The 110,010-nt window shown below is 42.6% G+C and overlaps 3 protein-coding genes and 1 non-coding gene across 14 annotated transcripts; 3 read left to right on the top strand and 1 right to left on the bottom strand.

Annotated features, from left to right (window-relative positions):
* The first annotated feature begins 31,932 nt into the window (after positions 1 to 31,932).
* On the top strand, positions 31,933 to 32,109 carry LOC125166937 (U11 spliceosomal RNA). Its single transcript, XR_007152636.1, has one exon. It is a non-coding gene; the product is annotated as a U11 spliceosomal RNA (small nuclear RNA).
* Positions 32,110 to 47,569: 15,460 nt separating this feature from the next.
* ZNF318 (zinc finger protein 318) lies at positions 47,570 to 90,966 on the top strand. Of its 4 annotated transcripts, XM_047857899.1 has the most exons (10): positions 47,570 to 48,171; positions 50,696 to 50,847; positions 56,871 to 57,510; positions 58,478 to 59,920; positions 61,593 to 61,692; positions 63,590 to 63,894; positions 68,773 to 68,976; positions 69,436 to 69,535; positions 70,488 to 70,606; positions 70,897 to 75,262. In XM_047857899.1, the coding sequence occupies exons 1-10, from the start codon at positions 47,716 to 47,718 to the stop codon at positions 74,203 to 74,205; spliced, it is 6,828 nt and encodes a 2,275-aa protein (XP_047713855.1). In that variant the 5' UTR covers positions 47,570 to 47,715; the 3' UTR covers positions 74,206 to 75,262. The 4 variants fall into 4 exon arrangements, 3 of the variants coding, with proteins under 3 accessions (XP_047713855.1, XP_047713856.1, XP_047713857.1); XM_047857900.1 differs by lacking the exons at positions 69,436 to 69,535; positions 70,488 to 70,606; positions 70,897 to 75,262 and adding exons at positions 80,134 to 80,287; positions 90,851 to 90,966; XR_007152040.1 differs by lacking the exons at positions 70,488 to 70,606; positions 70,897 to 75,262 and having other exon boundaries at positions 68,773 to 69,183; positions 69,436 to 69,531.
* CRIP3 (cysteine rich protein 3) lies at positions 90,888 to 101,520 on the top strand. 7 transcript variants are annotated; one of them, XM_047857907.1, is made up of 8 exons: positions 90,888 to 90,966; positions 98,394 to 98,675; positions 98,927 to 99,021; positions 99,456 to 99,741; positions 100,520 to 100,591; positions 100,716 to 100,810; positions 100,909 to 100,966; positions 101,141 to 101,520. In XM_047857907.1, exons 2-8 carry the CDS (start codon positions 98,633 to 98,635, stop codon positions 101,200 to 101,202), a joined length of 711 nt encoding a protein of 236 aa, XP_047713863.1. In that variant the 5' UTR covers positions 90,888 to 90,966; positions 98,394 to 98,632; the 3' UTR covers positions 101,203 to 101,520. The 7 variants fall into 7 exon arrangements, 6 of the variants coding, with proteins under 6 accessions (XP_047713863.1, XP_047713864.1, XP_047713868.1 ...); XM_047857908.1 differs by lacking the exon at positions 90,888 to 90,966 and having other exon boundaries at positions 97,809 to 98,675; positions 99,456 to 99,513; positions 99,610 to 99,741; XR_007152041.1 differs by lacking the exon at positions 90,888 to 90,966 and having other exon boundaries at positions 97,809 to 98,675; positions 100,741 to 100,810.
* Positions 101,521 to 101,753: 233 nt separating this feature from the next.
* On the bottom strand, positions 101,754 to 107,708 carry SLC22A7 (solute carrier family 22 member 7). 2 transcript variants are annotated; one of them, XM_047857904.1, is made up of 10 exons: positions 107,316 to 107,708; positions 106,569 to 106,696; positions 106,281 to 106,435; positions 105,988 to 106,156; positions 105,062 to 105,185; positions 104,584 to 104,693; positions 103,904 to 104,118; positions 103,622 to 103,730; positions 102,750 to 102,953; positions 101,754 to 102,324 (listed from the first exon to the last, which is right to left on the bottom strand). In XM_047857904.1, the coding sequence occupies exons 1-10, from the start codon at positions 107,706 to 107,708 to the stop codon at positions 102,270 to 102,272; spliced, it is 1,662 nt and encodes a 553-aa protein (XP_047713860.1). In that variant the 3' UTR covers positions 101,754 to 102,269. The 2 variants fall into 2 exon arrangements, with proteins under 2 accessions (XP_047713860.1, XP_047713861.1); XM_047857905.1 differs by having other exon boundaries at positions 106,569 to 106,672.
* Positions 107,709 to 110,010: the final 2,302 nt, after the last annotated feature.

The raw sequence follows: 110,010 nt of genomic DNA, 5'->3' as shown, positions 1-110,010 counted from the left end.
ACAAAGTTGTCTGTCTTGGGCATGGGACAGCCACCTAAGTGACCAGGACAGCCCATAGAGCAATTTGGAAGGAAAGCGGACTGTTATCAAGCCATAACTCCCCAGTCAAATACGGACCTGACATTCTTGCTCTTCTTGAGGTTGTACACCTACCTAAGGAGGCAGCCGTGATTCACTTCAAAGGGCATCAAAAGGATATGACCTTAGAATCTAATGGAAACAATTTATCACATCATGCAGCCAAATTGGCAGCACAGAATAAGTAGCAACTAAGTCTAATATCAGTCTTAACCCCAGTGGAGTACATAACTCCAGTCTATTCAGACCAGGAGATCCACATTGCCCAGGAACGAAGCTACACTAAAAATGCGCAGGACTGGTTTGTTAATAATGAGGGAAAAACCTTTATACCCAAAAATAGTCAATGGAAGGTAATATAGGGTTTACACCAAGGTACCCATTTGGGCAAAGATGCTCTTAGACATTTAATCAGTAATGTATTTGATGGAGAAAATTTAACAGCTACAATAAAACAGGTCTGCCAATACCGTATTATTTGTGCACAGATAAATCTAGAGGGCGCAGTCAGCCTCCCACCACTTTTAAAACCAGTCCAGGGGCGCCTGGGTGGCGCAGTCGGTTAAGCGTCCGACTTCAGCCAGGTCACGATCTCGCGGTCCGCGAGTTCGAGCCCCGCGTCGGGCTCTGGGCTGATGGCTCAGAGCCTGGAGCCTGTTTCCGATTCTGTGTCTCCCTCTCTCTCTGCCCCTCCCCCGTTCATGCTCTGTCTCTCTCTCTCTCCCAAAAATAAATAAACGTTGAAAAAAAAAAATTAAAAAAAAAAATTAAAAAAAAAAAAAAACCAAAAAACCAGTCCAAAGGCATGGATCATATCTAGGAGAGGACTGGCAACTTGATTTCACACAAATGTGCAAAACGGTTCTACAAAATAGAATGGCTGGGAGCGCCTGGGTGGCTCAGTTGGTTAAGCATCAGACTTTGGCCCAGATAATGATCTCACAGTTTGTGAGTTTGAGCTCCACGTCAGGCTCTGTGCTGACAGCTCAGAGCCTGGAACCTGCTTCAGATTCTGTTGTCTCCTTGCTCTCTGCCTCTCCCCGCCTTCTTTCTCAAAAATAAATAAACATTAAAAAAAAAATAGAATGGCTCTAGATGTTTTATCAGTAGCCCAAGGTGACACATGCACTATTATTAAAACAGAATGTTGTGTATATCCTGGACTATCATAAAAACATCTCAGTGTTCTTAAAAGATATGAATACCCAAATTGAGGCTTTACAAAATTCCTCTCTCTTTTTCAATGATTGGTTAAACTCCTGGACTGGAGGATTCTTGTCAACTACCAAAGAACTTTCATTTGGGCTGATCTTCTTAGTTATTCTACTTGTGCTTTGCTGTTTTCTCCCACGTCGTTTTGCTTGGTGCCAGGACTCCATCACTACAATGACTTCTCCACGACAAATGATCCTTACCCACGGAGATACCACCTACTGTCCATGTTGGATTCAGCTGCCTCTGCTTTTCATAACTCCTCCATGTGTTCCCCACCTGATTTATATTGACCCATATAGGTAGGGACAACTCCACCCCAACTCAGCAGGAAGAAATTACAGAAGACGATATCTTCCACTTTCAGCAACCTTAAAGATTTAAGGGTCAAAACTGTTCAAGGGGGATATGATGAGGGAGGTGGGGCAAGTTGAGGGCAAAATACAGGCTAACAGCACCCCCTCCCCAGGTGGAATATGTGTGATATTCCTTGGACACTCCTGGCTATCCAAGAACAAAGGAAAGGAAAGGGGTTTAAGTGCTGGCCATGGTAATATGGGAAGCTAAGGCAAATGAAAAATTAAATTCCCTTACTGCCTACAGCCCATTGACAAATCCTTGAGACCAGCAGAGTGACCTCCCTCTAGGAACTCAGCTGCCTCAAGGATGATACTTTGTTGGGGGCAAAAGAGAACCTTAGTTTAACATTATCCCAGCCTCAAGGATCCTGTAAGTTATCTCAACTGCCCCCAAGATATATGCTGGCAATCATACTCCAAGCTTATGGCTCCCTGATACCCATCTGAAGGGTCTCATGACTGAGATTTTATTAAATGGTAATAAATGGTGTTTCCCTAGCAAGAGCTAGCCCCTCAAGGTCCTGGAAACCTTGCTTCCAAAATGCCTTAGAGACTTACACTATCCCTGACCCCCTCCAACCTGAGGGTATATAATGAGTTACCTGTCAAGACCCCAGGGCAGGTCTTTCTGCCAATGGGTCCTGTCCCTGTGCTTTAATAAAGTCACCTTTTTGCACCAAAGATGTCTTCAAGAATTCATTCTTGGCTGTCGGCTCTGGTCCCCCCCATCACCCCAAAACTTCATCAATCCTAAGTAGGCTCCACACTGAAAGTGGAGGGCTCTAACCCACGAACCACAAGATCATGACCTGAGCCAAAATTAAGAGTTGGACATTTAACCAACTGAACCACCTAGGTACCCCCAGAGATTTTAGTATTATAATGAGATAAAGGTAGTTGTTGATCACTCTAGAGGTCATTCTGATAAGGTTTGAAGTGTTGGGGTTCAGAACTGACGGCCAAGAAAGAATTCTTGAGACATCTTAAGTGCAAAAGAGGTGGTTTTATTAAAGCACGGGGACAGGACCCATGGGCAGAAAGAGTTGCAATTGAGGAATGACTGATTATATAAGATTTTCTATTCTATGGAGGGGAGCGTGACATCAGGACTCCAGGAAATTGAGTCTATAGGTTTCTGGAGATTGTGTTTTTTCTTGCATATCATTAAAGATGGTTGCAAACTGATGGAGACTCATGTCCTTCAGAACTATTTGTTTTTCCCTTTCTTTTGTTCTTGGGCAGTTTAGAGTGCCTGAGGAATGTCACACAGATCCCACCTGGGGGTGGGGGGTTGTTGTGGGGTGTTAGCTTATGCTTTGCTCTCAGTTTGTCTTTGGCTCCCTCATTCCAGGGTCCATCTGTGCAGGTAAGAGTCAGGGGCTAAGTTCAAACTGGTCTGGAACAGCTGGAGGTCTTGTCAGGGCAGTCACTCTTCCTCCAGGGGTGGTTTTGCTTTCCCTTTGCCCGAGTTAAGAGATAAACTGGAAAGAAAAGGAAAAAATATGGGACAAAGGTTGGTGAGTACAAGCAGGTGAGCAGTAAAGATCAGGTCTTGAGAAGAAGCTGGTGACAATTTCATTTAAATTTATTTTTGTCAACATGTTGCAAACAAAGGAAATCAAATACAAGATAATGCATTATAATTTTACACTTATTTTAATGAAATACATTTATGCTTTCAAACATAAGTATGATTCTTCTGTAAGTACATTGATTGCATTTATTTCTTTTTTTAAATTTTAGTTTCACTAAGGTATAATTGACAAAAAAAATTGTAAGACATCCCAAGTGTAAGTCGTGGTGTTTTGATAAATGTATGTGTTGTGAAGGAATCCTCCCCATCTAGTAATTAACACATCCATCATCTCCCACATTTATCATTTTTGTGTGTGTGACAACATTCAAGTTTTACTCTCAGCAGATTCCTTTTTTAAAAGGAGATTATTTATTTATTTTTAGTTTTTAGTAAGCTCTCCACCCAACGTAGGGCTCAAACTCACAACCCTGAAATCGAGAGCCACATGCTCTACCGACCGAGCCAACCAGGCCCCCCCCAACAAATTTCAATGACACAATATAGTATTATAAACTGTAGTCACCGTGTTTTATATCAGACCCTCGGAACTTAACTCATTTTATAACTGGAAGTTTGTACCTTTTTACTAACTCTCCTTATCTTCTGCCCCCACCCTCCTCACCCCACCCCTGCCTCTGGCCACCACTTTTTTACTCTGTCTCTATAATTTTGATTCCCCCTCACACACACACACACACACACATAAGTGACACTGTGCAGTATTTATCTTTCTCTGGTTTGTTTCACTTAGCATAATGCCCTCACAGTGTATCCATATTGCTGCAAGTGGCAGGACTTCCTTTTTTTCTCATGGCTGAATATTCCATATATACATAATCACATCTTCTTTATTCATCCATTGATGGACACTTAGGTGGTTTCTATATCTTGGCTACTGTGAATAATGCTGCAGTGAACGTGGGGGTGCAGATACCTCTTTGATACTCTGTTTTCATTTCCTTTGGATATATATCCAGATGTAAGATTGCTGGATCATATGGTAGTTCTATTTTTAATTTTTGGAGGACACTTCATGCTGTTTTCCATAGTGGCTGTGATGAGGGAGCATGGGGCAAGCTGAGGGCAAAGTACGGGCTAACAGCACCTCCCCCCACCCCCAAGTGGGATATGTGGGATATTCCTCCGACACTCCTGGCTGCTCAAGAACAGGGGAAAGGAAAGAAAGCAAATGGTTGACTGATAGAAATCATAGGCATGCAGGACAGGAGTCTCCTTCAGTTTACAGATAACTTAGTAAACTGCAAGAAAAAGGCAATCTTATCCATAGCCTAATCTCCAGAAACCTATAGACTCCATTTCCTGGAGCCCTAATATCACCCTCATCAAGATGTAAGGGGGATTAAGTGCTTGCCATGATGATGTAGGAAACAAAGGCAAATGAAAAATTAAATTCCCTTACTGCCTACAGCCCATTGACGAGTCCTTGAAACAGGCAGAGTGACCCTCCTCTAGGAGCTCAGCTGTCTGTATGATGACACTTTGCTAGGGGCAAAAGGGAATCTTGACTTAACGTCATCCTGACCCCCCCAGGATCCTGTAAGTTTAGTTTAACATATAAAAATTCTTTTGGAAACTTCCTTTATCTCAACTGCCCCAAGATATATGCTGGCAATCATACTCCAAGCTTATGGCCCCCTAATATACATCTGAAGGGTCTCATGACTGAGGTTTTAATAAACGGTAATAAATGGTGATTTTCCTAACAACAGCTAGCCTCTCCAGGTCCTGGAAACCTTGCTTCCAAAATACCTTAGGGACTTAAACTGTCCCTCACCCCCTCCCAACCTGAGGGTATATAATCAGTTACCTGTCACAACCCCAGTGCAGCTCTTCCTGCCCATGGGTCCTGTCCCCATGCTTTAATAAAATCACCTTTCTGCACCAAAGACATCTTCAAGAATTCTTTCTTGGCCTTTGGTTCCGACCCCCACCATCATTCCCAACCCCATCAGCTGCACTAGTTTACATTCCTACCAACAGCGGACAAGAATTCCATTTTCTCCACATTCTCAACACTTGTGATCTCTTGTCTTTTTTGATGATAGCCATTTTAATAGGTGTGAGGTGGTATCTCATTGTGATTTTTTTTAAGTTTATTTATTTGTTTATTTTGTGAGGGAGAGCATGTGCACCTGTGCCCACGTGCAGGGAGGGAGGTGCAGAGAAAGAGAATCCCAAGCAGGCTTTGCACTGTCAGCGTGGAGCCTGACTTGGGGCTCAAACTCTCAAACCATGAGATCATGGCCTGAGCCCCAAATCAAGAGTCAGATGCTTAACTGACTGAAGCACCCTGCTGCCCCTTGTTGTAATTTTGATTTGCATTTCCCAGATGATTAGTGATACTGAGCACCTTTTCATGTTCCTGTTAACCATTTATTTGTCTTCTTTGGAAAAATGTCTAGTTTCTCTGCCCATTTTTTAATCAAATCATTTTTTGCTATTGAGTTGTATTTGTCCTTATATATTTAGAATATTGATCTCTTATCAGATATATGATTTGTAAGTATTTTCTCCTATTTTGTAGGTTACTCTTTTCTTTTTTATATTTTTTACTTGAGGGAGAGAGAGAGAGAGAGAGAGAGCACACCTAGGCACCCTTGTAGGTTGCCCTTTTCAATTTATTGATTGTTTCCCTTGCTCTGCAGAATCTCTTTAGTTTGATGTAGTCCTGCTTGTTTATTTTAGCTTTTGTTGTCTTTGCTTTTGGTGTCAAATCTAAAAAATCATTGCTAAGACCAATATCTAGGAGCTTGCCCTTACCTCTTCTAAGAGTTTTATGATTTCAAGTCTTCTGTTCAAGTCTTTAATTCATTTTGAATTGATTTTTGTGTATGGTGTGAGATAGGGGTCCAGTTTCATTCTTTTGCATGTGGCTGTCCAATTTTCCCAACACAATTTATTGAAAAGACTCTCCATTCCCCATTGTATATTCTTGGCTCCTGTGAGAAATAAGCTCACCAACCCAATCAAAGGAGGGGTGCGGAGACTCAGAGCACAGTGAAGCAAGGCTTTAATCATTGTTCTTGCAAGAGTGGGTGTGTGATGAACAGATGCACTCGGGGCAGTTACAGCAGACAATTTATCTCCTAGCATGCAAGTCCCTCCCCTGGTTCCTCACTGGCTGAATACTACAGAGGTTATAGCCTTACCCAGAGGTTGCCTATGCCCACGTAAGGCAAAAAGTAGTCTGACTGGAACAAATTTACATTCCCTGAGGTGATGCAGAGACTTTCAGTCCCTTTTTCCTTTGTTCTTTGGCACATGTTCATTGCAAACACATGAAAATAAGCCCACGAAACAGAGAGGGGAAGAACGGGAAGTGAAGTGTCCAGGGTTTGGGATTCCATTGTAGGGGGTGGTTTGTACATATTTCCAATATGTTGTAAACCTGCTGTTAACTAGACAGCATGGTTTTTATTTGGTATTTCTGAAAATGAATCATCTCCCTTCTCACAGCTCTTTATTGTAAGTCGACTATATATGCATGAGTTTATTTCTGAGGTCGCTGCTGTTCTGTTGATCTAGGTGTCTACTTTAATGGCAATACTGATACAGAGAACAAAGGCAAAAGAAATGTAGAAAAAATTCAATCGCTTTACAACTTGCAGCCCATTGATAAGTACTTGAGACAGCAGAGTGACCTTCCTTAAGGAGCTCAACTATCTCAATGGTAATACTTTGCTAGAGACAAAAAATAACCTTAGCCTGACCTCCAAGATCCTGTACGTCTTCTTTAACATATAAAAATCCATTTGGAGGGGCGGCCGGGTGGCTCAGTCAGTTAAGTGTCTGACTAGATTTTGGCTCAGGTCATGATGTCATGGTTCGTAAGTTTGAGCCCTGTGTTGGGCTCTATGCTGGCACTGTGGAGCCTGCTTGGGATTCTCTCTCTCTCTGCCCCTCCCCAGCTCTCGTTCTTTCTCTCTCTCTCTCTCAAAGTGAATAAACTTATAAAAAAAAAATCCTTTTGGAAACTTCCTTTATATCTACTGTCCTCCCCCCCACCCACCCACCCCATATATGTTAGCAGTCCTCCAAACTTATGGCCCACTGGTATACATCTTAAGGGTCTTGTGTCTAATATTTTACTAGACAATAGTAAATTACCTTAACAGAACTAGCCCCTCAAGGTCCTGGCAACCTTGCTTCTGAATTCCTTAGAGACTTAACGCTATCCCTAACCCCCACTAATTAAAAAGTATATAGTCAGTCACCCCACACAATATGAAGTGCAGCTCTTTCTGCTCATAGGTCCTGTCCTCGTGCCTTAATAAAACCATCTTTTTGCATTGAAGACATCTCAAGAATTCTTTCTTGACTATTCACTCCTGGATTCCAACATTTCATATCAAATACCACACTATTTTGATTACTTACTATAGCTTTGTAATATATTTTGAAATCAAGAAGTGTGATGCCTCTAGCTTTGTTCTTCTATCTCAAGTTTGCTTTGGCTATTTGGTGTCTTTCATGTTTCCATATACATTTTAGGATTGTTTGTTCTATTTCTGTGAAAAATGCCATTGGAATTTTGATAGGGATTGCATTGAATCTGTAGATTGCTTTGGGTAGTATGGACTTTTTTTTAAATGTTTATTTATTTTGAGAGAGAGAGAGAGAGCACAAGCAGGGGAGGGGCAGAGAGAGAGGGAGACACAGAATCTGAAGCAGGCTCCAGGTTCTGAGCTGTTAGCACAGAGCCTGATGCGGGGCTTGAACCCACGACCCATGAGATCGTGACCTGAGACGAAGTCGGATGCTTAACTGACTGAGCCACCCGGGGGGGGGGGGGGGGCGCCCTTGCTATGTTGTCTCTTAATATAAATCTGTCCTGGGAAGTGTAATTTGAATAAAGCGGTCATATAACACTTTTGTCCTGGGGCAAAATAAACCTATGGTTCTTATTAGTTTTCTTACTTGATCATGTGCTTGATTTATTGCCCTAATAATATTGTGCCAATTGGTATTTTTGTTACTAAACGCTAAGAATACTAAAAATATAAATACTGTCTCCTCACTTCAAAAGAGGATGATTGGCATAATGCAAAACATAAAAACCCCTAACTGTGCTAGGTTTTTTATTTTCACAAAGAGATGGGAGTCTGGGCTCATTGTTTTCTTCTAAGTAGGCTTCCCGCCCAGTGCAGAGCCCAGCATAGGGCTTGAACTCAAGACTGCAACATCAAGACCTAAATGCTTAACCCACTGAACTATCCAGGTGCCTGCCCCTGGTCTCATTTAAATGAATACCAAAGAATGAGAATAATTATGAAAGAAGCGCCCTCCAGAGGCAGGGAGCATTAGAATCATTTACACTTAGGGGCACCTGGGTGGCTCTGCCTGTCGGTTAAGTATTTAACTCTTGATTTCGCTTCAGGTCATGGTCTCAGAGCCAGAAGATTGAGCCCTGCAAGGCCTGCAAGCCTAGTGTTGGAGCCTGCTTAAGATTCCTCCCCTCCCGGGGCACCTGGGTGGCTCACTTGGTGGCTCAGTTGGTTAAGCGTCCAACTTCAGCTTAGGTCATGTATCTTGTAGTTCTTGGGTTCAAGCCCCACGTCGGGTTCTGTGCTGACAGCTTAGAGCTTGGAGCCTGCTTTGGATTCTGTGTCTCCCTCTCTCTCTCTGCTGTTTCCCTGCTCATGCTCTGTCTCTCTCCTTCAAAAATCAATAAACATTTAAAAAAATTTTTAAAAGGGATGCCCGGGTGGCTCAGTCAGTTGAGCGTCTGACTTCAGCTCAGGTCATGATCTCACGATTCATGGGTTCGAGCCCCATATTAGGCTCTGTGCTGACAGCCCAGATCCTGGAACTTGCTTCAGATTCTGTGTCTCCCTCTCTCTCTGCCCCTTCCCTGCTCACCCTCTGTCTCTCTCTGTCTCTCAACAATAAATAAATGTTTAAAAAAAAAAATTAAAAAAGAAAACAGGAGCCAGTATCTTAAAAAAAAAAAATAAATACATACATACATACATACATACATAAAGATTCTTTCCTTCCCTCTCCTCCTCCCCACACGTACAAAAAAAGATTAAAAAAAAAAAGAATCGTTTACACTTAGTATGTGGTTACAAAATTAATTATACAATCACATGTGCTAAGAAAACATAGCTCATTTTCTTTTTTTATTAGGGATTTTTTTTCCATTTAAATTTTAGTTAACATACAGTGCAATGTTGGTTTCAGAAGTAGAATTCAGTGATTCATCATTTACATACAACACCAAGTGCTCATCACAAGTGCCCTCCTTAATACCCATCACCATCTTGCCACCCTCCCACCTACCTTCCTCCTGACAGGTTATCTGTCATTAAGAGCCTCTTGTGGTTTGTTTCCCTTTCTTCTCTTCCCCAGCTTCCCATATTTTCATCTGTTTTGTTTCTTAAATTCCACATATGAATGAAATTGTATGATATTTGTCTTTCTCTGATTGACTTATTTCATTTGGCATAATATATTCTATCTCCATCCACATCATTACAAATGGCAAGATTTCATTCTTTTTGATGGCTGAGTAATATTCGATTTAATATGTATCACATCTTCTTTATCCATTCATCAGTCGATGGACATGTAGGCTCTCTCCATAGTTTGACTATTGTTGATAATGTGCTATAAACATTGGGGTGCATGTACCCCCTTGAATCTGTATTTTTTTATTCTTTGGATAAATACCTAATAGTATAATTGCTGGATCATAGGGTAGTTCTATTTTTGTTTTTTTGAGGAACCTCCATACTGTTCTCCAGAGTGGCTGCACCAGTTTGCATTCCCATAACAATACAGGAGGGTTTCCCTTTCTCCACATCCTCACCAACACCTGTTGTTTCTTGTGTTGTTAATTTTAGCCATTCTGACAGGTGTGAGGTGGTATCTCATTGTGGTTTTGATTTTCTAGAACCTGATCAAATCTTCACAATCCCAGTACCACTAGTGGGTTGGTAACTTAAACTTTCCAATTAATAGAATTGCCATCTCTTTCTATCTAAACAGATTCTTTGTGGCAAAACAACTCATTCAGGTAAATTCTTAGGCCTTTACATTGTCTCCTCCTCCTCTTCTTTCTGATTTGTCTTCTAGAGTGGGAAATGGCTATGTGACCTCCTGGTAAATGGGGAGAGAGAGTCTTAGATCTGCTCTCACAGGGGCTCTGACACCTCTGGTTTCTGAAGCAGTTTTCCTTGTCTGCCTTGCTGATTACTGAGAACCTTGTTGGCAACTACCCTTGAAATCTGCATGTGATGAAATGTTGGTCTAATTTCTTGGTTCAGTCATGAGTCAGCAGTACCTCCACTGACAACTCAGTCTCATGTTGGTTCCTGTTGGCTCTAAGGATCTCTCTGAGTCTCATCCATGTCCTTGAACCATTTTGGTTCAAGCTGAAACACTGTTCCTCTGAAACACTGTGAGGTCTCAGGAAATTTCAGAGGCCCTCTTTGCCTAGTTAGGGCACATTACCATGTCTACACTTCTATGCATAGCAAGGAAGAGAGGCGAATGGAGATGCAGGTTACCTACCTCTCAAATCCCTCAGAGTTCAAGTTCTTTGACTTACCTCTGACTTCCCCTGTCTTCCCTTACTCAAGAAATTAGAAAAAAAAATTTTATGTTTGTTTATTTTGAGAGAGAGAGAAGGACAGAGAGAGAATCCCAAGCAGGCTCTGTACCACCACCACAGAGCCCCACGTGGGGCTGGAACCCACTAACGATAAGAACATGACTTAAACCAAAACCAAGAGTCAGTCACTTAACTGACTGAGCTACCCAGGCAACCCCGACTTAAGGAATCACTAATTTCTTCTGGATCTATTGAGAAAAAGACCTGTCTCAGAGATTTTTCTTTCAAGATGATTGTTTATAAAATTTTGGAATTGAGGCTTTTCAGCTTCTGGGATTTTACCCTGAAAAATTTTCTCTCAAATTATTTTCTTGGCCATGAATTTAAAATAGCAACTTTAGGGGCGCCTGGGTGGTGCAGTCGGTTAAGCGTCCGACTTCAGCCAGGTCACGATCTCGCAGTCCGTGAGTTCGAGCCCCGCGTCAGGCTCTGGGCTGATGGCTCAGAGCCTGGAGCCTGTCTCCGATTCTGTGTCTCCCTCTCTCTCTGCCCCTCCCCCATTCATGCTCTGTCTCTCTCTGTCCCAAAAATAAATAAAAAACGTTGAAAAAAAATTTTTTTAAATAGCAACTTTAAAAAGCAAGAGTTGATTAAGATATCAAAACATTCCATTAAGAAAGTAAGAAGGCAAAAAAAAAAAAAAAAAAAGTAAGGCAAGCCACTGTATGGAAGAAAACATGTGTGATGTGTATAACTGACAAAGGATTCAGCAGAATGTATGAAGAACTCTTAAAAATTGATAAGAAAAAGTATAATCCAGTGGGAGAATAGGCAGGAGAATTAAGCAGGCAATTCACACAGGGATATTTGAATGACCGATAAACATATTAGGAGATGCTCCATTTTATTTGTCTTCAGGGATGTGGAAATTAACCCAACAATGATATAGTACTTATATCACTTATGTCTACAGGATTCACAGAGGTAATTGAGTAATGACATGGAGAGACGAGAGAAGAGAGATGCCTTTGAGAGAAGAGTTGTATTATGTATTGTTTCTAGGAGAAGAGGGGACACATGCCATGCTGGGCCACATGGGGAAGCACCAGGTTTGGTCAGCAGAGAGAAGCAGGAGTGAGAGAAAAGGATAGGCCACAGCCTTTATTGAGGTTTTTGCAAGAAAGGCAAGGCAGGACAAGGTAAACAGTTTAGGATTGGCCAGTTGAATAATGTCAGCTATACAAGTGGTCTCTAGTTCTCTGGCACCTAGCCCTGGATGATTTCGGACAGGGGAAATGTTGGCTTGGTGTGCGCAAGTTAGGTAAAGAGGGGGTTGGGAGGATGGATGTGGGCTTTGTTGAGGGGTTTGTCGTGTGATTTTTTGCAGGCTCACAAAGCCAGATTGCAGGGGAGATGCAAACAATTTGGCTGTTAGTTTGGCCCTGTGATTAGTGGATGCCAAATAGACAAATGCAGAATCTAAGAAAACAGAACAGCACTACCTCTACTAGAAAGGCTAAAAATGAAAAGAAAAACTGAAAGTACCAAGATCCGGCAAGGATGTGGGGAGCAACTGTAAGGCTCATACACTGCTGGTAAATGAAGTTCAAGAATGGGAAAAATTAATCAAGGTACTAGAAGTCAGAATAGTGGTTTCATCTTCTTAGGGGGAGCGTTACTGAAAAAGGAGGGGCACAACAAGAATATTGAATTGGTGAAGTCTTTTTCTTGGGCTTAGTTAACAGAAAACAGATATGAGACACAACAATATACATTTATTATATTGTCTCATGGCTACATGAATTCTTGGGCTTCATGCCACAATTTAGTACATAGGGATTTTGACCATCATACCCATTCCACAAGATTTCTTGCTGGATGTGACATAATAAGTATATATTCGATCTCTGCCCTTGTTCCTAAACACAGAGCTCCTAAAATCCATGTCATTTCCTGAGTAACAGGGGTGACAGGAGCATCTTACCCAGAGCTCTGAAATCCCTTGGACTTTCCCTGGTGATTGGAATGTCTTTTGTTCAAATGAGGTGGGTCTTGGTGGACTCTTGGAACGGGCCTGGTCACCAGAAAGACCAAGCCATATTTATAGGGTTATAGGGGAGAAGTGTTATAAAGACCTAACCTTGAGCATCATTTCTGAGAAGGTTTAAAAACGTAGGTGAAAACATGAGGCAGAAACATCAGAAGTAGAGAAACCAACATTGTGATTTCTAAGTGCATGGAATTTTAGGAGAAAAAGATGACACAGCCTATGACCCGGAACACCAGGCTTACCTGACACCTGGGCATTTCTTCTTTCACCTCATTCTCTAGATTGCTTTCTCAGAAGATGTTTGTGGAGAAATCACAGCTGTATCAGGAAAAAATTTTTTTAATGTTTATTTTTGACAGGGAGAGAGCACACAAGTGCGCGCGCGCGCGCACACACACACACACACACACACACACACACAAGTGAGCAGGGGAGGGGCAGAGAGAGATGGAGACAGAGAATCTGAACAGACTGCAGGCTCTGAGCTCTAAGCATAGAGCCTGATGTGGGGCTCAAACTCACGAACCGTGAGATCTTGACCTGAGCAGAAGGCAGACACTTAACCAACTGAGCCACCCAGGCGCCCCACGAAAAAATGTCTTTAAAGCCACCAACACAGCCTCTTCACTAGTAAACTCCTCACTGGCAGGCAGGACTTTGAAATGAAGAAAGGCCCAACTTCCCAGTTTTTTACGTCAGGAGCTTTTCAGAAACTAGGAGCTCCTCCTTGCAGACCAGTCTCTGAGTTTTCCTTCTGTGCTTTCAGGGGCCCCTCCTTCCAAAGACACCCACAAATTCTGCTTGAGCATAGGCATACTTTGCTACATGGACCTGACCCTCCCCAACTCCTATAGAGATCCAGTTACCTCTCCTTGAGCCAAAGCCTGCAATCAACTCTCATAAATTAATGGAAAGCCTTTCTGTGTAACCTTGGCCTCACTTAATGCTCACCTGGAGCACTTAATTAAAACAACGACAACAACAACAACAACAGTCCCATCCTCTGGAGAGATGAGAGATGAGACTGACTTAGTAATCAACAATGCCCATGTGATGAAATCTCCATAAAAATCCCTGAACCACAGAGTTTAGAGAGCTTCCAGGTTGGTGAACATATCCATGTGCCAGAAACTTAGCACACGGTGCTCAGGATCCTTCTGGATCTCACCCTATGTGTCTCTTCCATCTAGCTGGTCATTTGTATCCTTTATAATAAACCAATAAAAGTATTTCTCTGGGTTCTTTAAGCTCTTACAGCAAATGATCAAACCTGAGAAGGGGGTCATGGCAATGGCAATGGCAATGACAACTCCCGATTTGTAGCCAAATCAGACAGAACTGATCCACTGAATAGATGACATCAGACTAACAGGACACACAGAGTGTAAAATGGCAAGTACCTTACCTGCTTTAGGAAACACATGAATACCAAAGGATGGGGAGACTAAAGTACAAAGGCTTTCACTTCATTGAGGTGTTTTGTGCTTTTGCATACAGGTGTCCCCTCCAAAATGAAGGACATGTTGCTTTACTTGTGCTAGCTATCACTAAATGAAAAAACAAAGAAACAACATTCAGATGACTTGAGAGACAATGTTTACCATAGTTAGGTGTGCTGCTCTGACCTCCTTACCTGGTCACCTGAAAAGAAGCCACATCTGAGTGAGACTCAGAGGAAGAGAAGCTTCTCCAGCTGGTCCAGTCTGCAGTGCAACTTGGTCTTTATGATCCCTTTGGTGTGCACTGTTTGTGACAGAGGTACTGTATGGAGCCTGGGTCAAGTTCTGACAGGAGAGTCACAGCAGAGGCCCTGTGACCATGACCTTTGACAAGTAACTGTCTCTTTGAGAATCAATTCTCGGCTTGCTGCTGGGCCTTAGACACAGAATTGCCATGGAACGCAAGCTGTTCATCACGAGCTCTGTTGTCCTCCTAAATACGAAGCTGGATATGGATCCATTATCAAATAGAAATGATATATATACGGTGATGCTTGAGCAGATCCTGATGACACGAGTGTCTCACAGGACCCATGCCTGTACTTCTGTATTACCACTATGCTTCCCTGCTTCTGTCACTATGACCTGGTGAGATGTGCCCTGTTATCAGTTGGCTGTGGTGGAAAAACATCAATATTAGTTTATAGCTGCATTTACCTGATATGCTGGCATTAGAAAGAAACAGACTGCAGCACTTTTATGGCCCCAAATCAAGGGTGACCCTGGAGGACATTGGGGGTGGGGAGAACTTCAAGAAATACATCTCTGTAGTTTTCCCAAAAGGAGAGATGGCCTGAGGTAAAAATATGCACTGATTCTTGGACAGAGGCTAACGGTTTTGCTAGATGGGGAGTTAGAAGTAATGTTAAAAGGAAGTTTGGAGAGGAAGAGTGTAGATGAAACTCTCAGAAATGTCCCAAATGTGAGAATGTCTGTCAGGCTTTGGTTGCAGACCGCAGATACCACTATCTGCTTTAAGGGAAAAGGGATTTACTCTAAGGTGGCTTCTGCAACATTTGGAAGGGCTAGAGGAATAAATTTTATGTGGAGCTTGTAAGAGCAACTTCCTGCCCCTAGAATCTCACCGGTTCTGCTACAGTTGGGTAAGCTATGGCTGTCACCACAGGAAACTGTCAGATTAGTGAACTGGTAACCACAGATGCAGTTTCTCTGCCATGATCCACAGCAGCAAAGTAGATACTTCACACTCTGCCTCCTCTGCCCTTAACTCAGTTAATTCAGTTTTCAATTCAAGTTTCATGTAAGCGCAAGATTGGCAGAATCTCAATCACGTCTGGAACCCTGACAGCAATAGGATCCAAGACTTTGTTTTAGCTTTCCAGGCTGAGTATAGGAAGGTACACTAGGAGAAGTTTGGAATGTGTGTTGAGCGCACCATTCTACTATAGGGAAAATATTTGTGTCCCAGCTATAGAAGAAGCTCTAAACAATCAGGTAGACAACATGACCTAGTCTGTGAATGGTGTCCAGCCTCCACCCTAGTTACTCCAGAGCTTGCTTTATGAGCTCATGAACAAAGTGGTCTTGGGATGATTGGTTCTGCAAGGGCCCAGCAATAGGGACTTTCCCAAGCTAAAACTAACCTGGCTAGTGCCAACTTGGACCCCTTCCAGCATGGAGGGAGCACTAATATGTCCTCACTATAGAAGAAACTTATTTTGGATTTCTGTATATTTCCCTGCCTACTGTACTTTTGCTAACACCACCATCCAAGAAGTTATGGAATGCCTTATATATCAAGCTGACATTCCATACATCACTGCTTTTGACCAAGGGAATTCACAGTGAATGAAGTAGGGCAGTTGGAAGACACAGTTTAACCCTTATGGTACTCCTTTGTCTTTTCATGTATTCCAGCTGGCCTTATACAACGGACCTATTGAAGTCTTCGTTCTTTTGCCATCCAGAAGACAGCAATTCATAATATTAGAGCGCCATTCTATACAATGTGCTGTGTGCTTTGAACGTGAGCAAGTATAATGGAACTATGTTTCTCATGCCCATAATTCACAAGGGGTGCCTCTTAAAATTACACTTGCATCTGTAACAGATCACCACAAACGTAGTGGCCCAAACCAACCCATTTGTTATCTTATAGTTCTAGAGGTCAGAAGTTTGAAATGGTTCTCACTGAGAAAAATCAAATGTCATTGTGGCTATATGACTTTTGGACACCCTAGGGGCAAACCTGTTTTCTTGCCTTTTCCAACTTCTAGAGAGTGCCCACATTCCTTGGTTCATGGCCCCCTTCCATTTCCTTTTTTTTTCTTTTTTCTTTATTGAGTTTTAAATTTAATTCTTTTTTAAATGTTTATTTTTACATTTTTTAATGTTTATGAGAGAGAGACAGAGACAGAAACAGAGACAGAGACAGAGAATGAGCGGGGGAGGGGCAGAGAAAGAGGGAGACACAGAAACTGAAGCAGGCTCCAGGCTCTGAGCTGTCAACATAGAGCCCGATGCAGGGCTCAAACTCCTGAACCCTGAGATCATTACCTAAGCCGAAGTCAGACACTTAACTGACTGAGCCACCCAGGTGCCCCAATGTTTATTTATATTTGAGGGAGAGAGACAGAGAGAGCACAAGGGAGGGACAGAGAGAGAAGGAGACAGAGGATCTGGAGCAGGCTCTGCTCTGTCAGCACAGAGCCCAATGAGGGGCTCAAAACCACGAACCATGAAATCATGACCTGAGCCAAAGTTGGATGCTTAACTGACTGAGCCATCCAGGAGCCCCTTAAATTTTAGTTTTAATTCCAGTGTAGTTAACATACAGTGTTATATTAGTTTCAGGTGTACAGTATAGTGATTGAACAATTCCATACATCACCCAGTGCTCATCATGACAAGTGCCCTACTTAGTCCCCATCACCTATTTCACCCATCTCTCCACCCACCTCCCCTCTGGTAATTATCAGTTTGCTCTCCATAATTAGGAGTCTGTGTCTTGGTTTCTCTTTCTCTTTTTTTCTTTGCTTGTTTGTTTTGTTTCTTAAATTCTACATATGTGTGAAATCATATGGTACTTGTCTTTCTTTTTTTTTTTTTGATACTTAAGCATATCATTCAAAAATTTGCAGCATTACAAATGTAAATGAGCAGACATTTCATCTGAGGAGGAATGTGGGGCAAAAAAAGTAAAGCTGAATGAAAACAAAGTCAGAGAGAATAGGAAGGCAAAAACCAAAACATTTTGACAGCAGAACTAGAACCAACCAATGATTTCTTGTTATACACACATTCTGAACTCTCCTTTCTGTGCCCTGACTGAATATGAATTTACAGCATCTGTTCTCTTTGATATCATGCAGCAGAAATGGCATGTATCCTGTAACACTGCTGGTGAACAGTAAGAAAAGAAGAAGCTAATGCCACCATACTTACCATTTGGGTATTTCCAACATAGCAGTTCTTATTCCATAGGCTTATTTATTTATTTATTTATTATTATTATTTTGTAATTTAAATCCAAGTTAGTTAATATATAGTATAATAATGCTTTCAGGAATAGAAGTTAGTGATTCATCACTTACATATATACTATCCAGTGCTCATCCCAACAAGTGTTCTCCTTAATGTCCCTTGCCCACCCCATCCCCCACCCTACACCCATCCAGCAACCCTCAGTTTGTTCTCTATACTTAAGAGTCTCTTACGGTTTGTCTCCCTCTCTGTTTTTATATTATCTTTGCTTCCCTTCCCTTATATTCATCTGTTTTGTATCTTAAATTCCACACATGAGTGAAGTCATGATATTTGTCTTTCTCTGACTGACTTATTTCACTTAGCATAATACCCTCTAGTTCCATCCATGTTGTTACAAATGGCAAGATTTCTTTTTTTTTGTTTTTTGATTGGCAAGTAATATTCCATTGTATATGTATACCACATCTTCTTTATCCATTCATTAGTCCATGGACATTTGGGCTCTTTCCATACTTTGGCTATTGTTGATAGTGCTGCTATAAACATTGGGGTGCATGTGCCCCTTTGAAACAACACTTTTGTATCCTTTGGGTAAATACCTAGTAGTGCAATTGCTGGGTCATAGGGTAGTTCTACTTTTGGTATTTGTCTTTCTTTGACTTATTTTGCTTAGTATTATATTCTCTAGCTCTATTCATGTCATTGCAAATGGCAAGAGGGAAATAGAAGCAAAAATAAAGTATTGGGACTACATCAAAATAAAGAGCTTCTGCACAGCAAAGGAAACAACAAAACTAAAAGGCAGCCTACTGAATGGGAGAAGATATTTGCAAATGATATGTCTGATAAAGAGTTAGTATCAAAAATATATAAAGAACTTATACAACTCAACACCCAAAAAACAAATAATCCAATTAAGAAATGGGCAGAAGATATGAACAGACATTTCTCCAGAGATGACATCCAGATGGTCAACAGGCACATGAAAAGATGCTCAACATCACTCATCATCAGGGAAATGCAAATCAAAACTACAATGAGCTATCACTTCATACCGGTCAGAATGGCTAAAATCAACAACACAAGAAACAACAGGTATCAACGAGGATATGGAGAAAAAGGAACCTCTTGCACCTCTGGTGGGAATGCAAACTGGTACAGCCACTGTGGACAACAGTAAGGAGTTTCCTCAAAATGTTAAGAATAGAACTGCCCTACGATCTAGCAATCACAGTACTGGGTATTTACCCAAAAAATACAAAACTACTAATTTGAAGGGATACACTCCTATCTTTATAGCAGCATTATTTACAATTGCCAAATTATGGAAATGACTCCCTTCCATTTTCAAAGCCAGCAATGGCTACTCAACTCTTTCTCATGCTTTATCACTGACATTGAATCTCCTGCCTCTTTCTTTCATTTATGTGGTAAACACATTGGGCCCACCTGGATAATGCAGGATACTCTCCCCATCTCAAGGTCAGCTGATTAACACTCTTCATGCCATCTGCAACCTTAATCCCTCTTGCTATGCCTAACATATTCACAAGTTTTAGGAATTAAGATGTGGTCATATTTGGGGACCATTATTCTGCCCACCACATCATCAACTCTGAGCTCTGCTGGGAGGAAAGGTTTGACCAGTTGGCACAATAGGGAGAGTCAGGTTGCCACTTGGCCATTTGGACTCCTCGTTGCAGTGGGTCAACAGAGAAAAGTAAAAGTTACAGTGTTGTCTATAATCATTAATCCTAATTTTCAAGGAGAAATAAGTTTGACTATTTCAAACTTAGTTCCCAGGGGTACATCCTTATACAGTCACATCCAGTACAAGAAGTTAATGAAGGACTCCTTCAACCTCTTGTATAAGCAGGACCACCGAGGGCTTGGATCCCTCAGAAATGAGATTTGGGTACAAAGCAATAGCCAGTGGAAGTTCTGCCTAAAGGCATGGAGAACATGGACCAATCAGAGAGGGCAAAATTTATAAATACCCACAGCCTTACAATCAGTTATGGAAATGAGAACTGGAGTCTCTACCCATATTTCCTTCCTCAATTTTTCCTAAATATATTTATCTATCTAAACTAATTTCTCTTTTCTTTTCATTCCTTTCCTACTTTTTAAAGAATTTTTTTTTAATGTTTATTCATTTTTGAAAGACAAAGCATGAGCGGGGGAGGGGCAGGGAGAGAGGGAGACAGAATCAAAAGCAGGTTCCAGGCTCTGAGCTGTCAGCATAGAGACTCAGGGCTCAAACTAAGGAGCCATGAGATCATGACCTGAGCCAAAGTTGGACGCTTAACCAACTGAGCCACCCAGGCACCCCCTACATTAAAAAAATATTTGTTAATGCTTATTTATTTTTGAGAGAGAGAGAGGCAGAGTGTGAGTGGGGGAAGGGGCAGAGAGAGAGGGAGACACAGAATCTGAAGCAAGCTCCAGACTCTGAGCTGTCAGCACAGAACCTGATGCGGGGCTTGAACTCAAGAGTCGTGAGCTCATGACCTGAGCTGAAGTCAGACGCTCAACCGACTAAGCCACCCAGGTGCCCCTCCCTTCCCACTTTTTAAGAAAAGTTTATTTATTTTATTTTATTTTATTTTACTTTTATTTTTTAAGCATTTATTTATTTATTTTTAAATTTTATTTTTTATTTTTTAAAATTTACATCCAAATTAGTTAGCATCTAGTGCAACAATGATTTCAGGAGTAGATTCCTTAGTGCCCCTTACCCATTTAGCCCATCCGCCCTCCCACAACCCCTCCCATAACCCTCAGTTTGTTCTCCATATTTATGAGTCTCTTCTGTTTTGTCCTCCTCCCTGTTTTTATATTATTTTTGTTTCCCTTCCCTTATGTTCCTCTGTTTTGTCCCTTAAAGTCCTCATATGAGTGAAGTCATATGATTTTTGTCTTTCTCTGACTGACTAATTTCACTTAGCATCATACCCTCCAGTTCCATCCATGTAGTTGCAAATGGCAAGATTTCATTCTTTTTGATTGCCGAGTTATACTCCATTGTATGTATATACCACATCTTCTTTATCCACTCATCCATCGATGGACATTTGGGCTCTTTCCATACTTTGACTATTGTTGATAGTGCTGCTATAAACATGGGGGTACATGTGTCCCTTCGAAACAGCACACCTGTATCCCGTGGATAAATGCCTAGTAGTGCAATTGCTGGGTCATAGGGTAGTTCTATTTTTGGTTTTTTGAGGAACCTCCATGCTGTTTTCCAGATTGGCTGCACCAGCTTGCATTCCCATATTTTTAAATAATCTTTACACCCAACATGGGGCTTGAATTCATGGGGCTTGATCACTCAGGTGATCAAGAGTCACATGCTCCACCGACCAAGCCAGCCCAGGCCCCCTACTTTCCCACTTTTTGGAAAACATAAATGCCATAAATGGTGATTGATAACTTTACAAGTTAGTCTACAGAAGTATCAGGATGAGCCTGGACAGAGCTAGGAGGGAAGTAGGCATCAACAGACACTGGACTTGGAGCTGGGTGCAGTGACTACTGAAACCTGAAGTTGTCTTTTTGCGAGGAGGTAGTGGGTGATTTCATTTGTATAAGGAATATCTAACGTTGCTGAATAGAATTACTTTCTGGAAGACTAAGTATAAGAGAAGAATGCATGTGGATAGTAGGCAGCAGGAGGGATTTTCTGAGCCTTTCCCATCAACACTGTGAACTGCACAATTTACTTTCAATCATTTTATTTTCTGCTTAAGTTAGCCAGAGTTGAGATGTCTCACTTACAGCTAAACACCCTGATTGACACAGCCTCCCGGCTTGCCTTATCCCTCCCCCTCTCTCTTCACACCTACCAATTTCCTCTTCCTAAAACACAGAAAGGGTAGATCACTTTATTTTATCAGGCAGAAATGTCCAAAGACTTCCCCACTACTAACAGGGAAAATTTTAAATTCCTTACACTGAGATGCAGGGTTTGTCACCAGACTGAGACCAAGCTCTTCTCCAAATGCGTGTTTGCCTGCTTCCTTCTAAAAGTCCAGCATTCAAGCCAGATTGTCTCTTGGGTGCCCAGAGAATCACCAAGAACATTGCAATGTAAACTTTTCTCAGGACAAAGGAATGTAGCCTTCTTTGACATCCCAGTCCTCAAAGAGGTCTCCATATACAAAACTCCTGTTTGCAACAATTGGACTTAATGATTCACCACCTCAAGATTTTTTTTTTTTTTAAGAGAGAGCGCATGAACGGGGGGAGAGGAGCAGAAGGAGAGAGAGAAACTCAAGCAGGTTCCACATTCAGCACAGAGTCCAATGCTCAGTCCCACAACCCCAGGATCATGACCTGAGCCGAAATCAAGAGTCGGATGCTCAACCAACTGAGTCACCTGGTGCCCCATGTGTTTTTTACTGATAATGAAAGAGAACTTCAACTACCCCCATTTTGACCTCAGTTTGTACTTTCTAATTGGTTAAGTTCTTCTTTCCAGCTTACATAACTCAGGCAAAAGACCCTATGGGCAAAGCATCCCCTGATGGGAACTGAAACTACCCCTCAAGCAATAAGGACTGCCCTGAGCCACCAAGACCCTGTGTGACTGACTCCAAGACCATAATCCACCTGCCCACCTGCATGTACCCACTGACCTTTGTCCCACATTTTTCTTACATAAACCAGGAAGTATTTTTAGCACTTTGGAGACAGTCTTTGAGATGCCAGTTTGGGGCCTTCCTGGGGTGGGCCTTACTGAAATAACCCCCCCCCCCCGTTTTTTTTTTAGAGAGAGAGAGCGAGAGAGTTGGAGCAGAGGAGGGGGACAGGGTGAGGGAGAGAGAGACTGTTAAGCAGGCTTCACACTCAGCACAGAGCCCAACACAGGGCTCGATCCCACCACTCTGGGATCATGACCTGAGCCGAAACCAAGAGTCAGATGCTTAACCGACTGAGCCACCCAAGCGCCCCTGTCTTGAACGGAAATAAATTCCTGTCTTATTTCACCACTACTCATCCCTCTGCCTTTGGATTTTGTTAGTGGCAAGTAGCCAAACCTGATGTGTTTGGGACCCCTGGAGCCAAGTGCTCCTGCACTCCTGCTCCTCAGCTACGATATTTTGAACACTACAGAAAGAAACCAAAAAACACCCCCCAAACCCTATGAGCTTCTCAAAGAGAGGGACTGTGTCTTACTCATCTGTATAGATCAAAACATAACAGTGTTCCTGGCAGCTATTATGATTAGAGTTTTCAACAATTCAGGGATATTTAATTTTTTTTTCTTTTTGCCAATTACAGTACCAATTGAGCTAAGTTAAACTAAAAATGGAATCAATTAGAAGGTGTGATAGTTAATTTCATGTGTCAACTTGGCTTAGCCATGGTGCCCAGGTATTTAGACAATCATTATTCTGGATGTCTTTGTGCAGGTGTTTTTTGGATGAGATTAACATTTAAATGGGTGGATTTTGGATAAAGCAGATTGCTTCCGTAATATGGGTAGGCCTCATGCAATCAGTTGAAGGCCTTAATAGAACAAAGTGACGTCCCCAAGCAAGAAGGAATTCTGCCAGCAGACGGCCTTTAGACTCTTCCATGGGTCTCCAGCCTGCTGGCCTCCCCTGCAGACTTTGGGCTTGCCAAGCCATCACAACTGCATGAGCCAATTCCTTAAAATAAATCTCTCTATATATCTACATCCTGTTGGTTCTGTTTCTCTGGAGAACCCTGACTAATACAGAAGGTTATTAGGTTGTTGTGTGTCATAAGAAATATATTTGGCCTTCTCCCCAAGTTTCTAGCACAAAGTCCCTAAAACCCTTGGAAATTCCTGATAGGAGTGTCTTGGCTATTCATAAGGAGCCCCAATAAGCACACTTGACTTTATGCTAAGGTGACTTAGAGTGGGACCCCCAGATAGCCTTAAAATGGGGCTGGTCATCTGAAGACCAAGTGATTAGAAAGTTATAACTTTCAGCCCCACCCACTGACCTCTGGAAAGAGGAAGGAGAAGGGCTGCAGCTTAAATTCTATAAACTCTTTAATTATGAGATTTGATCAATTTCCTGGTTGGTAAACACATCTACATGCTGGGAGGGTGGTGCACCCCAGTTCCATGAAGACACAACTTCTTTTGCCCAGGACCCTTCTGGACCTCACTGTTATGCAACTTTTCATTTGGCTGTCCATCTGTATTACTTATAATACTCTTTATAAAAAATTAGTAAATGCAGGTGCCTGGGTGCCTCAGTCAGCTGGGCATCTAAGTCTTAATTTCAGCTCAGGTCATGGTCTTGTGGTTCATGGGTTTGAGCCCTGCATTGGGCTCTGAGCACTGATGGTGAGGAGCCTGCTTGGGATTTTTTTCTCTCTCCCTTTCTCTCTGCCCGCCCCCCCCATCTTCAAACTAAATAAACTTAAAAAAAAATAATAAACTGGTAAATGTAAGTAAGTGTTCCCTTGATCTTTGCAAGCCATTCCAAAAAATTATCTAATCTCAAGAGGGGGTTACTGGACCCCCTGAATTACAGCCAGTCAGAAGCACAGGTGACAGCCTGGACTTGTGAATGGCATCTGAAGTGAAAGTAGTCTCTCTTTTTTTTAGTGTTTATTTATTTAAAAAAATTTTTTTTTAATGTTTTGATTTATTTTTTTTTAATTTTTTTTTCAACGTTTATTTATTTTTGGGACAGAGAGAGACAGAGCATGAATGGGGGAGGGGCAGAGAGAGAGAGGGAGACACAGAATCAGAAACAGGCTCCAGGCTCTGAGCCATCAGCCCAGAGCCCAACGCGGGGCTCGAACTCACGAACCGCGAGATCGTGACCTGGCTGAAGTCTGACGCTTAACCGACTGCGCCACCCAGGCGCCCCATGTTTTGATTTATTTTTGAGACAGAGACAGAGCATGAGCAGGGGAGAGGCAGAGAGGGGGAGACACAGAATCCAAAGCAGGCTCCAGGCTCTGAGCTGTCAGCACAGAGCCTGATGTGGGGCTCGAACTCACAGACTGTGAGATAATGACCTGAGCTGAAGTCGGACGCTCAACCAACTGAGCCACCCAGGCACCCCTGAGAGACAGAGAGACAAAGAGAGACATAGCTTGAGAGGGGGAGGGGCAGAGAGAGAGAGAGACAGACAGACAGACAGACAGAACCTGAAGCAGGCTTCAAGCTCTGAGCTGTCAGCACAGAGCCGGACGTGGAGCTCAAACTCATAAGCCATGAGATCATGACCTGAGCCGAAGTCGGATGCCCAACTAACTGAGCCACCCAGGTGCCCCATGAGGTAGGAGCAGTCTTGTGGGATGGAGCCCTGACCCCATGGGATTTGACATCATCTCCAGGTGGATAGTGTTAGAACTGAGTTAAATTTGTAGGACATCTAGGTGGTGTCCACTGAGAATTGGAGAATTGCTTGGTGGTATTAGAAAAGAGTCATCCAGGATTAATTCCAGACTTATCTCATGAAATCCAACTAAAGTTTTAACAGCTAGATCTTGAGAAGAAAAGGAGCCAGCACAACTTCTGGAATATAAGCAGCTGGAGTTATTTACACCACTGTCACTGATGTGACTCGGCTTGTAACAGTTCTGTGCATTGGTGTCTCTCACTGTTAAAACTCCCAGGAGAGACTAAATGATCGGCTTAACTAAAATCAGATATCTATCTATGTTTCAGTCAATTCTGACTATAGAGCACAAACATGATTAGAAATGACATATCTCTTTGGGGGAGGCAGTTTCCAGAGAAGGATAAATCACTGTGAAGAGCACAACAAATTATGGTATACCATATGAAGAATATTCTAATTTAATTTCTCAAGCTACTATTTCTTGGTCCTAACTTGACCATAAGCTCTTTGAGGACAAGAAAGTTGAGGTATAATTATTAATTCCTCAGAACTTAGCTCATATAACCACTAATAATCTAAAGGATATCCAACCTATGTCTACTTCTGAGATTGATTCTAGCCAGTGGTCTGATGAACCAGTGGCAAGGGCCTGATAAACTAGTATAGGGAACATCCTTGGGAAATACCTCATTCTAAGGGAAGAGAGCATCTGACAGATAAACTTTGACTAATGACAAAATCTCTGTGATGGTTAATTTTATGTGTCAACTTGACTGGGTCATGAGGTGCCCAGATATTTGGTCAAAAATTACTGTGGCCGTGTCTGTGAGGGTGTTTTTGGATGAGATAACATTTGAATCCATAGACTGAGTAAAACAGATTGTACTCCCTAATGTGAGTGGGCTTATCTAATCAGTTGAAGGCCTAACTAGAGCAAAAAAGCTGATCCTCCTGCAAGTAAGAGGGAACAGCTGCCTGTTTGAGCTAGGACATCAGTTTTTTTTCTGCCTTCAGGCTCAACTGAAACATTGGCCTGCTGGCATTTTGGACTAGAACTCTACCATTGGGTGTCCTGGATCTCCAACTTGCTGACTGCAGATCTTGGGACTTCTGGACCTCCATAACTATGTGAGCCAATTCCTTATAATCTGTCTCTCTTCTCTCTCTTTCTCTCATTCTCTCTATAGTCTCACTCCATGTAGATTGGCCTCTCCAGTGGACTGCTGGACTTCCTGCATAGCACCTTAGGCTGTTCAAAGCAAAAGCTTTCCAAAAGGGAGGAAGTCAAAACTGCCAGTCCTTTTAAAGGCCAGGAACAGAACTGGCCCAGTGTCATTTCCACCATGTTCTATTGGTTAATATGAGTCATAGACCAGCCTGCATCTAGAGTTGGAAGGAACTACCCAAGGGTATAATCATTAGGAAGTGTAGTTCATTGGGAGCCCTCTTTGCAAAGCTACCACAGATAGTTTAGCTGGGTGTCAGGTCTAAGTTGAGAATCATTTTGCAGGGGTGCCTGGTGGCTCAGTTGGTTAAGCATCCGACTTTGTCTCAGGTCATGATCTCATGTTTTGTGAGTTTGAGCCTTACATCGGGCTCTCTGCTATCAGTGCAGAGCCTGCTTCAGATCCTCTGTCCCTCTCTCTCTGCCCCCCACCCCCGCTCACTCTCTATCTCTCTCTCTCTCTCAAAAATAAACATAAAAAAAAAGAAGAAAATCATTTTTCACTCAAGATTTTTGCTACATTGTACCTACTGAGAAGCCGAATACCACTCTGATCCCTAACCTCTCTATACATGGCCTCTTTTTGTGTCTGGAAGATTGTAGGATATTCTCTTTATTGTCAGCGTTCTGAAACTTCTGGTACTCTTTAGATGGGCCTTTTAGATTCATTGTATTGGGAACTCAGAGAGCCTTAGAATTTAAAGACTCATCCTTCAGTTCTGGAAATTTTTATGTATTATTATTATTATATTTTTTGATAATTTCTTCCCCTCCTTTATCTCTGATCTCTCTGGAATTTCTAATAGTCAGATGTAAGATTTCCTGAACTGATTATCTAATCTTATAGTCTTATTTTTCCCCATTGTCCATCTCTTTGGCATTTGTTCCACTTTTTTTTAATGTTTATTTATTTATTTTTGAGAGACAGAGAGACAGAGCACAAGCAGGGGAGGGGCAGAGAGAGGGGGAGACACAGAATCCAAAGCAGACTCCAGACTCTGAGCTGTCAGCACAGAGCCCAACACTGAGCTCAAACTCAAGAGCCCGTCTATGAGATCATGACCTGAGCTGAGGTCAGATGCTTAACTGACTGAGCCACCCAAGCGCCCCACATTTGTCCCACTTTCTAGGAGATTTTCTTGTCCTTAAATTCTATTCTTCAATTTAAATTGTTATTTTGCCCAATGATGTTTTAATTTCAAATACCCTTTTTGATTTCATTTCTTTAATGTTTTTATTTATTTTTGAGAGAGAGACCCCGTGTATGCGCGTGCATGAGCAGGGGAGGGGCAGAGAGGGAGACACAGAATCTGAAGCAGGCTCCTGGCTCTAAGCTGCAGCACAGAGCCCAATGTGAGGCTCAAACCCACGAACCGTGAGATCATGACCTGAACTGAAGTCAGACACTTAACCAACTGAGCCACCCAGGTGCCCCTATGATTTCATTTTTATAGTCCATTTCACTTGGTTCATGATTGCAATATCATCTCATGTCTTTTGGGGGATATTGTTACTTTTAGTTTTAAATTTCTTTTGGCCCACTTCTTCTGTTCCATTTGAGTTTCTTTTTCCTCTCTTTCTTTCTTTTTTTTTTTTTTCCTGATGTTTAGCCTATAGGTGGTTCTCAATGGGTGATCCTTGGCTGTCATTTGTATTTAAGAGAGAAGCACTAAGAAGCTGAGTAACTATGGCTCCATGGTGTGGGCTTGTGGGCAAGTCGGTATCATTGCAGAGTGCCCCAAACGTTGGTGTCTATAGACATTTTCTCTGGGGGTGATTCGATCTCTTCAAGGGAAAGTCCTCCAGTCTCTTGGCTAGGAATATAGGCTTCCTGCCTGCCTGCATTCTGGAAGCTGGTTAAAAAAAGGACTGGAATGTCTTGCCAGACTTTTGTCCTGTTTTTCAGTATGCTATCTCATCACCATGCTCTGCTGTGGAGACTGGTCTACTGTGGAGACTGCTCCCAACTGTTGGGGAAGGGAAGGTGCAGCTGTCTGGCTACGTGGGCTAGAGGAAGAGGTCAAAGGGTCCAACTACTTATTATACCAACTTGAACCCCAGTTTTACTGTTTCAGCACCACCTCCCCTCCCACCATCAGAGGTACCTGAGGTCTCTAGGATCGTGAGAGTTGTGTGTGTGAATCATCAGGTCTCTTTTTGGCTACCTCCCTGCACGCCTGTTTCTGCTTTGCTGAGTCAGTTACCCATCACCATTTACTTTCCATTTTCCTAAATTTTGTCAGCATCTCCTGTCTGTTCTCACCAGTCCTCTTACTCCTTTTGTCCCTAAATATTTGCCTTTTTAATTCCTTTATTGTCTTTTCTTTTTAAATTGAAGTAACATTCACATAACAAAAAATTAACCATTTGAAAGCAAATAATCTGGTGGCATTTCGGGCATTCCTATCCCCAAGTAAGGTCACGTTCTGAAGTACTGGGGGGACTCCAACAGCTTTTTCTGGGGGACACAATTCAACCCATAAAGGCAGCATGGATGTTAGGTAGGAACTTACTCAGAGAAAGAATCACTGGGCTTGTCGTGTGCAACAAGGTAAGGAGGTTGTCTAGGCAAGGGTAGCCTGGGATTGGTGTTAGAGCCCCTAAGGGAAAGAATGTGGTGGCCCTATGTGGGATGTCATAGGAGGGTGTTCACACATCACCCTGGCACAGGGTGTCAGAGTCCAAGTGGATTGAGAAAAGGGTATCGGCACAAGGGAAGGGGTGGTGATAGCAATGGGAGACTGGTTACAAGCAGAAAGGCTGATAAATAAGTAAAGTCGTTAAGGATCCAAGTTTCTCAGTGTTGCAGAAGAGAAAAGCAAGTATGGAAGGGGAGGAAACTAGATGGAGCCCTGTGGAGTCATACTGTAATTAGAGACATCATTGTGAACCCATGTTATTCAAGAAGGAGATAGATAGGGGTGTCTGGATGACTCAGTCGATTAAGCGTCCAACTTTGGCTCAGGTTATAATTTTGCAGTTCATGGATTTGAGCCCTGCATCGGGCTCTGTGCTGACAGCTCAGAGCCTGGAACCTGTTTCAGATTCTGTGTCTCCCTCTCTCTCTGCCCCTCCTCTGCTAGCACTCTGTCTCTGTCTCTCAAAAATATGTAAACATTAAACAATTTTTTTTTTTAAAAAGGAGATAGATAGGATAAGATGAGATGAGATAACGAAGGGAAGCCTGGGTGGTTCAGTGGGTTAAGCATCCAGTTCTTGGTTTCGGCTCAGGTTCTCATAGTTCGTGAGTTCCAACTGAGAGTCAGGCTTCGCACTGACAGTGCTAATGCTCCTTGGAATTCTCTCTCTCCCTCTCTCTCAGCCCCTTCCCCCCACCCTCTCAAAATAAATAAATAAACTTAAAAAAAGATAAGATAAATAAGATAGGTAGATATGTAAATGTATACGCGTATATATACATTTTCTAGTTCTGTGTACTGAGAAGGCCAAGAAGTGGCAACACTCCTATAGCAACGAACACACCAACTTCATAGATCTTGGATTCTAAGTATTATGTCTCACTGAAAGGGCTTCTTGCAGGAATGGCTGACTCCACCACTGGAAAGAAGGAAAGTACAAGATAGGCTGAACATTTTGTTGTGCCCCCAAAAAAGGAAGTACTCAAAGAGTAATGGAAATGTATCAAAAGAACACAGAATGGGCTCTCACTAGCTAAATTGAAGACACTTTGAGGATCAAAATAAATAATGATAGTAACAGATTACAGTTCATTGAATATAATCGAAAACCATAAGCCAATAGTGATATAAATGAATGAATGGATTATATAATGAACAGGACAATTATAGTTTCAAATGCTTCTATGCAAAATACTTAACAAATTCCTAAAAAAAGAGAAACTGCACAGTAGATAAGCCTGGCAGATATCACCTTCCTCAGGTGATGGGAAAGTTCACCTTATCAGCACTATAAAGGAACATTTGAAGTCTTGCACCACCTGATGGGATGCAATGAGAGGAACATATCATCCCTTCTATAGTATTCCTACCAATGATATATAGTGTGAATCCAACCACAAGGAAATCCCAGCAAAACCAAATTGAGACACATAAAATAACTGGCCTATAATCTTTTTTGTTTTTAAAGATCTAATTATTTTTTTAAAATTTTAAAAAAGTTTATTTATTTATTTGAGAGAGAGAGAGAGAGAGAGAGAGAGAATGTGGGGGAGGAGCAGAGAGAGGTAGAGAGAGAGAATCCCAAGCAGGCTCTTCATCACCAGTGTCGAGCCTGATGTGGGGCTCGAACTCACAAACCATGAGATCATGACCTGAGCCTAAGTTGGACGTTTAAACGACTGAGCCACCATGGTGCCCTGGTGGCTTTTAAATATTTTAAAATAATCTTTTAAAAAGTCAGGTCATGAATGTCAAGCAAAGAAATGAACTGTTCCTGATGAATAAGACTAAAGAGATATAAAACTTAAATGCAGTGTTATGATTATGATCTGGATCTTTTGGGGACAACCAGAGGCTCTTGAGCAGAGTCTGCAAGTTAAGTGGTTGTTCTTTATCAATGTTAATCTATATTGTATGGGAGTTATGTAAGATAATGTCCTTACTTTAGGAAACACCTACTGAAGTACTCAGAAACAGTGGGGCAATAGGTAGCAATTTACTCTCAAACCATTCAAGAATAAAAAAAGCTCTGTAATTTGTGTAACTTGCAAGTTGTTTCCAAACCTCATGTCAGGAATGGGTTACAAGTGTGTCAAGAAATTATTCCTCTCAGTCCTGGAGCACCTGGGTGGCTCAGTCGGTTAAGCGTTCGACTCCAGCTCAGGTCTTGATCTCACAGTTTGTGAGTTCCAGCCCTTCATCGGGCTTTGCACTGACAGCTCAGAGCCTGGAGTCTGCTTCTGATTCTGTGTCTCCCTCTATCTCTCTATCCCTCCCCTGCTTGCGCTCTCTGTCTCTCAAAAGTAAATAAATAAACATTAAAAAAGAAAATAAAAGAAATTATTCCCCTCAGTCCTGAGCAGGAATAGGTACAGACTGACTAGGTGACTAGAGTGGACAGAGCCAAGGACAATGAAAAATGAAAATATCGGGAAGTCCCAGATAAAGGGTTCCCTCTACCTAGAAGGCTTTACCCTCCACTTCTGCCTCCTTCTCATCTTCAGAACTCAACACCAACATCACTTATTTGGGAAGCCCTCTTTAACTTCTCTGGCCATGTCAGATCTCCTTAGTATATGTTCTCAGACCATCCCATGCCTTTTATTTCATCATACTTATCACGGTTGTAATTTTATGTTTGTTTGTTTATTAATAAACATACGACTCTCATACAACTCATCTTGACCTTAAGTTATATGAGAGCAGGGACTGTGTCTTCATCTCCTTTTTGTAAACTTTTTGTTTATTTATTTGTTGGTTGGTTGATTTGTTTATTTAAAATTTATTTATTTTGTGAGAGATAGAGAGAGGGGGAGGGGCAGAGAGAGAGGGAGAGAATCCTCGCAGTCTCCTTGCTCAGTGTGTGAGAAGGGGCTTGATCCCATGACAGTGAGATCATGACCTCAGCTGATATTAAGAGTCAGATGCTTAAAAAAGGGCTTCTATTGTGAGTGGCACACATAGGGCAGCTCCATTGCTCTTCGTGCGGAATTGACATCAAGAGATTTCAGAAGCATAATTTTTTGGTACCCAGGCAGCTTGTGATCATTGGTCCTGAAAGAAAAAAAAAAGTCAGATGCTTAACCGACTAGGCAACCAGGTGCCCCTTTTTACAAACTTTTAAAATTGAAACCTATATACAGAAAAGTGCACAAATCCTAAGTGTTTAGCTTGATGAATTATCACAAAGTGAACACATCTTGGTCAAGAAATAGAACATTCTCAGGATTCCAGAAGCCCCCCTCATGTAACCATTGAACTTCAAACCTCATAATTAATTTTGCCTGCTTTCTGAACCCAGTATAAATAAAATCATACAGTTTGTATTTTTTGTGTGTCTGGCTTCTTTGATGCAACATTGAATCTGTGAAATTCATATAATTATTGCATATAACTATAGTCTATTTTTTGCATTGCTATATGGTATTCCATTGTATGAATATACTACAATGTGTTCATTATACAGTTGAAATCTCAACTATTATAAATAATGCCATAAGAACGTTTTTGTATGTCATTTTTATTGTGGGAAAACATACATAATATTTAACTTTTTAACTATTTTTAAGTGTACAATTCAAAGGCATTAAGTATACTCACAATGTTGTGCAACTATCAACACTATCCATTTCCAGAATTTTTCTGTATGTGTCTTTTTTTAAAATGTTTACATATTTATTTTTGAGAGAGAGAGAGCACGTGTGTGAGCTGGGGAAGGGAAGAGAGAGAAAGAGAGAGAATCTTAAGCAGGTTCTGCACTGTCAGCACAGAGCCCAATGTGGGTCATGAACCCACAAACCATGAGATCATGACATGAACTGAAATCAAGAGTTGGATGCTTAACCAACTGAGCCACCCAGGCACCCCTGTACATATATCTTTTTTGATGCATATATGTGCATATTTCTGATGGGCATATGCTTAGGAAATGCTGGGTCATAGAGAATGTTCAATTTTAGTAAATACTGCCAAACAGTTTTCCCAGGTGGTTGTACCAATTTACATGCCCACCAGCCCTGTATGAGAGGGCTGTATTAATCCTTTAATTAACCTAATAAGTGTTTAGTACAGTGTATCTTTTCCCATTTCTCTGATAACTAAGACAGTTTAGCACCTTTTCGCATGCTTAATGGCCATCGGAGAGCTTCTTTTCTTAAATGACTATTTAAGTCCTTTGCCCATTTTTTATTGGATTGCCTATATATTTCTTATTGATGTGCAAGTTTTTTATACTAGTACAAGCTCTTTCTTGGATGTTTTGCAAATATTGTCCTTCATTTCATGACTTATGTTTTCACTCTCTTAATGGTGTCCTTTGAGCAACCAAAGTTTACACTTTTTTTTTTTAATTTTTTTTTCAATGTTTATTTATTTTTGGGACAGAGAGAGACAGAGCATGAACGGGGGAGGGGCAGAGAGAGAGGGAGACACAGAATCGGAAACAGGCTCCAGGCCCTGAGCCATCAGCCCAGAGCCTGACGCGGGGCTCGAACTCCCGGACCGCGAGATCGTGACCTGGCTGAAGTCGGACGCTTAACCGACTGCGCAACCCAGGCGCCCCTAATATAGTCTTATATACCAGTTGTTTCATTTACAGTTAGTGCTTTTTGTGTCCTATTTAAGAAATCTTTCTTTGCCTATTGAGAGTCATGAAGATATTCTCCTATGTCATCTTCTAGAAACTTAATTGTTTTACCTTTTACAATCTGAAATTTGCATGTAGATAATATCAATCTGGAATTAACTTTTGTGTATGGTATTAGATAAAGGTCAAGATTCATTTTTTTCTCCTGTAGTTATATGCCCAGCAGACCCAGCCCATTAACTGAAAATATCTTCTGTTTCCCAGTGCACTGCAATGACAAATTTGTCCTAAAACAAGCATGGATTTGTTTCTGGACTCTGAATTGTAGTCATTGATCTCTTTGTCTCATTGTGCCAATATCATACAATCTTAATTTGTACTTTCTGATAAATCTTTTTTTTTTAAAGTAATCTTTACATCAAATATGGGGCTCTTACTCATGACCCCATATGCTCTACTAACTGAGCCAGCAAAGTGCCCCTGTAGATTTCTGATAAGTCTTAATATCTGGTAGTGTTCTTCTTGCAAAGTGTTTTTGCCATTCTTCAACTTTTGTGTTTCCATACATATTTTCAAATCAAGTTGTTGATTCCTACCAAAAAATATGTTAGGATTACATCGACTCTAACTATAGATCAATTTGGGAAGAGTTAATTAACATTTTTACAATATTGAGTCTTTCAGTCCACGAATATGGTATATCCCTCCAGTTATTTAGATCTTCTTTACTTACTTTTATTAATGTTTTATAGTTTTCTCTGAAGAGTTTTTATACTTCATTTATTAGATTTATTCTAAGTACTTGGAATTTTTTGAAGTTATTGAAAATAGGCCTGTTTTTCAAATTTTAGTTTCTTTCCATAGGTATATAGAAATACAATTGATTTTGGTGGCCCCTGGGTGGCTCAGTCGGTTAAGCTCCAGGTCTTGGTTTAGGATCAGGCCATGATCTTATGATTCATGAGATTGAGCCCCATGTCTCACTCTGCATTGTCAGCTTGAAGCCTGCTTGGGATTCTCTCTCTCTCTCTCTCTCTCTCTCTCTCTCTCTCTCTCCCTCCCTCCCCCCCAAAAATGAATAAAATAAACTTTAACCAAAAAAAAAAAAAAAGAAGAAGAAGAAGAATACCATAGTATTACAGTTTCCTTAACATTAAAAGTTGGGGCGCCTGGGTGGCGCAGTCGGTTAAGCGTCCGACTTCAGCCAGGTCACGATCTCGCGGTCCGTGAGTTCGAGCCCCGCGTGGGGCTCTGGGCTGATGGCTCGGAGCCTGGAGCCTGTTTCCGATTCTGTGTCTCCCTCTCTCTCTGCCCCTCCCCCGTTCATGCTCTGTCTCTCTCTGTCCCAAAAATAAATAAACGTTGAAAAAAAAAAATTAAAAAAAAAAATAATAAAAAAAATATTAAAAGTCAACCTTAGGGGTGCCCAGCTGACTCACTTGAAGAACATGCAACTCTTTTTTTTGTGTGTGTTTTTTTTTTGGTAGTAGGTTTTAAAAAAATGTTTACTCATTTTTTAAATGTTAATTTAGTTATTTTGAGAGAGAGACAGAAAGTGCAAGAGGGAAAGGGGCAGAGAGAGAGGGAGAGAGAATCCCAAGCAGTCTCCACCTGAGAAGAGCCTGATGCAGGGCTCTATCCCATGAACCATGAGATCATGACCTGAGCCGAAACCGAGAGTTGGAAACTCAACTGACTGAGCTACCCAGGTGCCCCAATGTTTATTCATTCATTTATTTATTTAGAGAGCACACATGTGAGTGGGGGAGGGGCAGAGAGTGAGGGAGAAAGAGAATCTCAAGCAGGCTCCAAGCTGACAGCATGGAACCCAACATGGGGCTGGAGCCCGCAAACCGTGAGATCATGACTTGAGCCAAAAATCAAGAGTCTGATGCTTAACCAACTGAGTCACACAGGGGTCCCCCGCATGCAATTCTTGATCTTGGGGTTATGAGTTTGAGTCCCAGGTTGAGAATAGAGATTATGTAAATAAATAAATTAAATAAATAAATAAATAAATAAATAAATAAATAAATAAACTTTTAAAAAATCACCTTAACTTCTTTTTACTTTGCCTCCAATTTAGCAATATCTATGAAGATATAAATTTTATATGCAAGCCATTTTAAATTCATTATTTATTTATTTGAAAGAGAAAGTGCACAAGCAGGGCAGAGGGGCAGAGGGAGAGAGAGAGAGAGAGAGGGAGAATTTTAAGCAGGCTCCACTCTCAGTGCATAGCCCAATGTGGGGCTCAATCCTACAACCCTGGGATCATGACCTGAGCTGAAATCAAGAGTCTGACACTCACCTGACTGAGCCACTCAGATGCTTCAGCAAGCCATTAAAAAAATTTTTTTAATGTTTTATTATTTATTTTTTTTGGGGGGGGGAAGGACAGAGAAAGAGGGAGACATAGAATCCAAAGTGCAAACTCACAAGCTGTGAGATCGTGACATGAGCCAAAGTTGGATGCCCAACTGACTGAGTCACCCAGGCACCCCAGCAAGCCATTTTGTAATCAATTAAGCAAACACTTGTCTATTAACATATAAAAGTTTGTTTTACATAAATCTCTAGAATTACTTCAGGTGTATATATTACACTTTGGGATACATTGCTGTAAATGTTAGCTGTTTCATAAACATTTGTGTTAGCTGTTCATATTGTTGCTAGTGTTCATTTTTTAAAAAGATTTCATTTATATATAATGTCTACACCCAATGTGGGACTCAAACTCACAACCCTGAGATCAAGAGTCATATGCTCCACAGACTGAGCCAGGCAGGTGCCCCTATTAATGTTAGTTTTTAAATTATTTTATAAGTTGTCATATTCTATTGGTCACACAGACCAAACCTACTGCCATATAGGAGGGGACTATACAAGGATGTGAATACCAGGAGACAGAGATCATGGGAGGCCATCTTGGAGGCTGGCTACCACATCTGAGGAACATAAATTGCTTGCTAGCACAAAAATAATACCATCTGGACTTCAAATTTCATAGACTACAGTTTTGTCTTCTCTCTTTAACCCTTTTATATTGTAAACATTTTCATACTGTACATAAAAGGTGCATAAAACATAAATGTGCAGTTTACTAAGTTATGAAAAAGCTGATATCTATGGAAAAACAATCACCCAAGTGAAGATCTGGAACAATGTCAACACCCCAAAAGACCCCTCTCCATTCTCCTGAATCACAGTGCCTTCCACACTTTTGATGACCACCATGCTGATTCTTAGGGTTTTCAGTTTACTTTTCTTTATAATGTACCACCTAAGAATGCACTCCTATTCACTATAGTTTAATTTGCCAGTTTAGAAAATTTTTTACAAATGGAATCATGCAGTATGTAGTACTTTTGTATCTATTTTCTTTGGCTCAATATTGTTCTTAAGATTTATTTCTGTTATTGAATTAAGCAGTTCGTTCATTTTCAACTCAGTATAGTATGCCATTCTATAAACATACAAAGTGAATCCATTTTGCTGTTGAAGAATATGTGGACTGTTTGTCTATTACAAATAAAGCTTCTGTGAGGGTTCTTTTTTTAAAAAAATGTTTACTTATTTATTTTGAGAGCAAGGGAGGGAGAGAGAGAGCAAACGAATGTGAGTGGGGCAGGGGCAGAGAGAGAGGGGGAGAGAGAGAATCCCAAGCAGGCTCTGCACTGTTAGGAGACAGCTCACAACCAGAAGTTTATGACTTGAGCCTAAATCAAGAGTTGGACCCTTAACCAACTGAGTCACCCAGGCGCCCCTCTGTGAGCATTCTTACACACATCTCCCAGTATACCTGCACATGATTTTCTTAGGATATATACTTAGGAATAGAATTAAATAGTCATTTTCAACTTTAGCAGATAATGCCAAACTGTTCTCAAAGGGGCTGTGCCAACTTATACTTCCATCTGAAGTGTATGTGTATGTGCATGTCCTTTGTTCTACCTCCTCACCAACATCTGGAATTTTAGCCCTGTTAGTAAGTGTAAAGTGTTATTTCATTATGGTTTTACTTTTCATTTTCATGATTATTTGTGAGGTTTTACATGTTTCCTAGCCATTTGGATTTCTACTTTTGAGCACTTAAATATTTTGTCCATGTTTTGATCGAGGTGTCTGTCTTTTTCTTGTATTTTAACTGTTGTTTATATATTGTATGTACGAGTCCTTTTTACGTGTACCATATCTTTTCCAACTCCATTCTCTTTTTTTAAACTTATTTTTATTTTTTGTTTTTAATTGAAGTATAGTTGACATACAATATTAAATTAGTTTCAGGTGTACAACATAATGATTTAGCAGCTCACACATTTCCAAATTCTCACCACAGTAAATATATTACAAAATTATTGACTATAAATATGTATTTTTTACTATAAACCAGGTATTGTGCTGCATGTAGATTTTACAAGTTTGAACAAAATGGACATGGCCATCAGTCTCACAGAGCTGACAGATATTAAACAAGCAATTATAATTATACTGGAGATATTATAAGGATGTCAGCAAGGGGAATCTAATTTATTACAGATGGTCAGTGAGGGCATCTCAGCAGAAGTGATATTAAATGCTTCTTTCCTTGTATTAAGTTTCTGTATATATCAGTGTATGATTTAGAGCCATACTGACTTTTTATTTATTTTTATTTATTTATTTGTCACATTAGCAATGATTTTAATGAAAATGATCTATATATACAAGTTAAAAGCCTGAGATTTTCAGGGTGGATTAAGAAAATCGTATTCAACCATGTTATGTGAATATGATTAATATTTTAGGAAGGAAAATTATATTAAGTAAAAAAAGTAAAAGTGATATACTATTCAAACAGCCAAAAAAAAAACTACAATGGGTATAAGGACAATATAGTCATTAGAACAAGGAAAATTATCATGAATAAAAAGGATATTAAAAAATGACAGAAAGGGTCAATTTTCCAAGATGATATAACAATTTTAAACGTGTACACACCTATTTTTTGAAAGTATATATGTTTTCTAAATTTGATATATCATTTTATATTCCCACCAGTAATGTATGAGTGCCCCTGTTACTCTGTGTTCTCACCAGTAATTGAAATTTCAGTTTTTTCTCCTTTCTAATAGTTTTCTAGTGCTATCTCATTGTACTGTTACTTTACCTTTCCTGATGTTTGCACATTGTTTTATGCACATACTTGCAATCTGTATGCCTTCTTTTTTTTTTTTAACTTGTTTTATTTATTTTTTTAAAATTCACATCCAAATTAGTTAGCATCTAGTGCAACAATGATTTCAGGAGTAGATTCCTTAGTGCCCCTTACCCATTTAGCCCATCCCCCCTCCCACAACCCCTCCTGTAACCCTCAGTTTGTTCTCCATATTTATGAGTCTCTTCTGTTTTGTCTCCCTCCCTGTTTTTATATTATTTTTGTTTCCCTTCCCTTATGTTCCTCTGTTTTGTCTCTTAAAGTCCTCATATGAGTGAAGTCATATGATTTTTGTCTTTCTCTAATTTCACTTAGCATCATACCCTCCAGTTCCATCCATGTAGTTGCAAATGGCAAGATTTCATTCTTTTTGATTGCCGAGTAATACTCCATTGTATATATATATATATACCACATTTTCTTTATCCATTCATCCATCGATGGGCATTTGGCTCTTTCCATACTTTGACTATTGTTGATAGTGCTACTATAAACATGGGGGTACATGTGTCCCTTCGAAACAACACACCTGTATCCTGTGGATAAATGCCTAGTAGTGCAATTGCTGGGTCATAAGGTAGTTCTATTTTTAGTTTTTTGAGGAACCTCCATACTGTTTTCCGGAGTGGCTGCACCAGCTTGCATTCCCATCCAACTCCATTCTCTTAATGGTGCCATTTGATGAGCAGGAATTCTTCATTGTGGTGAAGTCAAGTATATCATTCTTTTTGTTGTCATTTGTGTTAGCCTGGTTCTCCCTAAACCAGAGCCTCATTGTATTATTAGGGAGTCCAGGGTGCAGGTGTGAGGGACAAGGAGAGTGATGCAGGAAAGAAAGGAGAAACAACAGGAGGATGTTTCATCAGATACCTGGCGGCCACTAAATGAAAGTGATTGCTGGATTTGGACACCGTGTCCTCAATAAACAAACTGCTTCTCAAAACCATCCTGGGAGAGGTGAGATAATGGCAGAAATGGAGATAAATTATTCACAGGCTCTTGTCTCCCACTGGTCAAAATTCCACACCATGGAGCATTATCTCCCTCACATTTACAGGTTGCATGTAGGAGTATACACCTTAAAAAACAGACAAATGAAACATTTACTGTCATTTTAGAGGGGTTTAGGGACTTAATAGTGATAATGCATGGATTGAATCCACCATGTCTAACATAAAATCATATTTTCTAATTGGTTATTGCTAGCATATAGGAGCTGGTGATACAAAGGTACAGCCATTCCACTCACCGAACAGGCAGTGCCTAAGCTCAGTTCTCATCTAAAGACTCAACAACTTTGTTCTCCTGCTTACTTGGCACACAGCTTCCCATAAAGCTATAGCCCCAAGCAGAGGTTTGGCAATAGTTGTGTTCAGTTTGCACATAGGGTTGGAGTGTCCTTGGCTTCAAGCTGAAAACCTGGCCCAGGTCCTCCTCTTCCTGGGAGGCACTTATATCTCCACACACAGGAGTGAAATCTCTGATAGCTACCCTTACTTCTATCTAGACTTATTTCAAAGCCTCGGAAGTTTGTGGATTTGCACATATTCACAGGGAAGGTGTATTGTGTCTTAAAGTCTAGGTCTCTTTTCCCTTTTCAGGTTTTATCTGTCATTGCTATACGTCTGCTGCAGTGTGTGTGTGTGTGTGTGTGTGTGTGTGTGTGTGTGTACCCATTTCACCATTTTCATTGGGGGTCTAGTAAGAATTTCTTGAACTGGTGACAGACAGCAGTTGTGATAGGATGTTAATTAGATTCTCCCTGTTGTCTTTGGAGTTTCAGCAAAGGCCTCAAAAGCAGAAAGGAACACAATAGATGCCAGGCACCCCCTTCCCCCACCATCCACCTCAAAGGGAGATGGGAAGAGATTGTGATCCAGTTGGCCAGCTTTACTAATGTTCTACAGTTTGTATATGAGAATGAGGATTGTGTTGGGAGTTACCTGTGGGCTCTGAATTTCCTCTTTGCCACTCTGGGGAGGGAGAAGGGTTGTTCCCTTCGCCTAAGACCAAGTGACTTAGAGGCTTCCACTAGCACCTCTCAGAATGTTTGGCATATATCTCCTGGGGTCTGGAAGTCCATAGGGAATGATATCCTAACTCCCACCTGAGGAAGTTCAAAAGCAAGATGCCAGCTGACTGACATGGCAAGTAAGGTGTGTGGGATAGAGAGTGAACTGCACTGCCCTTGTTAGCAGGGCAAAGATGCATAAGTGGTCCGGTGGGCCAAGTGTCCCCACAAAGAAACCAACATGGAATCATTTTAAAAGGATCCTTCCCAATCCAATTAAAAAATGGGCAGAAGACATGAACAGGCATTTCTCCAAAGAAGACATCCAGATGTCCAACAGACTCATTACCAGGGAAATACAAATCAAAACTACAATAAGATGTCACCTCACACTAGTCAGAATAGCTAAAATCAACTATACAAGAAAAAACAGGTGTTGGTGAGGATGTGGAGAAAGGGGAACCCTTTTGCACTGTTGGTGGGAATGCAAACTGATGCAGCCACTCTGGAAAACAGTATGGAAGTTCCTCAAAAAGTTAAAAATAGAACTACCCTATGATCTAGCAATTGCACTGCTTGGTATTTGCCCAAGGAATACAAAAATACTAATTCAAAGGGACACATGCACCCCAATGTTTATAGCAGTATAATCTATCACATCCAAATTTTAGAAACAGCCCAAATTCCATCAACTGATAAATGGATAAAGAAGATATGGTGTATATATACAATGGAATATTAGTTATAAAAAAAGAATGAAATCATGCCATTTGCAATAACATGGATGGAGCTAGAGTATTATGCTAACCAAAATAAATCAGAGAAAGACAAATACCACATGATTTCACTCATGTGGAATTTAAGAAATAAAACAAAGGAGCATAGGGGAAAAAAGAGAGAGAGAGGCAAACCAAGAAACAGACACTTAACTATAGAGAGCAGACTGATGGTTATCAGAAAGGAGGCAGATGGGGCGACAGGGTAAATAGGTGATGGGGATTAAAGAGTGCACTTGTTGTGATGAGCACCGGGTATTGTATGTAAGTGTTGAATCTCTAGATTGTACACCGGTAATTAATATTACACTGTATGACAACTAACTGGAATTTAAATAAAAACTTAAAACAAACAAGCAAATAAATGAAAGGATCTTTCCCATGATGTGTGCCCAAAGAGGAAAGGGACCCCAGGAGAGTGAGTTTTATGTGGGATGAATCTCTACAAGGCCAGGGACTGTGGGGAGAAAAGTAACAGGCAGTCAACCAGAGAAGAGGCATCACTGAGGTCCCAACAGGAGAGCCATAAAAAAGCCCACAAAGGTGACATACAAGAGAAAGAGCCAACATTTGTGAATCCTCCACGTGCATGGGAAACCAACTTTCAAAGATAACAGTGTTCTGCACCACCCAGGAAAGACGGCCCTTTCCCCCTAATCCATTCTTTTCCTACTCCAAATGCTGGAGGAGGGCAGTTCAGAAACAGCAGCTGGCCAGTGGGAGAGGAGCAATATACACTGAGGAGTAAAGGCAGGGATGTGGAGAAGCCTGGCTTTCCTCCCTTCATCACAGCAAATTTCCCATCTGTAGCAGGCAAGAACTGGGGAATGGGAGAACCTCATAAACTGAGGTTTAGAGTGGTACTTGTTACCCTGGACAAAACATTTTCACTACTGCAATGAGACTATTCTTGTGACTGAAAAGTACTTAAAAAGTGAAGGAATCTGCAAGAGGTTTCATGCAGGACATGGAAAGAACTATGCGTAAGGCAGATGTGAAGGAGAAGCAGAAGAGTTTTGCAATTCTACACCATGGAGGCCAAATCCCTTGGTAAAAATAGCTATTCAGTATGGGAGAAGGATTGAAGAGGAGAATTTGATATAGAGTATAACTAACCCTGATTTATTTTGTTTTAATTTATCAATTTTTTAAAGTTTATTGATTTATTTTGAGAAAGAGAGTGTGTGGGCATGAGTGGGGAAGCGGGAGGGGCAGAGAGAGAATCCCAAACTGTCAGCACAGAGCCTGACTTCTCCCACTGGATCCCATGAACCAAGAAGTCATGACCTGAGCTGAATCAAGTGTCTGATGCCCAACCAACTGAGCCACGCAAGGTGCCCCTAACTAATCCTGATTTAAAATGTATTGACTCCAGGGGCATCTGGCTGGCTCAGTTGGTAGGGTGTGTGACTCTTAATCTTGGGATGTGAGTTCGAACCCCACGCTAAGTGTAGAGATCGCTTAAAAATAAAATCTTTAGGGGCATCTGGGGGGCTCAGCCGGTTAAGCGACTGAGTTCAGCTCATGTCATGATCTCACAGTTAGTGAGTTTGGGCCCCTGTCGGGCTCTGTGCTGACTGCTCAGAGCTTAGAGCCTGCTTTGGATTCTGTCTCCCTCTCTGTCTGCCCTTCCCCCGCTCACACTCTGTTTCTCTCAAAAATAAACATTAAAAAAATAAGTAAATAAAATAAAATCTTTAGGGGCACCTGGGTGGCTCAGTCGGTTAAGCGTTGACTCTTGATTACGACTAAGGTCATGTTCTCCATATTTGTGAGTTCGAGCCCTGTCTTGGCCTCCACAATGACAGGATGGAACCTGTTCAGGATTCTTTCTCTCCCTGTCTTTCTGCCCCTCATCTGCTCGCTCTCTCTCTCTCTCTCACTCAAAAATAAATAAATAAAAATAAAATAAAATCTTTATTATTTTTTTAAGTTTATTTATTTTGAGAAAGACCACATGCATGAATGGGGGAGGGTCACAGAGATAGAGGGAGAGAGAGAGAGAGAGAGAGAGAGAATCCCAAGCAGGCTCAGCACCATCAGGGCAGAGCCTGATGCAGGGCTTGAACTCACAAACCACAAGATCGTGACCTGAGCCGAAATTGGACACTTCACCGACTGAGCCACCTAAGCGTCCCTAAAATAAAATCTTAAAAAAGTATAATAATAATTGCTTCTCAGTCTTTTGGCTAAGATCAAGTGTAAAAAAATAAATAAAATGTATTGACTCCAAGTGTCTGTGAACATCTTTTAACTTTTCTTCATGTTTGTTTAGATCCCACCAAAAACATGAGTAACTGAAATTCATGTTTAGGCTAATACAAAGACAGGGCACCACCCCTCTGGCAGATTTTTAATTATTTTTTCGAACAATTTTATAGATTTTTAATTTTTATAAATTTTTAATTTTTAATTTATAGATTTTTAATTTTTAGAGTCAGAAAATACAGATGCAAAACAAAACAACCAAAAAAACATTTTCATAATGGTCACATTCGTCAAGGTTGTACTGTGGTAGCAAATTATCCTTCAAAATCTCAGTGTTTTACACAACAAAGCTTCATTTCATGCTCATAGTGTATGTTCAACTCAGGGTTGGGGGTGGTACTCTGTTTTACACAGTCACTCAGGGACCTAGGCTGACAGGTTGTATCATCTGTAACATGTGGCTTCCTCATTTGCCACAGCAAAGGAGGAAAGAGCATGGAAATCTTATAACCATTCCTTTCTGATAGAGCCTGGAAGTGCTTCCATTCAGTCTATAGTGGATAGAGATAGTCACGTGACCCCCTTTCTGAAAGAAGGAAGGAAATGTCCTTTTCTTTGTGCCCTAAGTGAGAGGAAACACAGATGATCAATAAGCCCTGCTAAAGTCTCCCAGATCTCTGAATCTCACCAACCCAGGGATGACTAAAATCATCTTCCCTGGACTATTTTATTTTTTTAAAGTAGGCTCCATGCCCAATATGGGGGCTTGAACTCACAAGTCTGAGATTGAGAGTCACGTGTTCTACTGACTGAGCCAGCAAGGCACCCCTTCTCTGGACTCTTTTATATGGCAATTTAACTTACATAGACTGTCACCCTTCAGTTGTTACCTAACCAGTTCAGTTTGCCCTATGCACAGAAGCCAATCACTGAGACCTGCAGATATGTAGCGGAGAAAGGAATTTATTCACAAGGCAGCCAAGTGTGGAGACGGAGAACAGGTCTCATATCACCTTTCCTGAAAAAAAAGTCTCTTGAGTATTTATGGGATTTTAGGGACAGTGTGGAGGGATATGATTGGAAGCTAGAGAGGGTGAGATAAAGGTCAGGGAATTGTTGATCTATGCAGGCACAGTCCATCGTCTTGCTTCTTCATATATCACATGCTCAAAGATGGGGTATTGACAAGATTAGGGGGTGGAGATTTCAGGGTCCTTGACATCAAAATGTCACCTATGGAGATTTGTGCGGGCCCCACACAAATTTGTGCGGGCCCCACACACCTTCGGGTAGGAGGGTCTTGACCCGTCTGAACTGGATGAAAGTGGGCCTCTTAGTTCCTGGAAGACAACTTAAGCTTAAGTGTCTTGTGACTTGTGCCTCAGAGACATTTCATACATAGAAGCAGTTATACATTCTTATGATATTTTACCTGGGCTGTCTGCTGTTCAGAGGCAGTTTTAAAGTTTATTGTTTTAAAAAACGGGCCTTAGCAATGAGAAAGAATGAAATATGGCCCTTTGTAGCAACGTGGATGGAACTGGAGAGTGTGATGCTAAGTCAAATAAGCCATACAGAGAAAGACAGACACCATATGTTTTCACTCTTATGTGGATCCTGAGAAACTTAACAGAAACCCATGGGGGAGGGGAAGGGAAAAAAAAAAAAAAAAAAGAGGCTAGAGTGGGACAGAGCCAAAGCATAAGAGACTGTTAAAAACTGAGAACAAACTGAGGGTTGATGGGGGGGTGGGAGGGAGGAGTGGGTGGGTGATGGGTATTGAGGAGGGCACCTTTTGGGATGAGCACTGGGTGTTGTATGGAAACCAATTTGACAATAAATTTCATATATTGAAAAAAAAAACGGGCCTTAGGTTATAGTCTGAGCAGGAATTTTCCCCATTTTCAGTCTGACAAGTCTTTTATGCTACTTAGCTGGTATAATCAAATCTCTGAGTAGAGGTCTCTACTGCACAGCACACATTATGAAATATGTTCTAAACTGTACAAAAACCTTACATTCATATATTATGGTTATAATATAATATAAGAATAATGAATAATATGAATTCATGAATAATAATGAATAATATGTGAAATATGAATAATGAATAATATATGAATAACTCATATATTCTGGTTAAGAGCCATTGCTTTCTCAGACTGCTTTACTTTCTTTTACTTCCATCATCAATACTGATATTTTGTTTTCTTTTCACAAGGAAATCCCATTAACAAAATCTCTTTACTGTTAAATTACACAACTAAAAGAAAAGAAAATGGGCGGAGTCGTGGATGGTGAACACTTGGCAAGGTTCATTCATTAGCTGGGTAACTCACTCCCTCACACTTACTTCCCACTATACAGGTAATCCCAACTCATGTTTTGAACAAAATTGGTTACCTGTGAAAAGTAATTTTAAATTTTAACTTAATGAATTGATTATGGGGGAATTCACACGTAAAATCCCAGATAAACTAAATATGGAAAACAAAATCATTCAAGTGTTAAAAAATATGCGGAATACATTAATAACCTTGACATGATGAAGACCTTAAGCCATGAAACCCAAAAGTCAGGAATCAAAAATTCAAATGCCTATTGGGAGCAAGCTTGTAATGTTAAGGAGGGAACTAAGCTGAGTGCAAGAGAAATTAACTAGTAAAAAATTTATTCTTACAGAGCTATGATATAAGCAAACGTCATGAAATTGGATATATTTTAAATTTAATGTTGTAATATATAAATTAGAAGATAGAAATCTTTCATGTTTAAAATTTTTTGTTCTGCCTTTGCTTGGGAATCAGAAGTCTAATTCTCATACCAATTTCACATTTTGTGTTTCTAGCTGATAGATGAAAACTGTCAAAGCATTGTTTTGTTTGGAAGAGTTTGGTTAAGGTCAACTTTTTTTTCTGTTTTGACCATGGTTTTTCTTCTTTCATGTGTTGACTTCTTGACTTTTGTATTAAGTATGCAGGCCCTGAGACTGGGGACTACTACAGTCAGGTGTCCAGGAAAATTCTGGTCATAGATTGGAGGATCTGAATCGCTCAAAAAACTCTCCAGTCTTCCTGTCATGATATGGACCCGTTGGCAATGAGACCTTCCCCATGACCGTATGTATTCTGGTTGAAAGAACAATTTACTCTGATGTCTGCTTTGGATTTGACTCTCGCCCCCCAAACCCGTCCCCATTCCGCATTTCTCCGTCCCCAACTTCAATCGACAGAGATCAGATAAAATGGAAAGTAAAATGATGCGTCTTCTGTGGGGTCCGGGGCGTTGGTGGTCACTACGTGCCATAACCTTCTCCATACCTAATGTTTTGGGTTTATTTATATTCCCATCACTTATAACCACTTATCGTCTCCACATAAAGTAACAGGGTTGGGGGACAGGAGAAGGGCGAAGATGCTACCAGATGTCACCCTACGCCTCGAGCAACCCCAGAAAAGCCGGTTCAGCTCCCGCTAATCCCCTCTTCCGCCCAGGCCTAACTGCGCGGAGGCTCCCGAAGTCACGTGGTCGCCGGGGGACGGGGAAGTGGGCGGCCCAGCCGCCGCCATCTTGCAGGTTCGGAGGCGGAGCGTACGGGGCGCAGGTCGCGCGTCCGCTTCCCCTCCCCTCGCCCTGCCTCGCTCGGGCTTCTGCGCTCCTCCCCACTTCAGGCTCTTGTGGCCGCTCCCTGAGTGGAGGAGCGGGGAGCCCCGGAGGGCGGGGGGGTGTGTCGGACGCGTGCTCGCGCTTCCAACCGCCAGCAGCGGCCGCGCGCTCGGCCGGCCCCAGCGGCGGCGCGGGGCCGAGGGGAGGGGGCGGCTCCGGCTGCGGGGGCGGCGCGTGGCGGCCGTGGCTGCAGCTGCGGCGGCGCGCTGGGGCCCCGCGTCCAGGGCGCCCCCCGGTCGGAGCTGCCGCCGTGGCTGCTGCTGACGGAGCCATGTACCGCAGCGGCGCCCGCTCCTCCGTCTCTTCGCACCGGCCTAAAGAGAGCGGCGGGGGCGGCCCGCGCACCGGCCGCAGCTCCGGCTCCTCCTCAGGCCCGGCTCGCCGCACCTCGCCGCTGCCCTCCAGCTCCTCCTCGTCTCGGAACCCGGCTCGCCGTCCCCGCTCGCCCTCAGGGCACCGCGGCCGCCGGGCCTCGCCGTCCCCGCCGCGGGGTCGCCGTGGCTCCCCGTCCCCGCCCCGCGGCCGCCGGGCCTCGCCGTCCCCGCCGCGGGGTCGTCGCGTTTCCCCCTCCCCGCCGCGGGCGCGTCGCGGCTCCCCGTCGCCGCCGCGGGGCCGACGACTCTTCCCGCCGGGCCCGGCCGGTTTCCGAGGCAGCAGCCGCGGGGAGTCCCGCGCGGACTTCGCCCGGGACGGCCGTGGAGACCATCCAGGCGACAGCGGCAGCCGGGTAATCCCACCCCTCGACCGGGACTCCCTCTATACCCTAGCCCCCTCGCCCGGGCTTCCCGCTTTCAGAAACGCCCGCAGCACAGGCGCCCCAAGGCCTCCAGGCCAGAGTCCCAGGATCGAAGGCCCTCCACCCCCCCCTCGGGCTCCCTCGGCGACGTCCGAACCTGGAGGTTCCCCGTCAGCCCTGGGAGCCGCTTTACACAATAACGGACTCGGGACCCAGACGGGCGCCTGGTTCGGGAGGCAGTGCATCATTTCAGGAATAGGCTGTTTGTCTCACTCTGGGTGAGATGCGGAAAAGTTTGCCAGGGCGAGGGGAATGTCCTCCAAACTGTGTGCCTGGTACTTGTTCAGTAGTCGATGTTTCCCTCAGAGTTGCGTGGTTTGGTATCCCCTTAAGACCTGAGCTGCCCCGTGGATCTTAGAAAAGAAGCTGAAATGTCTTTGTGGCCAGTTAGGGTTGCCTAAACCTCATCAGCGAAGACACCTAGAGTGTAAACTGTTAGCAAATTGGCGCTGCTCCGAAATGAACTGTGCATACCCACAGTCATTAATAAGTACCACCACTTATTGTTATGTGGCAGGATTATGCTTCGACCTTCATTTACACATTTCCTTTGAACACTCACAACCCTTTGAGGCGAGGAAGTTAAAATTTTGTCTTATTGAATAGCTGAGGTATCCAGAGAGGTTTGAGCAACTTTAAAAAATGTCATACAACTAAGAAGCGGTGTAGCTGTGATTCAGTCCATGCGTACCCGGTTCCCACCATCCATAATTTTAACGGTTATGTTTCCCTGCTAAAGGGATGGGACATGAGGTTAAGAAGTTCAGTTTAGGAGCACCTGGCTGGCTGGGTTTGTAGAGCCTAGGGCTCTTGATCTCAGGGTCATGAGTTCAAGTCCCACATTGGGTGGAGAGACTACTTTAAAAATAAAATCTTTTTTAAAAAAGATAGAAGTTTAGACATAATATTGACCTCTCACCATAACTGCCTCTGGCCTGGGACTGGTGTTTTGGAATTTGTTTTTATTTTCAGTTCATCAATTTTTTAAAAAAAAAAACCCATGACAAAGTTTCTGTTTTCTCTGCTGGCTCTCTAAGAGTATTGACGTGCTCTAGGTACTCTGGTCTAGGTGAATTGACTTGTCACTATCTTAAGATTTTCACAGCTGAGCAGCTATAGTCTGAGGAAGCAAGAAGTTCTACAGAGGAAGCAAAGAAAATTGAATACTAGTTCCCACAGCCTCCCTTTTCTTCAATGCTCCAAGCTTTTCTTCTCAAGTCAGTGACATCACCCATTGCTCGGCCAGAAATAGTGATGGTTTCCCTTCTCCCAAGTCTAAGCTGTCAGATTCACTCCATGTGTCAACATGTCAGCTCTGCCTCCAAGATACATCCCCCAAACTGTCCACCTGCCATTAGTCTAAGCCCTATTGCCTTTTGAGTGGATTATTGCCTTAGTTTCCTTTACATTCCATTCTTGTTACCACCTAGTTTATTCTGTACCTAGCAATCAAGATAATTTTTGTTAATCTTCATTTTATACAATTGAGAAGTATTTATTCAACATCTACCATATTAGGCACTGTTCTGGGCACTGGGGATATAACAGTGAACGGTCAAAAACCCCTGCCCTTGTAGAGCTTATATTCTACCAGGGGGAGTCAGACAATAAGAGAAGTAAAATATTTTGGCATATTAAGTGGGATTAAGTACTAAGTAAAAACAAAAACAGAAAGGAATTCATTATTTTTAATAGGGTAGCCAAGGAAGGCTTGGGAAGGTGACTTCAATAAAGACTTGAATGAGATGAGAGTAGGAGCAATGCGAGTATCTGGAGGAAGAATGTAGTCAGATCATATCACTCTAATGCTTGAACTCCTTCTGTGGTTTATTACTACACTAAGAATAAAATCCAAATTTCCTGTCTTCTGTCACTTTGCTACAGTCACACTGGCTGTCTTTCTGTTACTCAGAACATGCTAAGCTCATTCCACAGCTTGTTTTTTTTGCCAGAAACATACTTCCATCTGTTTGCAGGGCTGACATCTCATCAGTCAAGGGTCAGGTTAAATAATATCACCTCAGAAAAAGCTGTCTTTAACCATCCTATCTGAAGTAGTTCCTTTTCTCTAATCTCTTTCATATTATCACTTTTTAATGACTTTATAGCACTTACTGCTATCAGAAGTACTTTAAAAAACACACAAAACCTGTTACTTGCTTACTTCACCAGAAATGTATAGATTCTGAGAACAGACTCAATTTACTCTTTTAGTCCCATGCCCAGTACTAGTAAATGAAAGAATGAGAGGTCTCTGATTGGGAGGCTTGGAAGTGTGGTCTTTCATCTAAGAAAATGATAATTTTTAAAAACATGCTTTATTTTTGGAGTAGTATCTTACCATAGTCATTTCTCTCCTTTTTGGGTGACAATTTTATGACCTCTGAGGAGTACATTTTTGGGTATAGGGATGTCTTGATCCTATAGAATATTACATTACCTTTTACTTTTGTAGAGACGCTCTCCTGGTCTGCGTTCTGACTCTTCTTTGGAACAGAGCTTAAGAATCACTGTTGGCAATGACCATTTCTGTGTTGGCATACCAGAACGGCGGCGGCTTAGTGATCGACTGGGGTCACCAGTGGATAATCTGGAGGACGTGGACAGGTAGGCTTCATTTGGGGTAGGGCACACTATAATAGTGCTTGAAGCTAGAAAAGTTGCTTTTTTCTGAATAATGTATTTGAAAGAGTGGTGCCAGCATTGAAGTTACACCCTGTGTCCAGTACAAAGTATAGCATTGGAAAAGGCTTTCTAAGTGGGAAGAGTGTATTGACATAGACTCTGTTGCTGAAAGAATTACATAGAAGAAAAGACTTTAGAATGTCATCCTGGTCCATCTAGAAAGGGGAAGACTGAGGGGACATAAACAGGACATACGTAAACAATTGAGATGGTAAGGATTCTAAAGTACTGGAACTAGGATCCTTTCTACAAAAGAAAGTTCTGGACAAAATAGGAAATCTTTTTTAAATGGCGTTTTCAGCTTGGTCAGGCTGAAATATAGATTCAGAAAGGTTTTAGATAAATTCATATCTAACATGTATCTAAATTCAGTATATTAAGTATATTAAGCGTTAGTAGAAAAGTTAAAGCTCTTTAAAAATGTTTAATTTCAGTTTTTACAACTATTGAATGCTGAGGGCAGACAAATACACTCCACAGAGTATTAAATGTAGATCTTAGGTATTAGGAACATCACCACATGGGAAGTTAACTAATCACATTAGGTGTTTTTCACCTCACAAAAGTAAATAAATAAGAATGGGAGTACAGGGAAAGTGCTTTCTGAGAGCTGGGAACCATGTCTGTTGTGGTCTCTGCCCAGCATATTGGGAGTTTTCACAAATGATTAGCAGTAGCAACAAGTCAATGTAATATTCTTTCAAACTGAGACTGTCCATGTAGTGGTACACTGAACATAGGCAGACAGGTGGGGGACGGCTGGGCAGGAAGTCTGAAGACCAGTGTTACTCTTTGGTGATATTTACTTCAAAGCTCCAGTGGCAATTTGATGTGGCAGACCAAGGCAGGAGAGTTCTGTGTCATATGACAGAAATTTCATGGGGCACCTGGGTGGCTCAGTAGGTTAAGCGTCCGACTTGGGCTCAGGTCGTGATTTTGTGATTCACGAGTTTGAGTCCCCCGTCTGGCTCTGTGCTGACAGCTCAGAGCCTGGAGCCTGCTTCAGATTCTGTCTCCTCTCTCTATGCCCCTCCCCCACTTATGCTCTATCTCTCTCTCAAAAAAAACTAAAAACATTAAAAAATATATTAAAAAAAAGAAACTTCTGAACATAGGGCTTTAAGTTATGTGACTGTATCCCTTAATTGAGGCAAAAGCCCTTGCCCTTCTGGCTACTTCTATTTTGGGAAGTGATTGAGTAGGTGGTGCCAGGTGTGACTCTCTTCCTTCCTTGTTAAGGTTTTGAGATAACTATAGCATTTCCTCTTGTCACCTCCCCTTTCTATAAGCTTCGTTATGCACGTGTGCTTCAGATAGTGAATTGTCCTTTTTTAAGTTGTAAAAATTAAAAATTGCCTTTTAGGGAGTTTGGGATAGTAATTGTCTTCCCAGAATCATGTGTTTCAGAGAGACAAGTCTGTTTTAGAGAAAATGAGACTAAGGTTCTAAAAGGAGCTATCGGGGGCGCCTCAGTTGGTAGAGCATGCAACTCTTGATCTTGGGGTCATGAGTTCAAGCCCCACATTGGGCATAGAGATTACTTAAGGAAAAAAATAATAATAAAAGGAGGTAGCAACCCATTCTTTATATTGTTTTGTCCCCTGTATTTTTTCTCTATATGGTTTGTGTGGATAATTACTGTCCAGTAATACCAGGCCATAGGACCACTGGCGTTCTCATGATGTCTCCTGACAGTGTATCCAGTTCAGCTAATGAAACAGGCCATTTCCATCCTTTGTATGTAGGTGCTTTACATTTTTTTTCCTGGCGATACGTGGTTAGCTAAGTCACTAGGGCATGCCACTTTCATTCCCAGGGACTCTTGTTCCTGGGAGTGTTAAGTTCGAACCCCAGGTTGTGGGTGTAGAGATTACTTAAAATTTTTAAAAATAAACTTTTCCTGGGACCCTGATAATCTTTCTCTTCCCTTATTTTTTTTTTTTGTAAAGTTTATTTATTTTGAGAGAGAGCGCACGTGCTCTAATTTAAGCTTCTAAAGACTTGTGGATGTGAGTTCAGTTTACCCTGTTAACAAAGTAGTCTGCACGTTCCATTCACAAAATTCTTATCTTAACTCTTCTGTGCCCTGACTTAGGTTGAAGGAGCAGAATTTTTTCTTTCTGATTTGCCTTAGGGAAAAGACGGAAGCAAAGAGCTTTCTCCAGGCATTTTAGGGAATCAGAGCAGAAGAATGGGAAGTTTGGACTCTACAGGGTCTTTTTTCTTCTTTTTTTTCTTAATCATATACATTTTTTAACAGCTTTATTGAACTATAATTCACATACCGTAAAATTCACCCTTTTAAAGTGTATGGTTCAGGGGTGCCTGGATGGCTCAGTCTGTTAAGCACCCAACTGTTGATCTCAGCTCAGGTCTTGAGCTCAGGGTTGTGAGTTTAGGCCCTGCACTGGGCTCCATGCTGGGCATGGAACCTACTTAAAGAAAAAAAAATGTGTGCAGTTCAGTGACTTTTAGTCACTGAGTTCACAGAGTTATGCATCCACTACTACAATTAATTTTAGAAAAGTTTTATTACCTGCACTCTTAGCTATTAGTTATCCCCCCCCCCCCCCATGCGATAGCTTATCGCTAATCTATTTTCTGTCTATAGATTTGCCTTTTCTGGACATTTCATATAAATAGAATCATACAATATATGGTCCTTTGTGACTAGCCTCTTTCACTTAGCATAATGTTTTCAAGATTCATTCATGTTGTAGCATATAATAGTACTTCATTTCTTTTTGTTACCAATAATATTTCATTGTATGTGTTTTGTTTATGCATTCATCAGAGATGATTGGATGGATAAATTTGGGTTGTTTCCACTATTTGGGTATTGTGAATAATGCTGCTGTGAACATTGGTGTACAAAGTTTTATGTGGGTATATGTTATATGTTTTTTTACTTGTTTAATGCAATTCATAAATACAAAAGTACAGAGAGGGAGCTCCCATCTACTTGCTAGATGAGATGCTGACCAATTCATGAGTAGCTTAAAAAAAAAAAAAAAGGTAGAATAATACAGTGAGCCCCCATGTACCCATCCAGCAGTCCAACAATCAATTACTTATTTATTTATTTTTAAAGTTTATTTATTCATTTTTGAGTGAGAAAGTGAGAATCCCAGGCAGGCTATGCACTGTCAGTAGAGAACCTGATGAGGGGCTTGAACTCACAAACCATGAGATCATGACCTGAGCCAAAGTCGGATGCTTAACTGGCTGAGCCACCTAGGCACCCTGTCAGTTTTTTAAATAGATAGACCTTATACACTATTTAAAACCTTAGAAAAGAGTTGGACTTAACTAAAACTTTCAGAGAGAGTCTGTCCCTGGACTATTCTAAGCTACAGAGGATGGGACCCTTTTTAGGGCTCACTTTTACCGTAGCCAGTTCTTTCTCTTATCCTTTGGGAGACCTGGGGAAGGAAGACATGAGCTTCTAATAAGCATCTTGATTTCTGCCTGTATAGAAATCAATGATTTCTGTATTGCATGATATATATGCATGATATACATATGATAGTTTATTCTTTTAACTGTTAACATACCTTTTTTCATTGTGTTGTTTTTGCCTTCTTTTGCTGAAGGTTACAAGTCTGGATTGATACTGTCTGGGAGTCATCTCATTATTTCTAGCTTCTTGATATTTAGTGCTAGATTAGATCTTGAGCTAGTATGCCATTTGGTGGTGATATGTAATAGTTCTAGTGGGGAGCTGAACATGGAAGTATGAATGAATTTGCCACTCCCCATGGAGCCTGTGTTTTTTCCTCTACACTAATACAATCAGAGACTTTTTCATGGTAGATGGTGTTGTAGTAATAGAGTGGCTCATGGACATTTCCTCCCTGGAAATAGGCGTGTTCATGGCTGACAAACCCATAGAGTAAAATATATTACTCTAGTTATGTTTGATTTCAGAGATCATCCCTGATTCATTCCAATTTTTCCTATTTTATACTATATCGAGACCTCAAAATTCCCCAGATTCTTGGGGAGGTGGTGGGTAACAGGAACCTGGATTCTCATGGGTGGCATTCTTTTAGAGGAAGTGATAAAGTTTATCTATGGTAGTCTTTCGTAAAATTATTTATAGCTGTTACCCAGGTCTAAAACTTTGAACAAAGTTCTAGAAAAGGCAACTCTTTGATGTTCTGCTCAGTCCCAGAGAAAGCAACTAAAAAAAAAAAAACAAAATCAAAGAAAAGTTATTTATCAGAAACTCTACAAAACACAAAAGTACATACTAGAAACTAGAAAACACCAATGTGAGTGGAGTGTGAATGACACATAAATTTTTAAAAAATGTTTATTTTTGAGAGCACACGTGCAAGCAGGAGTTGGCGGGGGGTGGATGGTGAGAGAAAGCAAGACAGAGAATCCCAAGCAGGCTCTACACTGTCAGCACAGTGCCCAATGCAGGGCTTGAGCTCATGAACTGTGAGATCATGACCTGAGCTGAAATCAAGAGTTGGATGCTTAACCAACTGAGCCACCCAGGTGCCATGACATGTAAATGTTTCATTCAGATTACTTAAAAGTTAGAGTGCTGGAGGATCTTTATTTCTATCTATGATTGAATCAGAAATTTTCTTTTTTGGACAGTAGAAACTCTGTGACCATAGTACCCAAAAAGATTAGGACGATTTTGTGTGATAAAGAGCTCTGAGCTGAAAGGACAGGTGTCCCATCCTGTATTTTTATCTTTGTGCCACAAAGGTCCAAGACCATTTTATTTCTTTTTTTTTTTAAAGACCATTTTATTTCTATGAAAATAAAAATATATAGTGAGCCAAATCATTCCATACTTTTTCGTAGACCCAGGATTAGCAGAGTGCTTGTGGATATCCAAGCAAAGTAGAAAAGAGAGAACAAAACAGGCTGTAAAGGGATTTTATGGTTTTTAATACGTGACCTAGCAAAACAGAGCATTGGAGAATCTTCTAAAACTTGTGAGAAAATCGTGCCAATTAGGTAGCTCAGTAGTTTAAAAAAAAAATCTTCCCCACAGTGAAATACTTCTTTTCCAAATGGTATATTATACAGAACTTTACATTAAAACAGTAAAAGTTGGGGCCAGTATGATTTCAGTGAGGTGGAAGGCCCAGAGTCATGCAGGCTCTGCTTTCTTAGCATGTCCTTCCTTTAGGCATCTCCTAAGCACTCTTAAGAGTCTCTGTAGAACACAGCTTGAAAATTATTGACCTGGCCTGATATTTCTCACATTTCATTTATGGATTAATTATTTTGAGAGGGGGTTGCAGAGGGAGAGGAAGAGAGAGAATCTTAAGCAGGCACCCCACCCAGCACCAGAGCCAGTGCAGGACTTGATCTCACGAACCATGAGATCATGACCTGAGCCAGAATCAAGAGTTGGATGCTTAACTGACCTAGCCACCCAGCCAGGTGCTCCCATTTCTCACATTTAAAAGTGCATACAAATCATCTGAAGCTCTTATTAAAATAATGCAGTTTCTGAATCAGTAGGCCTGGATGGAGCTTGAGATCCACATTTCTAAAAAGTTCCTAGGTAATACTCATGCTGCTAATTGAGACCACACTTTTGATAGCAAAGAGCTAGAATTTAAACTAGCGTGGAATTGTGTAACCCACACTTTTTGTAGTCTGGTAGTGATGTTTTCACATCTCCCAGACCCTCTCGTGATATTCTGCATCCCCAAAGTCTAGTCAAAGAGATTAGCCTAAAAGTTCTGTCTAGATAGATAGTAATAGTTCCCTTTGGTTAGAGATTGAAGCTGCTTATGCCCAGGGGAAAGGGAGAAGAAATGTTCCATAGATTTGTTCTTGGATTTCATGATTTTTGTCTTTTGTCCTAAGCATTCTGTAGCCCCCTTGCTGAATGTCAGCCTCTTAGAGGCTTGTTTGCTCTTGCTCTTTCCAAGTCCATTGTATTCACTGATGCTTGTCTCTTTCCTCAGGGATGACCTGACTGATGATTCAGTCTTCACTCGAAGTTCCCAGTGCTCTCGAGGTCTTGAACGATATATTTCTCGGGAGGAGGGACCTCTCAGTCCCTTCTTGGGACAACTTGATGAGGACTACCGGACAAGAGAAACTTTCTTGCATCGTTCTGATTATAGTCCCCATATCAGTTGTCATGATGAGCTGTTGCGGGGAACAGAGCGGAATAGAGATAAACTCAAAGGCTCCTACTCTGTACGACCTGAGGAAAGGAGCCGGGAGGCCAAACGGCCCCGTTATGATGACACAGAGAAGATACATGGCATGGGCGGTGATCACTCAGGTTTTTCATCAGGGACCCGCAACTATCGACAGCGTAGACGAAGCCCAAGCCCTAGGTTTCTAGATCCTGAGTTTCGAGAGCTGGACCTTGCCAGGCGAAAACGAGAAGAAGAGGAAGAACGAAGTAGGAGCTTGAGTCAGGAGCTAGTGGGAGTTGATGGTGGTGACACTAGCTGTTCTATTCCTGGACTATCAGGTGTCCTAACAACATCAGAGCCAGGGTATTCTTTACATCGCCCTGAGGAAGTATCCGCTATGCCCAAGAAGTCAATTCTGAAGAAACGGATTGAGGTGGACATGGAGCCTTCCATTCAGGTCTCTGCTGCATTTCTTCTAGAATCTCTTACTTGTCCCTCTAATATCTTAAAACTCGGTTACTTTCCTGAGGGTTGTGTCCCTAATGGTATCTTTGTAATATAGTATCTTCCAAGATTCTCCAGAGTAAACTGTAGGCCTCATAATGCATCAGTGGAGGGCTTCTATTGTCATATATTAGGCTAAGTAAACATTTTGGAGAGTATTTATTGAAAGTTTTTTTCTCTAAATTGGATAGCCCTCAAGGAATCTTTGAATATGGGTTTCTTGGAAGTGAAGCTTGAAGGGCAAAGAGAGTAGATGATCTGAATTTTCCTCATTTCTCTTTAGAGAAAAGATTTATGAGTAGACACTAGGCACTAGACCAGAAACCAGGTGATTCTGATTCTGATCCCACTGCCACTACATGCTGTGTGATTTTTAGACAAGTTACTGGGCCCTGATGTTTTTTCCTCATCTTTGAAAAGATGGTCAAGCATGAACGCTAGTTTTTAGCTATTCTCCTAGGAGCTAAAAGTTTCTGGAGAAGTACCTAAGGGCATGTAAGGAAGCAAGGGGAGGTTGATCAGTTAGGTTTCAGAGTTTCCTTATCTCACTTCAAAGTGGCTCCACTTTTATATGTTTTTCCCCCCCTTTGAGGGACCCATAGAAAAAAAACAAGTAAGCTAGAGTATATCTCTAAAATCCTTTTGAATTCGTATTGCTTGGTAAGGAGTACAAGAAATGGGCAAAAGTAAAGATTCATGCCAATCTACTTTATTTCCTGTTTCCCCTTGCTACAGCAGAAGCATCTGGAGAGATGGAGACCCAAATCTTGAACCTGCCTAAGGATACTGTACCTCCCTTTCATTCATACTTAGCATCCCCCTATTTATTCAAGAAGAACCAACTATTTAAGTATTTGTCTCAGTTACTAGTTTTCTGAGATTCTACATAGAGGCTAAATCAGTTGTGTCTGTCTTTACAGCTTGAGAGTTTTTCCAGCAATACCAGCCCCAGCCAGGATCACCCTGTCTACTCTGGTCACCCATCTCTTCCACTAAGTGGTGCTATTGCTGCTTTTGCCTCAGAAATTGAAAACAAGGGGACTATGGTAGAGACTACCTTGAAAGAACCTCAGGGCAACCTCTATCAATGGGGTCCCCTCCCTGGGATGCCCAAAGACAACAGTCCTCTCAGAGAGAAGTTTGGAAGTTTTCTGTGCCACAAGGAAAAATTGAATATGAAGCCTGAGGGGCCTGAACGACACACAGACTTCTTGCTGCCCCATGAGAGAGCTAGCCAGGATGGCAGTGGTTTTTCCCGCATTTTGAGCATGTTGGCAGATTCTACCAGTACACAGGAAAAAAGGCGCCGTAGTTTCCCTGACATTGAGGATGAGGAGAAATTTCTCTATGGGGACGAAGAAGAGGATTTAAAGGCAGAATCTCCACCAAAGCCCCTTGGGAGCTCTGAGAATGAAGTCATGAGACAGAAGGCAAGCTCCCTGCCCTCTTCAGCTCCAGCTGTAAAACTAGAATCAATAGAAGACACCAATCCAGAATATGCCAAGATTCATGACTTGCTCAAGACCATAGGGCTGGATATTGGGGTAGCAGAGATTAGTAAACTGGCCGCACGCACTCAGGAACGACTTCATGGCAAGAAACCATCACGTTCCTCTGCTGACCGCCGTCCATCAGTTGACCGGCACTTTTCAGCAGAACGCTGTTCCTCAGTTGACCACCATTTCTCAGCTGATCGGCACTCCTCAGAGCCTCACAGACTGGAGAGCAGAGAGGCACACCATAGCAATACCCACTCCCCAGAGGTGTCCCATCCACATCCAGTCTCCCCTGTAGACCCTTACCTGCTCACAAAAAACAGCCCCCCATTCCTAAAGTCTGACCATTCAGTGGGTCATATTGCAGGACCAGAGGTGGTTGGCAGTGGGTTTCAGTCATCTGTGGCAGTCAGATGCATGTTACCATCAGCCCCATCTGCCCCAATTAGACTTCCACATCCTGCTTCTTTATCACAGTTTCATATGCCAAGGGCCTCTCAGTTTGCTGCAGCTCGGATACCTCCTAACTATCAGGGACCTGCCATTCCCCCTGCTTCCTTTGATGCCTATAGGCACTACATGGCATATGCAGCCTCCAGGTGGCCCATGTACCCTGCCTCTCAACCATCAAACCACTCTCTACCTGAACCACACAGGGTAATGCCAGTTACCAAACAGCCTACTCGTAGCCGTCCCAATCTCCGTGTGATCCCCACTGTGACTCCTGATGAGCCCAAGCAGGAGGAGTCAGTGCTAGGCTCAATTCCTACTGCTCAAGTGCCTGTCCAGGTGTCCATCCCATCACTCATAAGATATAATCCGGAGAAGATCTCTGATGAGAAGAACCGTGCTTCCCAGAAGCAGAAGGTGAATATTAGCTTTGGGCATCCTGTGCCTGAGTCTTCTATTTTAACATAAATTGGTATTTGCCTTTCAGAGGGTGTAAGGCCCTTTTAAGTTTTTGGAGGCTGCTGTCCTCACTCTAAGTAATGTATATACTCCCTCTGTTTTTCTCACATTTTCTCATTAGGACTAAACTAAATTCTAGCCCTAGGTCCCACTGTGATTTCTTGACTTCTTTTTTAAGTTTATTTCTCTATCAGAATTATTGGCCTTAGAATACTATGGGTAGGAGTTGAGAGCCTTGAAGTTTTCAATATGACCTCGTCAGGGAGTGAGGAGCCAAAATTGGATTGGGTGAAGGACGATCAGTAAATGTGTTTTCATCTTAGTGAATTTTGGATCCATTTCCTGTAGTGATTATGTGGGTTAAAAGCTAATACCTGGTTGTTGCTTGGTAATTAAAAAATCAGCTTTGCTTTTTCTGGTTTGTTTTAGAGTCCAAGAATACAACATATTTTTTGACACTTAAAAAAAACAGTAGTTTTTATACTACAAAGTTCATTGGGTTCTCAGGTATAAGAAGGGAACTGGCTGGGGTAATGATGTAATAATTCTAGATATTTTAAAACAGCAGGTAAAAATTAGGGATGAGGAATACAGAATAGCAGAATTTCAAATGGAAAAATTAATGCGTATTCTTAACGTAAAGGTCCTTAGTAACTAATGACTCACTTTGTTTAGGAGCGTAAAAATGTAATATATTAAATTTGGTTTGCTAATAAAGTAATTAAAACCTAAAGAAAAAGAAGGAAAGGAAAAATTAGAGGGCCAATTTTTTTCCAGTTTAAAAGAAATTTAGCTGATTCTTGAGAAAACAAAAATCACCTCTTAATTTTTTATTGCATTTAGATACTCTGAGCTTCAGTCTTTTGTTCTGTTGAAGTCTTTTGGAAAAGAGGAGGGAAAGGTTCAATATAGACAAAACCTGAGACTGTACAGACACTGTTTGGAGATTGAGTGCTTTCCTTTTACTTCCCCTTCAAGAACCTAGCACTTAAGTCAGGGCTGATAATATACAGGTTTTCCACACTAGTCCATTATATACAAACTATATTTGTTTTTTCCATCAACTAGTAGTAATATAGTTGAAATGTGTGCTTTAGGCTATATATACCTGGATTTTATCTATCTATCTATCTATCTATCTATCTATCTAATATACCTGGATTTTAAATCTTCTTACTGTATGACCTTGGATATGTTACTTTATCTTTCACAACCTCAGTTCTCTTACTGTAAAACAAGGATAATGTCATGAGGATTAAATAAATTGATGTATGTAATGCAACTAACACAATGTGTCACCTGTAACACTCATTAGTTCACTTCTTGATGGTTCCCTTTGAGCTCAGAACCACTGTCTAATAGTTGCTGTCAGTGCCTTTAGGTTAACATTAATAGTACAGTGCTTCCTGCATAAAAATAATGCTTTCTGGGCAATGTAGTTCTGAAGAGGATAATTCTACTCTGGAATTTGGATCAGAATGAAATACCAACTTTGCTATGAAGTCAGAACTTCTCTGTGTAGACATTTGGGTCCTTGGATTCAGGTATCATCTGGCATGAGGACTTACAGAAGAGAGTAGTAGAAAAGGAGAATGATGGAGGCTGAAGGACACTATTATGTACTTTGCAGGTTATTGAAGAGAGGGAAAAGCTAAAGAGTGACCGGGAAGCTCGCCAAAAAAAGATGTACTACCTCAGGACTGAATTGGAGCGGCTTCATAAACAACAAGGTATCAGACATTCCTGTGCATAAGTGCCTTTTTGTAGTAACTTGAGTAGGAGACCCAAATGGAGAACTGTGGGGACTCTCAGATAAGTTCAGTGATCTGAAGCCTCACTTTTTAAAAAATTTGGCTTAATTAGACTCATAAAAAGTTGCAGTAATAGTGTAAAAATTCTCAGATATTCTCCATGATTATTAGCATTTTACCATATTTTCTATATCCTTTTTTTCCTCTTAATCTGTGTATGTGTGTGATTTTTCCTGAATTCTTTAAGTTTTATATATGATACTCCTTTAACTCCTAAATAACTTCATTGTGTGTCTCTAACAATAAAGCATTCATTTGTATAACCATAGTACACTTATCAAAATTAGGAAATTAACCATAGTGTACTACTAGTCTACCGATCTTATTTATATTTCACTAGCTGTCCTAATAATGCCCTAAAGCAAAAGAAAATGGAAAATTATACGTTGCATTCAGTTGTCATTTCTTTCACTCTTTTTTTTTTTTTCCTATAACATTTCCTGGATCTTTACAGTTCATGACATTGACATTGTAGAAAAGAAGTCACATATTTATAGAATGTCCTTTAATTTTGGTTTGTCTGATGTTTCCTTATGATTAAATTTAGGTTATGCATTTTTGACAAGAGCATCACAGAAGTGATGCTGAGTTTGTATCATGTATTAATTTGTCCCATTACTGGTGATATCAACTTTGATCACTTGGTTAAGATGGTGTCTTCAGGAATTTCTTTGCTGCAAAGTTATTATTTTACCCTTTATAATTAATAACTTATAGGAGAGATACTTCTAGACTGTGTAAATGTTTAGTCAGTCCTCAAATTTCCTGTCACTAGTTGAGCATTCATTGGTGATTCTTGCCTAAATCATTTGTTATGATGGTTGTTAAATAGTGATTTTCTAATCTCATTATTCCTTCTACCTTTATTAGTTGGCTTTCTACTAGGATGAAGAGCTTCCTACCCATCCCTCCTCTCCCATCTCTTGGTCATTTATATTGGTGTGAAGTCATGGATTCTTCATTTAACAAGTTATAATTATATACTGTCATTTATTTTCATGCCCAAATTGCCCCAGATTTGGCCAGTGGGAGCCCTTAAAGGGTCTCCTGTGTCCTTTGATATGTCTCCATCATTTTTTAAGTACTTCCTTATTTTTTGCACAAAAAGATGTTCCATGATGCCTCTTGATTCCATCTCTTCACCTGTGCCTTTAGGAATTCACATGCACACTGAGGAAAGAACATAATAAGGCTTCTAAATATTACAGCTTGATGACAGCTTGGAATGATAGAGAGTGAGAGAAGATACACTTTCTTCTGTTTGGATTTGGACTGTTTATGGATAAGAAATTTAGTTATTAATCCTGTGAAGATTATTTCATGAGGACCTTCTGTTTGGAATAGGAGATAACATTAGGTGAACCTGAGGCAAAACCTAACACTCAGTGTAGGTACTGGTAAAGGGTCCTTAAATCAGGTAAAGTCAAATATGTAACTGAATTCTTTTCGCCCTCTGAATAATTCCTTGGTTCTCTGAAGAAGACCGTCACTGGATTCATAGTTAACAACATAAAGACAAATGCACATAAACTTATATATACCATTTTGGGGATTCATGGATCTCCTGAAGCCTGCTTGTAGATCCTTAGCTAATAACTCCTACATAAGAGTTAATGTAATCACTCATCCTTTACCTCCATAGAAGCTTCACCTAAACTAGCCCATGTGATAGGAGAGTCTTTCTTGCCTTTATAAAGGAAAGTTGTAAGGGAAAAGATTTTCTGACCATAGACTCTTGGGAGATTACTACTTGTGACAGAAAAATGACCTGTCTTACTTTCCTTGTGTTTCTTTCTTTTGACATTCATCTGCTCAGGAGAAATGCTGCGCAAGAAACGAAGGGAGAAGGATGGCCACAAAGACCCACTCCTGGTGGAGGTGAGTCGGCTTCAGGATAACATCATGAAGGACATTGCAGAACTTCGACAAGAAGCAGAAGAGGCAGAAAAGAAGCAGTCTGAACTGGACAAAGTGGCTCAGATCTTGGGAATAAACATTTTGGATAAATCCCAAAAGTCTTCAAATGACAGTAAAGAGACTACAGAGAAGGCTGGGAAAGCAGAAAAATCTAAGAGCCCAGAAAAAGTGTCATCAACCTCAAGCTCCTCTTCAAATAGCAAGGTAACAATTCAACTTTTCCATTTCTTTAAAAAAATTTTTTTTTAATTTTAAGTAGGCTCCATGCCCAGTGTGGGGCTCAGTCTCATAACAATGAGATCAAGAGTTGCATGATCTACTGACTGAGCCAGCCAGGTGCCCCTTTCTGTTTCTGTTATATCTTTTATTTCCATGGGCTCCTAAAGAAGCCTTCTAACCATTTTCTTAGATTCCTTTTCCAACCTGTTCTTACTCTTGTTGAAGTTATTTTTGTAAAGCGTAGGTCAGACAACGGGACTCTACTTCAGAATTTTAGCAGCTCTCATTGCCCACAGAATAGAATCCCAAATCCTCAGCATTCAGGGCCCCCCATGTTCTTGCTCTAGCCTTTATTGCTTAACCCACTCCAGCCTGGCTTCTAATCTTCTTGTAACTTATGTATACCATTTTGTGGGTTCATGGTTAGCAACAGGGTCACCACCATGCTGCATAGCCAGTGAATACATTTTAGTTCTCAAAGCAGTATTTAATACAGGGAAGCACTCTCTCTAAAAATGCTTTCTTCCCTTGGCTTCTCTCACATTTCTTTTCTTCCTAGTATGCTGGCTGCTGCTGCTTAGTCTCCTTTGCTGCCTATTGTGTTTTGCCTGATATTTAAATATTTTAGTTCTTCAGGAATCAGTCATAGCCCAGTTCTCCAGAATTCTGCTTTTTCCCTAGGTCATTTCATCCAGGTCTATGCTGAAATACCATGCTGACAACTTCTAGTTTTATATTCTAACTCAAAGGAGTCTGTTGAGATCCAAACCTGCGGTCCAATGGTTTACTCACCATTTCTACTTCATTGTCTCATAGACACTTCAAAGTCAACATACCCTAAACTAAACTAAACAAACTAATGATGTGCTCAACCTCCCTCTTTTCTGCCTTCATTGTTAACCCATCTCAAGGGCCCCAGTGTCCAAGAGTTTTCATGCCAACAACCTGAAAAGCTTTCTTAGTGCTGCTTTTCCTTAACTGCTCCATACAAAATCAATGCCAGATTCTTTCAGTTCTCCCTGCAAAGTAAATCTCAGTTTCATCCATCTCACCATCTTTGTTTCCATCCAAGTTCAAGCCACCTTCAATTTTTGCTTATATGGCTATACTCTTAATCCTTTCTCCAAGTATAAGCCAGTGATTGTAATACTCCCTTACCTACCTCTTCAGCCTCATTTCATGCTTCTTTTTCCCCTTGCTCATTATAATTTCATACTGGCTGGGGCACCTGTGTGGCTCATTTGGTTGAGTGTCTGACTCTTGGTTTTAGATCAGGTCATGATCCTAGAGTTGTGGGATAGAGCCCTGTATTAGACCCTATGCTGACAGCACAGAGCCTGCTTGGCATTCTCTCTCTCTGCCCTTTCCCTACTCACATGCACGCTCTCTCAAAGTAAATAAACTTTTGGGGCTCCTGGATGGCTCAGTCGGTTAAGCGGCTGTATCTTGGTTTCAGCTCAGGTCATGATCTCATGGTTTGTGAGTTTGAGCCATGCATCAGGCTCCATACTGACAGGGCAGAGCCTGCTTGGGATTCTCTGTCTCCCTCCCTCCCTCCCTCTCTCTCTCTGCCCCTTCCCTGTGTGCACACTCATGTTCTCTCTCGAAATAAACTTTTAAAAGTTATTTTTTAAAATGTTTAATCATTTTGAGAGCAAGAGAGAGTGAGCAAGGGAGGGGCAGAGAGAGGAGGAGACAGAGCGTGAGCAGGGGAGGGGCAGAAAGAAAGGGAGATACAGAATCTGAAGTAGGCTCCAGGCTCTAAGCTGTCAAGACAGAGCCTGACACAGGGCTTGAACCCATGAACCATGAAATCATGACCTGAGCCAAAATCGGACGTTTAACCAAGTGAGCCACCCAGGTGCCTCACCCCACCCCTTCTTTAATATATTAAATATGTAGTGAGCTCTCTCATAATGTATTATGGTTACCGTATAAGATTTATTTCATTCTATCTTATTTAAAACTTAATTAAGATCATGTCTGTTATCACACCTGTCTCTTCCACTAAGTAAGAACTTCCTGAGAATAAAAGAGTAAAACTCATTTATCTTTGTGTTTCCCATGGTATCCACTTTGTCTAGGGCATAGTAGGTGCTCAGTTAATGTTGGGGAGGTAGAGAAGAGGATATTCTGTATCCTCTATCGTCCAAGCTCTAATTTTTCTATGCCTTCCTGGGAGAGTCTTCTTTTCAACCAGGTAGGACTATGCTCTTTTTTATACCAGGGTCATTGAGTTCAGGGCCTTTGATGGGAGAAGAACTTAAAAGTTCTGACCCTTTATAGTTGACTTATACATCGTTTGGGGTCCATTTATGCACCAGCCCCATGATGGCCTGTCATCTTGATTTGAATTTGGCTTCATTTTCACTGAAGCTAATATGGATATGTTACAAGTTAGTATTCATTTCAATAGTAAGGAATGTTGTTCCTTCCTCTGGTTGGTATTTTTTCTGTTTTTGCCTCACTTTAAAATGCATAGCTGGGGGCGCCTGGGTGGCGCAGTCGGTTAAGCGTCCGACTTCAGCCAGGTCACGATCTCGCGGTCCGTGAGTTCGAGCCCCGCGTCGGGCTCTGGGCTGATGGCTCGGAGCCTGGAGCCGGTTTCCAATTCTGTGTCTCCCTCTCTCTCTGCCCCTCCCCCGTTCATGCTCTGTCTCTCTCTGTCCCAAAAATAAATAAACGTTGAAAAAAAAATTAAAAAAAAAAAAATAAATAAAATAAAATGCATAGCTGGCTTGAGGTTTTCTTTCTATTCATTTCGTAAAAATAAACACACACACAAGTCCACAATTCATCTAGCTAGAGACAACTGTCATTAATACTTTGGTGTATATTATTCCAGCTATTCATTTTCTGTTTATAATTCGTTAAACAGATATTTATTGATCTCCCAAGAAAGTGACAGGCACTATTTTAGATAGAGGGAAGTATAGCAATGAACTATATAGACAAGGTCCTAACTCTCATGAAATAGAAAAAGATAATACAAAAGCAAGTACAGGTTAGGTGATGATAAATGCCTAAAAAAAAAAAAAAAAGAAAGAAAAGAAAACAGGATAAAGGAATATGAGTAGTTACAGAAAGTTGTTTGGATAAGATGATATTTGACATTGTGTCCTATTTGCATAGCCTTTTTGATTATTCAAATGTATTTAGTTACTTGCTTTTTCAGTATATCATGAACATCTTGCCATGTTAATAAATAGATTTCTATAATTTATTTTGAAAATATTTTCTTACAGTTTATTTAATTGTGGCGAGGGGGGCAGAGAGGAAGAGAGAGAATCCTAAGCAGACTCCGTGCTGTCAATGCAGAGCCCTGCACGGGGCTTGATCTCATGAACCATGAGATCATGACCCAAGGTGAAATCAAGAGTTGGACTCCTAAGTGACTGAGCCACCCAGGTGCCCTTATAATATTTTAAATGACCTTAATTTGAAATTATTGTATGGATACCAAAATTTATTTAACCAGTCAAATAACCTCCTGTTTGACAAAATCGTTTACTTTGGATAAATGTCAAGGAGTAGAATTGCTAGGTCAAAGGGTATGAAGAATTTTGAGATATGTAATATGTATTCCTAGATTATTTTTCAGAAAGATAGCGCCAGTCAGTACTTGCCAGCAGTGTATACACGAACCCATCCCTTACCTGCTGGGTGTGATTTCTTTAGTGACTCTTTTTTTAAAAAAGTTTTTTAAATGTTCATTTATTTTTGAGAGAGAGAGAGAGAGAGAGAAAGAGAAACACAAGCAGGGGAGGTATAGAGAGAAGGGGACAGAAGATCTGAAGTGGGCTCTGCGCTGACAGCAGTGAGCCCAATGAGGGGCTTGAACCCACAAACCAGGAGATCATGACCTAAGTCAAAGTCAGATGCTTAACCAGCTGAGTCACCCAGGCACCCCTCTTTAGTGACTCTTGAATAAGACTCTAATAAGGAAAGATTCTCTTTGAAGTCCTAATTGTTTCTCTTTCTCCAGCCTATCTTCCTCTCCCTACTAACCCATGTGCCTAGTTCTCTGACCTTGTCTCCTCATTCATACTTACCCTCCCTGTGTTCCAAATTATTTTTTTCTGTGCCTCACTCCTCAACATTAACCAAGATTCTCACTTCCTAAGTACCTTATTCCCAGCTTGCTGACACATGAATTCATATTAAAGTATTTATTACTGATAACTTAATCTGGAGAGTTGATATGTTTTAAAAGAGGATTCACATTAACTCAAAGGTGTTAAGTTCTAAAGATGGTATTTTAGGCAGTTTGAAATATTTTACCCAGATTCTTTTAAGTCATTCCATGTAGATGACTGTCTGCTTTATCTGTGCACAGTGCCCACCCTGCTTTCCAGTTTTGTGTCCCTGGATGTGACTTTGACTTGTTTTCCTGCATTTGCTTAACCTGTCAGTTACCTTTTCCATATTGTTTTTTCTTTTCTTCGTAGTTGTCATTATGATTTTTAAATTTAACATATTTAATTGCATAGAGAACACATTCAACATCTACCAAAGGGTATATAATAAAAAGACTCCTGTCCATCTTTGTTCTCTACTTCCTTCTCCAGAGGCAGCCAGTGTTTCCATAATATTGAGTATTTTTCTAAATATTTTGGGATACATAAGTAAGTATATTGCCATTATGATGTATTCTCCCTGGTAAGGCAGCACTATGGAGTCTAGTTCTGTTTGAGCCTTGCAGACAGATTTCTCGGGTTTTCCCTGGTTTATATAGATTTAGGCCCTGGAAATACGGTCATATGGCCCTGTATCTATTATAGTGGTAAGCTGCTTGCTTTTTCTGAGAGAAGACAGGTCTAGACTACCTTAAATTCCTTCTGAGTGCAGGTGTTTTCCCTCTAGGAATCCAAAATAAACAGTGAGAATTCCCATACTAAGAGCCCCAAGCCTGCTGAGAGCCTCCAGCCAGCTACTAAGCATTCTGATCAGCCCATTGCTGCCTATGAGTATTATGATGCTGGCAATCACTGGTGCAAAGACTGCAACACCATCTGTGGGACCATGTTTGACTTCTTCACTCATATGCACAATAAGAAGCACACACAGGTAGGTATCATGCCCACTGTTCTTTCCATTCTCGCCCTCCTTCCCCTCAAACGTCTATACCCCCATCTGCATTACAAAGCTGGAAAATGAAACATTCTCATATGGGCAGGAGCCCCAATCTGAAGAGCCAAGAGATACCAACAAAGGAGACACCATCCCCAGGGCTCAGTCCAGGGGACCTGCCTGTAACTAAACACCATGACAAGTGTAAGTGAGGCTTCTGCCTCTTTTGATTCCTTGAGTACCTGATTATTTGTTTCATTTTATCTATTGCTAGTACTTGCTCTAACATGTGTTTACCTTTTCCACAGGTGATTTCCGTTTAAACAGTTCGCAGAGAGGGTGGGGGTGGGTACCTGGGGGCTTCTGGTCCCCCCTGGTGTGGGGGAGAAAAAGGAAAGAAAAGGGGTCATTGAGTTTTAGTGCTGTTATGTGAGCACCTCTGCCTCTTGCAAATAGACACTGGATCCCTACAACAGACCTTGGGCTTCAAAGACCCAGAGTGAGGCCAAGCAAGATGCTGTAAAACGTACTGACAAGATAACTGTTCCTGCAAAAGGTATGTTCCCCCCTGGCTCCACTTGTAGTTTCCTTACATTTAGCCAAAGAAGAGGTGTCCCTGAACTAGGTACTAGGAAGCAGCATAGGATGAGACATAACTGTTTTGTTAACAACGGTGTAAGAATGCCTTCTATGTGCAAAACAGTGTACTAGAGTCTAAAGAAATAGAGATCTGTAAGACAAGAATGCTCTCTACTCATATGGCCAAAATTCTAACACATGTGACATATACATACCACATACTACTGGCTCAGTCGGTAGAGCATGCAGCTCTTGATCTCAGGGTTATGCGTTCAGTCCCCATGTTGGGCATGGAGCCTACTTAAAAAAAATTTTTTTTAATATATGTATACTTTTTTTCGTCACTGATTTATGCACTAAAATCTCATTTATTTAGAGTCCACGTAAATAAAGAACAGTAAAAGGTATGGTAATTTAACTGCCTTTTCAACTAAGAACTAGAAAATATTTTTGAATAGTTGTTATTGGGGATAAGTTGAGAAGTAGAAAGTTTCTTTTGTCTTTTTACTTCTCAATTTCTTACCTTTGTAAGTAGTCAACGCTGCTCCATCCTTTAGATCTATAGAAGGTAGATTCCTGAGTCAATACCAACATGAGAGATCCTCATACAAATGGTACTGAGCTAGCATCCTACAATGCTTAGTGGTAGTTGGAGTTTGAGGAGAGTCAACAACAGAAATGAGTCTGGCACAGAAAACTCCTGAATTAACCAGTTAGTGTTCCCAAGAGGTAGAAGGGCTAGAGGTCCTGAGTTGAAGCTTTAAATTGGGAAAACTGTGCCATTTGGATTCATCTAAATGCCACTTCTGACTGGAAAGTGGGTAAGGTCCTATATACCATTAACTTTTTTACTGCAAAGGGAAGTGGGATTTCCTTTACTGACGTCCTGGGTGGGAATGACTTACTTTCTTGACTTCTACTTCTTCCAGGGTCTGAGTTTCTGATTCCCATCACTGGATATTACTGCCAGCTCTGTGAGGAATTTTTGGGGGATCCAATTTCCGGAGAGCAACATGTGAAGGGTCACCAACACAATGAGAAATACAAGGTTGGTCTTTGTAGTAGTTGTGGAGTTTCCTACTTTCTCCAGTAATCCTTTTGACTTTGTCAAACCACTTCAGAGCCAGAAAAAGTTGTTAATACTTCAAATTCCATGTAATCTCTAGGAAGTTCTTGTCAGTCTTAATAAGAGATGCTGACCTGGTAGAACCATCTATATCCTTGAAGAAGATGACTCTAGGGGTTTCTACCAATTGAATTCCAGTAATAGCAGGGCCAAGATTTTCTTTCTTATTGTATTTTGACCAGTTGTTGAGCCTTTATGTTTTCTCTTCCCAGAAATATGTGGTTGAAAACCCATTGTATGAGGAGCGGCGGAATCTAGACCGCCAAGCTGGCTTGGCTGTGGTCCTAGAGACAGAACGGCGACGGCAGAACGAGCTAAAGCGCAAACTTAGTGAGAAACCAAAGGAGGAGAAGAAAGAAAAAAAGGCAAAGGTCTTGAAGGAAGTAAAAGAGGATGACAGAGTCTCTGAGGAATTAGAGGACCAACTCTCTGAGGGTGGGAACTCCCCTGAAAAGGCTGAAAATAAAAGGAAGGGTAGTATCAAACTGCAATTAAAGGAAGAGGTAAAGAAAGAATCACCAACATCTTTTGGGAAATTCAGCTGGAAGAAGCCAGAAAAAGAGGAGGAAAAAAGTTCAATGGTCCCAAGTATTCCTAAGGAAGAGGTTGTGGAAAACAGTAAGGACAAAGAGGATGGGAAAGCTGAGGCTGGGAAGGCAAAGCCCATCAAAATCAAGCTCTCTGGGAAAACAGTTGTTGCACATACGAGCCCTTGGATGCCCGTTGTGACAACTTCAACCCAGACTAAGATCCGACCCAACCTGCCTATCCCATCCACAGTACTCCGCAAGTCAGGTTCAGCCACAGTGAGCAAGCCAGCTCCTCTTAACACCTTTCTGTCCATCAAATCCTCTGGAACTACTGCTAAGCCTCTGCCAGTGGTTAAAGAGTCTTCAGCTGATCTTCTCTTGCCTCCTGATATCATCTCCAAAGCATTTGGTGGGGAAGAAGTGATTCTAAAAGGGTCTCCAGAGGAAAAAATGGTACTGGCTGAAAAGAATGAACCATCCCATATACCTGAACAAGTGCTACCACCTCCTCCACCACCACCTCCACCACCACCTCCGCCACCCCCAGTTATACCTCATCTAGCTTCTCCATCTCCTGCTCAGACAAATGCTGTCTTGGCTCCAGTCAAATCAAACCCAGCTGTATCTCACACTCTCAGCCCTGGCTTCCTGGGTCCTAACATTTTGAATCCTGTGTTGCCAGTAGCCATCATGGCGTCGGCACAGCCAGCTGCCATTCCTTCCGATGAGACAGCTCCTGGGGTGAGTGAGAGTGACCGAGACCAGACCCTCTTCTCTGTGTTAGTGCGTCCTCCACCTCCCCTCTCAAGTGTGTTCAGTGAACAAGCCAAAAAATTGGAAAAGCGAAATTCATGCTTAGCCACAGCCAATGCTAAGGACCTATATGATATATTCTACAGTAGTGGTGGAAAGGGGGCCCCTGAGACTAAGCTGAGTGGCGGTCTATTGGCCAATGGGGAAAATAGCACTCTTTCTAGAGTCGAAAGTTCAGACACCTCTTCCACTTCCACTTTGAACAACAGTACATCCCAAGAGGGATTGCCTCCAGATAGAAGTTTGATCTCTGCTCCTGAAAAGCCCACTGCAAAAACTCTGGTGTCCCTAGGGAAATGGTCAGTTGTAGAACACACAGACTCAGAAAACAGAGGCAGTGGCTATGGATTCCTACAGCCTCTGACAAGGTTGTGCCATAGCAGGCCTTACGAAACTATTACCCCAAAGACAGATACTTTGGCCATGTGGACTTCTAGCTCCTTCCAGAGTGATACTAATAGGGATATATCTCCAGGAGGAAAAATCGAGCTTGATCTCGGAGAACCAGGACCACCAGGTGTAGAGCCAGCCCCTCAGCTGTCAGATATGCACTGTCATATCATGGAATCTCAGAAGTTGGTAGAAACCCACCTTATAGACTCTGGTAACCAGGATGAGGAAATTCAAGAGCTCCACAAATCTAAGGATTGTGAGGAAAGTGAGGTAGAGGTAAACAATAAACTAAGAGAAAAGAGACCAAAGCTTTCTGAAGGGATGGTAGGAGAGGAAACAGGTATCAGTGCTGGGCCCAATAGCATAGAGGATTCTAATTTGAACCATGGGGAAAGATGTACATGGGAGGGAGAAATAGAACAGTCTGAGTTGCAAATGACTGACAAAAAGGCTGAACAGTCCAGGAAATTGATGACAGTAAGTGAAACTCAAAGTAAAGTAGTGAGTGACTTGAGTGCACAGGCTCTCTCTTCCACAAAGGCAAAAATAGACTCATTTCCACCAGAAGCTAGGTCTTTACTCCAGAACCCACAAGATATACCTGTGAAAGTTTCTGCTCCGGAATTGCTTCTCCAGTCCCCAGCCAGATCAGATATGTGTTTAACAGATAGTGCACAGGAACAAGGAGTTTCAACTGGTAATGAAGAGTGGCTAGAAAATTCAGCTCCAGAATCTTCTTCCAGGACAAGTTACAGAAGCCTCAAACTCCAGAGAGAAAGATCAAAAGACTTGCAGGGTAAAATGATTTATGAACTGACTGTTTGGGATGAAAATAATAAGTCAGAGACCTGGGAGAACCCAGAGAAACCAGAAACAGAAACCCTGGAGCTACAAGATGTCCATCCAGAATTAACAGTGACAATAGAAAGCAAGGCCTTAGAAGACTTTGCAGTTACAGACTTAAAAGTAGAAGAGCTTGCTGCCCTGGGGAACCTGGGGGATATGGGTGTTGATTTCTGCAATACTCGGGTAGACCAAGCACATAGATCCCCAAATGTCCTGTCTCAGAAAGTGTGTGAAGAAAATTCTATGTCACCTATAGGATGTAATCCCTCCACTCTCCCTGACTTGGAACCAATCCCATCCTTTTCTGAGTTTCCATTAGATTCTCCCAAAACCCTGGTGCTTAACTTTGGAGCAGAAGGTGAACAAAACTCATCTAATCCCAGAAGTGGAAGGATCACCCCTAACATTTTGAAAACTGGACTTCCTATAGAAAATGTTAACCTTGGTTTGGGGAGCTTAGAGGGAACACACCAAGCACTTGACCTATTAGCAGGAGGAATGATGCCTGAAGAAGTGGAAGAAACTTCTCAATTAGAGAAACAAGATTCACTCAGATTGGAATCGGAAACAATTAATCCTGCAGGCCTTGGGCCATCTCCTTGCCTTCCAGACCTTGTTGAATTTGTCACACGGACATCTGGAGTTCAAAAAGAGAAGATATGTTCTCCTCTTTCTGAGCCAGGTGACCCTCCTAAGTGTAGTTCCCCGGAGACGGGACCACTACAGCTAGAAATACCGAAAGTATCCATCACACATCTAGCAATTCCTCAAGTAGATGAGGACACTGACCACCCTTTGAATTTGGCAAAATCTCTGGCTTCAGGGTCTCCTACAAGGGAGCAAATAGTTGGAGGCAATATGGTCCCTCAGGAAATAACTGCACAAGAAGCTTCAGTTGCTGCCACCCAGGACCACACAGAATCCAGTGTTCATGACTAAAAGTACACATCCAGAGCTACTTGTGGATGAATCAAATTGGCTTCTAGAAATCAGGTGCCCAGATGATCCAGGACTAGTTGGCTATCTCATCTGGAACCTACACCAAGAGATGCAGTAAGCATCTTACAGTAAATGTTCATGGAAGCCAAAAGTTTACCTCTTTCCTTTTTTTTCCTTTTTTCTTAAGATACCAGACAAATCAATCATAACTTCTATACATATCTGTAAAAAAGTATTTTTCTGTTGTTATTATTTTTATTTTTATTTTTTGCCAATTTGCTTTCTCCTACTTTGTCATTAAAATCAAATGTCTGTCTGGCTCACCACATAGTGTGCTTTGATTGATTGTATTTTGGCTTTGACTCTGCCATTTCTGGAATGTGGGGGAGGAGGGAGACAGAGAGCTGACTTCTATTGCTATGTTGTATTCCTACCCAATTTCCTGGGCAGCTGATGGATCTCTGGGAGAAACACCAGAAAGCCTGCTGAAATGGAAAACTACTAATGAAGGAAGGATTGTTCATCTCTTAGGCTTCCATTTGGATGGGCCTGCCTTAACATTGTTTGAAATGCAGCGTGAGTAGCTCTTTTGTTTACTGTTTACTTCCTTGTGCCATGTCAACCCCACACTTCCTTTATCCTGTTGCCTTTGCTTGAAATGGTTCTGCTAACCCACAAACCTGTTTGGAAATAGCCTCAATAAATGAAGAAAATCTAGCAGGTTCACTTTTGGAAGACGACAAATCGGTAAGGCTTATTCATGGCTCAATGCCAGGAGCAGATATGCTTTTTGGGTCACTTTTATTTTTGAAACAGCCTTTGTGTTCATTGTATTGTGATCCAGTAACATTTTGTGTTAAATTGTGTAGCAGCCATTTCTGTTCTGAAGAGGTAGAAGAGCTGAAACTTGTTTTGGGATTGGACTCATTCTCTGTTCCACAATCCATATGTGTTCTTTCCTCTACCTCTCCCTTTCCCAAGTTATTTCCACCATAGTGTGATGTTTGGGGTTGTACATTTTGTTCAAAAGATTAAAGAATTTATAAGTTGGCTTGGACAAGTTTAATTTTATTTTTAATGTGTTAATTACTTGGAATAAATGCATTAACCTCATGTTTCTTTCTGGATTTTGTTTTGAAAACCACACACATTTGAACTCCACAGGAAAACTAGAACAATGAACTCCTGCTGTCCTGTTGTCTATCTCCTCCCTCCCAGTCATTTTTTCCCCCCATTTGTTAGGGCTGCTTCCATCATGTCAGATTGTTAAATTATGTAGTCTGTGCCCAGTGCTGCCTGGGTGGGTAGTGAGTAGGCAATAGTGGTCTGGTTTTGGTATATTCCTATTGTGAAGCTTTTCATAAACTCTTATATTGGCTCTCCCTGTGCTCTGGAAGCTGAGCTCCCCATAGAACATTCATGTTCTTGCTGAAGGTGCTCTTGGGGATCAGAAAGCTTAGTCCTCAGATTTTTTTCTTTTCTTTTCTTTTTTTTTTAATGTTTATTTTTGAGAGAGACAGCGCATGAGCAAGGGAGGGGCAGAGAGAGAGAGAGGGAGACACAGAATCTGAAGCAGGCTCCAGGCTCCGAACTGTCAGCACAGAGTCCAACACAGGGCTCAAACTCACGAGCCGTGAGATCATGACCTGAGCCAAAGTCGGGTGCTTAACCATCTCCCCAGTCCTCAGATTTTCTGATCTCTGTCCCAGTTTCCTCTTTACTTTCTTGTTGTCAGAAATTTATAACCTGGCTCAACAGAGGCTTAAGAGTCTTGTTTTCTACCCACTCCCTCAAAAATAATGCAAAGTTGCTGATCTTTTTTCCTAGGAATTTTTTTCCCTGTTAACTTGTTTGCAGAGCTGCAGAATCCTAGGTTGAGTTTGGGGAGGCTATTTACTTTTTCTAAAGCCTTGACTAATGTCTACTTAGAAGATGTCCTGGCCTTTGTTGTTGTTCATGTTGTGGAAAGGGCACATATTTGGGAGAGTTAAGTCCTTGAATGTTCCTCAGCCATTTGCCTTGCTGTGATATTGGACAAGTTACCACACCTCACTGTGCCACAGGGATTTTTTTTTCCCCTCCTTTAAGATGAGGATCATTATCTCCATTGCAGCACCAAATGTATCCAGGGTCATGCCATCCCTAGTAGTCTTCCTAGGCCTGCTTTTTAGGCTGAAGCTTGAGTTTAATGCACTTTTCTGGCCCAGAAACAATAGACTGACTCAGAAGGTGCCCTTTAGATGAACGTAAACCCAGGTGAGCTTCGGAGATGTATTTGTTTTTCTGGAGAACTACTCCTTCCCTATTCTGGCAGCCTATCTACAGGAATCAGAGAACCTAAGAGTTTAAAATGCCAGATATTACTTAGTGAGTTCATCTCCCTTTGGGGACAGATGGTTGTGTTTAGAGTGGAGAGGGGTTAATCTTGTCCAGATCTCTTACCCTTATTCTATATCTGAGGGAGTCAGAATCTTCCTCTTTAGGTTAGGAGAGGGACACTGGAGAACGGTAGGGAAGAGAAAAGAGGCAAAATCTAGGCAGTACAGAACTAATTCAAGTAGCTGTGGCTGGAGTACTTTGAATTATTTTCTTGTACTTGATACCTTCAGGCTTTTTCTAGAATAGTGAGTGGATTCCTACTTGTAAGAAACAATAGTATTCTTCATATCTGCCTTGAACTAGCAGAAGGAGAGCCTTTAGGATTCTGTAGTCTGGGCAGGAAGTGTTGCTGGCTTTCTCTTTGATCAGTAGGATCTAGCTTTGAGCCCATCCAGAGAAGCCTTGTGATAGGAAAGGCAGAACTCTAACCCAGTTGCCAGCATCTAAAAGTAGGGCCTATTTTTATTCAGCACTATCACAGCACTGAATAAATGTTCACCTTAGGAGACAGGCACATGCAAGGAGTGGGCCCTAATCTTTATATGTCGCTTATGGTGTCAGAGATAACTATTTTAATATTCTGCAAACATCAGAAAGTTTTTATTGGAATCTCTCAACTGTGAAAACAAATTATCAGTAGTTAGGTTTAAATTTGGGCAAACCTAATTTTACCTAATTTGTGTAAATAACCCCCCCAGAATCCACTTGGCTTTGTGAATGGAGACCTTTTGCTTCGTAAGCCATCTTCCTCCTATTCACGGGGCAAATAATACTCTTAATCTTTGTGGTAAGTATTCTCATTTTACCTAATACAGCTTCATCTCTAAAAAAATTAAAATCAAAAAGCTAGCTAATGCTTTGGTACCAAAGCATGCCAGGACATATGTCCATTTATCAACTGCCAGATTCAGGGACTGCGGAAGAATGGTGAGGCGTTGGGCAGCAGGGATGGTTGGACATACAAAAACAGGCATCCTATAGGGACATTAAGTATGTGTTTAAAAAATAAAAAGAGGCATGTTCAGAGAGGAGACAGCCTATAAAGAAGTGAGATGGGTTTTGTTTTTTTTTTTAATGATTAGTTTTAAGAGAGAGAGCATAAGCAGGAGAGGGGCAAAGAGAGAGGGACAGAGAATCTGAAGCAGGCTCTGTGCTGACAGCAGCAAGCCTGATATGGTACTTGAACTCATGAGATCATGACCTGAGCCAAAATTGGATGCTCAACCAACTGAGCCATCGAAGCACCCTGTGAGATGGGTTTTTAAAAAATATACCCGAGGCACCTGGCTGGCTCAGTCAGTAGAGTATGCATCTCTTGATATCGGGGCCATGAGTTCAAGCCCTATGTTGGATCTAGAGCTTATGTAGAAAATAAATATCCCGGGGCGCCTGGGTGGCTCTGTCGGTTGGGCGTCCGACTTCGGCTCAGGTCATGATCACATGGTTCGTGAGTTCGAGCCCCGCATTGGGCTCTGTGCTGACAGCTAAGAGCCCGGAGCCTGCTTCAGATTCTGTGTCTCCCTCTCTCTCTCTGACCCTCCCCCGTTCATGCTCTGTCTCTCTCTGTCTCAAATATAAATAAACATTAAAACAAATTAAAAAAAATAAAAAAGAAAATAAATATCCCTAAACCTTGGTTTTCACCTTAACAAAACATACCTGCCAAGCTTGGGATAAGAGAGAACCTAAGCAAGGTCTTCATTTATTAACAATTTTGTGAGAACATGGACAAATGAAAATAGTTTGGGATTGTGAACACATTTCTTTAGAGTTTAATTTTGTAATAACGTTTATGGAATTTTTAACCAAAAAAAGTTCTGTATATGGTAACTGTTCATTGATAAGCCAAGCACTGGAACTGATAATGAAAATCTATCATTTAAAAAAAAATCACTCCCATCGTGGTTTGCCCTCAATGCTTATACACTTTCAGAGGACTCTGTATGTTTTCATTGTAGCAATTAATGTTTTAATTTTACATTTATGTGTTTATTTGATCAATATATGCCTTCCCCCACAACTAGATTATAAACTCTCCAAAGCAAGAAGTTTGTCTTTGCTTACAGTTTTTTCATGATTGTATTCCCAGTGCACAGTTGCCTGACCCACATAAGAGTGCTCAATAAAAATTCGTTAAAAGAATCAATGTGGTAATAGTAGCTATTTTTTGTTAACTGATTTTGAATACTCGGCAATTTATAAGTGGGTAAAAGCTGCAAACTGCTGATTGTATTTGTTGGGTACTTAGCACTCCAAAAGACTGCTTCTGTCCTGGATCTTTGTATACAAAGCACTGCCTATAACAGCAAATGCATATCAAGGCTGCCAGTGGCCTCTTCATTTGAACAGCATTCTGGCCAGGAGGGGGACACACTGCCCCTGAAGCTCCTAGAAGAAAAATTGAGGGTAGGAATGGGGATAAACTGACCTTAGAGTTACCAATAAAAGACTTTGGGACTCTAATTTTCAGATGGCTACCTTTCTCCTTCCAGCCAGATTTTATAGGTGCGTTGAAGTCAGTCAGTCAAACCCACATCTCTGATTTGGCACAACATCCTCTTTGTCACCTCATAAAAACTAAGCCAAGCTGCCATTTGATTTCCGGAAGGAAACAAAAAAAAAGCAAAAAGTTTGCTGTTGGTAGAAGGAGGAGGGATGCTTTCACTTCTTACTCTCTATTTTTGTTTCAACATCCTGACCATTTTATATAAAATATAAATATTTCACGCACATATAAAATAAGTACACACACACACACATAAAATATGTAACTTTATGTCAGTAAGGGTTATCTGGTGCTGTGGAATTGTAGACCAGGTTTTTTTTTTTTCCTTTGTGTGTGTATTTTTAAATATGTGTCTCTTTCACTCAGTGGATCCCTGTCTTCATTCTTACCAGTTCTCTATCATTATAAATAGGTCCTGCTGCTTTTCCTTCAAGACTCCCTAAATTCCTGTATTCCCATCAAGGCTGGGCAATGTACATTCTTCAGCCTCCATTCTTGAAGAATATTGTTCTTTTCTTGTTTCTCTTTTCCTCTTCCCTTTCTCTTGCCCCCGCCTCTGTTTAGCTGTTTATGTATTTCCAAGTATACAAGCATTTGGCCATAAAATACTATAAATTGAGCTACTTGTCTTCACAAAGCTTACTTTAATGCAGGTACACAAAAGATACCACAAAGTCTTTGCTGCATTCAAGAGGATAAAAGTTAATTCATATCTAGATGTATTGATTAAAAGCTTTATAGGCTTTTGTCCATTCCACTGGTGGAAGATCAGGAGAGAAAGGTGTTTTGTAGAAAACAATGGAAATGAGCATGTTTAAGGGAAGTGAATCAGCAGGGTGAAAGTAGAGGCAGAGTTACATGATAGAGGATATGGAGAAAGATGGCAAAGAGGTAAAGTCAAGCATATTGAGGTATTTTCTTTCATCTCCTCTGATACTCTGCCCCTGCTAAAGTTCCACCCAGCTCTCCAACAGCCTACCTACATAAGGATGATTATGAAGATGTTTACTGACTTTTGCCCGCCTCTCTTCCTTTCTTTTCAGGAGCAATTGCAGAAGTCTTCAGATTTCCAGAAGGAAGGACTGCAGAAGACATCTCTGCCTCAGGGAGGCAGGGATAGAAGCCACAGAGACCAAAGAAATGATGAGCGCCCTTGGGGCCAGTAGGTAGTCACCTCTAAGGTCTGACTTTCAGAAGGTGGGTATGACTGCTGGGGCAGGAATGGGTTGTGGAGAAGACCCTGTGTTTTTAACTGCCAGGAAGTGGTGAATTGGGTGAGCAAGTATGTATGTCTGTATTTTTGTAGCAGTAGAATAGGGACGAGATAAGGATAGGCATATAGATGTATATTTTAAACTTGCCACTCCTCATCTCCAATTATCTCCTAACTTCCATCTCTCATTTTGTGCCACACTTACGTTAAAGCTGTGGAGTTCAGGTCTTCTCATCCATCCTGGATCCAGGGGCCCCAGTGTTCCCAGCAAGTAGAACATCTACTGTCTCAGTTTCATTCTTGTCCATTTAAGAATCAAGGTAAAAATTTGGCATGTCCTTAGAGGAGTGGGGTATGAATGGACAAACGAGGCAGAGGGATGGGGAGACAATCACAAAAGGTAGTGTTTGAAAAATCCTGACTTCAGGATTTCTGACTTCAGGACCGCTGTCTACCACTTTTCATTCAGACTTACTACCTCTCCTACACTCACTGAAACATCTAGTACACAGAAGCAGGCAAGCATCATTTCAAACTACCAGGGAAACCCCTTACTCTCTATCTAAAATGCTAGTAGGTACTTTATTTACTCCTTTTTGCACTTTGGGACTGTGGAGGAAGAAAACCAAAATCAAATAAAATTTTAGCTGACCTTTAAGTCCTTTAAACTCTGAGATTCATTTAAGTCTGAGCTCCCCCTGATCCAGATTTGCCCTTAAAACTCTTAGCCTACTTTTGTTCATGATTTGTAAATCCAGGCATTTTTAGAGTCCCAGAGGTCTAATTTACTACCCAAATAAATCTGTGGTTTGGGTAAGTTTTGGGAATACTTGTAACACTACAAGTACAAAGAACTGCATAATATACAACCAAAGCCACCAAAGGAATAAGAAGTAAGGGGATAAGGGGTAAAAAGTATCTCAGGGCCTCTGGCTGTTGAGCTTCTGTCAGTTAAGGACTACTCATTCCTAAGGTATGACCCTGTGGATGAAGCAATGGAAAGCATTCTGGTGCCAGGGCTGCCAACACTTTGTCACCACCACTTTCTACTTTCTCTCCCTTGCTTCAACCCAAGATCTGTTTCTCATCAGCTACCACATTCCTCTGTTCAGGGACAATCAGGTGTTTGGTCACAGCTTTCATTCTTAACTGTTCCTGCTTGCATTCTCCAGTGGTATCTGAGGTCCACCTTTAAGATGTGCTGATCTGGGGGATGGGCAGGGGGAAAGGGAACATTTTTTTTTTTTTATTTTACTATTTTTTTTAATTTTTAATTTGTTAATGTTTGAGAGAGAGAGAGACAGAGACAGAGACAGAGACAGACACAGATGTGAGCAAGGGAGGGGCCGAGTGAAAGGGAGACACAGAATCGAAGCAGGCTCCAGGCTCCAAGCTGTCAGCACAGAGCCTGACGCGGGGCTCAAACCCACAGACCACAAGATCGTGACCTGAGCCAAAGTTGGACACTTAACCAACTGAGCCACCCAGGCACCCCTAGAAAGGGAACATTTTTAGAGTAATATTTTCCCTCTGAACTTTTATTTGATATGCTAGAGTTCACACATATTATAATGATAAGATACTTAAGGCCTTTTTGTTGAAATATATTTTATATAATGTTAAATTTTTTGTAACATAAGATTCACCATTTTAAAGTATACAGTCCAGTAGTTTTTAATATATTCAGGGTTGTGCAACTATCACCACTATCTAATTCCAGAACATTTGTACCACCCCCCCTAAAAAAAATACCCGTTAGCAGACGCTCCCAATTATTCCCTACCCCAAAGCTGCTGGCAGTCACCAATTTGCTTTCCATCTCAGTGGCTTTATCTATTCTGGGTAGTTTGTATAAATGGAGTCATACAATGTGTGGTCTTTTGTGTCTGGCTTCTTTCATTTAACATGTTTTCAAACTTCATTCACGTTGTCCCATGTGTCAGTACTTCATTGTATTTTGTGGTTGAAAAATACACTATTTCGTCAATATACCACATTTTGTTTATCCACCAATTGACGGGATTTGGGGTTATTTCTGGTTTTTGGCTAATATGATTAATGCTACCATGAACATTTGTATGCATGTGTTTGCAGACACAAGTTTTTCAGTTCTCTTGAGTATATCCTGGGTCCTATGGCCAACTCTCTAACATTTTAAAAATGAAGTTTTATATTAAAGTATAAGGTGCATATAGAAAACAGAAGCACACACATCACAAGTGTTAAGCTCAAAAATTTTTATGGAATGAACGCACCTAGGTAACCAACAACCAAATCAAAAGATAGAATATAACCAACACCCCTGAATCCCCTCTCATGTCCTCATCCAGTTACTACACTTTCAAAAGTGTAACCACTGTTCATTCAAGCCCGCATTGGGCTCTGCATTGACAATGTGGAGCCTGCTTGGGATTCTCTCCCTCCCTTGCTTGCACTCCCTCTCAAAATAAATAAATAAATAAATAAATAAATAAACAAACAAACATTACACACACACACACACACACACACACATTTTAGAAATGTAACCACTTTTCTTGACTGCTATCTGAGGTATTGTTTGGTTTTGTTTTTGTTTTATGGAGGTGAGATAAACAAGTGACATTTAGCACATTCACAATGTTGTAAACCATCACCTCTGTCTAGTTCCAATACATTCTCATCACCCCAAAATAAAACCTTGTGTCTATTAAGCAGTTAGTTCTCATTCCTACCTCCCTTCAGCTCCTGGCAATTACCAATCTGCTTTCTGTCCCTATGGATTTGCATATTCTGGTTATTTCACATAGATGGAGTCATAGGATATGTGACCTTTTCTGTCTGGTTTCTTTCACTTAGCATAATGTTTTTGAGGTTCATCCATTTTGTAGCACGTATCAGTCGCTCATTACTTTGTATAGCTAAATAATATTCCATTGTATGTGTATACCACAGTTTGTCCATTCATTCATTGATGGGTATTTGAGTTATTTCCACCTTTTAGCTATTGTGAATTGTACTGCTATGAACATTCATGAATAAGTATGCGTTTGAGTACCTGTTTTCACTATTTTTCAGTATATAACTAGAAATGGAATTGCTGGGTGATTATTTTTATGTTTAACTTTTTGAGGAACTGCCAAACTTTTCCACAGCACCTGAATCATTTTACATCCCTTTCAGCAATATACAATGGTTCCAATTTCTCCATATTCATAACACTTGTTAATTTCCTTTTTTATATATATTATAGCCATCCTAGTGTTTCATTGTGGTTTTGATTTACCTTTCCTTGATAACTAATGATATTTAACATCTTTTCATATACTATTTGGCCATTTATATATCTTCTTTAGAGAAATGTCTACTCAAGCCCTTTGCTCATTTTTTAATTGGGTTGTTTGTCTCTCTGTTGTAGAATGGTATGTATGTATGTGTGTATGTATTTTAGAGAGGGAGCGCAAGTGGGGGAGAGGGGCGGGGGGGGAGAGAGAGAGGGAGAGGCAGAAAGGGAGAGAGAGAGGTGGGGGGGAATCTTAAACAGGCTTCACACTCAGTGCAGAGCCCAACGCGGGGCTCCATCTCACAACTTTGTGATCATGACCTGAGCCGAAATGAAAAGTTGGATGCTCAACTGACTGAGCCACCCAGGCGCCCTTTTGTTGTAGAATTTTAAGGATTCTTTATATGTTCTGGATACTAGACCTTTATCAGATACATGATTTGCAGATATTTTCTCCCATGCTGTATGCTGTCTTTTCACTTTGTTCTTTTGATGCACAAAAGATTTTAATTTTTTTTAAGTCCAATGTATCCATTTTTTTTTTATTGTTGGTTTGGTGTAATATTTAAGAATCATTGCCAAATCCAAGACCATGAAGATTTACCCATCAATTTTTTCTATGAATTTTTTAGTTTTAACTCTTACGTTTAGGTTGTTGATCTACTTTAATTTTTATATATAGTGTGGGGTAGGGGTCCAGCTGCATTCTTTTGTATGTGAATATACAGTTGTTCCAGCACCATTTATTGAAGAAACTTTTTTCTACATTGAATGGTCTTGGCATTCTTGTTGAAATTGATTGGCTGTAGATATATGGTTATTTCTGGACTCTCAGTTCTATTCCAATGGTTTACATGTCTGTCCTGATGCCAGTGCTACTCTATTTTGATCGCTGTAGCTTTGTAGTAAGTTTTGAAATTGAGAAGTATGAGTCTTCCAACTTTGTTCTTCAAGATTGTTTTGCTGTTCAGGCCCTCTTGCAGTTTCATATGAATTTGAAGATTGGCTTTTCGTTTCTGCAAAAAGGGTCATTGGAATTTTGATAGGAATTGTTTTAAATCTGTAGATCACTTTGGATAGCATTGCTATTTTGACAATATTAAATTTTCCAATCCATGAACATAGATAGGATGCCTTTTTGTTTATTGAGGTCTTTTTTAATATCTTTCAGCAATATTTTATAGTTTTTTGTGTTTGTCTTTCACGTCCTTGGCTAAATTTGATTCTCTGTATTTTTTTATTTAATATATATTTAAAAAAATTTTTTTTTTTTATAAAATTTTTTTTTTCAACGTTTATTTTATTTTTGGGACAGAGAGAGACAGAGCATGAACGGGGGAGGGGCAGAGAGAGAGGGAGACACAGAATCGGAAACAGGCTCCAGGCTCTGAGCCATCAGCCCAGAGCCCGACGCGGGGCTCGAACTCCCGGACCGCGAGATCGTGACCTGGCTGAAGTCGGACGCTTAACCGACTGCGCCACCCAGGCGCCCCTAAAATTTTTTAATGTTTATTTTTGAGAGAGAAAGAGACAGAGACAGAGTGTGAGTGGGGGAGGGGCAGAGAGAGAGACACAGAATCTGAAGCAGGCTCCAGGCTCTGAGCTGTCAGCACAGAGCCCAGTGTGGGGCTGGAACCCACAAACCACAAGATCATGACTTAAGCCGAAGTCAGATGCTCAACCAACTTAGCCACCAAGGCGCCCCTGTTCCTCTGTGTTTTATTCTTTTGTATGCTGTTGTAAGTGGAATTGTTTCTTAATTTCCTTTTGGACTATTTATTGCAGGTATAGAAACACAAATGACTTTTATATGTTGATCTTATACCCTGAAACTTGGCTGAATGTGTGTGTGTGGACTCTTTATAGTATTAATATTAAAAAATAAACACATATTATTAATATAGTATAATATATATTATATATACATAAGATCATGTTATCTGAGAATAGAGATAGTTTTACTGTTTCCTTTCCAATTTGGATATCTTTTATTTCTTTTTCTTGCCTAATCGCTCTAGCAAGAACTTCTAGTACAATGTTTAAAAGCAATGGTAAAAGTGACATCCTTGTCTGTTTCCTAATTTTAGGGGGAAAGGTTTCAGCTTTTTACCATTGTGATGTTAGCTCTAGGTTTTTCATAAATGACCTTTATCATATTGAAGGAATTCCTTTTTGTGTCTAATGTTCTGAGAGTTTTTTTTTTTAATTCTTTTTTTCCAACGTTTATTTATTTTTGGGACAGAGAGAGACAGAGCACGAACGGGGGAGGGGCAGAGAGAGAGGGAGACACAGAATCGGAAACAGGCTCCAGGCTCTGAGCCATCAGCCCAGAGCCCAACGCGGGGCTCGAACTCACGGACCGCGAGATCGTGACCTGGCTGAAGTCGGACGTTTAACCGACTGCGCCACCCAGGCGCCCCTGTTCTGAGAGTTTTTATCATGACAAGGTGTTGAATTGTGTTAAACACTTTTTATGTTTTAATTGAGATGATTATGAGTGGGGTTTCTTCTTTCATTATATTAATGTTGTGTATTGCATTGATTGATTTTCTTATGTTTTACCACCCTTACATTCCTGGGATAAATCCTACTTAATTACACAGTTGTTCATAGGGTTATCTTATAATACCTTCTTATTTCTGGGAGGTCAGCAGTAATGTCCCACTTTCATTTCTGATTTTATATTTTTTTAATTTTTTGTCCAACTACGTATCAGTTTTAGTAAAGCCATTATTCTTTTTGGGGGTGGGAGAGGAACAGAGGGAGAGAGAGAGAGAGAGAGAATCTTAAGCAGGCTCTATGCCCAGCATGGAGCCCAACGTGGGGCTCGATCTCACAACCATGAGATCATGACCTGACCCAACATCAAGAGTCAGATGCTTAACCTATTGAGCCACCCAGGTCCCTCATTTCTGATTTTAGTTATCTGCATCTTCTCTCTTTTTTTCTAAGTAAATTTAGCTAAAGTTTTGCCAATTTTGTCAGTCTTTTCAAAATACCAACTCTTGATTGATTGCATTGATTCTCTATTGTTTTTCTGTTCCCTGTATCTTTTATCTCTGCTCTAATCGTTATTATTTCTTTCTTCCTACTGTCTTTTAGTTTTAGTTGTCTGTTTTTTTTTTTTTCCTGTTTCCCCAAGCTGTAAAGTTAGGTTATTGATTTAAGATCTTTTTTAAAACATTTCACAGCTATAATTTCCCTCTTGGCACTGTTTTCACTGCATCCCATGAGTTTTGGTATGTTGTATTTTTATTTTCATTCATCAAAGCATTTTGATGAATTCATCAAAGTATTTTATTATTTTCTTGTGAGTTCTTCTTTGACCTATTGGTTACTGTATGGAGTGTGTTGTTTAATTTCCATTTTTGTGAATTTTCCAGTTTTCCTTCAGTTATTTTTAGCTTCATTGTATTATGATTGGAGAAGATACTTTGTATGATTTCAGTATTTTTAAATGTATCGAGTTTTATTTTTTAGATATGTTGTGGACTAACATATCTATTCTGGAGAGTGTTTCATGTGTACTTGAGAAGAATGTATATTCTGTTTTTGGATAAAGTATTCTGTATGTTAGGACTACTTAGTTCAGTGTTGTTCAAATGTTTATGCATTTGCCTTTTATTTAAAAAAATTTTTAATGTTTATTTATTTTAGATGGCGGGGGGGGGGGTGGGGGCAAGGGGCAGAGAGAAAGGGAGACAGAGAATCCCAAGAAGGCTCCACAACTGTCAGCACAGAGTCTGATGTGGGGCTCGAGCTCACAAACAGTGAGATCATGACCTGAGCTCAAACCAAGAGTTGGTCACTTAACCAACTGAGCCACTGAGACACCCCTGGGCATTGGCCTTTTAAATCATATGAGAAACTAAAGGGGAGTTACAAACCACATATAGAATAATACTGGATTTCATATTTACCTATGTGTTTTCTTTGACTGGATTTCTTTCTTTGTATGGTTTTGAGTTATTGTCCTAGTGCCCTTTCATTTCAGCCTAAAGGACTCCCTTTAGCATTTCATGTAAGGCAGGTCTACTAGTGATGAACTCCTTCAGCTTCTGTTTCTCTGTAAAGGTCTTAATTTCCCCTTTGTTTTGAAGGATAATTTTATTGGATATAGAATATTGGTTGAGAGTCTTTTATTCTTCTACTCAGAATAATTTCAATAGTCCATCTTCAAGTTCACTCATTTTTTTCTTCTGCTAGCTTGAATCTGCTGTTGAATCCCTGTAGTGAGTTTTCCATTTCAGCTACTATACATTTTAGCTCTAGAATTTTATTTAGTTCTTATATAATATTATGATAATAAATGTATATTAAAATAATATAAATTTAAATAATTTCTCTTTATTAATATTCTTTATTCATTTGTTCATTCTCCTAGTTTCCTTTAGTGTTTTTGTCTATTGTTATTTGTTTTGTTTTGTTTTGGGGGGGAGAGTGAAAGTGTGAGCAAGGGGCAGAGAGAGAGAGAGAAAATCCCAGGAAAGGTAGAGGGAGGTGGGGGGAGAGAGAGAGAGGGAGAGAGAGAGAGAGAAGCAGGGCTCACCTGAAGCAGGGCTTATGTTTTACCTGAATTGGGGCTTGTGTTCACCAGATGTGGGGCTCGAGATCACCCAATGTGGGACTCCCAACTCATGAACTGGAAGAATATGACCTGAACCGAAGTCAGATGCTTAACAACTGAGCCACCCCGGTGGCCCTGCCTATTTTTTTCTTTAGCTCTTTGAGCATATTGAAAACCTTGATTTAAAATATTTGCCTAGTTAAGTCCAACATCTGAACTTCCTTGGTGAGATGGCTTCTATAAACTTTTTTTCTGTGAATGAATCGTACTTTCTTTATTCTTTTTATACCTTGTGATTTTTTTGTTTAAAACAACATTTTGAATATTACAGTGTGTCAGTCTGGGAATCAGATCGCCCTCCCGGGGTTTGCTGCTGTTGATTATTGAAGACTGTTGTCATCCATTTGTTTATTAACTTTTCCAAACTCTTTTTGCTAAGACTGTATTTCTTGTTGTGTGTGACTACTGAAACTGTTTCATTATCTCAGTAGTCAGTCAGTGACCTGACAGAAATTTCCTTAAATGCCTGGAGTGAAAACACCACCACCACCAGCTTTTTGTAGTTTGACTCTGAGCTGGGGCACTAGTTCAGTGCTAAACCAACTTGTCTGAAACTCTGCCTCAGCCTTCACCTCCTGATTGCATGGAGCCCAAAGATCATCCAAAGGTGCAAGTCTAGGGTCCTCTCAGTTCTTTTCTGAACATGCACTTTCATGCTGGGTTTCCCCAATCACATGATAACCCTTCAGAGTCCTTATTTTCCCATGTAGCTTTCTCCTCATGCTCCTACTTGTCAGGCTTTTAAATCCATCTGCTGCTTATTCCGTTCTCCATCTCTTGCTTTAGGTCACCACCAGTAGTATATATGTCTTTAAATACTTTCAACAGATGCTACTTGGAAATCTGCTTCAACCTGAGCGGGCAAAACAAGAGGTCAGACTCAGCATGGGTCCCCTGGGGAACCACTAGACAGGGCAGAATTTACAGCCACAATCTTTTGAGAACAAGGATGCATATATCCTCCCCTGGCACTAACAAGCCACACTAGGAATGTGGGCCACTGTCCCACAGCCACCACCAAACTGGAGAAGAGGGGATGGTAGACAGGTAAACAAAAATGCCACGTTTTGTTACTGATATTTAATAGCTGCTTCCTTCATTAAGCACCCCACTGGTTAGACTCCATTGTAAGTTTTATTAGACTCCCAAGTTCTGAAAAAGTTGCTTCTTTCAGTTTTTGCCAGCTTAATGATAGCTTCAGTGGAGGACTGATTCTTGTAACTCTCTACCATGCCATTTCTGTGACATCTCAATATATTTAACTTTTTGAGGAACTGTTGAACTGCTTTCCATAGCAGCTGCACCACTTTGCACTCCCACCAGAAGTGGGAGGGTTTTTTTTTTTCCACATCTTTCCCAACGCTTGTTATTTTCTGTTATTGTTCTTTGATTACAGCCATCCCAGTGGATGTAAAAGGATATATCCTTATGGTTTTTATTTGCATTTCTTTAATAACTAAAGATGTCAAGCATCTTTTCATGTGCTTATTGGCCATTTGTATATATTCTTTGGAAAACTTTCCAAATCCTTTGCCCATTTTTTAATTGGATAACTTGTCTAAGATCCATTTTTTAATATATCATTGTCTAGTCTTTTTTCTTACATGGTTATCCTAAAAATCATGTATTAAGAAAACATGTATATAAAGGTATCTACAGTGTCAGAACTTTATACAACATGACGTAATTTTTAAGTACAAGAAGAGGCCCTTCTACCTGTGTAAAGATGCATGTTGTATTAATTAGGACTCTTGGTTATAACAGAAACCTAACTCAAACAAGCTTAAGAAAAAAATGGATAGGGGATAATTTATTTGGTAACTGGAAAACTGGGGCAGCGTTATATCCAGGCGATCAGAGATGTCATTAGGACCCTCTCTTCCCTTTCCCTCAGCTTTGCTTAGCCTCATTCTCTCTTCACTCAGGGGCAGGATAGTCCCTACAGTCTCAAGCTGCCATGGTCCTTATAGGTTTCTGTCTAGAAAATGAAAAATGTATTTTTCCTAATAACACCAAAAATCTCTGGGATGAAGACAAGTGTGACTTGGTCCACATTCCTATCCCTGAACAGTTACTATGGCCAGGTGGATGAAGTACTCACACCAGGCCCTGCTCATAAGCTCACCATGGAAAGGCAGGCTCTACCCTATAGAACAATCTAGACTAAGTTGAGTTCATGTGGAATGGGGGAAGGTGAGATTCCTCAAAGGAGATGCTTCTCTTTTTTTTTAAGCTTTCTTTTTTTTTAAATGTTTGCCCATTTATTTTTGAGGGGGGGGTGCAGAGACAGAGGGAGAGAGAGAATCCCAAGCAGGCTCCGCGCTGTCAGTGCAGAGCCCAATATGAGGCTCGAACCCACAAACCGTGAGATCATGACCTGACGTGAAAATCAACAGTTGGATGCTTAACTGACTGAGCCACCTAGGCACCCCCAAAGGAAATGCTTCTAAATAGAAAATAAAATGTCCTCAGTAGAGCTGCAAAGATTCAGTGCTGCCTTTACGTTTGTAACCTTTCTTTTAGTGGCTTTTTATCACAATACGGATGCTCAAGTTCTTGTCCCCACAAGATATGATAATTATTGCCTTGTCCTTGGTGGAGGGTGGTGGTGGTAAGAGATTATGAATAAAGATGTTCTAGCTCTGCCTCTTCCAAAAGTCCCAGAGAAGAAGGGGAAAAGCCAATCATTTTGGAGTGGGAAGAGCCTGGAACTTGACTCCTGATTCTCTGATTTTGAGTTTCATAGAGGAACTGAGAAACTCCTCTATAAAAAGGTAAGCATTTGCATTTTTCTGAATTCATAAGATTAAACTATTTTAGTTTCATTAACATGGTCTCATGACCTGGAAGGACTGTTCTTATATATTGTAAAAAATTACCCACCACACCTTAGATGAGGAAGTTGCCGATGAATATCAGGTCTATAGCAGGCTGACCACCAAGTTTCACTCTTTTTGTTTTCTTCTCAGTTTCCAGCATATAAATACATTGTTCATGCTGCAAATTATTTGGATATAGTTATTTTTATATACTTTGAGATGAAATATACATTTCGAAGTGATATTTGAGAAACCAAATTCATCTTTTTATGGAAAACCACCATTTGAAGCTGTTGTTGATTTCTTCATGAGCATAAATTGAAGGCAACTGTGGTAAAGGATCAGAGGGTCCTTTCCTACAATCTTCAGTCTGAATTAGCACACAGCTGATGCCACTGAATCACAAAATCTAGCCCACTTAATAACCCTAGCAGCTAACCACAAGTAGCTGTATACAGAGGGCTCTCCAGGTTCGTGTAATGACAAGTGGAAAACGAAGGAAAAGGTCACACTTGCTGGTGTGTTTTTAAGAAAGCATTTCAGTCTGTTTTTGTTTTGTGTATATGTTTCTATTTTTTTAAAGTAATATAAATGACAAAGTTTACTGGTTGGAGGGGATATTCAGAAGATGGAGTGAGAACACAGGTTATGGGAAATAAAGGTTAAGAAACACAATGATCAAGAGGTAAGACTAATTTTTCATTAACATGCCAGAACTGAATGAAACCTTTCAAGAGTCATCTAGGAACAAAGTTTTTGGTAATGCCTTAAAAGTCAAGCATGTGCTCATATATTTGAACAAATCTACAAAGATATAAAATAAGTGGACTTTATAGTTGTAATCAAAACCCACTGCAGTATGGCAGCCAAGTTTGTATGGTGCTTTACAGTTTACATAACACTTTGCCACATTCTCTCATTTGCCATATATTTAATGATAGACATAATTGTGCTACATACTAATTAAGTTTAATTAGTAAGTTCTTGTGAATGACTGTAATTAGTGGAACTGGTTTGCTGCCAAAGCAAATTTTCAGTTCTCATTTTATTAGTTACCTAGTATTTATAATCAGGATCAGCTTAAATCATATTCTGGTTTGTATCATACATGCTGATCCTCATGAATATTAAGAGAGAAACTCCTGAGTTCTTACTCCTCGGCACTTAAGCTTCCCTTGCTCCGGGGCTTTTGTTGTACCAAAACTTTCAACTCCTACAAGTCCCCTCCTAACTCCACATCTCTTCACTAGCCTTCATCTACCCATTTTTTGAGGGAGACTTGTATATAACATTTAACATTCTTTCACCAATAAATATTTATTGAGCACTGTGTATCAGAGATTGAGCGAGGTGTTGGAAACATACACAGTGGTTGACAAAGCATTCCTGGTCCATGCCCTTATGGAGCTCACAGACTAATGGGTAGACAAAGCCTAGACTGGAGTGGGGAAGGTGGGCAGGAAGTTGTCGGACCTGTTTTACTCTCCCACTAAGCTACCAATGTAGACTTTATCATGAGTCTCCATTTGTCTTTTTCCTTGTGTGGTTGAACTCTCAAGCAAGGAAAACACAGTTATCATCAATTGTACCCCCTGGGCCCTCCAGCACAGGATATTGTAGGAGAGAGTGCCGGGGGCCAGTAGCCTGGTATTGAGTAGGTGAGGGGAACCTAAAGTTAGGCAGGAATTAGTGAGGAATTAGTGATCTTAAGGAGGCAAGTTCTCAGAAAAGAAATAGCATTTGCAAAGGTCGTGAGGCAGGAAGGAATTTGGCAGGTTTAAGAAGCTCATTTAGTATGGTTGGAGGGAGAAACAGGAGAAATGGCTAGAATTGGAAAGGTGTAGGCCTTAGAGCCAAGTTAAAAACTTTACCTTGAGGGTACTGAGAAGCCATGGAAAAGTTTCAGTGACATTTCCCTGTCTCTTGTAACCCATTATTTACCTGGATAGGTCCTCTTATCTTTACAGAGGTGGTGTGCAGACAGGTGTAGTATCTTTTCAGACTGAAACGCACCGGCAGCATAGCAGAAACCATGCTTAGAAGCAGGGGGTGGAAAGAGCTTGAGAGCTTGAGAGTCTTGGGTCTGTATGATTTGAACAAATCTTTTAACCTCTCCAGGCCACTTTCCTTTTATGTACAATTGATAATGTAGCATTTAAACCCCTCATCAGGCTGTTGTAGGGTCAGGAATAACAGGTACAGTGCCTATGACTGGTACTCCATAGGTGGTAGCTGTCTCTATTTTAACAGTGTTCTCTTGCTAACACAAATTTTACATTCTTCTTTGGGAATAGAATCACAAAATCATATACTGTACTGTCAAATTGAGAAGAAACCCCGAAGGTCTGCCTGTGTATGATGCTTGCATCCCTTCTGCAACGCTGGCGATCAGTTGGTTTGTTGTCCAGCATTATTTATAACATCCAGGGACAGGAAGCTTACTACTGTCTGAAACATCCACTCATGTTTGGGTTCTGCAAAAGGGTTCTTTTCTTGGACAGGATCCAAATCTGCTTCCCTGTGACCTCTCTCCAGGGGTCTCAGTAGTGCCCCTAATGCCTTGTCCATGTGACAGCCCTGAGGTGTTTGAGGCCATTATCTTCGCCACCACCTAGAGTTGAAGAGCTTATTTCTTCAGCTTCACAACAATAAAAGGGTCAATTCAGGGGCACCTGGGTGACTCAGTCATTTAAGCATCCGACTTTGGCTCAGGTCATGATCTCATGGTTCGTGAGTTCTGAGCTCGAGCAGCTCAGAGTCTGGAGCTGCTTCAGGTTCTGTGTCTCCCTCTCTCTCTGACTCTACCCTGCTCACACTCTGTCTCTCTCTCTCTCAAAAATAAACACTAAAAAAAAATTTTTAAAGGGTCAATTTATCAAGAAAGACAGCAATCCTAAAGCATACATGTACCTAACAATAGACCTTGAAAACATGAAGTAAAAAGTGTTAGCGATAGATTTTAATAAAAATAAAAGGGGCATCTGGCTGGCTCAGTCAGTGGAGCATGCAGTTCTTGATCTCAAGGTTGTGTGTAGACATTACTTAAAAATCTTAAAAAATAATAATAGTAGCTATCATTTACTGAGCACCCACACTGTACTTGGTGCTATAGATAAACAGATGAGTCTCAGTCACAAGTAAATAAGTGTAACACAAGTATACAGATACTGTGACCGGTCTGTGCAGGAAAAAAAGTAGGGTGTAATGGCGGAGCACCAAGGGAACAATCATCTTTATGAAAGAGGAACCTGCCTCTTAGATGACACAAACTCTACCCTGACAACTGAATGGGTAATACCTACACTCAACTGGACTTAGCCACGCGTGGTATTTGTTAAAATATCACTTTAGAGGCTTTAGTCACACAAAGTATTCAAAACAGCCACTGTCAGTAGTGCATTTCTACAAGAAGTGTTCATTTTCCCTGTTAACATTCTTTATAAAGCCTCTTTTAAAAGAGACAGAATAATAGCAGCCAGGCAAGGAAGAAGAGTGGAATACTGTGATTTACTGTATGTACAAATGGATGGCCAATATTTAGAAAGGAAGAGTTTCAACTAGTCTTTCCTAAGCACTGACATAGAAAAGACAAGGCATACTGTGTTTGTTACAGCCATACAGTACAGGAAGGCCACAGAAGAGAGGAGCAGCAAAGCACTTGCCCCCCAACTCAGTGCAAGTTGTGTGAAAGCACCATGGTGCTCACACTGCAACACTGGCTTCTTTGTGTGGGGCCCTGTGCTGGATGCAAGGGTAAAGATGACCTCTCTGGGAGGCTGAGGCATGTGTCCAAGGTGATCCAGCACAAAGAGCTACAGGGCCTTGGGAAAGGATTGCTCTGGAAATTCAAAGGATAGATCCTTGGACAAATGAAGCTAACCTTCCTAAAGGAGAATACATACAATGTCTAAGAATAACTACAACGAAGTCCTCCCAGCCTCCTGAAGTGGGACCTCCATGAGAACCATAGAGAACAAAAAGCAATGAATCTTAAGCTGCCTTCTTTAAGAAGAAATGAATGAGAGAGGCAGAAACACAAGAGTAAACATTGGTGGAGACTAAAACTAATATGTTGCAAATTTGTAAAAGGAAGCCCATCAAGAAAGTTACAAAACTCTAGGGGCGCCTGGGTGGCTCCCCTACCCATCCAACTTCAGCTCAGGTCATGATCTCCCGGTTCGTGAGTTTCGAGCCCCACATCAGGCTCTGTGCTGACAGCCTGGAGTCTACTTTGGATTCTGTCTCTCCCTCTCTCTCTGCCCTTCCCCCCATGTGTACTCTGTCTTTCTCTTAAAAATAAACATTAAAAAAACAAAAACAAAAACAAAACTAAGGATCTTGAAATAGTTCCCAAAACAAGAAACAATGAAAATGTATAGAAAAGTTTGTTTCACAGTGTGCAGCCTTGCACCTTTATAATTCAACAAGGAGGATAAAACAAGTGTTATAAGCAAAAAGTACTGATGGAGACAAGTGAAGAAACAGGAGTGTTAAGTGGAAGTTCATAGACACCAGTCCCATTCCATTGCCCAGTTGAGGGAACTCAAGTCCAGAGAGGGTTCTCTGACTCCTGAGACACAAACAGACTCCTCTTACCCAGCAGAGCAGAGCACTGCAGCTGAAGGATAACTTTAGCACAAAGTCCCCTTCAGCTGTTTCTGAGCTGACTTGACAAAACAAAGAAGCTTACTCCAGAAAAGTCTTAATTTTACCACCTAATACTTCATCGAGGTATTCTTTTCACTGCTGGGGCACTGGCACACAGTAATCAGCTCTCTTTCCTGCCCCTCACTTGCTGAGCTACCTTTTTATTTTTTTAAAAAATATTTTATGTTCATTTATTTTTGAGAGAGAGCACAGCAGGGGAGAGGCAGAGAGACAGGGAGACACAGAATCTGAAGCAGGCTCCAGGCTCCGAGCTGTCAGTACAAAACCCGATGCAGAGCTCAAACTTAAGAACCGTGAAATCATGACCTGAGCCGAAGTCGGGCATTTAACTGAGCCACCCAGGTGACCCTTTGAGCTACCTTTTTAAAAAAATAAGTTCTCTTCAAGCATTGTTATTGAGAAATTGCTCACACACCATAAAGTTCACCCTTCTAATGTATGCAATTCATTGGTTTTTAGTATATTCATGAGGTTGTGCACCTACCTCCACCAATTCCAGATCATTTTTATCTCCCCATAAGAAGATCTCATACTCATTAGCAGATATGCCCAACTGTTCCACCCCAAACCACTAGCAACCACTAATCCACTTTCCGTCTTTATGGATTTTCCTATTCTGGACATTTTATACAAATAGAATCATACAACATGTGGTGTTATGTGTCTGGCTTCTTTAGCATGTTTTTACGGTTCATCCATGTTGTAGCATGCATCAGTACTTCATTCCTTTTTATGGCTGAATCATATTCTATCACAGATATGCCACATTGTTTATCCATTTATCAACTGATGGACTTTTGGCTATTGTGAATAGCAGTACGATGAACATTCATGTACAAGTTTTTGTGCGGACACGTGCTTTGCTTTCATTTCTCTTGGGCATATACCTAGGATTGCAGTTGCTGAGTCATATGGTAATTGTCTAACCTTTTGAGGAATTGCCAGAATGTTTCTCATAAGGCTGCACTATTTTACATTCTCATCAACAGCATATGAGGAATCCAATTCTGACACATCCTCCCTAACACTTGTTATTACTCCTCTTTTTTATTATAGCCATTCTAATAGGTCTAAAATGATATTTCATTGTGATCCTGATTTTCATTTCTCTAATGACTAATGATGTTGAGCATCTTTTCGTGTGCTTGTTGGCCATTTGTGTATCTTCTTTAGAAAAATATCTGCTCAAATTCTTTGCCCGTTTTAAAATTGGGTTGTCTCTATTTATTTATTTATTTATTTATTTATTTATTTATTTATTTAAACGTTTGTTTATTTTTGAGACAGAGAGAGACAGAGCACGAACAGGGGAGGGGCAGAGAGAGAGGGAGACACGGAATCTGAAACAGGCTCCAAGGCTCTGAGCTGTCAGCACAGAGCCCGACGAGGGGCTCGAACTCATGGACTGCGAGACCATGACCTGAGCCGAAGTCAGACACTTAACCGACCAAGCCACCCAGGCTCCCCTGTCTCTCTCTCTCTCTCTCTTTTTTTTTTTTTTTTTAATTTATTTAGAGGGAGAGTATGAGCAGGGGAGGGGCACAGAGAGAGGGAAAGAGAAAATCCCAAGTAGGCTCCATGCTGTCAGCACAGAGCCCTATGCAGGGCTCGAACTCAAATCACAAGATCATGACCTGAGCCAAAACCAAGAGTCAGACACTCAACTGACTGAGGCACCCAGGCACCCCAAATCAGGTTGTCTTTTTATTGCTGAGTTGTGAGAGTCCTTTATATATTCTGATTATTAGATCATTATCAGATACATGTTTGCAAATATTTACTCCCATTCTCTGTGGATTTTCTTGAAGTGTCCTTTGAGGTGCTGCTGGGCTACTTTTAACAAATACTAAAACACCTCAAAATAAAATTAGGAATATGTAATTGGTGTCTGAATTATAGCTTTAAATTTATAAGCATTATAAAGCCCAACTGGCTCAGTAGGAAGAGCATGCAACTTTTGATCTTGGGATTGTGAGTTAGAGCCCCACATTAGCTGTAGAGATTACTTTAAAATCTTAAAAATAAGCATTATAATGTCATAAGCAAAAGTTGTTGTTTTTAAGTTTATTTAGAGAGTGTGAGCAGGGGAGGGGCAGAGAGAAAGGGAGAGCGAGAATCCCAAGGAGGTTCCTCACTGTCAGTGCAGAGCCCAATGCAGGGCCCCGTCTCACCACCCTGGGATAATGACCTGAGCTGAAATCAAGAGTCAGTCGTTTAACCGACTTAGCCACCCAGGCGCCCCTCACAAGCAAGCTATTGTATCCATACCGGTTTTGAGGCTTCCAAACAAAGAATCTTGAGTTCATTATGAGATCCATCATAATGATAGCTATCACTTTTATAGCAGTTATGTGCTAAGCACTGTTTGGGCACTTTCCATGTATTAACCTACTTGTTTCCCCAACAATCCTATGAGGTAGAGATTTGTCATTATACTCATTGTACAAATAAAACGGATGCAGAAGGAGCTTAAGTAATTTGCCTGAAGCCAGAGAGTAAATAGCAGAGATGCGCCCCAGATTCCATTGCTCTTAACCAACCACCTGCGAGACTGTCAAGGCTGAATTAAAACATTTCAAAGAATGCCTGACCCCTCACTTTAAGGAAATAATAGTGTTTTCAAGGCGTCTACACTCTGGATAGTTTTCCTCTTGTACCAAGCCAAAAACTAGTGCCACCCTTCCAGGCGTCTTCATTTCTATCTTCCTTTCCAGTCTGGCTTCAAGTCCTTCTATTTTCTCCACCGCCCGGCCGGAGGCTTTAGTTTTGGAAGTAACCGTCTCCCAGGTGGAGTTGTTCTAAATTTCTGACGGCCAATAGGCGCCGAGGCGCCTCGGATCCAGCCCAATGAGGCTCAAAGCTGAGCCATGGGAGGGGCCAGCGAAGGGGGCGGGAACGGAGCCCCCCTAGGTGGTGCCTACTGTGTGCGGCGCCAGCTTCCCTGCGCGGAGCCATGAGCTGGACCTGCCCGCGTTGCCAGCAACCCGTTTTCTTCGGTGAGGTCCGGGCTGAGGAGGGAGGGGGAGATGGGACGTCCTCTGAGAACGCGAGGAACTGGCGACCGTGTGTTCTCAGACCCCCTTTCCACCTCTCGGGAGCAGGGCACTCGGGCGGGTTGGAACTGGCCTCCCGGGGACACTCCTCGTAGTCTCTAGGAAGCAGGGCGGGCGGGGCTGAGGAGGGGAATGGGGGCGCCCGCTGCTAGGCCTGGCTCCCCCACAGCCCGGTTCCACCTTGTCCCCCACAGCGGAGAAGGTGAGCTCCCTGGGCAAGAACTGGCATCGCTTCTGCCTGAAATGTGAGCGCTGCCACAGCGTCCTGTCCCCAGGAGGGCATGCAGAGGTGAGGCCTGGCCAGGGCGCACAGCCCTCTGTCTGTCCCTGTTCTCCAAGCACCAGTCCCCAGTTTCCGCTCAGGAAGCTCACCGAAGGCAACCTCAGCAGTCAGCTACCAAGACCAGCTACCCGGAGGGCCCCACACCAACCAGGACTTGGGACGCCTGAGTTGTGCTGGTGGACCCGGTGCCTTTTGGTGGGGAGGGGAGAGAAGCAATGCTGTTTTCTGGCCTGCTCTTGCCCTTTCTCCTGTCCACAGTGGCAATTCTAGCATGCCAGCTTACCCTCCACCCTCCCAGCCTCACCAGCCCCACCAGGCAAGTGGACAGATACACCTGGCAACCGGACTTGAGGGAAGGCCTGTAGGACACAGGAGAACCCGCCCCCCCCCCCCCCCCACCTTTAGCCCTGAGCAACCCTCTTTCCTCTGCTTGTGCCTAGCACAACGGGAGGCCGTATTGCCACAAGCCATGCTATGGGGCTCTCTTCGGACCCAGGGGTAAGTACCAGCCTAGAAGAGGCCAGGGGACAGCAGGACCTTCCTTGTGGCTGGGAGCTGGAGACTCAAGGCTGACTGCCCCTGTTTTCTCTGCAGGGGTGAACATTGGTGGTGTGGGCTCCTACCTCTACAACTCCCCCACTCCCACCCCTGCCAGCACCACTCCCCTCAGCCCCAGCAGCTTTAGCCCCCCCAGGCCCAGGACTGGCCTCCCCCAGGGCAAGAAAAGTAAGTGAAGTTGGGCCCCAGCTACTCCTCATCCTTAGGCTGGAACAAAGGGTAGGACCAGGTGGCAGTCTCCCACCTAGTCCTCTGCTTCACATTCCTACAACTTTGTGGCAAAGTCTTCTTTTGTCCATGGCACTTTGGCGGGGGAGAGGGGGGTTCCCTTATGTCAGCTGCTGAGTTAAGAGGTAAATTGGGTAGATGGCATTATCATCCCCATTTTACAGGTGAGGAAAACAAAGTGTGTAGACAGCAAAGTGTGTGGCTTGTGCAGTCACACAGCTAGTCAGAGGCAAACCTGACCTGGAATTCAGGCCTCTCTCAGGCCAAGGCCATGGAAAGGATGACCTAGGAGCGAGGGGTCATTGAGACAGGGCCAGCCCCTCATATTCTTCCACTTCTCCCCTCTCCCTGTTCCTCCCCACCTAGAGTGGGCAATGACACCATGCTCCCCAACACCTGACACCCATGCCCTGGCCAGCTCCTGTATCAGCTCAGGTTTCCTGAGGATTGAGTTGCTGACAGGGTTGGGATGGTGGGCACCTGAGCCCCTGGGAGGAGAAGGAAGTGGGTGGTCCCTCCTACAGATAGGGATGGGGCAGGATGAGGGGCCACAGGAAACTGAGCTCTGTCCAAGAAAGCAGACTCATGGCCACCTGGGTGGGGGGCTCTGGGATAAGCATGGCTTTTGGAAGAAGCCATGTGCGCGGGCCAGTGCTGGTGGGCCCTGCTTAGGCATGGCCCCCACCTCAGCCCTAGCCAGGGCCTCTTCCCCTTAAAGGCCATCCCCACATGAAGACATTTACTGGAGAGACTTCACTGTGCCCTGGCTGCGAAGAACCTGTCTATTTTGGTAAGCGATAATGGAAAGCTTGGGGAGGGGGCCAGAGGATGGGCATCAAAGTGTAGGGAGGTGGTGCAAAGTAGGCAGGTCTCCCTGCCCTGCCCCTAGAACTACCAAATGTCTCCACCACCAGCTGAGAAGGTGATGTCTTTGGGCAGAAATTGGCACCGACCCTGTCTGAGGTGCCAGCGCTGCCGGAAGACCCTTACTGCTGGGAGTCATGCTGAGGTGAACAGGGTAGGGATGGGTGGTTGTGTCGGGAGGAGGGAGGCTGGAGATGGGAAGAGAGCCAAGCTGAGATGGCTCTCTTTCTCTTTATGTCCCAGCATGACGGCGTCCCCTACTGCCACATCCCCTGCTACGGCTACCTGTTTGGCCCCAAAGGTGGGCAGCCACACCCCAGACAGTGGGCCTAAAGTATGGCATGTGGGTCTGTGGGGATGTGTGGGCAAATTTCCCTGTGGTCAAACACACCCCAGACCCCTCCCAATTCCTTTCATCCCTCAGCCCAACACCCCCCAGCACCAGGGCCCTTGGTAATGGGGCTCTCTCTCTCAGGTGTGAACATTGGTGATGTGGGCTGCTACATCTATGACCCTGTGGAGATAAAATCCAAATGAGATGCTCACAGGAGAGGTCACTCTAACTCGGACCTCACCCATTCCCTCCATGGTCCTACTGGAAGCTACAGAATTCTTCAGTCCCTCAGGGGGAAGGTGGGCTTCAGGTGGCCTGGGCCTAGGCTCTATGGTAGACCAGGGAGTCTAGACATTCTCTGCCAATTCCTGCCTTTCCCATTTCTATCTGGTCAGGGGAACTAGGCTACCACATTTTAAAGGGTAGCCTCCTGGCCTTCCCAATCCCTTTCCCTAGCAAATTCGATAACTTCAACGTACTTATAAAATGTGTTTATTTTGGCTTCTCCAATAAAATGTTGGCTCCCATGCCTTCAATGCTTCTTTGGGCATGAGGCCTAATCAATGGGTTGGAGGATGGGAAGTGTAGGGAGGGGGGATGCATTACCCTGCAAACTACCTGGGAGGTATAGGGCCGGCCATGGGAACAAAGAGCTCTGTTCTCCTGGAACCCTGGTCCTGGACAGTTCCCAGCTCCACGCAGTGAGTGGACAGCATGCCCACCAGCTCGGTTGGTGCCAGAAGTTATCATAGGGCAATTCCTTCTTTAGCACCATCTCTAGGAGAAACACATTATTCAACATCTCATTTGAGCATGACAACAGACAGATCCTGTGGTGAGGTCTGCTAAGAGGCTTCATTATCCGTTTGAGAGATGAACAGACTGAAGCCCAGAGAGGGAAACCCACATGCCCAAGGTCACACAGCAAATCAGTGGCAAAGTTGGGATTAGAACCCAGGGCCAGACTCTGGCTTCCCATCCAGGGCTCATCCCACAGCTTCTCACTGCTGCCCCAAACCCACGGGACACCTTTATTTACAGAATAAGAGGGGTACCAGAATTGTCCAGCAGCCCACTGCATTCTAGGAAGTTGCCCAGTTGCTGGAGGCCAAACAGTGAAGGCTGGATGAGCACAGAGAAGGGGGAACTGGTGGCAACTCCAGCCCTGGGCAGGGGACTTGATGCCTGTAGCCCCAGCCACAGGGCTTGCCCTTCTAATCTTCCAGCCCCTGCTGCAGAACTTCTGTAGAGAGCTTGCCCGTGATACCACTCAGTTCTGGATCTGCTTCATGGGCATCTCTTCCTCCTGAAGCCTAGACAGGGCACTGGGGAAGAAGGAGTCATGAGCAATGGTGGGATTTAGCCCCTGGGCCTACCACCCAAGCCTGCCTCGTCATGGCTGGCCTATGCCTCTCCCCAGCTGCTGGTAAACAAACATGTATACTTCTGCCAGTGACTCACACACATGCTTGTATGCATCTCTGATGTGCAGGCATACGTGAAGGGGTGCACACATCCACCTCTTCCTGGACAATCTTGGACATCTCTGTACACACACATATATGGACTTGTGTACTTTTACACATGCAGTTTGCATACCTCAGGCCATACACCCATGCACGCTTGCACATATGCACCAGATACACAATGTGCACACAGGTCTCTGAATCCTACCTAAGGTGTCAGGTACCTGGGCACCCATTCCCACATGCATGTGCTCACACAGACACAAATAGTTCTGTGCACACACCTCCTCTCCACATCCTGGATGGTCTCTGGCAGCTGTGCTTCCTTCGTCTCTGGTAGCAGGAGGGCAGTGCAGGCAGCCAACAAGGCGATCCCCCCATAAGTGAGCATGGGTAGTGACAGCCATACTCCATCCAGCAAGGCTGCCAGTGGAGCCAAAGAGCCCCCCAGCCGGCCCACCAGTGCAGTCAGCCCCATTCCTGTCTGTCTGTTCAGAAAGAGGATAGGGGAAGGTAGGTGTTCACACCTACTTAGGGTCATGCCTCACAGGGCTCCCCCATCCTGGGCTGGCAAGCCCTGGTGTCCCCTTCTCCCCAGATGGCTAAGAAAGCTAAGGCTTCTTTCAGGTGGTCTTCCCACCTGTCCCCAGGCCAGGGACCCTATTCTGAGAGTAGGGTGATGTGGAAGGAAGAGGGACAGCAGCTCCTACAGACCCTGTCATGTTGGTAGAGGAGGAGCAAGGCTTTCTAAGCATACCCAGATACCAACAAGTCTCCCCACCTGCCAATAGCTAGCTGAAAGGGCCCCAGAAATTACTTTCAGAGACAACCCCATAGGGCAGCTCTGCCTGGGCTGTGGTAAATGGGAGGGAGGTACAGATGGCGCCTTTTGCGACTGTTTTATTTTAAAGGAGCCCCAGAGAAGTGTGACCTCGCTCAGGGTCACTTAGTAAAGATAAAATGCTCTGCCTTCTCCCAGACTTAAGCAAACGCAGACGGCTCTGATTAGCTCTGTATTCTGGGTGTGGTATAAGGAATGGGTGGGAGGAACTGGGCTGCAGTGTGTGTGTGCGCGCGCGTGGCGGGGAAGGGGGGGTTGGTAAAGAGACGTGATTACAAGCCCTCCCCCCCGGATAGGTTGTCAGGCTCCCCTCACCTGAGCACGGTAGGGTACAACTCCGATGTGAACAGATAGGCTGTGGTGAAGGCAGCTTCAGAAAAACCTTTTCCCATCACTGCTAAGGCGGTGCTCCAAGACCCCATCTCTAGAGGAAAAGGGGTTCAGGCAGTGAGCGGGCCTTGTGCGAGACCGAGAACTCCAGGGTGGGAGGTTGCCCAAATGGAGGGCTTTGAGTGGGGGCCTCCGCGAAAGGGCAGGAGCTCTGGGCCAGGAGGCGGGGCCTCCGATGAGTGGGCGGGGCCTCCGGGTGAGGCTTACCCGAGGTCACCAGCAGTCTGGCACCAAAAGCCAGGGCGGCACCCAGCAGCGTTCCTGCTTGCGTGAGACGGCGTCCTGCGTGGCGCACCGACAGGTAGACCAGCAGCTTGGAGGGCACCTCCACGGCCCCGAACAGCAGCTGCGTTTGGTACACGTTCAGCCCCAGCCCCGACAAGTCCAGGCTCAGGCCATAATAGGAGAAGTTTACTCCAAACCTGAAAGGGGTCGCAATGCACTCAGGGGCCCTCCTCTTCATCCCCCTTGTCCTGTCTTCCTAGGGAGCCTTGGCCTTTTAGAGGGACCACCTCCCCCGCCTCCAGAGCCTACTGCCCATCACCATCCCTGTCCTTATAATCCCCACGGAGTATGCAGCATGTGCCAGTGGCCAAAGCGTCTTTACCTAATCTTCACAGCAACCTTGTGAGGTAGGAACTAACAGCGTCCTGTTTTGCAGAAGGGGCTCTGAGGCTTGGGGTTAAGTGACCTGTCCAAGATCTCACAGGAAGTGGCAGCACCTGAATTTGAGCCCTGCTTCTGATGCCTGCTCCATCTTGTGATCTTCCCGTGTCCCATCTCCCCAGAGGCTGGTCCTCCTGCCCTGCACGGTTACAGTCCCTCCAACTCACACTCAGCATCATTCTGGAGTCTGCCTCTCTGTCCACCCATCCCCTGCTCCTCACCACATCACCATGCAGCATAGCGAGATATGTCGGAGCCTTGGGGTCCGGAATAGGTCTAGGTACGAGGGTCTGCGGACCACTTGCTCTCTGGCGGCCACTTTGCTCAGGGCCTGGTGGGAGAGGAGGAGAGTTTGTAACATCAGAGTTGGCTGTGGGCCTTAGCTAGGCACACTGATCTCTCTGGGTCTCTGTTCCTCCTCCCTTCTCCAATAGTGGGGGTGGGGATGCACGTGCAGGCTGAGTCGGGTGGGCTCCGAGTCAAGGGTGTGGCCCACCAGAGCCAGGTAGGACATCCCAATGAGTTTGGAAACTCTCCACTGGGGGTCAGGAGCTTTTCCTGCACATACAGTGGGCCCTAGGAAGGGGACGCTTGACACAGGACGGCCACACACACACACACACACACACACACACACACACGTGCGTGTCCCCACACACATGGACTTGCATGTGCTCACACACACACATTCACTCTCACCTCCCGGCTCAGGCTGTCCTCACCCACAGGCCGCCCATTGATCCTGGCACAGCGGAGTAGGTACCTGTGGGCCTCCTCCACACGGCCCTGGGTCAGAAGCCAGCGTGCAGACTCAGGCACCCACCTGGGGGACAGCAGGAGGCCCTTCAGGCAGAGTCAGCACCCACAGTCACATCTCCCTCCTGGACACACCACAGCCTGTCAGCCTCCAGGCTCTTGCTCATGCAGTCCCCTCAACCTGGAATGTGCTCTCCTTCTCAAACCCTCCTCACCTGACAAACTTTTATTCATCCTTTAAAGCCCAACTTAAAATCCACCCTGCCACACTTCCTTGCCCAGGCTTAGTTCCTCCACAGCCTGGGATTCCCTTCTCTGTTCAACTGGATTGGTCTCATTCTCATTCCCCAGCGTCAGCCACCCACTTCTCCCATAAGTGACAGGAGGGCATAGGAGGAAGGAGAGACTGACATACAGAAATCCCCAAGGGGCATCAAAAGCCAATTCATTTTTGGAAGACAATGAAATGCCCACCCTGCCTGGCTTCCTATTGTCCTGCTTGGACTCCCTACCCCTATGCTGGCCCTGTCTCTCCATCCCTGTCTCTCTTGTGACCCCCATGTCCATCTCTATCTGTCCCCCTGAATCTGCCCCTCAGTCCTGGTCTCTGCCACTTGCTATCTCTCACTGATTCTGTTTCTGTCTCTCCACTGTCTCTCAATATGTTACTGTGTGTTTCTCTGCTTCTCATGCCCACTGCCATCTTCTTTGTACTGGTCTGTCTCTCTTTCTCTCTTTTTCTGTTTCTCGGTCACTGACTTTTTCTTTCTTTTCATATCTCAGTCACTCTGTATTCTAATCTCAGCCTCTGATTAACTCTATCTCTGGCTTCCTCTATCTCCCACTCCCAAGCTGCCCACAGTCCTCACCAGAGGCTGAGGATCCCTGGGGCACAAGGCAGAGTGACAGCCAGCAGAAGCCATCGCCAGTCCCGTATCAGGTACCCGACCAGTGCCAACAGCGTCACACCCCCTGTCCAGAAGGTGCTGCTCAGGACACCTGCCACGGTGCGGTGTTCCACATCCAGCCATTCCAGTTCTGGGCCCAGGGCAGGGGCCAGAGACAGGAAGACAGTTAGCAAGGGCCAGATGAGTTCAGTCTCACCCTTGACAACTGCCTCCCTCCAGTCTTCTGGGCCCTGCCCGTCCTTTGCCTGCCTCACCCAGTGGCATCACGATGATGGTGAAGCCAGCCAGAGCTGTGCCAGTGAGGGTGCGGGTGATGACAAACATGATGTAACTGACTGAGGCTGCAGACACCAGGCCTAGCACCAGGGAACTCACATAGGCCACCAGCAGTAGACGGCGCCGCCCAAACCTGCACAGGGGTCATGCAGAGTCAGTTCCCTGTAGAGGGGAGGTCCCACGACAGAGGTAGACTAGGCCCATACCCCAACCAGTGGGAGAGGGTGCCCCAGCCCGCTCCCTTATTGGCCCCCACTGCACCCCACCTGTCAGACAGGTATCCGAAGGCCACAGCCCCCACAAGCACACCAGCAAAGAAGAAGGTGGACGTGGCTTTGTTCAGGCCTTTCTGCTCACACACGAGGTCCCACTGCAGGGACAGACAGGGAGGGGCCTCTCATGGGCACAGGCCCTCTCCAGGTAGCACCAACCCCCCCACCTCCAGACTCTCAGCCTCCTGAGGTCAACTGTTCCATATTGGTACCTCCGTGTCAGATAATAAACCCTCAACTATTCACTCCAATTTGAGGGGTAAGAGACTTTGCCCTTCCCCAATTCTGTAGCCTCAACTTCTTTCTGTGGAGGGTCTTGACCTTGACAACAGGTCCGCTCCTCTCTAGAGAGACTCTGCCCCATCTGCACTCACCTCTAGGTAGATTAAGTAAATCCCAGACCTGGGCCCAAAAGGAAGGGAAAGAAGGAGGCCTCTATTGTGTCTCCTTCTCCTACTGCAGAACACCTTTCTCAACTCTTCCCCAACTCCCTAGAGCCATCTTAGCCCTTACCTGCCTTAATCACCTCCTAATTAATAATAGCAGCTCTGGTGTATGGGCTCCTTACTACAAGCCAGGAACTAAGCTCAGTGCTTTAAATTCATAGACCCCATCTACAGATAGGTAAGCTGAGATTAGGTAAGGTAAGGTAACAGGTCTAATGCCCACACAGTAATTAATCACCCAGGGCAGTGGCAGGCCCATCCCATTCACATGTCCCCCAATCTCCTGCTCAGGTACCTCGGTTGCAATGGTGGAGGAGAACTCCGAGCGGTCATACTCCCAGCCCTGAGGACAGGGCATTGTGGAAGGCTCACCCTCCAGCTGCCCAGGGCTCTGCCCCGCTCCCCATAATGTGGTGTTGGGGAGGGCCTGGGAGTGATTGAAGTAGAGGCAGGAGCTGAGGGTGCCATCGGGCTCCCGGGGCAGGTGGGCCTCCAGCCAAGCGTCCTGGTGGCTGAAGTCGACAGGGGCACCAGGGAGGGCACAGCGGTGGGCAGGTACGGCAGCCAGGAAGATGGGCAGGAGAAAGTTCATGGGCAGCAGCACTCGGGGCAGGGCCAGCAGTGCCACATTCCACAGTTGGAAAGGCCCAAAGCCTCCCACCTGATCTAGCAGCTCTTCAAATCTCATGCTGCCCACCCACCCACTGACCAGTCTCAGTGCGGGCTTCCTCTGTAGCGTTCAGTGCAGCACAGTCCACCCACCACTTGGACCTTTGGACTCTGGAGGCGGGAGCAAGTAGACTGATGAGCAGAAGTTTACCGTCAGAATCCAGCCCTCAGGGGCTGGGCCAGGACTGAGCCCTCCCTGGTCACCAGGTCTCCAGGGATCCCTGCCTGTTTGGCCCAGGGCCTGGGTGAGGGGCCGTCCATTCAGAGGTCACCGACTCCATGGCTCTGGGACTTACATATTGGTGCTCAGGGGTAGCCTCTAGTTGCCATGATGGGGTAGCTAGGTGTGCAGGAAGTGAGCCCCTAGCCCCAGGATCAACTGAGCTCCAAGAGTCCTTAAGAGGAGGAGTCCCCTGGGGCCTGATGGCAACTCTCCAGGAATGCCCTTTGTCCTGTGAAGATTTAGGTCAGCCTTATGTATTGAAGCCACAGCTTGGCTGGACCCTCAGGATTCAAGACTGAGAGCTAGGCCCTAACCAGGTTGAAGAGTTCTTTCTGCTGAGTCACAAAGCCTCCCTATACCCCAAGGCCCCCACCTGGAGCTTATGCCCTGGCCTGAGACACACCTGGAACTGCACTGGGCAGCCTGGTCAATCTGGAAGATCCCAGACCTATCACCGTCCCACTTCCCATACACATAGTCCCTCCTGCCTTCCCCCTGCCCCTCTTTTCAGGAGCTTCCCCTTGGGGGACTGAGTGGGCAGAGAGAGCGGTTTGCCAAGGTCCCACCATAGGTAGCTGCAATGCCTAAGACTCAGGATTTGTCTGACTTTCCCCACTCAGTTCCCATTCATGGCCCCTGCGGCAAAAGCACAGCAGAGGCCAGCAATATCAGCTTTATTCTCATCTGCTTCTCCAAACTCAGGGTTGGCAGAACTGGGAGGTTGTCAAATTTGTTTTCCCCAGGGCTCCAGATTTCTAAGCAAATAGGCTTCTAAAAGGCCCAACCTAAAAAAAAAATTTGAAAACCACTAATTTAATGTAGCCCTCATTTTGAACAGCTAAGGAAACGGTGATGGGGGGGTGGGGCGGGGGCATTGCTGGGGCCACACAGTGACTCAGCAGCAGAACTGGAAAGAGGACCAGGATCCCTGCCTCTGCCCAGGCCTTTGACCTGCTGCTGCACTGAGGATGTTCTGTGTGCACTAGGCTGGGCTCCCCGAGAAAGCTCTGGGAGAGGAACTAACCCACTGACATGATGTGTAGTAAGGGTGGTGCTAATAACGTGGCAGCATGAGAGGAGGACAGTGATCTAATGGCCGTGACAGGAGGTGATAACAGTAAGATAACCTAAGCACTCTGCAGAGTACAAAGATGCCTGTCACAGCCCCTGCCCTCAGGGAGCACACAGTCTAGCAAGAGGGTTAGAACAAGCTGAACAAGGCTTCCTGCCTCCAGTCTCACCCCTCTCACCCCTCTCACCTCTGCACACCTGCCACAGTGGACATTTAGAAACACAAAGCTAACAGGGCAGCATCCCAGAGCAAAGCTCCCACTGCTGGAGGGTGAAAGTCCAGCTTCTCCATTTGACCCATGTGATTCCTCCCCTCCCCCCTCCAGGATTGCCCCTCTCCCTGAGCCCCACGCTGGCCCTTCCCTACCATGCCCCCTTCCCTCCAGTTCCCCCAATACACCAGCCTGTTGGCACCTCACACCTCCTTGCAGTCCCCTGGGCAGCACTGGCCTCGCTTTTATTCACTTGGTGGATGCCCAAGCTGCCCTGGAGACCAGCTTACGAGTGACACAGCCCTGCCCCTCTTGCTCTCACCTACATGTGACTTCTACCCTGTTGGTTCCTCCCTCATAATCATATTATTTATATAAAAATATAAAATATTGAAGCACCTGGCTGGCTCAGTTGGTGGAGCATGCAACTCTTGATCTCAGGATGGTGAGGGCACGGAGCCTACTTTAAAAACAAACAAACAAACAAACAAACACATACATACAAACAAACAAATAAATAACCACAACCATTTGCAGCTCCAAGAGCTAAGTTTTGCAGGCATCTCACCCCCGTGGTTCATAGGAAATACTCTGAAGTTTTCATAGCCAAAGGAAACAGCCAATGAGGCCAAGCCTGGACATGGCTGTGGTGCCTTTTTTTTTTTTTTTCCTCCACCATGGGAATTTCTCTCTTGCCTTAATATGAGAAAGAGCTGATAGTCAGATAGTGGTTACCTTCCCCTCTTTGCATTGACTCCTAGGAAACTCAGCTCTAAATATGCAGCCACTTTCTACAGAGAATGATTTGGCATTAA

Source organism: Prionailurus viverrinus, chromosome B2 (assembly GCF_022837055.1).
Source record: "Prionailurus viverrinus isolate Anna chromosome B2, UM_Priviv_1.0, whole genome shotgun sequence".
NCBI lineage: Eukaryota > Metazoa > Chordata > Mammalia > Carnivora > Felidae > Prionailurus > Prionailurus viverrinus.
This window is presented reverse-complemented; position numbering and strand designations above follow the sequence as displayed.

Bases quoted from the DNA above. Each gene is read 5' to 3' on its own strand.
- ZNF318 (XM_047857899.1), top strand. From the start codon at position 47,716: ATGTACCGCAGCGGCGCCCGCTCCTCCGTCTCTTCGCACCGGCCTAAA. The intron at 48,172-50,695 runs GTAATCCCACCC...TTACTTTTGTAG, and splicing joins CAGGCGACAGCGGCAGCCGG to AGACGCTCTCCTGGTCTGCG. The intron at 63,895-68,772 runs GTAACAATTCAA...TTTTCCCTCTAG, and splicing joins GCTCCTCTTCAAATAGCAAG to GAATCCAAAATAAACAGTGA.
- SLC22A7 (XM_047857904.1), bottom strand. From the start codon at position 107,708: ATGAGATTTGAAGAGCTGCTAGATCAGGTGGGAGGCTTTGGGCCTTTC. The intron at 106,697-107,315 runs GTACCTGAGCAG...TGCCCATGAGAG, and splicing joins CCTCCACCATTGCAACCGAG to GCCCCTCCCTGTCTGTCCCT. The intron at 103,731-103,903 runs GTAAGCCTCACC...CTTTTCCTCTAG, and splicing joins CAGACTGCTGGTGACCTCGG to AGATGGGGTCTTGGAGCACC.
- CRIP3 (XM_047857907.1), top strand. From the start codon at position 98,633: ATGAGCTGGACCTGCCCGCGTTGCCAGCAACCCGTTTTCTTCG. The intron at 99,742-100,519 runs GTAAGTGAAGTT...TTCCCCTTAAAG, and splicing joins CCTCCCCCAGGGCAAGAAAA to GCCATCCCCACATGAAGACA. The intron at 100,967-101,140 runs GTGGGCAGCCAC...TCTCTCTCTCAG, and splicing joins CTACCTGTTTGGCCCCAAAG to GTGTGAACATTGGTGATGTG.